The 144,179-nt window shown below is 31.0% G+C and overlaps 2 protein-coding genes across 3 annotated transcripts; one reads left to right on the forward strand and one right to left on the reverse strand.

Annotated features, from left to right (window-relative positions):
• The first annotated feature begins 336 nt into the window (after positions 1 to 336).
• LOC147075020 (acetylcholine receptor subunit alpha-like) lies at positions 337 to 53,256 on the forward strand. 2 transcript variants are annotated; one of them, XM_085942852.1, is made up of 12 exons: positions 337 to 396; positions 1,066 to 1,206; positions 2,896 to 3,087; positions 3,652 to 3,783; positions 7,300 to 7,461; positions 9,215 to 9,408; positions 16,500 to 16,606; positions 18,019 to 18,259; positions 19,425 to 19,623; positions 21,104 to 21,256; positions 23,582 to 23,745; positions 52,941 to 53,256. In XM_085942852.1, exons 2-12 carry the CDS (start codon positions 1,119 to 1,121, stop codon positions 53,106 to 53,108), a joined length of 1,800 nt encoding a protein of 599 aa, XP_085798978.1. In that variant the 5' UTR covers positions 337 to 396; positions 1,066 to 1,118; the 3' UTR covers positions 53,109 to 53,256. The 2 variants fall into 2 exon arrangements, with proteins under 2 accessions (XP_085798978.1, XP_085798979.1); XM_085942853.1 differs by lacking the exon at positions 337 to 396 and adding an exon at positions 411 to 720.
• Positions 53,257 to 114,873: 61,617 nt separating this feature from the next.
• LOC147075021 (uncharacterized) lies at positions 114,874 to 115,875 on the reverse strand. Its single transcript, XM_085943288.1, has one exon. It carries the CDS (start codon positions 115,873 to 115,875, stop codon positions 114,874 to 114,876), a length of 1,002 nt encoding a protein of 333 aa, XP_085799414.1.
• Positions 115,876 to 144,179: the final 28,304 nt, after the last annotated feature.

The raw sequence follows: 144,179 nt of genomic DNA on the forward strand, positions 1-144,179 counted from the left end.
CACACATTGAAAAACAATATGTGTGTTTGCCAAACGTAAGATTCGAACCTGGGGCACATTTCATTATAAGCCAACGCGTTACCCGCTCGGTCATCGTGAGTAAGGATACAGATGGTTATTGTCCCAATAAACCATTAATTAAAATTATTCAAGTAAACTGTAATAACTATAAGGGTTATATTATATGGAATAAATATTATCACACGAAGCAGAAATGATACATTGCCTGTCGGAAGCCCTTATCAGTAATCAACAGTCAAACTTTTTCAATAGATAAAAAGTTTCAATTTATTGTAATGATAAATATGCTAACTTGGTCACAAAATTATCACGTCCAGTATTATTTATAAACCACTGTGGGAATAGTAGTTACAAATTTATGAGTACTGAGTTTTTGTAAGTGAAAATTTAGTGTTTGTAACGAGTTATTTATTTATCATGTTAATATTAATATTATTACACGTTTTTGCCAAACTATTAGTTATTATTTATTAAATCATTTGAATATGTGAATATAAAATATAATCCGTGTTTGTTAATTTGTTAATTCTATGAATTAAATTTTATAAAGATTTAATTTTCATCAGTTTTAAGTTTGATTGATAATAAAATGACTAAACATATAGAAAATGTTTAATACTTGTGATGACAACTTGAGCTAATGTAAAATTTGCACATAGCAGTATTGAATTATACTAAAACCCAAGTGTAATAATAAAGGTTGTCAATACTTACTATCTATTATGTATATACTATCTAATTATGTGAAATATTTTATCTATTTTATTTAGAATAAAACAATCAAATAACTCTCCGTATAAAATTATTTTCTAAAAAATATCATTCCTTTATCTAACTAACTATATTAAAATATTATATATACCTACTTGGCGAGTAAACAAAATTAGTTATTACGAAATTATTAATAAATCTTTAAATATATAGTAAATTTTTTTTAAGTAGATTATATTCACATATTATTATGTACTAGATAAATTTAGTTTAGAGTTAAAAATGCGTATATCTACCTTTATTTTATAATATTAATTAATTTATATTTTCCAGGTGTCGTTGAGAAATATAATATTTCAATAAACGTGAATTATGTGTTTTTAAAGATGGGGGTTAATAAAAGACTTGTGACATGTTTTATTTTGTGGATTTCTTCACATACGGCTAGTGGAGCCTACAATTTTACGGATGAAAGTGAGTACTTAAACTAAAAAAAATTAGTCCTTGTTCTTTGATTTATAAGAAAACACCCACCTTTGTAAAAGAATCAAATCAGTTTCTAAAAACTAGAAAACGTCAATCAACTGTTTGTTTGACGGGAATAAAATTTTATAAAATAATAAAAAAGTGCTTTTATTTTAGATACAACAATTGATAATTAGAAATAATTTTTAAATAAATAAGTAGTAATTATTATAGTAGATATTTATCTTATAGTAATTTTGCATGAATCCGATATGTACATACTTGCATTTTTTATATGTTTATTAATCATGCGTACTTATTGCTCTCACATTAAAATATAATATAGATTCATTTTGTATTTTTATCTTAACATGAAAACTTAGGTAAATATGAACCTACAGTAATAATTATAAAACATTTGTATTGATATAATGTCTATCAAATTCAAATAAAACATCGTTTTATTGAGATAAAATATGATATATTATGTCGAATGAGTGCCAATATATTTTTTTTATTCTTACAAATTCCGTGTAATTGGTTGATAAAAACTTCGATAAATAAACGATCGTTTTGTGATTTTACTTGATATAGATCGTATAGAAAAAATGTATTTACTTAAATTAAATGGAACGTTTCAAGTCAGCATTTTTTAGGAAATATAAAAAAATGTGTACATAAAGCTCAATCTCTTGCGACGTTATCAATAAATTAATTAAAAATTAATAACTTCTTGTGGTTCTACTGCAAAAAAAATGCATATGGAAGATATTTAATCAAATAAAAAATTGAGTGATTTGTATTGCAACTTAGATTGTGGGTGTTATAATAATACTAATATTTTTGAAGATGATTCATAAAATCAAACTTGTTTATTTTAATAATTTTCTTTAGGGATATTCCTTGTAAATTAATGTAACGTGAACGTGATGTTTATTCAACCCTTTCTTTTGATCAACATGATGGATTTCATATTGCGTAAGACGGTTCGCCCCAACAGTGGGATACGCCTACATCATGATGATACAACCGAACTATGCGAAGAAAAACTGTGCGATTTGGAGTATGTAAATAACGCAGTCGCGTTTGACTCGACGATCGAACAATTGGAGGTAACCGTGAACAGGCTAGCCGCGAACTCAAAACGTGTGGGTCTTCATCTGAATTCGGCTAAGACCAAATCCATGTGCAGTGTTGCATGCATCGACGCCGACACTTCACGGGTTTCCGGTCTGCCCGTCGAGATGGTGTCCAGGTTCAAATACTTGGGTGCCACGGTTGCCGAAAATGGTGGTATTTCTAGTGAGCTTAGAATCCGCATGAGTTTGGCGGGCTCTGCGTTCAACCAACTTGGAGTCGCATGGAGGTCAAGGCTGTAACCTGTGAGGACCAAATGTCGTTTGCTTAACGCGTGCGTGCTACTTGTACTCTTGTATGGCTGTGAGACATGGCATCTTACTAAGCTTCAAGAGTCTTGGCTTTTGAGCTTTGAAAATCGATGTCTCCGCCGAATCTTAGGGGTGCATTGGTACGACCGCGTTACAAATACCTAAGTTCATGAGCAGATACAGCAGCCTTTGGTGATTGAGGTTATCATGAAGAGATGCTTTAAATTTGTGGAAAAAAGTTATTAGGATAGTATTACGTATCTCTAAAAAGAAAGATCAGCCATAATAATTCCAATGTTATTTTTTACAGTGGCATCAAAATGCAAGCCATATTACTGTCACAGTGGCTACAGTTATCCCAACATGTTCGAAATTTTGGGAGGCACATCTCAGCCAGACCTTAAGCTGGAAATGCATATTGCAATAAAAGGAGTAAGCGATGGACATATTTTGTTGAGCCCTGTTGCAAATCCTGGTTCGGCAGAACCTGTTTATGAATTTGGTGAGTTAATTATTTTTAACATACGTAAATTGAAAACACCTCGTATATACCTATAACCAGTTAAATCTTCAAAAAAAACACGATGCCCAAGAGGACATGCACCCGTATCCACTGGATTTGTACCTATGTACTTTATTAATTAAGTCACGGGCGTCTTATGTAATTACGGAAAAATTAACTAGTAGTTTTTTTTAAATATTGAAGTGCTTATCAAATTACGTTAATTTTTGGCTTTTGGCTTTTTTATTTTAAATCAAGATTTTTAACTTTAACAATATTATTAATAATTTTATAAACTATTTTTTATTGAAAGATTCCCTACTTTTAAGTAACATATTTCATATTAAACACACATATTTTGAAAACACCTCAAATAATATAAGCACATTGAATGTAGGTATTATCACGGTTTTAGCTCAAGTTTCTGGGTATACGAGATGTAAGAGAAGAGGATTATTAAATGGAATAAAAAGAAAATTTTACATAAAAACTTACGAGATTTTAATTTAGTTTATTGTTTTTTTAAAAAAGATAAAAGTATTGACAAATTTATTGCAATTTTAGTCGTGGGTGCAGGTGCAAACACTTTCACAGAACTTAGAAGAATGAAACAAAAATTTGGGAAAATGAATCAGATGACAAAAAACATTTTATCACCGGAAAAGTATACCGCATTTTGGATTAAGATTACAAAAGGTGAGTGTTTTTTTTAACGAAGTTAATATTACTGAAATGTATATTAAAATAAAATATAATTATAATTAAAATAAAATTACAAAGTTTTTAAAGTCTTTTTCCACTACAAAATTCAATCAACATCGAACAAGACAAGTATCTATAATGACATAAATGCATCTGAGCTATCTTATTACGTTAATTTATAGATCCCTTTACTGCATAGTATCGCAAAATTTTATTTTTCTTCCTGGTACTAAAATCTTATCTGGTACATTTCTTGTGTGTTTGAACATGTACCTAACCGAAATTTTTTTATTTTTTTTAAACGGTACATGTTCAAACACGCGCGTTAACATCGTTTTACTCCCTACTTAAATTATAGTTTGTCAATTTATGGCTACGGCCGTATGTTGTAGCTTAACCACTGGGGAATGCCAAAAGAAATGGCATATTTCAAAAAAACACTACCGTATTCTTAGGTCGATAATTATTATAAAGCAATCATTATTCATAGCATGTATATCACACTTAAATAGTCAAAGACATAGTTTATAATTAGTATCATTAGAATTATCTTCAAATGTGTTAATCTTGCCCATTTTTTGAATAATAAAATGCCCAATTCTTGTCAAATTTGGGATCAGAGAGATTATCAATATATTTTTTTATCGTAAATATTTCACTATAATAATGTCAATATAAATTATACTGAGAGTTTTATAAATGCGTTTAAAAAATAATAAACGTAAAAAATCTTAACACCACTGCACATTTATGTACTGAAATATGACTATATTCTAAAATATTTGAGGCGAGAGGCTTAAAAGAATACTATTTTATGTACTAAAAATACTTTATGCAGTCACTAAATGTTTAAAATAAATATAAAAGATAATAAGGCTTCCAAATTATATAAATAGATTATCTACAACGTTTAAGGTATGTCCAGGATCATGCTTTTAAAATAGAACAAAAGCTCCATTTTGACCTACGCTGAGCATGTCCCCCCTTTTAATTATTTTAAATGTATGATTATTGCGCTTCACATTTTTAGCTTCACGATAGTGTTAATTCTGTAAAGATGTACTGATAAAATACCGTTGTTCTGGCGTGGATTAGTTACATTGCCTAATAATATTATGCATAATTTTGTGGATATGGAATACTAAATGTTTATAAAATAGTTGTTATGAGACAGCTAGCTATCACCTCGCTAGATTTTTCTGGCTGCTTGGCATCCTAATAAAATACAGATAGATTTTAGTAAAATTATGAAATGAATCTAATAATCAATAAATTAAAATATTCAATAGATGCCTGATTAATTTATAGTATGTATTTTGGGTGACAGCATGGTTTTTTTTATTAGTATGAATTTTTGCTAAATTTGACGTAATTTATTTATAGAAAGATAGTTTTAATTTCGTACATTTAGATTATTCCAGCAAAAATATTACTTTTTCAATAGAGTTATATGAGGAATAGGACAACTGGACGCCAAGACAATTAGACGCCACACTGTTGTAGACACGTATACAGAACTTAGACCAGGAATTTTAATCAGTTTCTAGATTGATACTACTTAGTAGTTTTAATTCATTTTACTCTTAAAATAATGTTTTTTTATTGCAGATTGACAATTACCATGCCTAAGACTTTATATAAATAAAAAACTACTTTTTTCGTTGGAACTTAAACATGTGTATGCATAAATCATTATTTACGTGTGCATATTTAAATTCTCACCAAGTATTATAATATAATATAATAATTTAAATATAAAAAATAATATATAATATATTTTTAAAAAGTACCCATAAGTACCTAACGTCTATTTAATTTCGAATTGCGTGGCGTCCAGTTGTCCCGGCGCCAAATCGTCCTAGACCTGTTATATGCCATCATACTATTATTCCATTATAATATTTTTATCACAGGCTAAAATCAAACAAAATTTATCACCAGAAGTGTTAAAATTGAATTTTCTCTATAAATATTAGCATAGTGCCCCAATATGAATAATAAATATTCTCCAATATGACTTACTTGAAATTCGAGAAAATGTAGTCTCCAAAATACGGTAGGTAGCTATCTATCTATCTACCTCATAATGATTATGGCATCTTTGTAAAAATTGACTATTTATTTTGTTTATAAGAGTGCATTTTACACGGAGGTGATTAAATAGTCTGATGAAAATAGCTTATAAAATAATAATTTAATGTTTTATTTATCGATTATGCAATAAATTAATAACAGTCATAATGAGTAAAATACCTGGTGAACAATGGCGGTGTTTTTTCTTCGTGTTATATTCTATTGTTTTTGGTTGCTATGGTTTCCTGATCTCTTATTTTCCGCCTGTTGACGGTGTTGCCATCTCTGCTGCCATAAACTAAACACATGCTTACCATAATGTGTTATAAAACTACAATATAATAATTACAAGATAAAAAGATCTTTTTATATACAACGTTTTTAAATTTTCTGTTGAATCATATACACTTGATTTGACTAGCTTAAACGAACAAAAAAAATTGTATATGATAGAAATAATACTGAAATGTCATTTTGACACTCATTTGATTTCCATAGTAACGCACGTCTATATTAATATTTAGTTGTTAGGACCCTAGCAATGAATAATAGTGGATTGAATTACGGATTTCTTCCGAAATAACTTTTCATACAAAACAGAATTAACTGAAAATGAATTTAATTCTACTTAAAAATGGCTAAAAGTAATAAAAAATGTATTGGCTTCGTGTTCTAATATATTCTAAAAGTTTCAAATGTCTAGCTAGTCGGGAAGTTAGTTAAAAATCGATTGCAAGATTTGTACCGAACAAACAACCACCAGACAAATAAGAATATGACCTAATAAAAACGTTGGAAAATGAGACGAAATATTCCAATTTTATATAATTTATAGTGATAATTATAAACATTGTGAATTAATTACGTATATAAGATATCAAATAAATTCTATAAGCAGAATGTATAACAATATCTATGAATTATTCTGACAGCTTGAATTTTTCTTTATTTGAAAGTTTTTACTTTATGCGTGAAAAATAAACAAAAGCGGCGTTTTCTATATAAATAACAGACCTATATTTCTATGTTGTCTACCATTGTCTACATTGTCTATCAGTGATGCACCTAGTGAAATAATAATTTTGATGGAGATGTGATTAAAAATGCAGTTTTTAATAAGTTTCTAAAATGTTGTCCGCCCCATAATTGTCAGCTTACACCATTATTAGAAATATATTCTCGAATATGAAGAAGAGAGGTAAGTATATTAATCCTTATTAGAGGCATAACAATCATTTTTTACATTCGATATTTTAGAATATGTTTGATTCAATTTGAAGAAATTTTGGAAGTGTATAAATTAAAGTAAAGGTGTTAAAAATCAACAAGTGGCATTTAGATAATAAATTAGTATATTATAAAGATTTATGAGTAATACTTTTAATAAGAATTCTGTTATACTAATTAAATAATGAAAATATAATAAACACCTTTCAGATGGTGCCGTGTCTATTGGACGAGAAGGAAGTGATTTAGCTTTGGTGAGCTACGGAGATCCAATGCCTTTAGATGTAAAATACTTCAGCTTTGCTGGATGGACTGGAGTTGACCTGAGGGTTTTATACGATTGCCCATCACCGACTGACGGAACACCTGAGGGTAACATAATACACTTATTTTTATTAGACTTTCGCACACGCCAAAAATGAGTGTGTGTTTTAACTAGTATATCAAAAAGTAAAATCTGAGCAGGTTTTATAGTAATAAATTGAATACGTGTATTAAATAAGGCTCTAAGTACCAAAAAGTAGTATTGCCTGTAGTTACAAAATACCGAGTCATTGCAGTAAAATTTCATGAAGCAGACCTTTTGAAAAATGTAGTTTTACAGTGTGAAGCAATCACGGCAGATTCTATAATTTTAGGTATTAAGAACTCGCAAGTGTCAACACACCATCGTCAGCTATTTTATATTGAATGCCGTCGACTACTGCAGTGCTACTTACACCATTATAAGTAAAACACGCCAATGGACATACAACGTCGACAGGTTTAATTATTTTGCTATGTTTTTTTGACTTGCTTGAGGCACTTAGACTATAGTTGAAGTTATTGGCGTTGGTATGTAGAATATTTTTCTATAAAAATGACAGTTTCTATTAATTTGGTACTTAGCGCCTAAATTAATACACGTATTCAATTATGCAATTTAATAAATTCTAGTAATTAAGCTCTTTTTAAGGAATTGAGAAAGTTTTTTGCAAAATAATATTGTAGATAATATTTTAAATAAATTATTGTTGTATTGAAAGTACATACATATTAATAAGAACATTATAATATAATGAAATATTATTCATTAAATATACGTTCATAATTAGAAATAGTCTCAGATACATGAATAGTAATCAAAAAATACTATAAAATAACTAACTGTATTGAATGGGACATCAACACACATTCATCACTATTAGGCGGTAAAATTTACCGATTGAGTTACTGATAGGTACAATGGCAAACCACGCAGAAATATTTTAACAGAGACACTATATTCCAGTGTGTAACAAGGTGCATCCAAATACTTTCCCGGTCACTTGCTTTGATATCGCAGGAGGCACAGAAAGGGTCGGCAAATCAGCTATATAACATACTACTTGACATTCAGTTATTATTAAATTCAGCTCAGTCTAGTATCTAGCTTGCTTAGTTCTGAATATTAGCTTTCCTCGACTTCTGAAAACGGTTACGCTGTATTCATTAGTTCTATTACAGTCAAGCGAACTAGTAGATTGAATTAGGTACATTATCCGATTCGCCGTCTGCATTATAGTATACCCAGATTATATTGATAATTACCATTGTAAACTTATTTATCCGTAATACTTAGTCATACTAGCTACGACCACAATTATGGTGGCTCTCGTGGTGCAGTGGGTAAGGCATTGGCCTTCCACCCGAGAGTTCTGGGTTCGATTCCCGGTCATGACAAAAACATTTATGTGTTTTTCTCAAAGCCTGGGTGTTTGTGATTGTTCAAAATTACTAACAACCACCTTGTACGAAAAAGCAAGGACATGGTTATTAATAATTCTAAAAAAGAAAAAAAAAGACCACAATTACGATATCTCTATATGAATTAGAGGTGGACGAATAAAGCAACACAGCTTCTTTCCGGATTGGTGGTGTTGGCTAAATTTGAAATCAACATAATACAAAAATTATTTTTAGAAGTCGCCTGAATTCGGATATGCTATATGCTTTGATCCGGTGAAGATATTAATAACCATGTTGATCTGTTTAAAATCTGCAACAAACGAGTTTATATGCATAAAAATCACTACATATTCTAACGTAAACGGTGTATAATGTTAAAAATAATAATAATTTATATGAATAATTATATTTTTTACAGATTCAGCATTTGTGGATCCAGTAAAAACTGCAGTACAGCGCCTCAAAGCAGATTTGATGAAAGATTATGACCGATATTCGATTCCTAAGTTAACTAATCGAGACTTGATTGTCCTGAATCTAATTTACAGAGCTGGAAGAGTATCGTTTGATGTTGCTAAATCAGTTCTAGATGCCAAAGGTGCTTTGGCAATGGTGAGTTAAAAAGTATAGTACATTTTACTCATAGTTACAGATAATTAATATTGTTATTAATTCTACAGCTTTCATAAAAGAATATTAACAGGTGTTATCCGGGAGAATGAATGCACCATAAAAGAGAAAGAAAAATATACTGATATAAATTAAAAAATCATTTTTCAAAACACTTGCCCTACTATGTGCCAAAATGTCAAACTATAAAAATATAATTAATTTCTGTGAGTAAAACTTACTCAGTGAATGAAAACATAATTTTGTATGTAATAATATAATATCATGCATAAATACATAGGCCATCGGCATAATATATAAATTAGGGCTCGTATTTTGTGCATTGCGACATTGCTTGTCAACATATAACATCATCTAAATAATAAAATGTTTCGAATTTATTTATCCAATATTGTTTATTAACATATTAATATAAATAATTTTACAAAATAAAATTTTAAAAAGTTTATAACACGGAGGCAAGAAAAAACAAAAAAAAATACTTATAAAATAATATGAAACAAGAAAATATAAGAAACATTAGAAAAATAGTATAAAGAGTAAATCCAAAAAATATAATCTACGCTGAATGAGCTAAGTAGACCCAAGTTTAAGAACTAATAAAAACACATCTAGTTAGATACGATATAATATAAAAACGCAACTGATAATACTTTGCTTAAATTCAAATATCTTGAAAAGTAGATCTATAAATTAACTAATTAATTAACCAACACCACATTGACTGCGATAAATTCAGTTCCATTTTTATTATTTAATTAATAACTAACAATGCTGCTATCACGATTAAAATCTATTGGGGCTTAGATAAAAGATGATGCACGTCCGGTATATATTATATTGATATGGTAAGTAGAGTAGCACTGATAGAACTATATATTTAATATATAAAAATCAATATTTGTTTGTTTGTTCGTATTTTATGCACTGCCTAACCGTTCATCCGATTGCGATAAAACTTTGTCAACTTATTGCTTGCACTTGCACAAAGGTTATTGGCTATATCTTACAAAATATAAAAATGTCTGACTGTCTATCTGTCCCATATGCGTTCTTATACCATTCATCCGATTGCGATGGAACTTTCGTCAGTTGTTGTGCCAATACTCGTGAAGGTTTCTGAATTAGTACAACCATCTTATTTGTCTTTTTCTTCAATCTATCTTTTATTCGTATGGTTCTTATACCATTCATCCAATTGCGATGAAACTTTTGTCAGTTATTGTGCGGACACCTGCGGAGGTTCCTAAATTAGTATTATATAAAGTACAAAGTTTGTTGTTTGTTTGTTCAATCCAATTTTGAATTTTTTACTACATCTTAATACTATTAATAACGTTTGCGTAAATATCAAAGATAAATATAACCACGAAGCGACTCTGTGCGAAGCCGGGTACTTCAGCTAGAAAAAAATACAAAGTTTGTTCCATCCAATTTTGAATTTTTTACTTAATAACGTTTGCATATTTTGGATTCGATTTTAATTTAGTGTTCTTTTGTTTGACCTATACTCTTATTATAATTAATTTCATATAGCCATATTCTACGAGTATTACATATATATTTTAATATTAAAAAGATAATTACTTATTATTATTTTTTAAATATCTAAGATAAATGTATCCACGAAGCGACCCTGTGCGAAGCCGGGTACTTCAGCTTGTATTATATAAATATAAGTACCATTTGGATCCAAAAAAGTGTAATTTTATTATTGTATCAGATATTCTGCTGATGCTTCAGTTATTTCAATCTCCCGTGATGTGTATTGTAGATATTCTCTGATACATAGGCACCACGAAAAAAATTTTGGTGTAAATTAATGTAAAATCTTTGATTACCCCGAAAGAGTTGTCAAATAAAACCGCGTAATCAACGCAATACAGGTAGTACAGTTTCACTGTGGGGTGACAAGTTTGTCTCTATTGTACACAATATAATATAAATTAATTAAGTAAAATTTTTAAAATTATTGAAGGTATTGTAAAGTGTTTGGCCAACCCCTTGTAATGCATATATTATTTCCCACGTAGGTACCGATATTAATTTTTGTTGATATATTTATATTATTATGAATAACTAGATTCATTCAATAATAATCAATGCTGTTCAATTAAAATTTATAGTTCTGATACCAGTTACACTATCAAGTTACTTCCTATCCACTGGGGTGAATCATTACCACACTAGAATTGCAATCTCGGTGTGCAAATTTTGTAATAAACTATCGGTGTGCAATTACCTCTCTATCGCACCCGTTTTAATTTCGTATCTGGCGTCACGCTTTGCCCGCTTTGTGCATCTTATTCCAGCGTTGAGGCAATCACAATAACGTGTGGTCCAATGAACCGAACACCGTAGGGTTGGAAAGCGTTATACCATTGATGGAGTAACGCGGCCCAGACGAGAACGTGTTCTCCATACCAAGAAGGGTATCAATTTTCCTGGAATTGATTTATTATATGTAGTATTTTAGAGGCAATATTGTGTCAAAAGACATTGAGATATTAAACTTTTTCAAATAATTTTAAGTAGGTAATACTTAATATTTAATCATACGTTCACTGTACTTAATTGATAATTTTGATGACATATTGTTTTTATAGTAATTTTGATAAAATTATTAATAATAAATAATTTCATACAAGTCCTAGATACGTCTACCCACAAACAAAAATAACCATTTGTATAAAAAAAAATTAGGCATCATGTTTTTTTATCCTGCTCCGGATAGACAATATGTAAAAATACACACATGTGTTGGATTTTTTAACTGTTTCATCGGAAGTAGTGACGCAATTTTATAATTTCGTTTTACTTTCTACAATAAAATAATATATAACAATAAAATAATTTCTACTATAAAAAGTAAGCCACTCCGACGGGGAATCGAACCCCTATATCTACCGGGCTTACGTCTCATCCATCGCATTTACCAATATGCTACGCAGTGACATACTAATTACGACAAATTTTAACTATTGGTCAATTTTAATACCTACTCATCAGCATTCCTCCAAATGTGTTTTTAAAAATGATGTATGTTCAATAATTAGAATGATACATTTTTAAATCTTGTGAATTATTCGTTGAATAAAAAAATAGTTCATTATAAATTATATGCTAATTTTTAAAAAAAATATTTATATTTTTTAGTAAATATGAAAATTTCATATAACTAATTAATATAATATGTGACATATACAAGTCGTTATCTCACCAGAATAATAGTGTACTTAAAAATATGTAGAGTAATGTTTACATACCTAAAACTATGAATAGTACTCATAGGCATCTATTCTTTGATTTAAATACGCACTTTAGAAATCCAACTAATTTTCGTATTTTACTAATGATTTAAATGATCACATGCAGAGGCAGTTTGACTGATGTATAGGCTCAAGGATTTAATTGATTTTTAGGGCACACATAATAAAAAATTAAATCAAATTTAATTTTTTACGAGTATCTCAAATAATTAGTAAGGTCGACAAAATCTGTAATTAGTTTGTTAGGTAAGCCAGCATTATAAACCATTCAGGCTTTTGACCGACTGCACAACAATCCTCTAGGATCTCTATCCCGCGGCCTCTCTCTCCGGTTGGGCACGCTCAGCCTCTTCGCATCCCTTTTGACATTATCCGCTCATCTCCTCCAAGGGCAGCCCAAGGCATACATAGCTTCTTATGTGAAACGTCTATCTAAGATTTTGCGCCATCAAGGCATTGACTATTTTGGGCTTAAATTGTTCGCACAGCTCAGCATTAGTTTTTTACGTTCTAAGTATTTATCGGAAAATTTCATTTTCGAACTTTTGGATAACCTTCTCTTGTTTCACTGTTGTGCTCTGGGCTTTACAACCATACAGCGTGATTGGACTCTTTTGTGTGATCAACGCTGCATTTCCACAACTATGTAGTATGCTGATAAATTCGAGGTTAATCTCATTCTTTTGAGAGATGGTGGTACCCAAGTACTGAAAAACAGAATTGTTATCGAATGCCAAATTACACAAAAAAGGTTTCCTGGGTGTATTCTTCCACTACACTCTTCAGTACTTTTCAATATCTTTAGATTTATTAGTTTTACCGCATCCTAGTAAGTAGTGAAAACATTTCGTATGCATGATTATTTTTTTAATGTAGTTTAAATAATAAGTACTCGAATCATATTAAAAAAATATATTGCACCTCTTTTCTGGGGCGTACTTCTATATCACGTGTACCAATCTGACAAAATCTTTACGTAGATACGTACCTACATCTGTTTCATATAATATTATTTTTTCGTAATTCACTTCAGCTTGAGAGAACAATAGATATTTTGGACGTTTTGTAGGCACCTTTGCAAACTTTATGATGAAGTGACTGTTTCATAATAGGTTTCATGTAAAACCGCTCTTGATTATACGAGCAATGCAGTATACTATAACTATAAATAGTATACCGTATAGGACTTACTATTATTATGACGTTACAATATTACATTGTTTTTTTAATTGAGAATTCATTGCGAGTAATACTTTTAATTATCGTCTATTTAGATAGATTCATCCGCCTTCTTTACTATATCATTTAATATTATTATAGTATATCTATCTATACTAATCTCACGAAAAATAGATATTTAAAAAAAATTAAGGTATCTACAAAATTTTATTGATTTAAAAAATACTATAAATTTTAGTAGAAAACTATTTTATAATATTATAAAGAAAACAAAGTTATTTTTTCTGACATTTGTATTTCTTTTCAGAACAAATATTTTGAATTGCGAGTAACACAGGAAAACATTGACATAGTAAATTTATACAAAATTCAACACCCTCATGAAAAACTATTATTTTAGGGTAAAAAATACCAGCTCAAAATAAATAAGACAATTATTTGGAAAGGTATAACAATACTGTTGAATGTTAACATAGTTAATTATTTTTACAAGAAGTAGGTGTAGTTAATAGATTAACTAAAATAATAAGAGACTCTGTAATCACTCTGTACTTACTATTTCAAGTGATTTTTTCTCTATGTACCGACAGTGAAACTAATCTTCTTGCTGTTTTCCTACTTTATTGTTTGACGGCCCTTAAAAGCGTTATAAAAAATTTACGACCTTCGCAAACATCAAAGAGAATAGAAATAAAAACAAGAAACTGCCTCTTCTGAATCATAAGTTTCCCTTTGTCTGATGGCTTTTATGTTATTTTCATTAGATGACCAAAACAGGGGCTTTGACTTATTAGATAACGCACTTGATTTCTTCGTTAAACTTTTTTATGAAGAATAAAAATGTTAACTATTTTATCGGGAGCCTTTTCGGCTTTAAAAACTCAATGTTTAGAAAGGGTCATGAGAAAGCTATGCTACCAACATTAATATTGGATGAAAAAATGTGTATTTTTTTTCATGTTGTTTAATACACAGTAAAATTCGTAATGATTAGTATATTTTACACATAACTGTAAGTATTAGAAGAGGAGAGTATGTCGGCAAAAATATGTGTTGAAAAGAGCCGAGCCATGTTTATACTTCACATTGGAATATTTTTAATGTCATTCGTAATTTTTATTCAAATTCAGTTTTTGTATCTTAATTTTCTGTGTTTTATACGAATATTACCTTTGTTGCTTTTAATAAAACGTTTTTAAATTAAAAATCTACTTTACTATTACAATGTTTCTTTAATATGTTCCATAAATAGACATATACATAAAAAAATTGAAAATTTGTCAATGCGTCTTTCTATTTGTTTACTAATGAAAGTGGATTTACAAGCAGATGTTAATTATTGTTTTCTGAAAAAGAAGCAGTGGGTCAAATAAATAAGTTTGCAAATCTCTGATTAAAAAAATCTTTAAACAATGTATTCTATCGAAAGTGCTTAACCAAAAAAAGGTTTTATTATGTGCTCATTTACTACAATACTTTAATTCGTTCCCACGGTGACCAAGTCGGTTTAATGTCCGTCTCTTAGGGAGAGAGTTGTCTGTGGCTGGCAAAAAGTGGATATCGGTATTATAATAATATACGTTTGATCTAGTGAAAGAACCTAATATGTTAATGGCAAATGATCAAAATATGTGGGAAGATTGTTTAATAATATTCATACTTTTGATTTAGCCAAGAACTATATAGTAGGCATGTGCAATTTTAAGTAGGCTATAATTCAGTATCAAATATGAAAACTAGAAATGACGTACTACTTTTTCGCATCGTCAATATTTAACTTGAATACACATGTTTCAATACTTATCTTAGGATACTGAAGCGTTACAAATAATACATTTTTACTTATTTTACAGACAAAAGGAAATATTTTAAACTCCCATTCGTTTTGAAAATGATAAGTTTTGATCCTCTTTTATGCACTCATTGATCAATTATTTGTCTACCCTTCTGCATGATTATAATAGTATTTCTTAGTTTAAAACACAAGAGTTGACATATTTTCTTTTTCTCACTCTTGTGAGAGACCGTGAGAGAAGCAAATGATATGAACTGGTCATATGGTTTTTTTGTGGTTAATTTAAAAACAGTGTTGACGTTAGCTATTCAAAGAAATACAATTAAGAATGGTTAATGCTTCCACATTACTACTTTTTAACGAAACAATTCAGCCTATAGTATAAATAACCAAAATCTATCCTATTATCAACGCGTTGGACATGCTGCCAGATGTATAAAACTATTTGGTTTTTTTTTTATTATTCGTTTTTGTGTATCTCACTAGTAAGTATCGTGAAATTTTAAATGTACTACATAGTTATCTATGTAACAATCCATGTATTTTGTCGTCCGCATAAGTAATATAAATTTCTAGAGGATTGTAATGTTCATAAATTAGTTAAACTATTGCTTTAGTAAACAAAATTGCTCTTCATTTGATATTCGATGTTTCTACTAAGAATGACCGTTTCCAATTTACTGTTTGTTTTATACCGACAACGTGACAAATAAATTGCAGAACTCTTGGAACACACATTTTAAAGAAGTCGCCATTTTGAATAATTATTAGTAAGATTTTGAATTATTTTCCGTATTGGATATTTGATTTCTTAATATATTTTTTTCTAGACTTGGATAGACCAAAAATTAAGATGGAATCCAGAAGACTTTGATGATCTTAATAGTATACAATTTGGTCATGATGAAGTGTGGATTCCAGAATTAATGATTTATGAGTAAGTACAAAATAAAATATTTAAATCCAGTTTTTTCGTTCTGTTCGTTCAGTGGATTAATGGGCAGAATGTATGCATGTTTCAATTCTACGATGAATAGATCCAAACCATAAAATCAATAGTTTGAGCAAATGACAATTATTAAATTTACAAAAAATCAACAAAAGCACACATGCATTGTAAAATTATAAGTAGTAATTTCATTTATTTGTCAAGTTTATACCTACATGTCTACAATTCAAATAAGTACAAATTTTAGTTATTATTAAATAGTGAACATTACAAATTATTAATTTAAGATGTTCATTATATGATATTTAGAAACAAAGTAATATTATTATAACAGTATTATATAAAAAAAAATTGATCAGTATTAAACAGTAGAAAAGTGTAAATACAAAAAAAATATAAATTAGATAGGTACAAAAAATTATACTGAATGAGCTAAGCAAGTATTATTTTAAGAATTTATAAAACAGTGCCCACTTATACTCATCCTCATGGAGGTGGTATATGTTAATATCCGAAGTGATTTAGTTGAACAGAGTTATTACCCTCCCAGTTGGCATTACCAAAAGCAGGTTATTTCTGCGCCTTGGGAGACCAAACAACTGATGCTCCCAATTTCTAAGATTGTTATTAGGGACACACAGGTCAATACTACCAAGAATGGCAGAATTCTCATTTTCACCGCGTATAAAGTGGACAAAATACGTGGCCAAATATAAATAATATCGTCTAGTGTTTAAGATACAGTATGTAAGCATACCTAAGAGGAAGCCAGTTGAATAAAGCCACGGATAGTATCAAAACAACCTCAAATAAAGGAGTCTCAAAAAATTATTTTGAACTCGCTCCACCAAGAGGTCGTATTTCAACTGATGCGGGGCACGATTGACCTACTATCAAGCCAATTTCTAATTAAGGAGTTATAGAGAATTTTTAATACCTACCGTCATATCCGAAAAGACCCGGGAAGAACCCAATATTTGTAGTGCCTTTTTACAAATGACAGCGTTTACCACCACTTACTATTTAAAACATGTAGATTTCTTATCTAGTCAGTCCAAGCCATCATACATAGACGTCTTTTAAATTTAAACTAACAATAGATATTATTAGTCAATGTTATATATACATGTTATAACATATAAAATATCGTGTGGTGTTCAGAATTATAAATTAAAACTTTCCAAAAACCTATTATACTTAAAAAAATATATAAAAGAAACTTCGGACTCGCAACCTTCAACGAAGCAAGTGATAACTTCACGTTGAGCATTTGTATAAGGTTTTATAATATTGAAATTATATCTGTAATAGATATCTGTATACAAATAAAAAATCTTACTGTTCATAAAAATATTTTTTATTACAATATATTTGTTTAAAATACATATCTTTATTTTTAGTTCAGCATCGATTCATTTGTTAGCAATGGAGAAAAAGAATCCTATAGTTGCCTTATCAGATGGTCGAGTGGTGGCGTCGTATAGAGTGACAACGAAAACACGGTGTTCACCAGGACCTAACATGATTCACTGGCCCAAAGATGACCACAACTGTGTTATACGATTAGGACTGTGGTCTCAATATGCCATGATTGAATTGAAACTGATCAGCGACATTGAATTTAAGGATTTGCCAGATCCGGTTGAGTATTTGATATTCTTTAAAACATTTTATCATAATTTATTATTGTACTACATATTTCTATTTTGGTGCTTTCCTGTTGTCTTTTGCAACTTAGTTTTATGGTACATAAATAATGATTGACCATATCAGTCAAATGCATACGCAAATGGATCATCTACTCGCAATTGAATATTGTCTTATTTTTTGCAGTATTTAATACTTAATAACGTCTGTTAGTACGGATTGTAGTGTCATTTATAGAGTTTTTAATAACTGGAAAACAATTAGAGGGTAAAAAATTAATACAAGTGACATATTATAAAAATGAATTAGAAGCAGTTGTATGATTAATAAAATAATTGATTAGAAAAGGCATTCAAACGTGAAATTGCGTTTTGTAACTTTTAACACCACAAATCCTTGTGGGTATATTGCTGTTATTATTTTCATGGCTTTGTATTATATTTAAATATTTTTGTTTTATTTTTCTACTCTTTCAAATATTAAAAGTACTTAAACTTATATGTTATTTGAGTAGTATGTGACAATGAACTATTTACAATAAAAACTAATCGAGATAAATTTTAATGGATTTAAAAAGATAAAAACAGTTATATGTAGACTTTATAATCGAATATTTAACTTAAAAGTCGATTAACTTACCCTGGTTTGATCCTTTGAATTATAAATCATAACAAATACTTAAAATGTTTAGTTATATGTGTACTTATTTTGTAAAATAAGTAGAATGAAACGAATAATTAAACATTTATTACCATTAGTATTATTTCTAATAAAATATCCCGTGAATCCATAAATTTAGTGTAATTAAAAAGGTAATTTTAAAGGTGCTACTCTACAGATTTTAAAAATGATAACCATTTCTGAATACTGTGTAGATAATAAGGTAAACAATAAAATTATTAAATGTGTTCTGGGATAAAAAAATGATTAACCATGATTTTCTGTGAATTTAGTTTTACAGTAAAGTCGTATTAATGAGGCCGTTTGAAAATATCTAGAATTAACTTTTTTCACTTTTTTTTCTTTTGACTATGTCCGATCTTTTACAGAGTGGAGGTTTGTATTAATAGTTTCGATATCAGCAAACAGATTCTATTTCCTGTAATATTGAAAGTGAATCTTGTTTTATATATATATTTATGTACTTATATTTATATAGATCACACATCCAGTGAAATCACAAGAATGGCATATGACTAAGATAAATCTGACATCCGGATGGACAAGTTATTCACCATACACTCAACTAGTGGAAGAAGAAGAAGAAGAACAAAAAACGAACAATCACATAAATATCACAATATCGTTCAAAAGATTATCCCATGAGTACACGCTGCTTCTTTATACTCCCTTTGCAAGTAAGCTATATTTATATATATTTACATTTTCCATGTTTTATAATTTGTAGCTGCAAATGTAATTACCATATTGAAGATAGTTCCAAGTTTTTTTTTGAAAGTTATTTGTCAATGGTTTGTCAATATTTATATCATCATTTATGTCGATATTATACATGATTATAATATCTATACATAATAAGTCAATTATTTCCAAGCTGAACACATTGATATGGAATAACCAAGTCACATGGACTAATCGACATTTACTACAAACCACACCGTGAACTTAACGCCGTTATGAATTCATAGTGATTTTGAAACTCTCTTTTTATACGAGTGTTTGACCGTTAGGAACTGGTCAACATTTTATTATTGTGAAAAGTTTCCGGTCAATTTTGAATCATAATGAATTTATCGTATATAATATGAACTCTACGACTCAAATGAACTCATAATAATGATTTAACACTATGTGTTAGGCTGTTTTGTAATAAACATTACACTAACTGTGGTTGTTTGCTTTACTTCATAAATTGACAATCATCTTTGGAGTCTCAACTTACTTTCCAGATATCAAATCCAGAAAAATAAACTTACAAAATATTTTTATCCTAACTTAAATTGTAGGGATAAACATTGTCTTGTATATAATGGTAGAGCTTTCTTTCTTTTGGTATGTCTTCTATTCAAGGTTAGCAACTACCTCGTGGTATACCTTTCGGATTATCAACAAATTGGATGTTGAGTCAATTATAGAGGATTCGTTTCCAACCTCTACCTTCTTTTGTAAATGAGTTGGAGTAAATTGTACTTTTCAGTGCAGAAAATATCGCTGACGTATCCAGGTTTTATTTATTTGATATGAGCTACAAGTTTTCTTCCTTTTTTGACTCATCTTAAAACCTCTTCATTAGTGATGTGGTCAGCTCGGGATATCTTTATGGTATGTCGATACAGCCACATCTCTAAAACCTTCAGTATGTTAATTGTCTGATGCAGTAAAATCTACCAACATAAAATATAACTAATGATATCAGATGATAATTAAGCATTCATTAGTCGAACTTACCATATTAAATTGTATTAGTTATAATGATTAGTCGATATCAAACCTTTCAATCAAACTGTTCACAAATTATCTCTCAATTGAATAATCGTTCATGGCATTCTGTCTTTATTCGCAATATACATTAACCTATAAAAATAATAAAGCCATACTGTCATGTAATATTAAACTAGGTATCAAACAATAAATAACCACGAAAACAATGTTTATTAATTAAATATATGTCCATATAAAATTTAACTTAGGAGTTGGATATCATACCAAATAAAAATACTGAACTACAGAAATGGTGATCCCGACGGAAAGTGATGAACAACTACAATATTTCATTAACGTCCAGGCTTTGACTCCATACGGGTATAATGTAAAACCTAATCGCCCTCAATCGATGTAGCACTAAACATTATTTATATTGCTATATTTTCTTTGCAGGTGCTGTTATAATTTTTCTAATAACATTTTGGGTTCCGTCATCTTCGGTAACAAGAATGAGTATTCTTATGCTGGATTTAGTTTTTGTCTTCGGATGCTTTACGGAAGTATTGGAAAAGCTTCCAGTGACCATGCCCCATGTTCCACATATTCGTAAGTCGTAATATAGTTTTTTTAACCTTACGTTATCATTAAATTATGTAATTAAATGAAATCTATTAGCGGTTACATTTATTCATTCATTCGTTACAGCAAATTAAAACAATACATAATAATTACCTATCGAAAATGAGTAAGTTCAATGTAAACGTAAGTCTTTATGTTAATTACATTTTATGTCTCGTTCTAACTAATCAGTTCATTCGAGTTGAATTATAAAATTTAAAAAACATCCTAACTTAGTCTTTCCTTCACAACGTTCACGAAGAACCCTTTGATTTGCTCTTTTATTGTAAGCGTTCACGAATATGTGAGTAGAGACGTAGTTTTTAACGAAATGTAAAAATACTCACCCGGAGAGTGAACGAGACATCCTTACAAGTAAAATAGATTTTATTTAAAGTTTATAAACATTAAAAAAATACCCCAGAACAAATTTGTCACAATTTGATATGTGTAAATGTAAATTACTTAATGTGGCGGCGTACTATGGAATTGTTTCGTACAACTTTGCCGTGTACTATATATTATTATTAAATTTAATGTCATTTTAACCCTTTTAGTTGCCTAATGCAACTAAAAAGGTGATCATAACTTAAAACACAAAACTACTCGTAAATCTAAATGGCGCTCCGGGTGATAAATTTGGTACTTTATAATACTTTGTGCCCCGCATATATTAAAAATATTTATATAAACATATATGCATATTATGCAATAATAATAAACTATGCATTGTATAATATTTTAGACTTCTATGGATGTTCGTTGTCGTAATAGATTTTTGGGTTGGCACTGAGTGTTATTCCTTCTTCTTTTATTAAAGTTGATCGCAACTAGAGTTGGGTATTTCCCGAGAAAATCTCAATCTCGAGATTCGGGATTTCCAGAAATAATGAAATTTTGAATTTTCGAGATTCGAGATTATCGGGAAATCTAAAGATATCGGGAAATTTTAAAATACCTGTAAAATCCTAAAATCAGTGTAAAAACAGACAACTTCCAAAAAAATATGATTTGTTTCTATTTATGTAAGAAGACAAACCAAACAGAAGTAGTAAAACAAAAATAATTACAAACATTACTTATTAAAATGGAATTTCAAAAAACACTGTCTTTCAATCGCTTTTGAGACACAAAATTCCCGGATGTTGCAAAAATCGCGTTAATTTTGAGTCGACGTTGGCTTAAATATGTTAAATGCCCCGGTCAGTCTTTGAACGTTTTGTGTTTTATGTCCACTTTTTTCATATAGAAAATCTTTTTTTCAATTAATATTTGATAATAAAGAAATCCCGAATCCCGAAAATAGATTCTCGAGATCCGGTATTTCCCGTCGCAACTAACAGGGTACAGTGCCACCTCCTTTTTTACTCTTAGTAACGTTTGCTTTCAGGTAAACATACCCTTTTTGACACACTTTTCGAGACGCGTTTGCATTGATACACATAACAATACATTTGAATATATTATCTCTTGAAAATTGCCTTTGTAACGAGCCTAAGACGTCGAGAAAAGAAAGGGGAATAACGCTAGGTGTTAACCTAAAAATCTATTACCAAACTATCTACTAGTAAAAAGCCTCATTGGTAATAATTACAACTTACTTACAAATTCGAGGGCTTAGTGTCAAACAACACTATCTACAAAAGTGCAACTTTACAGGAGAGCCAAAAATCGTTTTTTTAGATTCTTGTAACTTTACAAGGGAAATGTTTATTTAAAACTAATGTTAATATTTTATAATTTATTGTGTATTGTACATTTATCTTGCTTATGATGATGTTAAAATTTATAGGGATAGTTTAAAAAAAATATGAAAACAAGGGTAACAAATGTAGTTAGCGTTAAACTTTACTGACGATTTAATAAGAAATTAGAACAGATTGACTATCATCTAGCCGTAAATGTAAAATAACGTTATCTCAAAAAAAAAAAACACTTTTTTGTAGATAACGTTGTCTGACTTGAAGCACTCGAATTTTGATACTGAATAATAATATCGTGGAAGTATGGTAAGTTTCGAAATTATGTTATGGAGTAATTGCAATTTGAGACTATATTATCGACTTTCTAACTTTTCGCAGCAACACCACAGTACTTATAGAAATTGATGAGAAGTAAAAAGTTGCATAAAAAAGTCGACATATTACTTATGTAATCAACAAAAAGATGTCACAGATATGAATAAATCAAAATTGTATTATCAATAAAATAAACAAGAGCGGTATTAACACCTATAATACTGTATGCGTTATTCATTTTTTTTAACGTGCTTTATTATATAATATTTTTAATTTATACTAAACACTGTTTCAGTTCAATTCTACGTTTGGGCAATGATATGCATCTGGCTGAGTATAGCTTTGAATGTTTTGATTTTGAATCTTGAAAGTAAACCAACACGAGTGATGAATCATTTCCTCAGGAAGATCTTGATTTCTGGGACAGTTACAAAAGTGTTAGTCCTCCCCGAAATAAAGGTAAACTATAAATTTTTTGACAAATTTTATATTGCTCATAAATGGATCAATTTTGTATTTATTAGTAGGTTATAATAATAATATAATAACATCAACATAATATAAAGTTCAGTAGAGATGACCCAGATAATACCAATATTACAATACATTTATCATAGTACCCCAGGAAAGTGCATAGTGATATTTGTGTAATAAATTAATAATTTTTGAGTGAAATTTGATCAATGGCCAGGTGATGCAAACGCCCCAGTCGCGTTGTTAGCACTAAATGAGTAAAGCAACCATAAGAATATTAACCATAACAAATTTTTATAACATTATCTATAAAAATCTTGCTCAGACAAATATTTTGCAAAACTATACGTTCGTGTTTGTTACTGTGGTGTTTATATTTTTTTATTTTAAATTTAATACAATAATAGTTGAAAATAATAATTGACGTAGCTATAGGTTAAACTATTCAATAAACTAAATCATTGTCATATTGTCAGTGATATGTATATAATTATTATACCAGAGTTGCAGAATCTCTATATATTTTCATCGTTTAATTGGAATAAAAAATATTGCGAAGATAACAATGAAATAATAATCAAAATCTCGGTTCCAGTGCTTAGTTTAAGTCGGAAAAACATGTAAATGATTTTCAAAATATAATAATAATAACAGCATCAAATTATTATTATTTATTATGTGGCATGCTTATAAATCTTATCATTTTTTATTTTAAATTCAATCCTTATTCGGGTTTCTGGCGAATAATTTACAGCAAATCCATATACAATTTATATTATAACATCTAAATGTTTACAAATTTACTATCAGCAAATCTATTAACTTCATGGTCTCACTCATGAACTCTTCTTAATCAAGGCTGTATCATTATAATAATATCAAGCTTGTCAGACAACAATAGCGAATGCTGCAAAATCGACCAATGCGCATTCTTTCGATGTAAAGAATTTTAGTTATTTACAGACCTACAAACTTATCTAAAGAGTGATAGGGGAGCCACTGTCGAAAACTACCCAATCAAGACTTGCAACTTGACAGCATCTGAAATTCGAATGACGTTTTCAAAATGGCGTCCATCTGGTAATTCGTAGTTCCATTTTTTAGCCACTCTTTAGATAAGTTTGTGGGACTGTATAATTATGCTTTATTTTTTGTTTAAAAAAAATATTTCATTGTTTATCATGTTTTTTCTATTTATACTATCCCAATGTATTAAATATATTTTGCTTAGGTATTTACTCTGTATATAACTGAGAAACGTGATGGATCAAATTGACGCATTTGAAACTAAATAGGTACTATATTATTATAAATACACAAAAATAGAATTTTATACAATACGATGTTCGAAATTTAATCTTCTTTATGCTCTTCTAAAAATAACGATTTGAGATTGACTTTTTTCTTTCTTACACAGTACATAATATGTAATATAAGTGGAAAATGAGTTATGCATAAATTGAAATTTTGATATATTCATAAATGACTGTACTCATATAAAATATTTGGTTACAAACAGACCCTAATATTAAACAATCCCGATAAATACGACTGACAAAATATGTGCCAACATAATATGATATTTAGTAAACAATTGAGACAACTGTCTTTGCAATTAATACATATTATAATATTATATATAAATATATTGAATATCCATCAACAATCCTATACACAAAAGAGAATATAGGTAACGTATATAATATATTATTATAGTGTACATGATATATCAATAATATAATATTTAAATTAAGTACACTTACCTATTATAGTAAGTCATTATATTAGGCGAAAATAGAAGGCGATTATATGATATCCTAAAAATTCATAGGAAATATTAAAAATCATGTTGACTATTATATTGTTATTTGGATTTACTAAATTATCAATATAATGTATGGATAAAGTACTAAACCATATTTTACTAGGTTGTATCGTGATTTGATAGCTGGGTAAATAAATTATCTCCAGTAAAAAATACCGCCAAGTGCATCCCTTCAAGAAATATATTGAAAATATGCATTTGAAAATGCTACAATGGAAACGTTTCTCAAATCAAAATTTTCCATATCCTACATCTATTTACGATGGCTATCAATTTTGCATGCTTTCGTGTAGTTCAGATATTGTAAACCAATCCTAACCCTAGTTGGATATAACACAGTACTATAATATTCAAGAGAGATGGGGTAAGTTTCTGCACACCCAAACAATGCAAATCTCAAAATTTTGAACCCTTAAGTTTTTTATAATCGTTGTTAGCCTGAATCAATCCATTACTATAGGAAGGTATTTCTAATCAACCCTTATTTCTGTGCATCACCACGTATTTTAGGATGAATTATTTTTGAGGTAATCAGTGATTGTTATGTATGTCTTCGAGTGACTTGTTCTGAAAAGTATTAATGTTCACATCGTTTGAAAGCTGACTTATATAGCGAAAGATACATACTTATTATCGCTATTAAAGAGTATTTTCATCATCGGTTTAAATGTCATTTTAAAAGAATACGAAATATTGGGTTTTCAAAATAACGAGCATTAGAAACAGATGTCTGGATGATTTAGATAAAGCAGATGATTCATAGTATTATTATTTAAACCGTTTATACATTAAATACAATTACCAGGCGATAGTGCCATCTGTCAACATTCTCAGTAATCTGTCTGCATATTATATGAGAGTATTCTATCCTATTATCCTATTTGCATATCAGTTATTTTTTTAAATTTGGATTTAGCGTTTCCGTGTATGTTCCTCACCCTTTTTATGACGTCTTCTCCCCACCTTGCTCTCTCGTACACACTTATATTATATGTTTATTCACTTGCGTTACAGAGAAATCAAAAATCATGCAACATTATAAAAAAAATGTAATCATACTTAACTAATATAGAAGAAATGAGAATAATTCCGCATCAACACAAACATTGACAAAATAAATATTTTTAGAATTCACAATCAATGACTACAGTAACATTTTATTACGATTCACGAACATAACGCAATACCATGGCCATTTTTAATAGCAATTATATTTTATCTAAGTACCAAACCGAATGAATGTTTTATAAAATCTGTTTATCACTTTTTGTTTACAATTATAATATACAAATTCGTTTGTTTTACGACCCATGTTTCGGTGGAATGTTGAGCTTAATCAAGTATTAGCATTTGTCACTGTATTTTTTTACCTATTTATCTGTGTAATGTTTTATTAATGTCATAACTACTGGAAGTAGAAAGGTAATATGGAAAAAAATGTTGAAAATAATGTACTTATGCCTATTTTTACACTATGATACATCATCAAAATTACAAAAAATCGAAGTGGTTGTTATGTAGATTTTGATAATTTTATTATAAATAATATGAGTATTTACACCAACGAGATGGTATATTACAAAATTTTACAAGTTGTGATAAAACTCTGGGTTATTTCATGTTTAAGCGGGAAATTTAAATCATATCTTTGGATTAAATCTGGGGTAAAAATTACCGATTATAATCTAATACGGGATCTGAAAGAATACGGCTATTTGTGAGTTAACCCCTCTAGGGCAGTGAGTTATTGGCCAGCGCCGTCTAGTGACATATTCCCGCAAGACTAAATCTTTGTCTGGCGTCCGTATATCTTTTCCTCGGACCTGAAGGGGTTTTGTTCGGTCATCGCCGATATCTCTGCGTACATACATATGTAATATCGATATCATAAAATAAAAGGAAAATTCTGTTGTGTAATATTTTTGCAAATAAACCAGGTCACGGAAATTTTAGCGCACCTACACGGATTGTGGGTATTATGCTATGAATAGTTAAAGGAGAAAATAAAGAGTCGCTAAGTCACAAAATCCAATCTGGAGATTTTTTTTATTTAAGAAAAAAATTACAGAAAACGGTTTTCATATCATACTTACTAAAGTCAATACTTATATATAATTTTATTTTCTCATAATATTCACTGTTGATTATTAATATTTTCAAAGAAATGTCTTATAATTTATTACTTACAAAATGGTTTTTGAAATATCCATATCGGGTTTCCGATATGGATATCCAGGAAAATTTCCTACTCGACAACTTAAATTCATTTAAAATTTTCGAGTTTTAATTATATTTTCAATACAAATAATTACAAGTTAAAAATACAACATTTTTTAAATTTTCTGTTGAATCATATAAACTTGACTTGACTAGCTTAAACGATAAAAAAAATTGTATTTGATAGAAATAATACTGAAATGTCATTTTGACACTCATAATGATTTCCATAGTAAATCACGTAGGTATATAATAATAATTTCCTAGCAACCAATAATAATGGATTGGATTACGGATTTCTTCCGAAATAACTTTTCATACAAAATAGAATTAACTGAAAATGAATTTAATTCTAATTAAAGATGGCTAAAAGTATTAAAAATGCATTATCATCGTGTTCTGATATATTCTAAAAGTTTCAAATGTCTAGCTAGTCGGAAAGTTAATTAAAAATCGATTGCAAGATTTGTACAAATAAGAATACGACCTAATAAAAACGTTGTAATAATAAAATGCTACCTTCTTAAATCGTCCTGTATTGAAACATGAATATACGCGTGATTTTGCGTATATATTGGATATTTATAAGAGATTTAGTATTTACTTGGTAGTAATTCAGGATAATTTGACTATAAACAAAAAAAATGCTTTGCGATCGGTCACATTGTAAGCTTTTTTAAGTATAACCAGTCGAAATAAATATTTAAATTTATCTGATGTTATACTAATAATTATTATTTATTGTTAATCGTGGTGTAATTTGGGAAAAATAGCTGATAAAGTTCCAAGTTATAATACTTAAGTAGTTAAATAGATAGGAAGTGTTTTTTTGAGAAAATTGTGAGAATTGGAGAGGAATTAAAATTTTAAAATGTTGTAAGTAAATAATATTATATAATTGATATTAATATTTTCATTAGTTTCTTTCTAAAAATGTGTTTGATAATTCATATTATAATCAATTAAGGTATTTTAATAAAAATGAGCCAACGTTTCTCTCCATTATACCCGTTGTCTCTACCATAGTACTATTTATTGGTGTACGATCACACCAATTAAATGTGATTCATAAAGATAGTAGACAACATAACTTATACAATTACGATCAGTATCAGTTTCTTCATAATTTTCAATAATTGCTGATGCCCATATAAGCGAACAAAATCGTATAATATTTAAGTAAAGTACCTAGTATTTAATAAGATTTTTATTAAATATGAATTATTAGTTCATAATAATATATCCTTACCTCAGTACAATATCAAAGAAAGTCAAAAAATATTGTGAGATTAAGCGATTTTTTGAGTTGAGACCTGCTGTTGATTTTGTTATTATTCTCTATATAAGACATGCAATTTAAAACAAAGAAATATTGTTGAAAACTTATTGATATTAATTTTATAATATTGTTAGGAATTTACACATGATTTATTTGACAATGAAATATATATTTTATATAAATATTGTATTAATAAATAACATTAGTAAATATCATTGCTATAAAAAAATCCTTATTACAATCTTATTTATTGTTATTATTTTAATTTGAAGGAATAGTTTGACACTGAATATCTCAATATAAAACAATTTAATTTATGATGGAATTATCATAAAGTATTGAAATATCTATGCAGATACCTAATAATAATTAAAATTATTAAATAATTTGTAATCAAGCAATAACAAAGCGGTGCTTCTTAATCTTGTTTGCTTTGCGGGAAACTATTCAATTCACAATGTTTTCTTAATAGATGGGAACGTTTATGTTATAGTTAATAACAATTCAAATAATTAGTTATCTTTAAATTGAATATCTGGAATTCAATTAAACTTACTTTTCTATAGTGTTCCGATAAAAAAACTCTTCCTTTTAATAATTGTAGGATGTAAGTTTAAAATATTCAGGGATATTGTTGCATTGAAATATTTTTTTTTTAGAATCAAATTGATTTTTTAGTTAGTTTGTCAAATAATAGTGAAGCATATCCTCAATTATGCAATTTAAACCATAAAGCCAAACAAACAGTCAAAAGATGCAAAAATAATATTATGCAATTCATCATGTCTTGCGGCACACTTCCTAATCGCTCACAACACATCAGTGCAGTATAATAATACTTTCGACCGGTTGAAATGTTGCCATATATAGAAGTGCTTCCCAAACTTTTCGAGTCTTGGCTCATCATTCAAATAATATATATTTTATGGCACTCTAACTAATATTCAGATAACCTTTATTGAAACTATAAGTTTCGACAATAATTAATAGAGAAATTCATATTGACCTTTTGTAATATGTACAATATACATGCATGGTAAGATAACAATTCTTTTCATGATTGGATAAAATTGATAACCATAAAAAAATTAATATTATATATATTTATCTTCTTTTCTTTTTTGGCCATATCCGCCCCTAATTGGAGCATACATTGGACACCACGCGGCGCCTCCAAGAATCTCTGTCGCTCGCCAGTCTCCTTGCTTCGTTTCTGGTCAAACCAGCATCCCGTATCTCCGTTGTATACACTCTGTAGATAGTGTTTAGCGGCCTTCCAGGACGCCGGAATCCGGTCGGCTTGAAGAATATTATATTAATGTATTATATATAATTATAATATAATATATAATATATTATTTGAGTAATTTGATTCATATTATTATTTGGACGTAGACGCAGCGAAAAATATAAATTATGTAAAGCCACATTGTTTTAGATACTAAGAAATATTTAACGAAATTGTGCCGCAGGCGACACTTTTTAGTGAAATTTCTAAAAAACAAATTAAATTCATGTTTGAAAATATGATTAAAATAATTATAAGGGAACTACGATGAAATCTTTCGGCACACTTTTAAATCGCTTATGGCACACCAGTGTATCAGTTCACACTGGTTGGGAATCTCTGGTATAAAGTATCTACCTGCCGTTGATTAACCTTTTCGCCTATGAGAAACTTGATGCCTGTCATCTGCTTGGGCAATCTTATATCCTTTGGCAGTCAGTTTGTCTCCGGGGTAAGTGGTTTTCTATTATTTGTCAGTAAATATCGACAGTGTCAGTGAAAAGGTTAACCCTTTCGCGCGTGTTAGCCTCTGATATAGGCGCCCGAGTTTACTTCTCGACTCCTTTATTGCTTGAGATTTGTTTGCACGATACGAGACGATATCGTATACATAGTGTGTACCCACGTATATAGTGCGACTTGGACATTTTATTCTTACGCAATTCGGAAAGAAAACATATACAAATCGTAGTTGTGTCAAAATGTATAATATATTCTTCATAAATCCTGTAGATGGAGCATATGGAATACTTCTTCTTCCTTTTATGTCATGTCTATAATATTACTTCGGCAACTGTTTTGACTAGCCCTTTCTCATACGTCACTGTTCTAATCAGTCAACTCAAACGTTATTCTTCAGTTGGCAGAACTTATTTGTTTTAAAGCAAAGCTACTAGAGTTAATATCTCTTGATAAAGTATGATATTAATAGTCAACGTATCAGCCTACATCATCATCGATATTAAATAGAAGTCTGTCTTTCTAGCTAATTAGAAGTTGAAAACCATACTTTTCAAATGCAAAATTTTTTCATTATTTTTGTAGTATTTTATCCTATTTGTAGCCTTCACTTTATATAAAAGAAGCAAAATGATAACACAGTATCTTACCATTTTCACTATTAATCTCAGATTTAACTATTATTTTTTTCAGTCATATATATTATAGAAACATATAAATAATAACTACGAGATAAAAATAACTTTTTATATACAACGTTTTCAATTTTTCTGTTGAATTATTATGCTCAATATGCTCAAACTTGTACTTGATATGAAGTAAACAAAAAAAACAAACAAATATAGAATACTGTAATGTCAACATTTCATTTTGATTTCCATAGTAACGCACGCATATATTAATAATTTAGTTTCTAGGACCACCCCCGTAGCAACCAATAATAGTCTTTTAATTTTTACGGATTTTTCTGAAATAACTTTCCATACAAAACAGATTTAACTGAAAATGAATTCAATTCTGCATAAAGATGGCTAAAAGTATTAAAAAAATGCATTAGCATCGTGTTCTGATATTCTAAAAGTTTCAAATATCTAGCTAGTCGGGAAGTTAGTTAAAAATAGATTGCAAGATTTGTACTGGACAAACAACAACCGGACGAGCTAATAAAAACGTTGTAAAAATATAACTAACGATTTCAGACGATAATAATTTAGTACTCGTCAATTGGAGTTATCATATTACTTTGTATCTGATATACTTAATGATTAGTCGAAACCTTTCAATCAAGCGTTCACAAATACACACATACAGTGTTTATCGGAAAATGACGTAAAAAATTATAATTAATTAATATTATCTAAATATCCTCGAAATGTAATACAGAGTACAAGTGCATACAACAAACAATCAATAAAACAATTATGTGTTTAATAGTCAAAATGTATCCAAATAAAATTGAATTTAGTATTTGGACATCATACCAAATTAAAATACCAAACAAATTGTGATCCCGATGGAAAGTGGAGAACAAATACACTATACCTATCAGTAATATTATAATCACGTAAATGGTTTTGTCGGTTTACTATTAAACAATATACATATTTATATGTACAATATTAAACATAAAACAACTAAGAAATATCATAATTTAATAAAAAAATATGGGAATTGAATCGATCGGTACAATTTTGATCTCAGATGAATTAAACAAAGAGTTGGCAAAGTAGGTATTTGTTATTTATAAAACAATGATAAATGTATCGAAAATGATTAAATTAAGACATGCGGTATATTCTTGCTGTATGTCATGAAAATACATTAAACAATGATATTACTACAAAAATAAACTTATGCGGTAAACATATTATATACAAAGATGTAAGTAACTATTACAAAATTAGCTGTTAATTAACAAAAACACAATATAGATTTAAGAGGGGATAGGTTATATTTGCCAATGTATTATATGTATGGTATATATATCCTTATTAGGGAATCCAATCCCGAGCCAAAATTCTGATCCCGGGATTTCGGGATTACAATTTGACAATCCCGGGATTGGCATTTTTTTCTATTGCTAATATATTTTTTATATATTTACAACTAACATCAATAAAATCGGTCAAAAATAAATCTAGTATAATTTATACTAGATATTTAAGACATTTATTGTTAATATTTTATACGTTCAATATTGGAAATACACAAGTTTAATGGATTAAATAATATTGTAATATAAATGATAATGTGAATTTAATATGAGATTGCTATTTCTGATAGTAAAGACATAATGAATGAGTTGGCGAGATTTAAAATAGTAAAGAAAATCATGGTGTACTTATGGCCTTTCCGCTTCATAAATCTAATTAGTCAGCCAAATATGAAACTGCCGTAAAACGTATGAGATCATGGTGGAATTACTTTGTTAATAGTGCGAACCATTGTTTTTTTTCTAATTTTTATTAATTTAGGTATGTGAAAAAATAAAATGAACCGGCGCATGAGTATACGTAAGTATAAATCAAACTTCATTAAAACTCAGTTTATTTCTAATGTAGTGATTTGTTATTAAAAGTATTTTTTCTGTTATATTTTCGTTTTTATTTTATTTTCCATAAAAATTGATAAAGAAATCAATCCCGAAAGTTTCAGGATTATGTTTATCAATTCCGGGATTCATAGGTATCAAAAATAGCTTGGGATCCTGGGATTGGAATCCCTCGTCCTTATAGAAGAAAAGAGTAAGATACACAAAGTCTAACGATATATTCGAGAAAAACATGGTTTTCTAAATATTATGATGTAAAATTCTTTGCTTGTCGAGAAGATGTATAAAAAGTAAAAACTTATGTCGCGACAGTTTTTAAGAGGGAAACTCGCCGCATAATTTTTGGTCGTAGAGGGGCAGATAAGGCGGTAAACTTAGAAATACTAAAAGATAACAGAATATAAATAAGTAGGTGGGTAGTATACGCTGAGGAGTCCGCCAGATATTTGCTGATGCCACAGAAATGTTGGGAGCGTTAAGGAAAATTGTGGCGACTCAGTGATGCGAAAAGTTTTTTTTTTGATAATACTTTGTGCAATCTGTGATTCAAAAATAATATATCTAATAATAGTATCTTACATAAAAAATATTAAATTACATTATTAAAGTATCACCATTATTGTTTTTAGTGAAGAAATAATGTAGCTACATAATATTTACTAACAATCACTTATGGCTCACTAATCCGCGTAAAAACAAAAGCAAACATTAAGAAAATAATAAATTACAAGATAAAAAGAACTTTTTATATACAACGTTTTTAAAATTTCTGTTGAATCATATAAACTTGACTTGACTAGCTTAAACGATCAAAAAATTGTATTTGATAGAAATAATACTAAAATGTCATTTTGACACACTAGTAGCGCACGTATATATTAATAATTTAGTTGTTAGGACCCTAGCAACCAATAATAGTGGATTGAATTACGGATTTCTTCCGAATTAACTTTTCATACAAAACAGAATTAACTTAAAATGAATTGAATTCTACTTAAAAATGGCTAAAAGTATTTTAAAAAATGCACTGGCATCGTGTTCTGATATATTCTAAAAGTTTCAAATGTCTAGCTAGTCGGGAAGTTAGTTAAAATCGATTGCAAGATTTGTACCGGACAAAAAACCAACGGACAAATAAGAATACGACCAAATAAAAAAGGTTGTAAAATATAATAAATGCTGATTTGCATTTATATCTTTAGTTCGATTTCTAGATATAATGCTTCTGTCACCTTTCTCTCATATATTGTTTTGTATTATTTATTGATACAGAATTTGTTTGTTTTCTAGGCGTTTTCTTTTCAACCCGCACCTCATATTACTTTATTGCGTATTATGCGTTATTTTTGAGAAGTTTATTTTGAGATATCTCCTCTTGAGAATTTTCAACAAATAACGAAATATGTATATTGATTCCCATTTATTGAGATATTATACCGAAAAAATCCGAAACAAGAATCATAAGATTGTTTCCAGGAAGAACTAAAAATTAGCCCTCAATTTTCATTAATTGTAAATATAAGTTCTGAAATTAGCTTCTTAACATTTTTTTCCCAAATAACTTAAATAAAAAAAACATCGATTTAAATTTTGGACTGATGTATTAAAAGAAATATTGCTTGCATTATTTAACTTTTTTCCTTCAATGAAAATTCTCGACATCTCAAGAAATTAAGTAATAAATTTTGAATTCACAACTAGTGGAGAAAATTCTGGCAGTAAAACATTTCTCATTGTAACTCATAGATAACACAATATGTAAATAGGTAATGGTTTTGAATGGAATAATAAAAAAACGTTAGGTGAAAATATATATGAAAATAGGAATTAAGCAATGTCTTCCTAGACTTCCCCTACTTATAAAAAAATAATGAGTATTTTAATCTCATCGGAAAACGTTTTATTAAAATTGTTTAAAATCATGGTTTTAATTCACTGGCAAATAAAGAGAAGTAGAAGAAGCATTAAATTTCAGATTTATATAAAGTATAAGGGAAAAATAAATAAAACTCTACGTTCGCATTACTAGGGAGATAAATCTTTAACGTCCAGCGTATATCACTGCAGCAATAGTATAAAATTTTATGCGAGGCTATATTTATACCTACTTTAATATGAAACTACCAGTCCTAGTATATTATAATATGAAGTTATTATAATATAAAATCGAGCCAAAGAATGCCTACTTAAGTTAAGTATGTACTCGTATTAGGGCATATCAGATTTTTTATCATAAGAGTTATTGTTTTAGGTAAAGTTTTATGAATTAATACTGTATCATATTAAATGCAAAAAGCATTCGTCTTTATTTAGTTTTATCCATGTCAGCATATTTTTTAATAAAAAATTTAAGAAGTCGGTATTATTAAATATTTTATTATTTATAACATAATGTCGTGCAATATTTATATTATTCTTTCTGTTATTATTATTTTTATTAAAATAACTGTGCTATATGTATGTAATATAATATCTACCTTTGTGTTATCTGTAATTTATGATTCACGCAATATTCATAATATCGATAATGGTGAATAGTTTCATAAAATTTTGTGAGCTTTTTCGTTTAGTAAATGCAATTATTTAAAATATATTAAGAATTGTGTACTAAAAATCTGAATTAAATAATTAGACTCTTCTAATAATTAGAAAAAATTATTTTAAACTTACCATAATATATTGGCGGGTGTCCGGAAGATTTAAAACTTTGTATATAGGTTGAAAACGTGGTTTATAAATTGAAAACTGAATTAAATAAAATGCCGTTAACGCTGAATGAATTAGTAAGGAAAATCATAATCATTCAAAGTCATCAAAACATTTTTCTTTCTTTCATATTATGTGAAATAAATAATTATTTATGATATTTGTCACGTACGTATAGTGAATTTATCTTTTTTTTATTTTCTTTAATAATTATTTTGACTAATATCCATTAGAATGAGGAATTTTTGTTTAGACCCTTTCGGAAATATTGTTCTATTACACTATTTTACGATTACTTAGTTCTTCCACCTTAACAATGGCAGTTGACAATTTAGATTTTGAACGTTTTAAAAGAAATCTGCAAGTTATATTATTATATTATTTGTTACTCAATCTAAGCCTAAATATTAACAAGTAAACATTTATATTCATTGCCAACTCTATAAACTAGGGAAATCAAACGGATTTGTTCCATATTCTCTTATATTGAGATATAATGTAGTCGAAGTTCATCCACGTGCCGTGGCATATTTTTTATATAATATTTCCAATGCAAGCATTATATGATTCACTGATGTAACGTCCCTAATTGATGAACATTTTTTGCTAGATTACAAGCTACTGCATTACTTTCAACTCGAATATTTATTTGAATCCATTAAAAATTTAAACCAATCCAACAAATATTACGATTGTCTTTGACCTAGTAAAGGATGGAGTATGCTAATATGCTCGTGCAATTGTGTGAGCGAGCAGTCATAAAAAAGTATTGTAAAGTATTTCTGGTTTCTGTTAATATGCTATCAGTTGAATAAAAAAATTACCGTTGCATATTATTGCATAGTATTATATTATTGCCCAACTTATAGGGTCGAATTTACTATATGACTAAAGCGACAATTTTTCAGACCCTCTAATTTAGTGGAGGCTCTAATCTCCGAAAAATAAAGAAAACTTTTATAATTTAAGGTGAATGAGCCAGATGCATTCGCGTTAATAATTTTTCAGAGTTTAAATTATGAATACAAGTAGGCAGCTATTGTCAATGAAATTATATTATATCCTATGATAATTATATACGAACTTTTATATCCGAAGTCACTGTAGTACTCAAAAGTTATGACATATAAAAATTATCATTTTTGCATGCATCATAAAAAAATTGTCGTTTAAAGAGACGTAATAATTATCTTATATCAAACAGCTTCATAACAATGCAATCTTGAACATTGTGTATAATACCGTAAGTAAATTTTAATGGGCTCGTCAAGTAATATAATCTTTAAGTGTAAATCCAACGCAGCTTACCATTGTTTCTATTTTTTCATGATATTATAGATCGGTAGGTATATTTTATTTAGATTTTTGATAATTGAATCCCATTATATCATCTTTAGAGAGGTTCACTACTGGAGCAATATCTACCTGATATTCTATGCATCATAATGACGTATTGAATATTAATGTCGCTTATTCTTTTAGCATGTAGGTACAATCGATAAATTTTCATTTCTGTATCCACGTTATTATGAGTAAAACAAAAAGTATACGTATCTAAACAACAATTACTAATATTCAACAACAGTTTTCTTTCGTATTCCAAAACATTCTGCAAGTGTTTTTCACCTATGATTTATTTCTCGCGAGTAGCGAAGAATGCCTCGCCGCGAAAGCTCATATATTACGTTTGTGTGTGGCAGCACTGTGATTTGCAATGCAATAATTATCTCGTAAATTTTAACAAACATTCCCCGCACTGTGCTTTTCTTAAAAGCTATTTGTACACGGAATACATTGAGAAATTTATCGTTGATAGAGAATGCATTTTGAAGATAAATTGTGACTGATAATTGTATTTGGTAAATAAACATTAAAAATTTCTTCCTGTACACTTTTAATATATTTATTCATAATATTGTATTAATTAAAGTATTATAACATGAACATGAATAATCAATACAATAGATATTTTAAAGATAGATAAGAGTGAATATTCTTAAATCAAAAAATAAAATATTTGTTTGCTAGTGCAAGACGTCACTAATATTTTTGATTTAATACCGGAAGCCAACTATAATCATGTAGGTAATATTATTATTTATGGTCTATAACTCTATACTATGTCCGATCCTAAGAGTATCATATTGGACTTAATAGGTTGGAGGTGGTGTTAACAGATTTTTATTTTTACGAAAATTTGATGTTAGCTACTTGCTGATCTAACAGGGTTAATACTCTGGATCCAAATAGATCTCTCTGGATCTGGGTATATAAGATGCCGCAAAGGGGTTAGTGAAGGTTTTATATTTAGGTCATTGGGAATACAAACAAATATTATTATATTTAATAAATATTGTTATTTACTTAATTTATTATTGCCTAATAAAAATATTATTAATTATAATAATGTTTTACGTACCCGAATACCTCATTTTATGGTATTATCCCCTCACAGAGGTTAGTCACCACGAAGATGTACGTTGATCTATCATATGCTACAAAAAATAGTTCGGTGGAGCTCGTACCAATTACGGATGTTCTTAAACCACAAAATGCGGCAACGTTCTTTTCTATATTTACCATCGTTTTTTTATATAAAAAAATAGAAAATGCTGTAGTTTTGTTGTCTCATAATTTCGCCGAGGTACTGTAATTTTATGATTTTTAATATTACGTAGAACTTCTTGGTATTCTCCTATTTGTTTAAAAATGTCAATATCTCTCACCTAGTCAGTCAAAATAATTTTGAGGAGTATATTTCACTTTAACTATCCATAACACCTCCTTGTTAATCACATACATCTTTATACTAAAGAAAGGATTAAAATACCATAACAACAAATCCTAGGCAGTCTCAGTGTTCTAGTGCAAGATCTCGATTACCGATGGGCGTCTCATTTTGAGAAAGGTACTCCTTGACTTTATCCTAAGATTATTTTTTTGTTTGTCTTTTATAATCTGAAAAAAAAAATAATTATACTGATTAAAAAATGCTATCCACCGAGCCATCTTATAGAATATTCATCTTATCTGTACTGTCAAAATTGTAAAATTTAAAAAAAACTTAAGATGATTGACCTTTGATATACTGCTACCACAAAGAAATTTTTTGATGACAGATGATTATTTATGTTATACTTAAAAGTCATGAAAATTGACTACTTGTCTTATACTCTTACTACAAAGTGATGGGTATAAGTAATTTATATTTATAAATTGATGACATAATGCATTATGTGTAAAAAAAAATGTATTGTAAATAATATTAAGTTAAAACAACCTCTTAAACAAGTGAACTAAAGTTATGTAACTTTTGCGATAATGGTATTCTTTTTCTTGAGGGGTCTTCCCAGAGATAACTTGTCCTAAATGATACTGCGTAGTGCTTATAAACGAGATACAATAAAAAAGGTCTATTATTTAAGAAACCCGATTGTATCACAAGTAGTTTGGTGTAGTCTTGCAGGTGACATGACGAATGTTGCCATCTCGAAACGTATAAATAGGGTTGAAAAGGGACAAAGCAGGATAGGTCTTTCAAACGAAATGGGTAAAAGAACACATATCGTGCCAAGTATGGCGTCTATGCAATATGACATGTTAGTTTTATTAAAAATATATCTTTGATAATGCTAATTATTGGTATAGTTTTCACTAATTAAATATATGAACTGAATAACATGAAACACAACAATAATGTTATATTACTTCACATAATTAATTATCAATCAGAACTAATTTACTGTGTTGCAATATAGCAAAGGGGATGAAATTGTTCTTTCGAATAATTTTTCTGTGTAGTCATTATGTGGCTTATTTTAGTTATCTCTGTCTAAAAAATACAGGCAGTTAATACCGTTAAAGAATTTAGATATGTTAGTAAAAATTGGACTGCATTATAAATTATTTGTAAATCACGAGAAATAATTTAATCAGTCTCCCTACACATTTGCGTTTTTCAAAGTGCCATAAACATCGGGCCTATTTACAAAATTTAGCTGTGACTCATATAATTATAATTATTGATGGTAAAGTAGCGTCACCATTTGGAACTCACGTATATGCTGACGTTTGTTTTCCTTTTTAAAACGCTAATATGTAGGGAGATACATCTTATATAAATATGCCATTTTTTTCTTTTCTTATCTAGTTATGAATTGAATAATTAATAGTAGAAACACAACATCATAAAAAATAAATATATGAAGATATAAACAAGTTTATAAAAAATTGTTCCTATGGATTGTGCTGATATATTGCACAATCGGCAAATACTGGCTAGCGAGATAGCTAGCTTCACTAGTGTATAATATAATATAATCGTAACAAATGTGCATACTCCCAATTATATTCTAAAACATGACATTACTACACCGTGTTCGACCCTAAGACGATCATACGAGCCTTCACAGAGTAGAGGTTGTATTAACAGATTGTTGTTTTTATATGAAATGATTTTTAGCCAAAATAATAAGAAATCTAAAAATACAATGAAAAACTACGTATAAATTTGCCACATTAGGATTTTAATTAGGGATCTTATACTATATTGTGCGGCTATCGTGAGCATAAAAACAAGGGCTTTTAATAATATTAAGTATTTTGACTTCATATTCTTTATTTATTAAATAACTTGCAGTAACTATTAATGTTTACTAATTTTTAGATATACTTTGATAACTGCATATTGTTTAATGTCATGTAGTTATAACTTTCAACAACTACATATTATTATGTGTAGTCTAGTATTATATAATATAATGGCATTGTTTTTTTAATGAATTTAAATCTATATACGATTATAGTAAAATTATTACTATTGTCTGAGTACGATTATCTGAATTAAAAATAAAAATAATGTAAAGGATAGTCTTAAATAAGAAAGAATATTTTAATTGGTACTTAAAGTGGATTGATTTTATATCAGTAAGAAAATCTTTTCCATCCCACTAAATTTACGAATTTGCTTACGTTGGTACCTCCCTGTTTGGTACGAAGAAAGAAAATGTAATGTTTTGACGAAAAGGGTCACATATGCCAAATAGTAGACGAAAGGGATATCGTTTCAAAGGTGACATTGATACTTTGTAAACAGACAATGCAAACACTGCCTTCGCTGAAGCACTTTAATCAACTTGTATACCTACGCGTCTAGTGAGAGATTTGCGACGATTCTGTCAGACACTTCCCGACAACGTACTTATAGACAATTTTTGTCACAATATAACATCCGGTCTTCTTTTTTTTTTAAATACATGAACATATTCACGGATTACTCTAAATATATATGATAGATATTTAAATATTTAAGCGTTTTATTATAATATTACCACGAAAGAATTAATTACATAAATATACATACGGTAGAGAACTTTTAGGAAATTGGTGGTGTAAACAATTGATAGAGAGAATATTTTATGATATTTTAACATCGAATTTATTTGTTCATGAAGAGCTTACATGCTGAAAGGTAAATAACTTAATACAATATATTTAAATAAGTTGATTTTAGTATCATGTGTTTCATGATATTCTTTACTTTAGAGTCTTACCTAACTCACATTTTGCAAATTTGTCATTGTTTAGTTAAATACACCAAGTATTTCTAAAGGCATTAATTATTATATATAAAAAAAATAGTTGCATATCAAAAGATATTTAAAACATGTGAAAATCGCTGACAAAATTGACTGTTAGTGTAATAAATCACATTTTTAATGAATATTGTGAGTTCTGTCACCAAAAACTTTCAAATTAGTCAGAAAGCTCTATTTCTTATAGTCTGCTGTGTGTCTGCAGCCTTATGAGTATTATATATATAAAAAAATAATATAAATTGACTCACTCACTCATTTAATATTCAAGGAAGTTCAATTACCTATCTTCTGATTATAAAAAAAAGTGCTCAAGTGGTTGATTGCGATTACCTCAAAACTAAAATTTTGGAATATTATGTGAGTTATGACTCTAGGCATTTCAGTGAACAAAGCCGTCCATAGTAAGATGGATGAACAAAATTTAGAGTTTTGATAGTAATGCTGTTTATTTTTTAACTGAATACGGTAACCAGTTTGCAGTAAATAAAGATTTTGAATTTAATATTTAATTCATATTATTAATAGTAAATGCATAACTATTTTTATTATATTGCATTCTAAGTATAAACAATAACTAGTGCAATGATCGAAATGATTAGTTTCACGTCGTGGCCTATTTGTAGTGGCCCTTAAATAGTTAACTAGGTATATAATAATTATAATAGGTAATTTATTATATTTATAAAATAAAATCCAATTTCATCTTATACCGATTGAAAAAAATCTTAAAACAAATCCAAGAGGTACTAAGTACATGTTTTTAATTGTACCATTTATGTAAGTTTGTAGGTATTAATTACATGTATAGCAGTTTATAATAATTGTGTAATTATTTCTTTAACGTTTATTATTATTAATAACTAAAATTGCTACGGATTTAAAAATAGATGCAACAGAAATAATATACATAATTTACTACACATTAGTTTTATAGATTTTAGTTAAGTGCTAACGAAAATAAAATGAATTATGATAGGGTTAAAAAAATAAGAAATAATTAGATAAAACAAAGTCTCTCGTTCGACAAAGAAAAGCTCTGTTCACTGTAACAACCTTGTAAAAAACTAAACGATTACGCTCCACAAAACTCTTCGAAAATAAACGTAATGAAAATGGATACGGGAAGTTCAATGAAAATAAAAATTATTTCTTTTACATTTGAATGTTAAGTTATTGTTATATCAAATTATCAATAATTAATTCAAGTATAATATAAAATAGACAAATTATTGAATATAAATAATTATCATTTATAAAATATGGTATTTATATAATAACTAATAAAAATCGTTCTTCTTTTATGATATGAAAATATATTATATAATAAATAATTTATATACAACTAAAATGACACTCCATCTAAATTAGTGCAGCAGGTCTATTCTATACATACAAGGCGACTGACTATTGACCGCTAATAAATGTGATAAAGTGAGGGTATTTATTACATATTAATATTGAGTTAGCAGTCAAAACTGTCTATATCGCTCTAAATTTTATCACAGCCAAGATAGATGCTGTAATATAGCACTTATTACAACAATTACAACCAACGTATTGTAATTGTTACAATAAGTGCTAGTACTTTGATACAAACCTACCCTAGTTAGCGGCCAAAAGCAGCCTTATAGTATATTGTATAGAATAGACTCGCAGGTAGTGATAATCGCAAAAAAAAGATAATCATGTTATTATTTATGAGTGTAAATACAATAATATCTTTTCGCAGATATCAGTAAGTAATAAAAAATAATTAATTAAATTATTAGCAAGTGCAAGTACGTTATTACTAAATTTCGGAGAAATCCTGACATCGGTGAGCAATTAATATAATTGATAACTTAATTTAAGCAACACAAGCCGATTGTCGATTAATAATATAATTTGCACATTTTTAATTCAATAAGACGTATACGACTTAATTGGTAAAAAAGTACATAGGTACAAATTCCATGGATGCGGACTCGAGTTCCACTGGGCGTCATATTTTTTTCAAAAATATTTTATAGTATTTACGAGTATCTGAGTTTTGATGTATTTTTAAAATGTGTATTCTAAGTAACTAGAAAGAGCGAATACCTGAAAAAATACATGAAATTCATTACAATCGGTAAAAATTTTATATATAGAAAATGTGCGGCTGATTATGTTAACGGACTTTGCAAACAACATCAAGTTAATTAATATTTTACTTAAAAGATATTTAATGAACATAAATATATGATGGAAAAAATGCTTAGAAAACCAGAATAAAACAAAAACTTGGAGGTTACCGACTTTGGCACACATTGACTGCTGACTAAAATTATATAAATTAATTGATATATAATAATTAATATATCACAGTAATTACTCTTAATATGTACGTACTATTAATATCAATATTAAATATAATGGAAATCATGAATATTACATTTTAATTAAATTACTTCCTCAAATTACCAGCATTAAATACTTCTACGCTACTATTTTATTAATATAGGTACATACTTAATTCAAGTTGTTTTTTTTTAAATATAATTTTGAAACCATTATTTTATTATATTATTTTTGCCAAGCGTATCTAGCCAATTTAGTATAATAAACTTATTATTGATAAGTTAATATTTGTAAATATAATTTAGCGATAAAAATATAAACGGTAAAAAACAAACGAAGCCATCTCCAATATAAGTGAAACTTAATAAATTAATGAACTTTTTTTCTTTTTGAAGTTATCTTATTAATATGTTTTTTACACAGAGCAAACTTTTTTATAATAGGAGCCATCTTGATAAAATACCACGATACATTTGGACATTTTAAAAAAAGCTGGTTGCGCTATAGTGGACTGTAATTGATTTTGATGGAATGATTGTGATAGTGTATGTGGATGCTGGATGTATGTTATATTAAGATGCCAGGTAATAACCTTTTATATTGTTGATGATCTTGCACCGTGGTCTGGTTGCACTATCACTGAGTCACCTGGTGCGTGGCACTTTTGTTCAAAGACGGTTTAGGTTGTAAGTGCATGTTCAATGAATGACTAAAGTTTTTATATCAATAATTGGTCGCCTACTGACTCGTAACTGCGTTGCGCTTGGTCTTGCAACAATACTGAGAAATTGAGGTAGGAGGGAAATATAGAGATGAGAGGCACCATAATTGGCCCAACCAAAAGCGAATGTGATCATTTTTAAAAATCAATGCATATGACTATTTTTGTAAAAAAATACATCTTATATTTGAATTGGTGTAATAGAAAATGGGCAGATAAGATAACCATTTTTAAAATGAATATTATTATAATATACAATAACATAAGCAGTCATATCAACCAAAAATCTAAAAAAGCGTCACTTATTAAATATATCGTCACTGTTCTGTCAGAAGACACTAATTCGAAAAAATGACATATTGAGTTAGTTATTCCAAAATGTTCCTTATTTCAAACTTTACCGTCTGGAAGCCTTCTTAATAAATAAACAGTCTTCATTTAAAAGTCATCCTTTTTACGATTACCTAATAAACTCACATGATATACCATTTCAAACATTTTAACAACTTCAAAGTCAAATTACTCAAAACTAGTATTCTCCAGTTAGTGTGTTCTGCCAGAACAGAGACGATATTATGTAAAAATATATGTTTAATACATTATTACTACTGAAAGAATTACATTTTTTACAGTACTAGTAGCCACATAATGTCATTTATTGAACTGACCTGATGATAACAGAAAAGGGTGATATTTTTCTTCTGTCGATACAATCGAACGTCTGCAAGCGTTGCCATACAAAGGACTCCCTGCCCCGGGAGACTAAACCCTCGGCACAATGCACTTTTGTGAATTGTAGACGAACGTGCTCCACTGAGCTCAATAAATGCTAGCAGACTTCTACCGGTTTATTTTTTACAGATACCTTTACTACGTACGGTTTTGGTGATAGATTTTTTAGCAATAGTATGACATTAATAAGTAGATAATCAGATTTTTTTTGTACTTGAGGAATACGTATGTTGAAACTAAAGAATTTGGATAGCAAAAAAACTAATTTATCAAAATTTTGTAAGATCTTTAGTGTAATTGACGTTCCAAGAAATTTAAGCTATATAAAGCAAACTCTTTTTTAACCATGTCTGATTCTAAAAGATCATAATAATATGGGCCTCTACAGAATGGAGGTTGTATTAAAAGATTTTTATTTTTAGGAGAAATGGATGTGATTTACTTGCTCAACCAAATAAGTACCTACTATCACTCCCCTCCATTTTGGTATGTGAAAATTTCTCAACTGTCACTTTGTGTTTTGTTTTCTTTTTTATCGTCTGTATTTGGGATGAAGGTTGATAATTAAGGCACCGGAATTGTGATGGAAGCGGCGAGTTTATTTACGTTTATTATACTATATGGTTACATTTTTTAATAATTTAATTCTACGGAGGGCGAAATGTACGCGTTAGCGATTTTGCTGCTTGTCGCGATCTCCGCGCCATCTTGAAAAATCATTCCCAACGGTTTTTTTTCTTGGGCGACGTTGCATATCTCCAACGGTCAAAGACAATGTTGCCGGCCGACTTTTAACATTATTTATTTTCGTAATCAGCGCTTTATTATTTGTTGGCTTTGATACCGATTCGGGCTTATCCAGATACACAAAGACATCCCCAAATGGGGACCATACGGGGGTGTCACACTACATACTCCGTCATGCCAGACCCAGGACCCACAAACTTATAGGCTGACACGTTATCTACTCGGGTATTATGGGTATTCAACAAATAATTCATAAAAAATTAAGAATATAATGTTTTTTATAGACAATTTGAAAACACGTTATATAAATGCCTATTAGTAAAAATCTTGAAAGTGTTTAAATTGTGTGGTTATTAGTAACTTTAGTTGTGTGACTATTTTGTGCCTTTTGAGTAGGCATACTATCGTCTCAACTAGACGAATCACAAAAGAAAATGCGTCTCTTTAATTATGTATATGAATTCGATCCAAGCACCCGGTCTATATATACATTTCGTAATATTTAACCCATAGCTTACGGGCCGCACAAAATTGTGTTTTTGCTAATTACTTTTCAAATGCAAATTAACGCGTTAATTACAAAATTAATTAAAAGGGCCCGTAAGCATTGTGTCAAAAACAGGCGCACGTTTCATATTTCAATTAAAATTTATTGATGCGCTTTTGTACGGAAATTAATGAATGGTAATGTCATTATTAAAATTCATCAATCGCTTTTAATAACAGAAATTAAAAAAAAACACAAAGCAAATTTAATAAATCAAGGCTTTAGCAGATTAACACTGAGTTTGAAACGTTTCAATAACACTTCAATAAATTCAAATAAATTATTCTGAAATCAAAATCCTTTCAAACAAAGATCAACAACATTTTGAAAACTTTTTACAAAATATGTTTTAATGATATTATTGGTCTATTCAAATATTGAAAGTCGCAATTGATTAAAATCGTTATAATTTATTGATAAACGTTTCCATATAAATGTTTAATGACTGAAAGTTTGACGTGGAAATGATTTAAAAATTTCACCCCTATCAATTACATTATAGGTACCTAATAATAATAATATTTTTATTGTCATTTATTACAACGTTTTTATTAAGTCGTATTCTTATTTATCCGGTGGTTGTTTATCCGGTACAAATCTTGAAATCGATTTTTAATTAACTTCCCAACTAGCTAGACATTTGAAACTTTTTGAATATATCAGAACACGATGCCAATACAATTTTTTAATACTTTTAGCCATCTTCAAGTAGAATTAAATTCATTTTCAGTTAATTCTGTTTTGTATAAAAAGTTATTTTGGAAGAAATCCGTAATCCAATCCACTATTATTAGTTGCTAGGTAATTATTAATATATACGTGCATTACTATAGAAATCAATATGAGGGTCAAAATGACATTTCAGTATTATTTCTATCAAATACATTTTTTTGATCGTTTAAGCTAGTCGAGTTAAGTTTATATGATTCAACAGAAAATTTAAAAACGTTGTATATAAAAAGTTCTTTTTATCTTGTAATATTTATAGTTACTATAGCTAGATAGTACTTGTCTTGTAAAAATCTGTATAAGTGTTAAAAAGTGAAATCAAAATGATATGAGCACAAAAACAATCAAATTGTACTTAACGTCGTTAAAAAGATATATTTATTTATATTGACACGTAAAGGTGATTTCAAAGACATGATAAATATGGCGCATAATGAATACAAATTGTATTTAAATCCTAATCGAGGCCTGAGTCAAAGGTTACTCACAAACCTCTGTAAAACATCAACTAAGCCACGTCAAACATAATATGTAATACATGCTTCTCATTTTCCGAGAGTATTATTACAAATACTAAAATTGAAGTATATTAAATTTTGCGTATTTAGCAGTGTTATCAGATAACAATGACAGTTGGAGAATTAACGATCGCGTCTACTCATGTTAATGTGTTCCTGTGAGTTTTGTACATTTTAGTAAGTAAATGGAAACCCTAGTTTTGGATAGTGGTTCCCGAGATATTTCAAAATTTAAAACAAAAACTGTAAACACTTTGCCAAAGCCAGCGAGAGTGGTATAGGCAGGAATTTTATTATGAAGTACATATTTACATACAATAATTTTGTAAAATAGTGTAAAGTTGTAGTTTCGCTGCTTTATAGTTTAAAAAATACTGTCAGTTTGAATCTGTCTGGGTGGGTGGGTTTGTATGGATATGTGTACAGTGTACGTATGACAAATAGTCAGGAATGAAGCATTATTCGCGTGAAAAACCCGCGCTAGAAATTCACTAGAGTGAAAAACAGGTAAACAGTTTAACTGAAAATTTGTCACGGGGGCTTGAAATAATTTAAAAGTTACAAATATTTTTTTTACTTCCGAATATATTGTAGCCAAATTATTTAGGTACAATCAAAATAAAATGTAGGATATTGTATGTAAAATTTTCGTTAGATAATAATAAATAATATCATGAAAATCTTTAATAATGGATTTGATATAATATTGTAATGCATACTAATCATATTAAACTAAAAAGGAGAACCTCAGTAATTCGCATGACGTTGTACTTATTCTTGTTTTAATATTTTTTTATGTTAATTGATTTTATATTTTATTTTAAAACCACCAAAAACATGTAGTGCAACACATTCAATGGTTAACATCAACACTTTTTCAACTGGTAAAGTAAAAATACATACATGTTTAGGTTTTATTATTCATTACTAAACTTTACATTTTTAATCTGAGTTAATAATTAATTAAGTGAATGTTTTTATTTTGATATAATATTTAAAATAATTAAAAATTCTAAATAAATATTATTTAAATATAAAATAATATGTAGGTATACGTGTATGTGTATTTATATTTGTATTCCAATTCTAATTTTTAATAATCTATATCCACTCAATAATATAATATACTCAGTGACAAAACTTTTCCAAATGAATGTGAATATTTTTTGATGAATATTGATGTTATATTGAAATGATTAATGGGCAAGCTGATATTATATTATGGACTTTTTACAAATAAATTTTTCATAATAATAACATTCCACTTTTATAAAAAAAAAATCACCACCAAATAGATAGTCCCTCGCCGTAACACATTTACTCACATACTGAGTAGTAGTGGGCAGTTTTTATCTATTTAAAAATAAAGACGTAAAAATTTTTTAATACACGGTGATTAAAATTCATCTGAAATCCTAATAAGTTATTGATAATTTATTATATCGAATAAATAATAATTGTCATTCAAATTATTACTTTTCGTTTTATTATTATCGGATTGTAATTAAACACCGTCATCTGGTAAACCAATAAAATTTTCAGAACGCCTTGTTAGGAACAGTTCAGTAGAAACTGTCAATACAACATTGCACACAATATTATAATATTATATTTTACATTATTTTGTGCTTTACATATTTAAATAATGAATAAAACATGACCAAAAGCTTATCGATAAGCACATGGTTTAGTCCAAACAATAATGGTTATTACCAATAATTATTTCTCAATATTATAAAAAAAATATTACGTATTTTTTCGAAGATAAAAGTTTTGATTTAATTTAATGAATTATATCAAAAAATAAGGGACTTATGTAATGTTTGAAAACTGCATTAAAATAGTCCGTAAATTGAATAATCACTTACTTGGTAGGATTTTACATACGCCCACGGTGGGTGAGTGGATACGCATCAGCCTTATCATATCGTGAGTCTCTGGTCTGGTAGTTCTACATGTTGTTTTTAAATGTGTATTTGGAACCAGAGTGTAGACGTAATAGGCTGATTATGTGGACAATAACCTCCACTATGTGTAAGTACCCATATGATGGTCTTAGGATCGAGCATGGTTAAAAAGAGTAATGCGATAATGATTTTCCAGATTATGAGAATATAATATGGAAAAAGTTTTCATAGAGTATTTTAGAGCAGTGCTCCGCAACCTTTTTACACCCACAGCACATCAAAGGTCTTCCCAGAATTCCGCGGCACACCACATGTAAAACAATTTATATATCGAAACACGGACCCCACATTCTGAAGCGGACTCACAGGCCAGGATCTTTGGCGGGCCTTCCTACCTTTAGCTAAGGTTAGACAGTATAATAATCTAAAGTAGCGTTTTCTAAATGGTGTTCGAGGTAAAATGAATGGTTTTTATTGTTTGCTTAGCGATTTTTTTGTATTTATTAATACATCCACTTAAATTATGGCTTATTATCAGGTTATGAATAATTATTTGTCGAGTATTGACACAGTAATAAAAAATTGCATCTTACAATCGCATATTTAAAAATATTGAAACTAGCGTAGTAAAATAGCGCAGTAGGCGACTTTTTTAGTATTAGAGCAGATTTGTATTCTGTGTTTATCTCACTTATCTGGTTAACCTGCCACGCCGCCCTCCCACTGAGCGTGGGCCACCAGGCTAGAGCCCTATTAGTCCCCCTCTTGTGGGGGACATGCACCAAAATTACATTAATTTATGTATTTTGTATTTGTATTATCAATATAATAACTAATTAATGTAATACCTGAGTTTGTTTCAATGAACGTAAAAGTTTTATATATTTTGAAATGTTGAAAGAGCAACCGAAGTTCATGGTCAAGACCCTCCAAGCAAGACTGTTTATTATTTTTAATTATACCTTGAGTTGAAAAACTTTGCTCACCTAGATATGTCCGAGGATATTTTTTATTAACCGAAATCCGGAAAATAGCCAATGGAACATCGGCAAAGTTCAGTTTTAGCTTCCCATCGTTTCTCAATTCAACAAATCGAATTTATAGGTAAAGCGCTTCCATAGAATTTTCGGCATTAGTTGCGAAAGGGTTTCGAATCCAGTCGTATTGATTGTATGAAAGTAATGATAAAATTTCTTTTGCAGCAAAGTTAAACGTTTTTAAGCTGGATCCAAACTTGATCCCTTTTTTTTAATGGTGGTCTGGTAGGTTCTTTAGTAGGTATATTTGTAGAGATCTTTCTCTTAACTCCTTCTGAAAAAGTTCGAGTTTATTTTTGAATCCTTCTAATTTATCAGAGTGTGTCAATGTATTTACATTCTGACCTTGCAGGTGCTTAAATAATATAATATTATCACACATGTACGCAAATTTGGATATTAGATAAGTATTATATTTATAATATAATAAATATAAAATTATTTGCGTTTTATTTTTTTAAGCAATGCACCGCGGCACACCGGTTGCGGAGCACTGCATTAGAGTGTTCTAAAATAGCTTATTATAGCTACAGTTTTCATATTATTAATGTAAGTGGATTGTCAGTCGATGATTTCAAAATATTTATTTTGTAAAGTTTCCTTATTTTCATGAAACCTATATATTATATAAAAAATATAGTGTTTTTTAATATTGACTTTTTGTCCAATAAATTCATAATGACTTAAGAACTGCTCAGCAATGTTGCAAAACTTTCTAGGCATATAGAATGCTTCAATCTTTTCTTCCCTCCTAATTGAAAACCTCAGTATTGTCGCAAGGCCAGGAGACTAGCAGTCACGGGTTATCAGTCGACCGTGATTGAATAACATTCAGTAACCTCAAGACAACGGGCGCGTGTAGGCTCCTTACAGCTATACCGTCGTTTAAAAAGTAATTCTTAGCATACATACTGGTTAAAAAAGTTAGGTACATACCACGAGCGTGTCCAGTGCAATCGTCGTGAAAACCACAATTCTATTCATAAGTCTCCGTGCGAAGTCAGTCAATCAAGCCACCTGTGTCCGTTTTACCTGGCACCTAGTGTCTCCTCATTTATCATATTATCATTCATCAACAGTGCACCATGCGAGTACCTATTAGGACGTGAGGTGTAATTATATATAATATAATAGTATTATTAAGCTAACTTATAGTTATAAAATCAAGTGAGGTCGCGGAAAAATACGATGCTTGCAATTTAAGATTTTTTTCGATAATTTACAATTTCAACTGTATTAATTAATAAATATGTATTTGAAAACATTAAAAAGAAAAATATTTTTTATTTTAAGTCAAAGATAAACTTACGACTGTAAAAAATGTAATAAAATGTGAATTTGTTGATTCGGACCGCACCCTATTATTACATAAATGTTATGGTCATATTTATTAATAAAATTTAGTTTATATGTAAATGTATATATTTTTATGTAATATTTATGTAAATTATATAAATATGTTTAACTTGAAATCCTTTTTATTTATATAAAATCAAGCTTCAATATTGGGACCATACATAAATAAAATTTGCGTGCTGTCCGATTCAACAAATTCACATTTTATTACATTTTTTACAATTGTAAGTTTATCTTTGACTTAAAATAAAAAATATTTTCCTTTTTAATGTTTTTAGATACATATTTATTGATTAATACAGTTGAAATTGTAAATTATCAAAAAAATTTCTCAAATTTCAAGCTTCGTATTTTTCCGCTAGGTGCCTCTTTAAAAAGGACTCAGTAAAGGCTTCACCTTAAGGGAGTCAATTTAGTAGACCTCAGTATATAGGTATAATATGTATTAAACTATAATATAAAATATTAGTTTATATATTTAATTATAATACATAACATAATATAAGCATAACTAAACTATTTGTATGTATTTTTACAGTTTGATTAATATTATTATCGTTTCGTGGTATTTTTGAAAGAAATGGCAGAAAATATAGTTATTATTTGTAATTCACATCACTATAATTTTTTTTTTATTATTTTCAGACTAAGGATACATATAATAGCCTTCAAGAAGACAACACGGCAGCTGCTGCAATGCCTTCCGATGATAATCAAGCAATCTATTGGGAAATGCTTGTTACTGCAATAAATAGAGCTATGTTTATAATTTTCATCATACTCTATGCAATCATTTTTTCTATTCATTACTAGTATTACTAAAAAAAGCTTTATCTTTATGTAGCAATTTAATGATGTCATTATAATATTATATATAGAATGTTATTATTAATTAAAAATTTCAGTATATAATAAAAAAATATAATCACTATTTTATAAAATTATTCAGACAGCAAATATTGCTGAGATTATTATTATTCTCCTTATCGTATTATCTTCTAAAGATGGTCGGCCACTATCTGATGCTGCGCTATTAATCAACTGTGAAATATTATACATCAGATTAAAATGTTTGTTGAATTGTCTCTTTTAATGATACAATAAACAAAACAATAGTTTTTTTTTACGTTATTTAGCATTTTAAAATATCGAATATCTATTAGAATTGCCAAGATCTTGATATACCGAACTGGTGTGGCAATATTTTTTAACATGTACTATATAACATTATTTATTATAATTAATATTAATAGAATTATAGAGAACTGTAATACCATTACTAATAATATATATATATATATATAACGCAGGTATGTACTGTTACCTTATTAGAATTATTTGGCTTTATATAAAATGCATGATTATCAGAAAATAAAATCGTAAACTTAGCAAAGATAGAGGAATAAGGATAAATATTTACAAAGTATATTTTTTAAACTAACTTTTCTTATGATTCAACATTTAAAAATAAACGATCGTTTTCCCTTAGAAATTAAAGGTTAAATAGTTCTTAGCAATTGACAATTTTATTAGGTTTATGTTTCGTTGAAAAAATAAAATGCATATTTTTCCTGCAACAATTCAAATACTTACGAGAAAAATGAAATTCTTACATAAATGACAAATAAACAAAAATTAATGTGAAATTAAAATATTTAAGAGATATATCGCAATGCATTGTAATCATCATAAACTTTGATTAATCCACTGTTAAATGAATGCCTTTTTAAGGTCATTCACTGTGAAACTAAATTGGTGACTAGCGAGATAACTGGTCTTTTATAAATTAACCTTATGTAATTCTGCATTTTCATTATAATTTATTTAAGATAATTTGATTTCCTTATAAGTTTTTATCAACTATATTGTTGTACAAATTTTCTATTCCTATTAAGGTGTAAGCGTGTATAGGGTATACACGCTTACATAGTAAAAGAGTATTTAGTTGTAAGAAATAAATTTATACTTATTGAATAGCTTTTCATTTATCTATTCATTTTCATGACTTGTTTATGATGCCTATCCCTATAAAATGGATAATATACCTTTTTTATCACATTTAAAGAAAGTTTTATCACAGTAAATGATTCAAAATCTAATATTTATAAATTTCGGTGCGGTAAAGGATCTTGCGAGCTGCTTGTAAATTACAGGGGTTCCGTTCTCCTGATACAAGTAGTATAAAGAGTTCAGAAATGTTATCCCCGGGGCAAAAAAAGACATTAGGCCTAACCAGAAAATCCGATATAGGGGGTTAAGTGAGGTTATGTACCCAGGAATGAAAACACTACCACAATAACGGCTCTTTATCATGCTGGAGAGAAATATAACGCGAGTATTTTCTTTGTTTTATGTGTGGTATAAATTTTCGTAAAACTGACAATTTGTTAGTTTTTACAGATATAAAGAAGTTTATTGAAGTATAAATGGTTACAACAATTCTGTACTACATCCTATGTAGGTACTAAGTGGAATTAGCATGAACAAAGTAAAAAACGTACGTAATATATATATATATATATATATTATTATTATTATTTCTCAGAATAAATTAACACGTCAGTGAGCAAAATATACTTTGAATGCTTAAAACATCCAAGAGCACGCTTTGACAGAATATAAAGTCGATGTTCACTTACTACTCAGAAGTGACGATGTGGAATTTGTAAAATTAACGGTTCTTAATCATTTTGCAAAGAAAAATCTTTTGACATATAAATAAAACAATTAGAGGCGGAAACTATCTGTTGCTTAGAGACTAAATTTAATCCTCAACTATACAATCTATGTGTTACCAGAAAAAGTAATGGTTTTTAAACAAAATTATTTGTATACATAATTTGAAAACACCTCAGTGGCAGTTTTTGTGTTTTAAATGAAGGTATTAATAAAATTAAGTGCCCTAACTACCAAACAACACTCCGATCACTCCAAATTATAGTTGTAATGCACTTGCACTTATTTGCTAATAATTTCATAAACTATTTCTTATATTCTCTGAAAACACCTCAAATAACCAACATTAACGCAATTTGATAAGAATTTCATGTAAAAACTGTTAGTTAATTTTGTCGTAATTAAGTAGGAAGCCCGTAACTTAATTAGTACAAAACATTGGCTCAAATCCGTATTTTCTAATTTTATGTATATTTATTTTTTATATTTTATGTATATTTAATTTTGTATAATATTTAACATTCTTAAAACTTGTGAACTATTCGTTGAATAAAATAAATATTTAATTTAAATTATTTTTGATATTTTTTCTTTAATTGATTCATTTGTGTTGACAGATATTTTGGGCTATAAAATATTTTTAGAACGATCGACAAATAGTGAAATTCAGTAGTTATATAATATATAGTCGATGGCTCCAACAAGAAAAATCTGTTAACATATAAATGTCAGTTAAAGTAGAATTAACTAAAATAGATTTGTTTTAAAACCAAGATAATGGAATTCACGTATGCGCCAGTTCAATTAATACGATAATTTAGTTTAAAAAATGTTCCTGCATTGCCTATATTGGTACCGAAATAGTGAGGATGTATGAAGCTGAGATGTTGGCAGTAACGAGATGGAGATGGTAAATATTTGTATAGAGAATTGAAAAATGAAAAGAAAACAAAATTGTATATTGGATCATAACATTGCGTACATGTGACATTAAAATTGTTAAACTTTAATCAGTAAGAGGAAAAATCTTTTTTTCTTATTTTATCGGGAACATTCACAGAAGTATAAAATGTTGATGTATATAGGTTACATATAAATGAATACTTAATTGATTATAATTATAAGCCAGTAATATTATATTAAGTTATTAAGGATTGTATACAGTGCAGGGAGAAATTAAAATGACTACAAAAAATTTGGTACAACTAAAGAAGTCATCAAAGAATGAAAAATGAAAATGATATCAAAAAAATATATAATATTAGTCATTATGTATGGTTAATTATGTAGTTTGGAGTAACCTATTTTGAAAGAAGCAAGGGAACAAAACAGTTTCACTTGATCTCGATTATAAATTATCTGCCGAGTCGATTCACCGGGCTAGAACACGAGATTGTAAACAACAAATTTCCATCATAGCACTAGTAACTGCTTATATTATGTCAACTAGTGATTTGTGGTTAACTGTTGTAAATGTAGTAATAAATGATGAATATTTTAAATTAAAATACACGGTAATTAATTTGAATGAAATATAAAATCGAAAATGTTCATTTACTACAAATAGATAACCTCATTGCATCCTAAAATAATCAATAAGTAGGACTGCCATCGTAACTCGCAATTAAGTACCCTATCTATAGTCGGCCTTGGATTGGTTTTGTATATTATGTAAGAGCCTAGTCACACATAGTGTGGCATAGTCCATATAACTGCATACATCGGTCTGGTCTCGGCGACTGGTCTCGAGACCAGAATCGCCCGGTGTGGCTTGGCTCTAAATAGGTGGTAGTGAGAAGTTGTTAGTGATAATATTTATTTCAGAATGAAATTGTGAGGAATTTAAGCCCATAACAAAAACTTAAAAAATTAAATAATTATTTTTTTATTTATTTTATTTATTTATAAAAAAGAGTATTACGGCATTACAGCTATTGGTCAATGCGCCATAATACATAATAAATACAAGTGTATAAAAATATCTTAATTACAAATAACAATAAAAAGACAGCATGTGTAAATATTAATGAAATAATAAGATAATTTATACAATTATAAATTTAACCTATGTAATACGTCCAATAACATTATATAGTTAATAAAAAACAAATCAACAATCAAAACAATCATGGTGCCATCAAATAAGCTAATTGCACGATACGCAGCATCATGAAACATAACATCTGTCCTGCGACGAGGTATCTTGAAGACCGTGGAGCTACGAATGATATTGGTGGGAACATGAAAATTAATATTTGCCAGTAGGTATATACGGATTGTAAATGAACCCACGAATTAAAAAAAAAATGAAATAATATAAAAAGAAATGCTTTAAAAGAACAATCACTCTTCGGGTAGACAAGGATTACATTAATAGCATACCCAGAAGAAAACGAGTCGGGAAATTCATTTTATTGTCATTATCAAAAGGAAAGAACCCGTATGTTCTTAAGTGGAGAAATCTAAGAAATCTATTGTGGACTCGATCCAACTTAATTGTGTGGATGGACCTATTAGGACTCCAAATAATGCTGGCATATTCAAGAATACTCAACACAAATGATACGTATAATGTACGTAGCACTCGGACGTTTTCGAATGATTTTGAAACCCTCATAACAAAACCAAGCATTTTGCTAGATCTAGTACTGATGTTAAGAATATGCTGATTAAAAGTGAACTTTGCATCATACAATACACCCAAATCTTTTATCTCCGTTACCCTACTCAATATTATACCAGACAATGTGTATGGGAACAATAAGGTGTGCCTTGAACGACTGAATGAAATAATATTACATTTGGAGGTAGCGAATTCAAGACGTTTATTCAAGATAGACCATTGCGAGATAGCATCTAGGTCAGACTGAATCATCGCACAGCATAATGGGGTTTTAATAGTTCGAAAAAGTTTAAGATCATCTGCAAATAGCAAACAAGAAGAATCGGTTATAACTTTGACAATATCATCAAAAAATATTAAATTTATTGGGCCAAGATTTGAACCTTGAGGAACACCAGAGTTCGTTCTAAAAATCCACGATTCATTCCCATGGTAATCAACAAATTGACGGCGATTTTTCAAATAAGAAGCAAAAATACATATTATACTATATGACGCGCCAAATGTACAAAGCTTTTGTAATAAAATATCGTGATTAACACGATCAAATGCCTTGGAAATATCTGTGTACACAGAATCAACTTGAATTGACTTATCCATAGAATTTGAAATAAAATTATTATACACTATAAGGTTTGTTACTGTGGACCGCCTAAGTCGAAAACCATGCTGTGAATCGGAGAGGCGAGAGTCTATTTGACGGTTGATGTGTATATTATGTAATATCGATTCAAATAATTTGCATGGAGCCGAAAGAACTGCTATTGGCCTATAGTTAGAGATCTCTGATCTAGATCCCTTTTTATGAAGCGGCCTTAGGCAGGTTATTTTCCATGCATCAGGAAAAGTGCTGGATGCTATGATTAAATTAAATATATGTTTAAGCGGAAAGGATATATGTTCGTAACAGCCCTTAACAACATAAGGTGGCAAGCCATCTGGACCAAATGAACTTTTGGGAGACAAATTTGAAAACCCATATTCCATATCTTTCTCGTCAAAAGCTGAGATTTGAATATCTTGCGTTGCAGACGAAGTACCAGCAGAATCGGGGTCAAGTAGCGGTTCTATTGAGCTATAAAGTGATTCAAAATGCTAAGCAAATGCATCAGATATACCATGGATCTCTATAGGATTATTATTCAACGTCATCATGGCATTGTCTTTTGTAGTACTACTGGAACTAAGCGAATGAATATATTTCCAAAAACAATTAAGATATGAGACAATATTTCGACCAATCGACGTTAGATATGATTTGTGAGCCGAAGAGATGTCACAATACAATGAGTTTCTGAGACAGAAAAATTTACTATAATCTGCAGTCCGTCTATGTTTTTTCCACAGTGCATGATAATATGCCTTTGACCTCAGATTATAAATAATTTCTGGCGTAAACCACTTAGGATATGAGTAGATGAACGAGCCGGCGAGGGAAAGAGGAGTCCAGATTGTTATAAAATTTATTATAGAAAATATCTAATGCCGTGTTTACATCAATTTGTTCATATAAAGAGGTCCCATCTGTAGTACTCAAAGAATTATACAACGCTAAAAAAAATCCATTTGAAAAATTTCATTGCGGATTATGCCTATTCAGTGGAGTAATCGACGAATCATTTCTGTGCGATACATGCTTAAAAGATACAATTGTGCAAGTAGAGGGATGATAGACATCTTCAGGAACGAGAGGCTCGTCACATTCGCTGACCACCGTGCAACCAACGTTGGATAGCACCAAATCAAGCGTCAGACCGAGACTATTTTTCACAGAAGAAAATTGTAAATGAGATCAGTAGGACTAATCTAAATAGGTAATACGGTAACACGATTCCGTTATTTGAATGGCTTCAAAATAACACGGATATTACTCGGAAAAAATCCATAAACAATGCAGTGACCGGTCATGAGCGGCCGTGTTAAAAAAATATCACGCCTGCCAGTTAACTTCCCGGGATAATTAACTGCCTGGATACAATATAATATTATCAAATTTACTTATCACTTTTTTATTAATTTTGGAGTGAGGTTGATACCTATGTTAAAATAGTCTTGCAGATATAGTTCTATCTCGTAGAGTTATGAGTTATGATATTATTTCAATTAAATTCTCCGAGGTATATATATAACATCTTTTAAAGCACAAAATCTAACTTTTCTTAAAAATATTGTATATTGAAATATTTTTTTAACAAAAAACATGTTTGTTTTATTAAATTGTTTACCGCAAAGCGGTTTATGAATGCTATTATGTACGTAAAGAATAATTAAAATATTTCCATTGAATAGAAGAATGTGTTATGAAAAAAAAGTAATATACAAACATGAATTTGTTCATTTTATTTATGTTTTGATTCTGAAGACATTGTTTGTACATTTAAAAAATATTAAACATAATAATATATTTAAGAATTTCCAGTCCAATACATCATAATATAAAATAAAACATTCCCACCAAAATTGACATTTGTGTTCAGTATTGCTTAGAAAATATTCATCAAAAAATACACAGTTATTAAGCGTAAATAAATTGTTAAAATTTATTACAACTATAATGCATTTATCCAAGCAATTTTTCTGATATTACGCGAAATTTATGGTCGAAATAATCGACCTACATAACTTACTATTCGTAATTTAATTTAAAAAAATCACGTCAAATGGTAATATTTGTGATGTTAAAAATCAAACCCGTCAAAGATGTAAACGGTCTGCTGAAAATATCGATATTGTAAATCAAAATTTCGATGAAAATCCAGAACAATCAAAATTACACGTAATTTCATGAGCTTGGACTCTCTTACGCCACTACCTACACGGAATAATCTTCATAAAGATTTCCATTTACAGGCGTATAAAATACAGTTTATACAATAACTGAAACCGAATAACCATTTATTTTGGTGCGTCGAAATTTTGTTGATTGGGCTTTAGAGCAACTTAAAACAAACTCATTATTTATTTCATAAAAAAAATCATCTTTAGCAATGATGCTCGTAATTAGCATAATTGTCACATGAAAACTCACATGCTATTCTTGAAATACCTTATTGGACCATATTCTTTTGAAAACTAAAATAATGTCAATGCAGTTATTGCCAATAAATAACGCTACAAAAACATGATGACTGATTTTTCTGGCATAAATTAGATGATTTTGATGTTGACAATATGTGGTTGCAACTTGATGGTGCACCGTGCCATACAACTCGTGACGTAATCAACTTATAGAGCGAAAAATTTACTCTTATTTTGATAACGCTAAATATGAAAATTAAAAAAAAATCACTATATCATGTAGCTGCTTGTATATTATGAATAACAATGAAATAAAAACGCATGTATTAATTAATCGGTAGTTACAAAAAACGATAATGCAGACAATATAGCAAACAATCTTATTAGTAAAATATTATAACATAGTATATAAAAAAACTGAGTAATATTATAAGCCGAAATATGTATAAAAAACGTTGTTCAAGATCTTTTCATATGACAGATATGTAAATGTTGGACCAATGTATAATAATACCTACATTTAACTCGTTCTATATTTCATCATACCTAATAAAGTAGTTTTGGCCACTCAAAATCGGATGGGAAAATTAGCATAAAAATAGAAACTGATAGTTTTACAATGAAACCACTGAGTAAGAAATGGTTAAATTGTATTTTTATTTAGAAAAAAAACCCTAACCCAGTTTTTGAAAAATATTTTTTGACCACCAATTAAAATAATAAAACGTATTGTATTAGTAAACGTTGAAATAATTCTACCAAAATCTGTTAATAAAAAAATGTGGAGGCCCATATGATCTTATTAGGATCGGACATGGTCAAAAAAATATAGACTTTCATCGAACTTGTATAGTATTTTCAAATTTACTTACCATAATATAAGGGTTTTAAATTGGCCGTATTCATAAGTTGAAAGTAGAATTTGTTAAAGTTCCATTTGGTGAATACGGTCATGTTTGAAAAGCTCTCTCAATGTGGTCCCGAAGGTTTCTAATTGTGAATTTTACACAAAAGAATGAAAAAAAGCTCCCATTGAAAGAGGAAAGCTCATATATGCAAAGTTCTCAAGGACTTTATTCCCTTTGGTCAATGAAGCACATACGCTGAGTGGGCAATTAAGAAAAAAGTGTGCTTTATTCAATTTTTAAGGGTTTACTTCAAAGATTTAGCCAAGATAGTATAATGAACTGGATATTTTCATATGATAGTAATATACTAATAATAATTTTAAATGTAGGTAGTATTACTTATTACTATTAATTTGTAGCACAAATTAGATTTTAGTGAAAATAAAAACTAAATTAAATGTATAAATGAGGGTTAATATTATAGTTTATTGACTATCCTCAATTAAAACTCAATACATTAATATTACATGGTATTACCCAATGTATGTTTGTTTTTTTTTAATTTTACATGCCATCATGTAAAGAGTCAAGAATTAAATTATACACTGTATAGAAGGGGTAACATATTTTGTATATTATTTTTGACTATTGATTTACAGCCACTATTGAAATAAGTTTCTTTAACCCAAAGGCCCGCAATAAACCTCAACACTACTAATTAGGTATACCCAAATTCTGATATGAGTTGGCCAGCAGTTTAAATCAGTAAGTAATTTTATTATGAACTTCACCAGTTTCATATAATATGTAACTAAATATGTATAATTACCTATACACAAATATCAAAAAATCTTATCGTTACAGTACAAACTGATTTTAAAATATACGGCTAATATTATGCTTAGAAAAAACGTATTCGTAGGGGCGTAGGTGGAAGAAGATTCTCTAATACTTCAATTTAATTGCCAACTTTAGAAATAAAACAGCACCAAAAGAGGAAGAAATGGTTTGATTTCTTATAAAGTAACATTTTAACTAACTGTTTTATACATATATATATATATATATATATATATATATATATATATATATATATATATATATAATTCGAACGTGTTTAGGAAAAAGGGTGTAACCCTCACAGAACAAATTTTACAGGAGGAGCAAAAAACGTTTTTTGAACGATTTTAGTTTAATATTTTTTTTAAAAATAGGCACATATATTGGATGCATGATGATTGATATTTTGGTGTAATATATTTTCGATCTAATAATAATTAAAGACGTTATTACATAATAATAACAAGATAAAAGGAAATTTTTATATACAACGTTTTTAAATTTTCGGTTGAATCATATAAACTTGAATTGACTAGCTTAAACGATCAAAAAAAATCGTATTTGATAGAAATAATACTGAAATGTCATTTTGACACTCATATTGATTTCCATAGTAACGCACGTGTAATATATTAATAATTTAGTTGCTAGGACCCCAGACACCTAGCAACCAATAATAGTGGATTGGATTACGGATTTCTTCCAAAATAACTTTTCATACAAAACAGAATTAGCTGAAAATGAATTTAATTTTACTTAAAGAAGGCAAAAAGTATAAAAAAACATGCACTGGCATCGTGTTCTATGGACAAATAAGAAGAATATGACATAATAAAAACGTTGTAAAAATCATTAAAATTGAGGGTAAATGCTTTTTTCCTTATATTAAAAGTTAATTAAACTCAATTAAAACCTGAATTTAGATAATAATTTGGCATTTGCGGCTTACTTCCTTTTTATAGAATATGTATTTAGTGTTATACATTGTTAATCTATATATATAAAACAAAGTCGGGTTAGTTACACCATTTATAACTCGAGAACGGCTGGACCGATTTTTATGATCTTTGATTTGTTAGATTTGTCTCCGCTCGGAATAGCAGAATAACTATTAAAATATCGGATAAATCACGGAAAAAATACATTATGAAGACAATTCATTTTCTCATACATTTTGACATTTTGAAAAATGACCTCGCGCATTCGAAAATAAAAGAAAATCACAAACAATTTTAATCCATATACAACGATACATGACAGAAAGAATAAACAAGAAACAAATCGAGGGTATACTGACAGAAAGCATTAAGTCATTAAAACAAGTTCTGAGATAATCGCATTAATAGCTTAATTTTTTTTTCAAAGCTTTCTCCCACGTAGAATGTTTTATGTTTTATATATTTTTTTTCTACATTATAAAGAATAACCTTTTTGGCATACAAAACAAAAGATTTGATGTTGATAAGTTGTATGGATATTTTTTTAAAAATGTAAATGTAAGTGACCGCTGACATAATGCATTCTGTCAGTAACTATTTGCTAACTTTGACATATTATTAGATAAATGACAATGCATTATTGTTATATTTATTTATGTTAATGATTAGATTGGTACATAATAATACAAATAAAAATAATATTTTTAGTGAAAATAACATTATTTATTTCAAATTAGAGAAATATAGAAAAAATACAATGAAAATAATAATAAATCACAATAATTTTTAAACAGATTTTTTTTAGAATTAAATTATTTACCGTAAACTACAATAACATTTCTCTGAAGGGTATGCAGATTGGATAGTATGCTACATATTACGACTAGCCTTAATTCTGATTGACATTCTTTGCACCTTGCACTTGCACATTGCACTTATTTATGAAAACAATTAGATTAGTATCAGTATTAATATTAAAAAAAAGAATGTTCATTATTATTTGTCGTTTTTGGCATCGGAATCATTTATATCGGGCTCCGGAAGTAAGTCTGGATGGCTGTTATTCTCGGCAGATAATTGTTTAAACCACCAATGAAAAATGTCCAGTATTACACTTTTTTCACACAAATCCTTTTTTTTTGCACAACTTATTTTTAATGGATTTTTATATTATAATTGTGGAATGTTTTCGATTTCTACAAAACAAATTTGGTTGATACGCGAAGCATTTCTAATTTTTAAAACGTTTATTGTTTCGTACACATCACTAAAATTATATTTATATTGAATGGTAAATGGTTTTTCCTTTTCATATTTAAGACATTTCATTTTTAGCCAATTTACGCCAAGTTTTTATTTTTTATTAACTGATTCGACAAAAATTTGAGGTCATAAAAGTCAGTATATTTTAGCTCGCTTGCTTCGTATGGTTTCTTTTTCGAAATGAAACGAGACATTTAAAAATCATTTAGTCATTGGCACAATAAATCGACGCAAACTTTTGCCTGTTTTCTATGGCACTATGCATAGAATCGCATTCCATAGATTCAAGAAAAGAGCAGATACTTGCAAATTTCTATTATGGCCTCCGCATGTATCGGAGAAGAAAGATATTTCAGTTACACTCGATGGAAGCTGCTTGAGATACCACATGAGACAACTTCCTATTTCGCAACTCCCTCGTTTTCCATTTATTTCGGTCCAAGCCAAACAAAATCCTTTATTCGGCTTTGGACCTTCGTAAATAGTTAAGTTAAACATATTTAATTTTCTTTTATAATAGAGCAGTGAAACCTCTGTGGATAGTATATGTAACACACTCTGAAGATAGTATGTTACAGTCATGAATAAGGACTCATTATTAGACATATCCTTATCTTTTTCTTTTTCAGAATGACATTCATTTTTCCTTTTCAAATGACTCTGAAAATCCTCTTCCATTATGATGTTGTCTTCGGGGCAACTTACTTTGTATTTATTACAAAATGTGCACTGGTCCTTTTTTGGTTTGAAAAACGATAAATTATAATTTTTGCAGAACACTCTATGATAGGTTATCTGTGTCAATAGTCTTTACACAGGCTATACATTTTGCAAATTGTTAATTTACTGTCTAAATATTACCTTATATATATATGTCCTTTCTCGTGTAGTGACTCCATAAACGGGAAGGATTCTATGTGAGACTTTATATGGATTAAATTCTCATTGCTTGTTTTGTGAATAGGGGGATGTTTACCTCTACGATCGTGTAACGTAAACTGTACTTCCACGTCTTCTTGTTCTTTAAATGCGTGAATTACTGATCTATTTGAAATGTGTAAAGTACTCTAAAAAAATATTTCAGACTCTGACTTTTTGTCCACTCTTGAAAAAGAAATAACTCTTTAGTTTTGTCTGGATTTCCTTTTTTCATTCCTTGGTTTTCTATCAACGGGAATTTCAATCTCAACATTTTTTAGAATGTAATCTTTTTTGCGATCATAAGAACAACTCCAACACATCTTTAATATATTATGTTTAGCTCTTTGAGACGAAGCCATTCTAATAAATTCTTCAAATGGTTCAATGTATTGTTTCACTAATCACTAAAGACAGATGAATTAAAATTGCAAAGGTATGGCCTATGCCCTATGGTGACATCTATTGACAAAATTTGTACTGACAGAATGCATTATGTCACACTTAATGCATATGCCATGTTACAAGTCCTGTATTTTGTACACACAAAACGCATTATAGGTCATATAATGCTTTCTGTCAGTATAAAAAAATAACAATATGACTTAATGCAGTTTCTATTTTCTTACCAGTATATCCTATGACTAAGTGCGTTTTACCAGAACGTAGAGCGTAAAATTCTAAGAATTTTGGCATTTAAAACAGAAAAACAGCAAAAACTCACTTAATGCGTTCTGCAAGTATACCCTCGAAATGAAAGGCGTTGTGTGCATTATCTATCCTTTGACAGTTGATTAAGTTCAGCCTCAGATAATCCCGAAAGACTTTGTTGTATACTCCGGTGAATTTTGGAGGAAGTTGTCCTGCCTGAATCTTTTTTACTTCTTCGACAGCGTCCAAAAATAAAGCCAAGGATAAAATTACATGATCTCATTGCTGGTATTGCTCATTATTTACCTACCAATTTCAAAATCCATCCTTCGAACTTCATTCGACAATCGATCTACGTGAATAATCGAGCCGATTACCAGCTAGGTGCGCAAATAGCTATTTCGATCGTGATTTTAAAACGGTAAGTTGCCTTCGAAGATGGTCACTTTGTGAGGTTATCAAATTTGTGATTGTGTGTGCATCGATAACTGCTTCATTATGTAATTTTGAATTATGTGATTAATTTTCCAGTGTTTATCATTTGATGATTCGTCAAAATGCTGACAACTATTTGCTGCGATTTTGTTGATTGCTTAAAATCGAGACGGAGCGCCTCACTTTCATTCGGTTGAACCAAGCCAAACTGCGATCGGAGGAGTATATTCATTTACGCGATGCAATCAGCACCGTAGGAGATGCAGCTAATGTTGGTCGATTGATTATTCTATCGGCGATGTACATTGGCAGCCCACGTCATATGCATGAATATGCGCTAGATGCAATGAAATATGTTCGTCATTACGGTCGTCCAGATCTATTCATCACCTTTACATGAAATCCGAAATGAATAGAAATTGTTCAACTGCTACTCCCCGGACAAACATCAAGTGATCGGCACGTGTCTTCAAACAAAAAATCTTGTCGCTGATAAATGTCGCTATGTAAAGAACCTTCAGCTGACGACAAACATGCGAGTTATATTGCTAAACGATCCGTCTGCCGAAAATTTCTCTAAGCAATTTCTGACTATCGGTAACGGCCGTGTTCCTGCTGACGAATCAAACGGATTGATTTCGTTTCCGCTGAATTTTTGCAATTTTGTGTCAACAATTGGTTGAGTGAACGAGCAATTCTTGCGGCAAAGAACAAAGATGTGGATCACTTAAACTTCACAATTCAAAATCAAATCGTTGGTCTACTGCATTCCTTCAAATCTATCGACTGTGTAAGTGCTCGGCCGTAGTAATTTGGCGGGCGTGGTGCGACGGCGTCTTGCGAAACTCAAACGTATAGCCATGTGTATTATGCCCGAAAAAAGACACTGTCTAAGAACATTTTACACACGGTTATACGTTTGAGTTTCGCAAGATGCCGGCGCGCCACCTCCGCGCGACCACTACGTTCTTGCACTAACAAACGAAGACGAAGCAACCAACTAGCCAACTGAATTTTTAAACTCATTGGATCTTCCTGGCTTGCCACCGCACAATTTACAACTGAAGGTTGGCTCGGTAGTCATCATGCTTCGAAATCTTAACCAACCAAAACTATGTAATCCATTTCATTTTGGTTTGATTTTTGCACATTTATTGAACTTAATTCATTTTGAATATTCATTTTAACTTAATAAAAAAATGAATTTAATTCAGCTAATAAGTTAACACAAGATTATTGATTCTGAGGCGGTACGAAGTTCGCCGGGTCAGCTAGTATCTAATAAAAGCACTTTTCGAAAAATCGAGAGTTACACCCTTTTTCCTAAACACAGTCGAATATTATTCCACCGAAGAAAGGAAAAAAGACGTAATCCATACAAATCAAATTTTAAAGAAGGCACAAAAAAGTTTTTGTTATGACTTTTGGTCAAAGTTAAAATACAAATCTGATGATAATAATTGAGTTATTTAAAGAAGAACCAAGAAAAATTGTAGTTAAGTCATTTCTCCCATTATATTTCCTTTTTTTTTTTAAAAAAATGTCAGTTAAATTAAGATAATAAATCGGTTTTTATATCTTACATCCTTTGAACATAACGTGTATTTAGTCGTGTACAACGCTATTATCCAATAAAATCTATTTTAAAAAAACTGAGGCTTAAATTCTTTTTCTATTCTAAAGTCGAATTATATAATAATATATTATGGGATAAATTTGTTACTTCTCATTAATTTATGTAAAAAAGTTCTGAGAGATATTTGTATAAGAATTGAGGACTAAGAAGAATGTTTTATATAATATTACTTTTGGCAGTTTTGTATTGTAATAAGTAGATGACAAAATAAATTGGTATCATTTCGATTTTTTCCAGAGTATCGTTTATCGGGGAGCTTCTTTGCAGTTAAATAAAAAATGCATTAAAAGCTCAGGTGCACTGTGCAGCACTAAAAGCATACGACGATCACATCACATCGTTGTCCGAAATAATTCAGACGGAAAAGATCTGAGAGCGGAAAAAATAAGGGTAGATTTCTATATTCTTTAATCAATATTATACACATGGGAAACTTCTGTGGTGTTTCCCAAAAGACGTCGAAGCATAACGAACTTTTTATTCGTAAGAGAGAATTATAGATACGTTGTTTTTTTTTAGATATTACTTTATTTTTTGAATATTTCTATGTTCTTTCTATATTTCATGATAAACATAATATATATAGAGTAGCGCAAGATGGCATTAAAAGGTGCATGTTCGGCATAACCTGTAAATATCACAGAAGAAACCAATGGATAAAGAAGCAGACAAGAGTACCCTTTGTCGATATGACAACAGATGACATCGCAACGTACTGGTCATGTCGTTCGGTAAATGGATAATAGGTGGATAAATCATACAAGGGGCACTAAACGTCTACAGTAGATTGCAAGAGAATAGATAAGGCTAGATGGTATTATGGTATTGTTCTACAGAATATGCTTGTGGTACCCACTGAATTGTAAAGCGAGCATCTAAATAAATAAAAGATGAAGATAATCAAATAAAATGTGGCAAGGGCACGTTAGGCAAAACCCGGTAAGACAACGTAAAACAATAGTTAAGTAGGTAGATAGTACATAGTATTATGATATGGCACTCGACGATTGAAAATTCACAGTATTAAAATTCAGCCATCTAGTGTTACCCGAGGGACAATAAATAACTACTACAATGTTGCCCTAATACTCACTAGAATGACAAAATCATCGTGTTTGGCAGGTGAAATGAGTATAAAGGGCTAGAAGGCCTTTTATCCATCAGAAGATGATCTTTGGCTGCTGTTGATGATGATCATCTATCTACATTATATAATGTAATAATCGATGAGCATTTCAATATTCGAGAATATTTTGCAATTTTACATAAAATGTAGTTTTCATTTGGAATTCTAAAAATAAAATATTGCCAGAGATATATTTTACGTTGGCCACATCGCATTTCCGAGTAAAATGAGTTTAAAACAAATTTCTGTTACTGGTAAAATCGCTGGTGATATTACAAACACATTAGGTTATGAAACCATATTTTTTGTTAGCGAGAGGTATGCGGTTCAAGATGATTTAAATTCCATACTTTTTTTTTTGATAAACAACAAATTAAAAATATATTCAAATATCCCAAGCAGACTACAATTACTGTATGTATTAAAATCTCTTTAAAGCTATGGGTTTAATATAAAAAATGGGTAAATCTTCTTGGCGGCTTAAGCGTCAGCCTATAACGTCGTCGATCACAGGTTCGAATCCTGGGTCTGGTAAGTACACATATTGTTTTTTTTTTCAATTTGCGTATGAGTCTGAGTATAGAATTAATAGGTTGAGCAAGTGGCTGACATCCATTTCTCGTAAAAACAAAATCTGTCAACACAAACCTCCACTCTGTGGAGGCCCATATGGTTTTATTATAATCAGACATGGTCGGAAAAAATCTTTTTGATATAACAGTGACTACAGAATTAAGAGCCAATCAGGTTTCAGAAATTTGAGTCATCTGACTGAAGTTATTCTTAACAGACAAATAGTTGCTTAATTTATATTGTTTTTTGTATGTTGATTAGTTTTATTTAAAAAGAATGTGAAAGTTAATCTAGATCAATCAAACAAGCAATTACGATAAATTCTTCTGTATATGTAAGAGCAATGGATCTATAATAATCATTATGTTTACTTCAATCAAATTATTTTTGATTTGTTGTGATATTATTATAATTGTTAATATTATATTAATATAAATAATCTTTTAGACTCGCGTTAACGTAAATTGGACATAGTTATGCAAAAAGTAGCCAGTCCACAAGAAATAAAAAAAAAATATGATATAGATCAGATGCGAGAAGGTTTTCTCTACGGTCTGCTGAAAATAGCCAAGCCGCAAAATAATTATTCTTGAAATAAAACACTATTTACAATTTTACATTTTACATACATTTTTAATATCACGTTGTTGTTAAAGTGCCATTATTTCAGCTCGACATTATTGTGGACTGGCTACATTCTCCATAACTACGTTCAATTATATTTGAAACTTTTAAAATACCATGATTTTTTCCACGTGAAATACGGTTGGAAAAAGTTAGCCCTATAGGTACATATAGATGAGATATACAATAGAAGAATCTTAGTATAAACTTCGGTACAGTATTTCATTTGTCTACAGTTGATATTATATTGACAAAGATTGGATGCGAGAACGTGTCCCGCTCACTTCAAGTACTCGTGATTAATTGTTATCAAGTGTCATCATCATCATAAGGGGTGCGACAATCCGGTGTGGGTATTGGCCTCCTCCAACAACTTCTTCCACCTGTCCCTATCCAGTGTGGCCCCCTTCCAATTCGGTACCCCTAAAACACGGCAGTCACTGGCAGCTCCATCCAACCAGCGAATCTTTGGCCTGCCTCTTCTTCTATGCCGCATTGGATTGCCGGACATTACTCTCTTTGCCGGTTCATTGTCATTCATACGGTGCACATGACCTAGCCTTCGCAGTCTCCCAATATTAATTGATTGAACTGCGCTTCAATCTTCGTATAGCCCGTAGAGCTCAGCATTATATCATATGAATATTTTTTTCTTATCATAGTTGTAACTAATCCAAACAGTACACATTTAAAATAAACTATACTATTATATTAGGCTTGAGTGTTATGCATATAATTATATAGTCAGAAGGTGATTAAAGACGAGTATTTTAAAATAAGAGACATTTAAATTATATTAATGGTATGGGAGTCAACAACCTCAGACCGTGTCAGCAAATTTTTCGTGATTGCTAAAACATAATAGTCAGCGGATAACCTTATTAAAGTATATCATTTCATATACGGTCAGCACATTCTGCAAGTGTGACATACGTCAGTCAACAATCCCAAGCCTTCCCAGCAAAACACTACGAGGCTGGAGCAATACGTCAGTCAGCATATTCTTCAACTGTGATATACATAAATAATAGCTTACCAATGTGTATTGCATATTCATTTCAATAAATAGCGAATCACGATTGATGGAAATGTACTTTCTATCAACACTCCTCGGATGGCGTACGCTCTATCATAACGTCTCTGGCTGACCATATCGCACCGTGAATTACTTTGTTTAAACTGTTATTATGCTTATTTATTCGCTACACAAACTCTCAAACTCAATCCACCCAACAACTATAAGTCTTTCATTCCCAACACCTTCACCACAAACTGATTGAACTTTTTTCAATTCAGATTCAGATTGAATTGAAACTGACGACACCCAAAAGATTGGTTTCCTATTTAAAATAATTTTAGTTTCAAACGCGGCTATGTGGTTATTTTTGTAATACTATTCATACAAATTGATTCACCTCTCTCGAAATAAGTGAAAATAATTTATCCATATTTAATTTTATATGTGAGTGTCGTTATGTCGTAATTATGACAGTGTACATTTAACGATGAGATTTGTTTTAAAATTTAAGTACTTTGAACGAATGTAACATATGACATGAGGCGATTAAAATGTTGCAATGTATAAAATAGATACGTGAAAAGTGCAATTCTGGGCATCACGGCAGATTAAAACGTGACGACGTATTCCGTGATAGTTTTTGGCATCGCTCTGCACAGGTTGCGTCGCTGAACAAACTAGGGGTAATGGTAAACGAAACAGAAAAAAAGTAATATTTTGAAGGCATATTTATTTACTATTTCCATCATATTTGTTGTACCAAGTGAAGGGTCTGGAATAAAAATATTAAATATTTTAAAAATAGTTTCGAGAATTATCAAGGTATAATTTTGTTCATTAACAATCAAAATCATTTAATTATTTTAAAAACAAATCAATACATATATTTGGTTGTCTATAAGCACGTTCTATCTGTTAATAATTTTATCTCAAAATATTTTTGGAAAAAAAACTGTAGGTACTTTAAAAAAATATTTAAAATTCGGCTAACAACAATTTATTTTCAATGTCTTGAAGGCAATTCTTATAGATATCATATTCAACTATAAATAACCAAAGTAAAAGTTGCTACTAATTTATTCCTCGCCCATCATGTTATTATATTATTGCATATTAATAATATTTGAATGTAGATACATAACACATGATGCATTGGGGCATAAGACATACACAAGATCTCGCCACTTTCCTTAGTTCTTCGACACGTCTCGTGTCTACCGCCATGTGATACCTGGAGCGCGTAGACCACTTTTGTAGTACCGTTGGAGGGTGGAAAAGGGTCAACCATGGCGATGGAATTCTTGAAGTTGTGTCATGAGGATACAGAGTGTAGTACTCTCCGGTGGCTACCGAGCCATGTGAAGCATCTCTTCGTGATAATTTCAATCACCGAAAGCTGATATGTTTGTTTGTAACGCGGTCGTATCAGTGTACTTTTATAATTCGGTGAAAATGTCGATTCTCAACGATTAAAAGTCAATACTTGTACGGAATGATACCATGTTTCAATCATTTTATTCATCAACTTACCACGTTAATAATAGCGAGTTGTACATTTAACATAAATGAGATTTACAACAGAGTGAAAGTTATATTAACATATTTTTTTTGGATAACTTAACTCATCGAGTTCTTCTTCTAGATCAACTACACAACAAACAACATTCAAGACGCGGAAGTTGAACCAGATCTCATTGTTTTTATTTTAATATCCCATCATCAACATTAACTAATTCACCGAAGGGTTTTATTAAAATTCAAACGATTCAAAATTTCTTGAAAATGATTGATTTGAATGAAACACGAAAACCCCTCTTCAACCAAGTTGGATTCGAACACACACCTTTACTTTATATTCACATACTCAACACAAAATACTCAATTAATGCTACATACTTAAACCTTGTCTAAAATAGATTTTAAGTTGGAAAAATGTTGGTTTTTTATAAATAAAATATTAATTCAAGTATTCCTGCATTAAAATAACAACGTGCCATTGGTCAAAGGATATTACCAGTTTTCGTATACCAGTATTAATAATTATTCATTAGTTCACAATCTGAAAAATTACCCCGATTAGTCTTTTCATAGTTATTAGTAATACCTAATGATTTTATCAACGAGGGAAAAATGGAAGATCTACAAGAAGTAATAGGTACACAATATTTTATAAGACACATAATAAAAATTGAAATTATTTACCCGATTAATACCGATTTTGTAAATAAAAATTTTAAATATACAAATAAAATTTACTATTTTTTTTAATAAGTTTGTATTTTTTTGTAGAATAAAACATGTTAAATCAAAGTTCATATTATATTTCATATTACATGAAATAAAAATATAAAAAAGTTATGGATATAAATAATATTATGTTTGTATGTATTATAACTTTGCCGTAAATATAGAAAGGCAGTTTTACATAATCTAAAAAAAATCAATCCAAACTTTATAAAAAAATAACTTTTCCTATAAAATGCCCGCACGTTTTCTTGTCAGGTGCCAATTGAGAGATTCAAAAAATATACGCTTAGCTATTACAAGCTGTCCGTCAAAAACCTTGAAAATAAAAATGCCAACACAAAAAAAAAACCTACCACAAATATTTTTGAAGAATAATTAGTCAGCGATTGTTCATAATAAAATAAACAAATAAATAATGCAAATATTATATTATAGAGATAAAGGTATTAAAAACATCAACTCCTACCTTTCTATTTTTTCGGAATCTTTTCAGGGAGATTATATTATTATCTTTTCGGATATTGTACTTTCATAATAACTAGTAGTTATAGTAAATTAATAGTTTTAGGTATTCTAAATTATATATAATTTGTAAATGCGTTATAAAATATGATCTATTTATTTAATCAATCATTTACTAAAAAAAAAAACTAAATGATAATTTGAAAGCAGCCCAGAAAAATGAACCCACTAAAAAAAATCGACTAATATGAAACTAAAACTCGTATCCCTGGATTTGCGCCAATGTGGTTTACCAATTGAGCTATATGTGTCATACCTAGTTACTACGAAATTAACTAGTTGTATTAATTATATTATATTCAAGCGCTCAACAAATTGTGTTAATTTTTGGCAATCAGTTTTTGCAACTTAAATAAAAGTATCAATTAAATTTATTATTAATAGACGTCGGGATCTCTCTAAATTTTAGTTAGAACGTACTGGGAATTTTAAGTTAGGTGTTTTTAAATTATGCATGTTTAACAAAGAATGTTAAATTTTCAAATCTTGTGAATTCTTTGTTGAATAAAAAAAAAATATTAAAATGATGAGTATACTCGTTTAAAATAATATTCTATATTTTGTAATCATACTATTTAGTGGATAGTTTTTCACTCTAAGATCCATTTACTTATGAATAGAAGATATCTTATGAAACCAGTAAATAGCCTTTTATAAAAATAGTAGTTGAACAAAAATACAGAATTAACAATTTCTTAGTTCTTATTACTAATGTTTGCTTATTTCTTCTTCTTTCATCCTGTCACGCTCCAGCATTGGAATACAGGGCAGCAAATGTTCACGCCACTTCCCTCGGTCAATCACCAACTCTCGCGCCTTCCACCATACCAGACCTGCATTGCGTAGATCGCATTTGTAGCGACTACGGCGATAGAACCCTCAAGGTTATGATTATTTACTAAAACATCATTCGTATGTATTTTTATAGCATATTGGACCAAAAATGACATACACTTATTACCATTACAGACCCTGCGCTGCACATAGTGAAATAAATGTGGAGTCAAATCGTAGATCAAACTAACCGTTAAATAAATAATTCTGGTTACAATATACTAGTCATGAGATTATGACTAAGCTGGAGCTAAATATATGAATTTGGTAAATAAGTTAAATAAAAAGACAATATCTTAACTTAATTAAAAATATTAGGTGAAATAGATACGATAATATCCCTATATGGTCATAACTGCAAAAAAACCCAAAAATGACTTATGAATGCAGTTTGATAGAAAAAAATCTATTTTTAATGCTATTTATGGCATTAACTGCTACTTTGAAGCAGTGGCCTTCTACACAATTGTGTCCATGGTGAATTTATATTTAACATTTTAATTTAGAGCTATATAGTGGCATTATCTTACATGAGGCCCTTTAGCCTAAAAATATGTCATCTTTTGTACAATATTTATTGTGCTAGACCGTCGTATTTTTCAGCAGTCTACTGCAATTAATTAAATTGTAGTTAATTATTCAACATTCAAACTCAAATTACTCAAGATCATGTTATTTGCAGTCATGACCCTATAGATCTCAGTGTGCGATATGCCTTTAATAATTGGGTATGATCTGAATTGATATTCTTTATATTGCGTTTTAAATATAATATCTCTTCAGTCAGATATAAATTCCGTCATACTTATAGGTTCAAGCAAGTGGTTCGTAATGTCATTCATTTAATTGGACTATTGTATCGATATTTTTTTTAGAATTATTAATAACCATAATATCCTTGTTTTCTCGTACAAGATGGTTGTTAGTAATTTTGAACAATCACAAACACCCAGGTTTTGGGAAAAACACATAAATATTGTGCCCTTACCGGGAATTGAACCAAGAAATTTCGGGTGGAAGGCCAGCGTCTTACCCACTGCACGACGAGATCTGCCTCTATTGTAACTATTGCCACTAATTTCCGTGGAGACCCTCGATGTTTCGATAGTAAATTACTACGGTTTCAAATAAAATTATCATTTTTAATGGCTATCACTTAACTGAAAAACTTTTTTGGTAATTAATAATTATTGTAAAGAGTTAGTTTCTCATTTTTACTCTGTTTTCCCTTTTACCCGTTCATGAAAACATAAGCGTACACTTTCAATATCTTATCTCAAATATCAATACTGTACGTAATATTGTGCCTTTTTTCCTTTCTGGTTTGAGTCTAAATACTATGAGATATATTGACCAACAATCTTTGTGCTGACGATTATGCTGCTTTTGTATTATATTCTGTTATAATGCAAATATAGTGTTTGAAATAATACTTATATAATCTTCTCCAGTTTTGAAAGGTAAATTTACAATGAAATTGTGACATTTCTGTACCTACATATTAAAAACAGACATCGTAGTCAAAAATATAAACTTGTGAAGCTTACACGTCCCTGACAACGATTACAAAAGCAGTTCCACGAGTTGTAGCAGAGCTTTTGTTTCAGGTCAAAAAGTTCAAAATTGAACCGGAACTGCAGCGCGATGGTTTTTAAGCTCGCAGGACGAAGTCGGGCGACCGTAATTACTGCACGAAATGTTAAACTGACATTTTTTGACATGCGCGCTTCTGCGTCTATCCGCCTGGACGATTTTCACTTACACACAAGTTGTATTGCGAGCCAAAAAACGCGACGATACGCGAGTCTGTGTGGACGTTTTAATGAGTTTTGACAGTTGTGAAATATTTTCAGAAATTTAAATATTTTTTTAATCTAAACAGGATTTTTTATTTTATAATCATTCAGCAAGAGCGACAATGATTATAATAATATATAAATGGTAGACTTCCAACGCTACAATTTTTAGTTTATTACAATCACAAAGTTAATATAATTGTTTTGGAAATCTTTTAAAAGTGATTAATGCTAAAATACCTAACTATCTTTTTATTACAACCTTTTTTTAATTAATCTAAGTAATTACTGTTTCCATAATTTTAGTTTAAAGTAAAGGTTTAATAAATCAATATATACACACCTAAAATATTTGATTTGAGGCTTAAATTTAAAATAACAAATTTTAAACCTTTTTATGCTCTAACTAAAACATTATAAAATGTGATATAGAGTTTTTATTTATACTCTTTGATGCACTCTCTGAAATGCCATGGCCTACGTCCTGAGAATCCTAGGTCAGGAATTCCTATTTTAAATGGTATATTCTTTTATATTGTTTTTCCATCCATCATTTTGTTTAATAAGCTATGGTATAATATTTATATTATATTATTTTCAACATCACCAAGATTTTAGTAAAAAAAAAATATACCCACACAAATAAAAAATAATATTAAATATGTTTACATGCTTCAGTCTTATAAATTTGATAAAATATATATTATGCAGAGGTGAAATGAATAAACATAATATTATAAATTTATCAATTAGTAACTAATCGTTTAGAAGAAAGTATCTAACTCCTAAGATAATATTGTTCTAAAAGTGGTTTTACGTAGTACTAAAAGAAAAGAAGTTTAGAGAACCTTAAGCGTCTACATAATATATTATAGTACTATACATAATATTCTATAGACCAAACTTAGTCATTTATCATTCTAAGAATGACCCAAAAGTTCTTGTATCAACAAAATAATGTTAAAGTTTAGTGTTTTCGTGAACAAATCACAAACGATAACAATAACTAACTTGTCGTACTACAATAATCAAGCCTCGACAGAAGGCGATTTCCATCGATGGATAGAATAATTATTCTTGATTAATAATAACAATAAATGATTTAATGTTAAGATTCTTAAATTTATATTACAACTAGCAGTATCCCCCGGCGCTGTCCAGTAGTGGAATGGTTTAATATTTGAAAATAAAAATTCTAAATTTAACGTAGAATGCAAATGATTGAATTTAAAAAAGTAAAAAAAATATAATATTAGAGCTTTTATTTTTAACATTATATTTTTGTAAATGTTTTGCATTTAAACATCTTAAAAAGTAGTACGTCATATTCAATTTATTATTTTAAGGCTCTTCTATATAATATAAATATCCATCCCTAGTATAAATATTTAATATATTATTCCAGGGCTTTTCGATAATATACAATATTTGTGGCTTTTCCATTTGGTACCAAAATATATAGATTTTTAACTTCTCCCCACTCTCGTTGCCGCTACACACAATTGTCCGTGAGTGAAGCATTCCAATCTAGTGTGGCAGCACTGCATCACCCGTGCCGCGCCAGCTCGGTTGGCTCCCTGCCGATTAGCGATTCTAATAACACAATTATTTGCATCTAACTTTTCCATTTGACCTCCGATCGAGTTGAAATAAACGCTAATATTTTTTTAAATCTACACATTCTGGTGACATTTTCAATAAAAAATGGAGGTTGTAGTATTAAATTCCGTGTTTCAAGGCCATGTACGCGGCGGTATTTTCCGCAAACACCATAAAACTGTCCCCGGGTGCAACGGGTTATTAAATCTAAAATTTGAGACCCCCACCACTCTGGCTCATTATCCTCCGTCTACTGTCCAAATTTTGTCGAAATGCGACTGCGCGTGTGGATTTGTATAAAGAAAAGCCGACCACCACGGTACAAACAAGTATATTTTCGAAATTATAGTACTCGTATATATATTTATATGTAGGCGATTTGAGTGTATATTGATACGATTTTTTGTGTGTCATCATATCTCCCTAAATATTAATATTTTTACTTAGATATTTCAGCCATTCTTTACTTAAAAGTATTCAGTATGATTGTTCATTCATTGTTTTGTGTAAAAATTAGCATAGTAATTTAAATTTCAAATTTAAACAAAATTTTGTATTTTCATCAATGGTTACTTGGTACTTGATTAAACTTTTTTGAGATTTTTAAATTAACGTTTTTTTATATAGTAAAGAATTTAGTATTCATAAATCTTGTACTTATTGAGTTATAAATAACTACTATTTTCATTATTCCCAAGGACATAAACGTGAATAATAATTAGTTAAAACAATTAAATTCGTAATTGCATTTACCTTAATTGCTAAGAAAGCCGATCGCATTTCGATTGAATGAGAATAATTAGAAGTACTTTGAGTAAACGTAGTTATTAAAGAATTATTGACAGATCGATAGCTAAAAGAATATAACTCTCATACAAAAAGTGACCAGTTTAATTTTTTTAAGATTTCATCTACTTAATGAAAATGCTTTTGTGGTTTTATAAAATGATATATTTCATATAATAAAGTTCTAACATTGTTAAATTTTATATCAATATTGAATAAAACAAACATTATTATCAGTATTCTCAAGTACAAGAACGTTACGTAACTGACCAAAATTTGGCTAGCGCCAGACGTCAATTACAATTAAGTTGGTAATCTCTTTTAGATACCATAATTGATTACAATGTCGATCGCTCTTTGATTAATAGAATTTTAATTACCTGGACTCCTATATGGCTGTGAAACATGGTGTCTTACCAGAGTGCTGAGTTCTCCAATTTTACAATTGATGACACCACCAAATTTTAAAGGTACAATGGTTTGACCGTGTTACCAACACTCAAGTTGAGTTAAAACGTCATTCGGCTAAGTCATGTGTTCTCACAGAGAGTGCAATACTCAGGTGCAGCCTCAAGGATTTTGTCACTGTGGCCGATTCACCCTCTTCCAGTAGTTATGCTATAAAATAAATCTATGCGCTGAAGGTTTCACATGCGGGGCAGGCAGGTGCGAGACGTGGTGATGGACTAAGGAAAGTAGTGCAAAATTATATTAGGCGGGATGTAGCGTTACACCCTAAAAGGATTCATATTATGAAACAGTAGCTGATACATTAAAAAGGCGTAACTTTAGTCGCTAAAACAAAAAAATGGAATGGTAAATATCAATTGCCTAATAATCTACAAATCGACTAACTCGATTTAGACAAATTATTCCGGAATGAGAAAACCTTAATAATTTAACTGTCTAATAATAACGATATTGGAAATTTGGTACCTGTAGTTAGTATTTTTATGTGAATAATGATAATGCATTTATTTATAGGTTTAGGAGTTTGAAATTTTGTGTGAGAATATAAAACATGCTTTATAACAAAATCTCATTTTTGGTCAAAAGTGCAGTTAGCTAGTTTGCAGATTAAGTAGTCGATGTAATTTAAAGCAATTAGAACATAGAGTTTAATCGAAAAAATCTCATTATTGTGCTGCCTTTTAAAAACGCAAACAAAAATGTTCAACCCTCGGTAAATAATGCTCACGTAGATAGTGATTTGGACATCTTACCGACTTCCTTCCGCCAGTGCGGCATAACAAATTGCCTGTGTAAATACATTTGTCATGCAGTGACATGCTTTTAGGGACTGTAATATCTTGTCGAGCCGCGGCGTGGCGGGTCGGTCGCCCAGGGGGATCCCCGGCACAGTTTTGGCGGACTGGCTGCCAACGTCGCACGTCAACTCGTACGGCAGGGGTTTCCCGTGAGACTAATCCCACTTGCCCGTATGCAACAGACGAGAAGGAAAAGATTTGTCAATGTGGTTTTAGTGACATATTATAAGGCTCTTCGAAGACTCTAAGTTAAAGATAAAGCCTATCATAGACAATTATATAAGAAAAAGGTGCGAATTGAGATTACAATACATTATTTTATATTACGTAGAAGTAATATCTACGTACCCGTAAAATATATTATATATATACGTCATCAATGCATCTAAACTGGCTCAATTCCAACAAAAATATTTATTTATTGGCACCCATAGTGGTCTAATATGTAGATTTATTTGGCCACATTGAATGAAGAAAAAAAGTCATCTTTTATCAGCGTTTCCTGCTTCATATAGAATTTTATCGACAGTTCATTTTACGAGAACTTACATTTTTTTAAAATGAAAGACAAAACCAGGGTTTTGGAGCTAGAGTCTACGAGTACTGTGTAGCTGCCTGTAAGCTTTCAGTAGAAAATGCCGGTGTATTTAATATTAAAGGTTTGTGAATCGATTTATTTGCCAAATCATTAAGAATTTACACTTACGACTGCGTTAAAAACATTCAAATTTGTTAGCTGAAACGTGAGTCCTTAGTGACGGACTAAACACTAAGCAACACTTTAGGTGGCTGGACATGTGTTCCAAATCCCATCTGAGAGTGGCACATTTTATAATTTTGTGATACAGTTGCACGGGTTCTGTCGCCGTGGCTGATCTTCTCTCAGACTGCAGTGATCCTACTAAACTGATCATTGTACTACTGGTCTTACACACAGAGTTGACAACTATCTCAGTTTAGCCGGGATCGTCCCGGAATTTAAATATTCTTGTCCAGAAACCTTGTAAGAGTCTACTCGGAACACAAAATATCTCGGATTTTTAAAAAAAGCATATTTTTTAATTTTATAATTTAATAATAGAGTTAAAAAAGCTCTCTTGACGGGATTTTTTAAAAAATGTACTTACCTGAATTTTCTTAAAAACCTATTCACATGAGGTGGTTTCAAACCAAATATATATTATACAATCTTATCCTCCGATAGGGTAATATAAAATATATTTAATGTACCTATCCCAGGCTACAAAATTGAACAACGAAATCAGTTTTATTTAAACAACTAGAATTTACAATTATTATTACCATCATTCATGTTTCAAAATGTTAATATTTTTTGATGGAATAATTATCTGACAGATAACATAACTATTTCAAAGTCATATTAATATTGTCTTAGAAATATTACTACTAAAAATGTTGTGTATTCTGAATAATCTTAAAACAATAGTTACATAATATGATTAATCATTCTTTTTGGTCTATATACGCATGATAATAATACCGACTGTCGTCTGTCTGGCACATTATAAAGAAAGAAACACCAATATAATCTTCAACACACTATAATATACGAGAGAGCGAGACGGGGTCGAATTTCTTCACGGTCGGGAAAACCTAAGAGGAAAATTAAATTCTCCGCTTTTCATTGTATGCCGACATGCCTCGCTACAAAGTTTCCATTGTCAATTTCGCCAGCCGAGAGTTCAAAATGAACTTAAAATTTGCTATGACACTTCTCACCGCGAGGGACATGCCGATGGTATCGGAATTAACATACATTAAAAGCATGCTAGTCGAGCTGTTAGGATAGTGCTCACTGTTGCCCAGCAAATATATTGAGTACTGTAGTTTACTGATGAAATTTTACGTGAATATCATTCACCAAAAGATATGCTATCGAAATAACTATACAATGGTACTGGGAGATATCAAAAATATTCTGATTGCAGCCTATTATAAGAAGACAGTTATAAAGTTAGTAAAGTACGTGAGTCATTATTTATGTTGTATGTTAAGATATTAATATTTATAACATTGTTAAGTCAATACACTTTGGTGTAGCTTTAATACTTATTTCATTATTATATTATATTGTATTAATTGATACACCAATAAAACTTTAAGCAGATGTAAATTTTTAGTGAAACAACAAAAAAAAATCCAGTTGCTTGTGAAGACATAAGATAATATTATTATGTAGATATATATGTGTTAAAAAGTCTTCCATTTTGTGCTATCTAGTAAGAGATAGAATACATAATATAATATAACAATGAATTAATATGATGATAAAATTGGATCATCGTGAACATTGCCGTACATCATAATGATTATATAAAGAATTAAATTAAGGGACGATTAGATTGATGCTGTCCATGTAATGGCTACACATTAAAAACTGAGTTGAATGTCATCAGCGACTGCCCAATACTAAAAAAAGAGCGGTTTTCTCTTAAAGCTCTGTGTAGATACTGTCATCACGAAATATATCTCCAAACTTCTCACGAAATACTAAACAACAAAACAACACGAGAGTGATACACAATATATTTAATTCAGGCCATAAAGAAAATTGAAGATATAATAAAAATACATATTAATTAAATGCACACTTCACTTAAAAATTGTCATCGAGCAAATTTTTAAATACCACCATAAATGCGAATATGTTACGTACTAAATTTAATAATTAACTTTCTCAACCACCTTTTACGAAAAAACATGGGTATTGTTATTAAAATATGTTTACTATTAAATTAAATAAAAGAAAAAATACATTAAAATACTAAGTATACGATGTTTATACTTAGCTGAAGTTACAACAAAACTTCTTCTGAACAATCTCTATCGTAAACAATATAATGATATATATTATATTGCTACAATTATATTTATATAATATATTCTTAATTAAAGTTTTTCGAAAAAATTGCAAGAAAATTTTATTGAAAATTCCACTTATATTTATCTCCCTTGGAGGTGTGCACAGTACAATTGGTACCGATGTAGTTTAGATGGTTTTGTAATTACACGCTTATTTTTCTATCCTTTTACAGATATTTCATGCATTACCTACTTAGAATTAATTACAATTTTATTTTTAATTTATAATTGGTAGTGATATTTATAAAAGGGATGTAAATTTACCGGTATATATTGATATATTTAACTAAAAAGTGATAATACAACGGTACAAAAAAAATAATAACACATATTTAAACATTGAACAAAATTTCCTAGTCACAAATTATAATTTGATCTCTAACTACTAGCGCCTATTATATGCATGCATGGATTTACTGACACCAATAATTAATAGTGTGTAAATTAAACTACCTATCGCGATAATAACTGTTTATACGAAAAAGTGCTGACTGTGTCACCAAATTTCATTCTTCAAGCGTAAGCGAGACACGCTGTTGTCATTATTATGGTGCTATTTGACAGGTTGGGATAATTGGTAAACATCAAAATTTTGTAGTTTGGATTCGCCACTATCATTATTCTAATGCATGATATTTTAAAAGCCGCTAAACTTTCTTGATCTATGCATACAGTCATGGTCGCGATAATACGTAACGATGCCAGTAAATTCATGCTCGTGCAAAGGCATTCTAATAATATTATTAATTTAAGTGATGTTAGCCATCGCAATTATATAGCAATATAGAATGTCAAACTAAAAACATTTATATACCTACCTACAATACAAGCAAGTATACAGATCACATAGAGTTCATTTGATTGGCTTATTTCAATTAAAGCTTTAGAGGATAGCAGTGCACGCTTAAAGGGTAATTATGAAAATTGAAATTCGCTTACGCCAATATGTATGTATAATAAAATAGAGTTATAATAAGAGATGAAGAACTTAATTATATTGCCTAAACAGTTTGGACTATTTTATTATACCCGAAGGAAATCATACGACCTTACAATAAAGGTAACATTTATAATTGATCTTATTTTATTTGAATTGGTAATGACGTAATAGAACTCATTGTATTATTATGTTGTAAAAAAAATTCTTGCTCTAGCATTGTGCTTTTTTATATTATTATTATTAATGTTTCTTTATTGCATCACTAATAAATATGACGCATTTTTACCTTACTGGCGCCTTGTAATATACACCTCAGATAACACGTATGTATCACAATTTAATATATTTTCGACATAGATATAATTTTTGGTAGAATTATTCAGTTTTACTTTACTTTATTGTTATGGAAAGATATTTAACTGGTAACTGTTAGATAATTAATATAGTAAGAAACGTATAAACTTGATTCATACAATATGTCATAGGTACTATTCTTCTTCCACCCTGTCACGTCCCAGCATTGGAGCATAGGGCAAGCACAAGTTCGCGCCACTTCCCACGGTCCATCGCCGACTCTTGCGCCTCCTGCCATGTCAAACCTGCAGCACGTAGTTCGCTTTTGTAGCACCGCTAACATCTAACTTGTATTGACAGAGTATTTCTGTAAGATGCTCTTCCTTTCCAGGGATATTTAGAGTACGCATATTGTAGGTTCCAAAACAAAATCGTTTACCGAATTCAGGCGAGGTCGTCAAGATGGAAACGGAAGTCCGAGGCTTCTCTGTACTTGAATTTAATCTGTTGTTTTAGGGTGTGCAGGTGATCATCCCACATCACCCTAGTTCACTGGTGGGGCTGCCACTTTAGGGCCCGTGAACATGCTCTGGTTTTCTGTAGGGGTTTTTCCTTCCTTTAGCTAGAATGTACCAGTTTTTAGGCGCTGGTGATTTGCCTTGCACCATCTTCTATCTGCTACAGCATGCTGCATTGCCTAGGGACCCCCGCGGAGTGGCTAGAGGTAGAATTTTTTGGCAGAACTACCATGGATAGTCGACATACTCAGCATATCAAATAGAAACACGCTTGATCTGGCATCAATGCATACCTCACTGAAGTGATACCAACATCTAGGCATATAACATTGGAGATACCTTATATACGAAAATGAATAAAGATTTCTATACCAAAAAAGTTAAAAATGAAATTCTGACTCATCAAAATATTATTTATTTAGAGATTTCTGCAATATTTGGACATATAGCCAGAAGAATATTGTAAATAAACTAGTCATAACTATTTTGGCTATCATGTCATTATCAACTATTCTTGCTAACCTATAGAAATTTATATAATTTTATCAATATTTTAGTAGAAGAACCACACAATAATTGTCCTGTCAATACTTTAATGATTATTATTGCATGTGTGTATTATGAGTACCTATGTTAGTAATGTAAAGTCATTGCCAGCTAACTAAACAGTTAAAAAAAATTGCAATAATGTAGATTAAATTTGAAATACAGTTAGAAATTAAGACACATACTGTATTTTATAATGCTTTATTAACGGTAAACCAATTAATCTAATGATATCTTTACTCAAGCATAAGTCTAATGTTAATGATACGGAATTTTTTTACTATTTCCACGCAATCATTCCACAGAGAAGAGAGAGACAACTTACCTGATTCATTTAAAAAAAAATCTGGAATTATTACAGTTCGTTTTTTTTTTGGAGGGAAAGAAGGGGAAAGCTAATATGATTAAATAATATGGGGATGATGGATAAGGTCGAAAGTAGGTGAGGTTATAATGATAAGATAAGATAGAATGCGTGTGATTATGAAAAAATACCCAGTTTAATCTTCTACATAAAAAATACAAATAAATAATACTACTAGGTTAATATATAGAAATAATACAGCGACTCAAATTTTGTAGATAAGATAATACTACTGCAAAAAAATGTAAGAATAAAAATGCTGGTATAAATTCTTGGATTTTACGTAATGGAGTGATGTCGATGCGACTCTGTTGAACTGCTCGTATGGTGATTTTGAGTGTCGATGAGTGCATTATTTATTTACTGACTGAAAATTTGCTGGTGTCTTACTATTTTGCAATCATTTTATCATGCAATCAAATCATTTTGCAAGTCATATCAAAAACATTTTGTGAAATAATAATCCACTACTTACTAAACAATCACTTAAATAATAATGTAATTTATTGATATAAATTTTAATTATAAAAAAGAATTAAGTATACATTGTTCACAAACTTGAGTCCATATTAAAATGTAATTCAAATTTTCGATTGATCAATCAATACACGTCACGATTAATTTTGTAAAAAAAAAACATTTTATGAAGAATAATCCGATACGTTTGACGTTGTTATTTTGGCATTAGGCAACAATTTAATTTGCCTTCTCGAATATTTTTCAATGCGTCCATTAATTAGCTTCAAAATTTCCCGTTCACGATCAAAACGACCCTCCCGTGTTCTGTATAATTATGAGAGGTTATTAGTACATAATAGAAGGCCTTTTGAGAGTCAGAATCTCTCTGTTATTGTTTCTTTTGAGGCTTTAGACTCAAGAACAATCGTCACTAATGTGGTGACAGAAGAATGACGGTGGTGGGAAGCGATAACTAAAAGTGGAGTGAGGCTTCGTGGGGAGAAATTGCGAGGAAGTTTCCTGGGGGCTTCCTTACGAATAATGAAATGATTCGCTTGGTTTAATGAGTTATCATTTAAACATAATATTATATTATAAATTAATTTGTTTATTGACAGTCATTTTTGTGTTGTATTAAAATTGTCAGGGATATATTGTGTCTTTGTTAAAGTTGTGACCTTGTTACTTTGATAGGCGTTTAATAAAGCAAGGATGCTCTTAATTACTAATGGATAATTTTACTATTAATATTAAACAAATATTATACATTTTTACTAATTAATTTTTAAAAAGATTTATACAAAGACAAAAATGACGATTTTCAGAAATATGTTTTGAATTATATACATATTTGTAAATATCAAATATTCTAATATAAAAATATATTAAATTCATTTTAAAAACCCATTATATTACATAGAAAAATTTAGTAATTTAGTGGTATCCAAGAGGTAATTCTGAAGGTTACTGAATCGGTGATAAATATTATATAAACCATTGCACATGATTTAGAAAAATCGAATAAGCATGGAGAGGCCTTTACAAAACAGTGAAATAATGCAAACTTTATATTTGAGGTGTATTTTTTATAGTTTAAACGACATTAACAATCCCGTTACTGTGATGTCACCTTAGGTTACCGAGTCTATTAGATTGAAAATATTTCAATTAATATGCGCTTCGTCATCTTCAAAGCTATTTTTAGAATTATTAATCAATACTACATCCAATTATTATTAAAGTGTTTAATTTTCAAAATCCATAGCATTTTCCAGTTAGTACATATAATTATTGATAAATATCCAACATATTTCATTTACCTATATATGTCATAAATAATTATACATTACGGACAAAAGAGATATATCTAAAAGACGTATAGGCGACAAAGAGAAAGAGATATGAAAGTAAACGGTGGGATCAAGATAGAATCTGACTTGTAGACTGTAAGATCGTATATAAATACTCGTATGATTATAATTAATTGAGTGTTGATGCCTTTTTAATCATTTTATAGATACACAAAGAACAATTATAAAAATTGATGACGAATTAGAATTATTTATGTTGTCAAAAAAAGAACTTCTTCTCGTAAGGTAACCCATTGTGACATCACCGAAACGTATATTATTAGCATCGTAAAGGAAAGGTTAAAGTGAGAAACACGGAACCATCCCAGCGTGCGCGTCATATCAACATCAAAGGTTTACATCCCTGTGATTGCACCCCCCATCAATATCCAAATCATTCCCTTCCTACAATCCATTAAAAAGCGCCGCCAATTTCTAATTAAAAATATCAGTCAGAATGAAACTGGTCCCTAGCGTAATACATCTAATTACAATATTGTGGGGTGAGAGATAAAGAGAGGTAAAGATAAATTAAAAAAAATATAATATAAAATTTTGAAGATATTGTTGTTTATAATATCAACTGTATTTTAAGTATAATTAATGTATTATCAGTATAATAATATTAATTAAAATTATATTATAGAGTATGGGGTTTTCTTATTAGTATCTAGAGGAAAATGTTATTCTATCAATTAAAAATCATCAATCTCTGTCAGTTTCAAACGTACTAAAAGCACGATATTATTTTTTGCTGTTTATCGTTTATTCATTGTCAAAGTTTTCCACAGAAGTAACTTGAAACAGTTCCGTATAAAACCCATTTATTTATTATATTTTCAAATAGTTTTGCTTATTCAGAAATGAATAATGACATTTCGTAAATATTTACCCCGATGTGAAAATTTCTCCCGACATTCTCATCTCCGGTGTAAATAATGACTACTGAGGCTTTCAAAGAAAGTGGGGTCAGTAGGTGAAAGAATATGACAACAGCAAACGTAGGTATAATAAAATGTAATATGAGAATGATGAAAACACGAGAAAATCATTTGAAATAATTTTCTTTTAAATAAATTCTAAATGCAATGTTGGGATTTGAAGAAAATTCAAATGCAATGTAATAGAAAATAATAGGAAGTCATTTTAGCATTAGGTAGTGGGTAGACATTAATCATAATATGAATATTGGTCTCTTAGTTATAGAAAAAATCATAAAATATGATTTTCATAATGTGACATGGAAAGGTGTATGTTGGGCACCATGTGCAAAGACAAAAAAAGAATCCATTATATAAAAGTGAAAACGAGAGTATCATATAGAATGAAGAATGCCAAAACAGCGTAACACTTAAAAATAGCTCGCAGAAAGGATGCCCGTTGCACAAAAATGCTATAATCTAATCGTACCTGAGGGATGTAAGTGGTTGGACCATTTATGGCGGCCCTAATCCAAATATAAAATGTCTTATCCACCTAACACCATTATCCTTGCCAGGCATACTTGATTAGCATGCTAATAGTAAAAAAAGTAATTATCTAGTCAGCAGACGAGTCATTGTAAACATCTGTTACCTATAAAAAATTAAGAAGTCATTACCTGCACTAGTTTTGAGCATCAATTGCCGTGCACAATATGACTCAACAAATAGTAATCGCACGAGAGGTGTAGTGCTAGTAAGTGAGAATCAGACCAAGGAGTCAGCCCAGCGCTCCTGCCTCATTATTATAAAAGGTCAGTATCTGGAATCCTTGGTATAACCCCCCCACCATCCGAATCATTCCCGTCTATTACATTCTACTAAAAAGCGCTGCCAATAAGATATCCTAAAGTCTATCCGAATGTACGCTGGATTGACCAAATATAAAAATTTAGCAGAATTGTGTGGCAGTGAAGAACGAGTTACGTAGAAAGACGGAGCTTGAGAAGCACTTTATCCAGCGTTAGATTGAATAGACGATAAAACTGCTAACTACTGTGCATAGAATACTGGTTGATGATTGCCTATGGGGTAAAGTGATCTGATGGAGAAGCGGAACTGATGGATAATAATGTAGAGAAAAATAAATTGTTCCTAGTAGTAAAGGACCGAGTATTGTAAAGGTAAAAAAATGAGTAAGCCGTAGATTGATGTTAACTGTAAATAATATATTACAGAAGAAGATGCTGAAAAATTTATTGTCGATGATATGTTTAAAACTAATCTTGGCTCTAAGTTATTGTTTTGTATATTTAAATTAAACCTTTTAAACGTTCTTTAAAAAGTGTAAAATCTGAAGGTAAATCCCACTTCTACTACTCAATACATAAGTATACTCGAAGCAGCAACCATATTAGCTATTTAGACTCTAATTCACTGTCTCAAGTGCTCATCTGGATGGCAAGCTATTCAACTTTTCTCTAATTTATTTATCGTATACTTGTATAAGGGGTCCACTCTAATATATATTTTTGGCTACATATATTTATAAACTATAATAATATATTACATTTTTTGGTACTGCTCGGCTATGAGGAATACAGCGGAAAACACATTTTTAAAATACCCGATATACTGGATTATTTGTTAGTTTGGGTTAGTTGAGGTTAGGTTAGGTTAGGTGAGGTGAGGTTAGGTTTGGTTAGGTTAATCTAACAAATAATCCAGTATATCGGGTATTTTAAAAATGTGTTTTCCGCTGTATTCCTCATAACCGAATAGTACCTTTTTTAATAAATATAAATCAATTACTTTGATTGTTTCAACTGGAAAGTGAGCTGACAAAATACAAACATATCAATATTAGTTAAATTAATAAATTAATGTTAAAATATTATGTAAATTAAAATCTCATATTTCGAAAACATCTTAATCGTTAAATCAATTAAATATAATTAACCCAAATTAAGTTAATAATTGCCTAATTCAAGTGATTTTAAATACAACGCGTTAAGTCGATATAAAACAAATTTGTTTTTAGGTGGAAAGTTTAAAAGTCCAAAAAGTTTCTGAATCTCCTTCAATAATATTGACGTTAATCACCAAGTATGTCAAAGTATTGCCACTTTAAATAAGTTGGTATTTTTTCATTTTATTTCAGGTAAATTAAGGGTGAAATAAGAAATTCATGATTATTAAAATAATCGACTAAAAGTCAAAAATAAGTAAAAAAAAATATTGATTAATTACGATAATATAATAAAAAATAATAAAATATAACCTAGGTATCGTTAAAACGATTAGTATAGGACGTCTCAGATAGTTTTCATATTCACACTATAAAATAAACAAGTAGACACAGGGAAAATATTTTGCAGGTTGAATGAAGGTGGAAGTATTAGACGGCCACGTATAAGACTAGTGGATAATAGTGATGCAACATCAAGATACTGTGAGTAGAAAACTAAATGAAACCTGCCTACGGCAAGGATTCCTCAAGGCTGTATGTGACATACGTGTTAGTGAATAAATAGGCACTAAAACAGTAGAATATGCTATTATGTAGTTCATTTTCAATTCATCTAGAAATTAATCAGAACTGTATAGCTGATGATAGTCATCATGATAAAACCTCAACGCAAATTAAAGACCTATATTTTATATATATAAGTATATTGCATACTAGATGAAAAGAAGGAAAACAAAAGATTACTTAAGAAGTTTCATGCATAAAAATAAATTGCCTTAGTCAATCCTAAGTAAATGGAGTAAATGTGCATATACAAGTGGAGGACGTATCAACAGATAATTTTTTTTACTAGAAATATATTTTTCTTATGTATTGATTTCTGGGTGAAAACACATTAAAAAACAACATGTGAAAAAAAGGTACGATAACGAATTGAATGAAAAAGGTGTTCTCGTTACACAACATAAGATGGTGAACTGGAATTAATTCAGATTGAGAGAGCAATAATTCAGAGAGCAATTTACTCAGATTGCAAGAGAGAGCTTTTCCAGAAAATATTTTGTCGGACACCTGAATTATTAGGCAAGCTGCAAGCAGCAGAAAAATACTTAATTTGTAAAATAGAATGGAAAATGCTTTGTAATATTAATATTAATATTTTGGATATGAATCTGTACACAATACTACACGGAGTATTGTTTTGAGTAAATGATATAATATTACGTCCAACGTGACAAACAAAAATAGCGGCAATCTTTTTGAAAAACATTCTATTTCTGGATTCTTGGATATCTTATAATAACATTACAGTGAAAACGTGCGCCTACTTATATTTTGGAGCGACGTAAGTAGTTGTAACATATGGTCACTCTACTTTTGGGCTTACGGGACAAAGAATTGGATGACAGTAGAGCTTTGCAGCTGGGGTGACACCTCTTTGTGCTTGCCTCCGCGGGAATTGGTTGGTTTGAGTACAAGGCAGTTCCTAATGGTGGCTCTGTGAAAAGTTTCATAGGAATTAATGTGTAATATTTTTGCTTAAATGTATATTATATTATAAGATTATTATGTTCAGAAGTGACGTACTGAAAAGAAGTGAAAATAATATAAGAAAATACTGTGCCGAGAAACAATAATAATCTTCGCTGGTAAAATATTTTTATTATTATATAAATCACTAATATATTGAATGATAAAACGCTTGACTAACGAAAGAAATATAAGCCAATAACATCAAAGGACTAAGAGACTGAATAATTAAGACCGTCAGCCTGCAGTGTTCGACTTCAGCTGATATTGATGATCAAGCAATGAAAAATTGTAAAATATCATAATTATACATTTATAATAGTATATGACTATTTATTTTTCGGTATCTTCAGGGTATCTATTTTAAAGTGTAGAACATGGATTAACATATAAGAATTTATTCACACCGATGTCCGCGAGTGATTTAAAAATAATTTCAAGATAAAAAGAACTTTTTATATACCACGTTTTTAAATTTTCTGTTGAATCATATAAACAATTATTCTATGTATTTAATAAATTAAGGACAAATAAGGCAATTGTCAACAAATCATTTTTTTGTTATTTTGCAACAAATATAGAATACTGAAATGTCATTTTGATGTCCATAGTAACGCACGTATATATTAATAATTTAGTTGCTAGGACCACCCCCTTAGCAACCAATAATAGTAGATTGGATTACGGATTTCTTCCGAAATAACTTTTCATACAAAATTAGTGTCGGAAAAAAACACTAATTATAATTTTACCATAATCCGTACTAGAATTCGTGCCAAGTGTTACAACCTACCATTCTACATTCCTACAATTTATTTGAATCCATCTTTCTTTTCTCTATCATTGTTTTTATTATAATTAAGAAATTCTATCCGGTTAACGGTTTTCTACGAATACCTAACCGGTTAATCGGTTTACACTATTAGATTTAACAAATATATTATATAAAATGTTTAAATATTTTGAATATGAATAAGTAATAACGTCGAAAAATATTGTTTAAAAATATATTCAGCATAATATTATACATAAAAATTACATTTATTAGATACCTACTTTGTAAAATTTGTTTACATTTAAAATTATTTTTCGTTATAAAACAAACGTAGGAAATATTTTTCTTGATGTGGCTTTTAAAATAATTCTGTATTTTTGTTCATACAAATACATCATACAGATTCAGACGGTTAACCGTGTCAAATTACCCGGTTATCGATTACTTAAAAAACCGCACGGTTACCGGTTAATCGGTTTCAGCTGAAACCGGTTTGGATGCTCTTCTCAGAGACAAACCTCTTAATTGAACTCAAACTGTCTGGGATAGTTGGAATTTATATTCTAATATATTTTTTATATTATGTCAGTACATAATAAATGTTTATAGGTATATTATATTTTTTCAATTCAATGTATTTTTGATAAGAAGAATTTTATATTCTTAAATATTATATAAGTATTCAGTAATGAACAAAAAAAAATAGTTTATTAAAGTTAATGTAATAACAGTCTGATGATTTTTGATATAATATAACATCATATTAATTAGAATGTAGATTTCAAATTCAATAGTGCATGATTCCAGATTTTAATTAACAAAATATTGATTATGAAAACCCAATTAAGTAGTAAGCTTATATTATACAAATTTATGTATGCATGAATGATTTTTGTTTATTAATTAATCTTCTGTTGTATACAACCGATGCTATGTATATACAATCAATTAGTAGTTAATTAAAAATTAATATCCAATCTGAAAATTACTTTGGTCTACTTCAACAACCAATTATTGACCATTTTTGAGGCTGGTATTTTGTGTATGTGATTCTCTTCTCCTCTCAATCGCTCATAGCCGAGGACCGTGGAAACTCTATAATGCGGTTATTCTTTGAGTGTTTAAGATTCTCGACCCTTCACGATCCTCTACTTTTCACAAGGGAAAAAGAAGGTCAGCCCTAGTAACCACATTCATAACTTTCGGTAACTCAAGGCCGCTATTACTCTTCTCCTGTTGTGACTTCATTGAATATATTATTATTATTATTGATTTAATTAAAAGTAAACACATATATAATATTATATAAAAATATGTTGTGATTATAATACAAGTTTTATAATTACAAAATTAAAGAAATAAAAACTAGTCCCTTAATGGTCAAGCCGGGAACATGAGATATTTAGGACGCGGGTATTCTCTTATAAGCTAGATTTCCGAGACCATTGTGGTCTCGGAAGGTGGCTGCAATATAAATAGTTAATAATTATCATGGAGTCGACTAGAGTAGAATGGGTCAGCATTATTTACTATAAGAAGAAACTCTGCAAAAGAACATAATAAAAATGGAAGCAATTAATTAAATAAATGTAAATCACTTCTTTAACTCACTATATTTTCAACACGTCAAATATAAAATTAATACAATAAGAGAATTTAAAACTAAAGAACAATAATGGTCGACTCTATGATGAATTAATCGTCTATCTGTTTATAATAGATCAGAAGTTATAAAAAATACAATACTAACACTGCAATTATCGGTAGATAATGGCTTCGTCTTCAGGGAAAATCATCTGGTGACGTCCAACTGCTTTGAAATTTCGAGTACGAGAGAGAGACTCACTCGCTCTCAAAACAACCCAGGAAGTCCACTTTTTGACGCTTTTGCGCTATTGGTCAACCCCCTTCTCCCGATATTTTGGTTGACCTATTTAGTATTTTTAGCATTATGTCTATTTTCTTATACGCGTCCACGTCTTGTTACTGTTGCGTGCTGCATTTTTTATCAGTACACCAATACCGTTATGTGATACCTTTACAAAACAAAAGTTACGTGCCCTTTAACGCTTTCGCTGCTGAATAGATAATGAGATTTTAATTGCCCCCTTTAAAATGCACGTTAATTACATCGATCGGCCGCCTGGTCATTACGCACCGTGTGCGTCTTCCGCGTCCAAAGTATTAAAGTCGTATCCCCAGTATCTCAGAAGTGACGTCTGAAGATCGTAATTGGCATGCATTATTTCCGACTTAGACGGTGTAAAAATGCAAACTTTGCAAAAGTCTGATAATTATTTTACAAATTTGGAATATCAGTTATTTGTTTGTCCAAATTGCACATCTAACCTACCAATGGTAATACCAATTAAGCGGATATTAACTTTGTTCAACCAAATCGCTTTGGATATTGATACAAATGCTAATTATGATGGGTGTAGAGGACGTTGTTTAAAAAATCCTAAAATATTGTCTACTTAGCCAATTTGGAGTACATCATGCGGTTTATAATTTTTATATTTCCTCTTGTATTAATATTTCCTTCTTTTACCATATCCTATTATGAATCTCTTAAATTTGTAACTAGTAAAGTTCACTATGGGGTCTAGGACGATTCGACGCCGGGACAGCTGGGCGCCACGCAATCGAATGAAATTTAAAAAGAAATAGACGTTCGTGAGTTAAAGGTACTTTTAAAATATTTCTTTAATTTTATTATTTATATTTAAACTATTTTATTATGATTTAATACTTGGTGAAAAATTAAATATGCACGTAAATAGTGAATTAAGTATGCATATTGTTTAGTTCTTCAACGAGAAGAGAGGTTAAGAGCAAAATGAATTAAAACTACGAAATAGTAGATAGAAACTGATTAAAATTCCTCGTCTACTTTCTGTTTAAAATCGTAAAGAACGTCTATTTATTTCATTTGACAGTGCGGTGCCCAATTGTCCTGGCGCCCAGTTGTCCTATTACCCGATGCAAAAATTAAATGTGATCGCGCATGGCCGATACATTCTGGCATCTCGCATTGTAACGTATTCGCTGATTAAGATCGGTGTCCTGAGATGTTTTGCAGAGCATGTTCTCCGACAGACACTCTCTTATGGTAGATTGTATTACTCGTACCATATTTCATTTACATCATAGATTTGATAATACGTTTTTATTTATTTTATGTAGTATTATTGTTACATAAATGTAAGATTTGGAAATAGTGTTTTTGATTGAGGCTTTACGTATACAAATTGTGTTCTGATTAGGTGACCATCACTGAGTCATAATAATTATACCATTAGATCGTATAGTTAAATTAAAATATTATTGTCTTATATCTCATTCCCCTAAATAGGCATACGAGCCAACTATTTTCTCACACAAGTGGTTTTTTTCCCGCCCCACCGAGTACCTAGAGGAAAATAGATAAGAAAAGAGACAAGACCCGCGGGCGAACTTGCGGGAGCGAGGTAAGGGTGGCAGGGTGAAAGGGATTTCTATTGAGGGGTGAAAATGCTTCCCAGTTGACTGGGTACATACTAACGTATATGCGTATATGACATAATACTGACAGATAATGATAAGTTGTGTCCAGTAGCCTGTGTAAAATGAAGTAAAGTAAATAGAAACAAAATGATATTCAGGTTGCTCGACAAATATACATACATAATACGATATTTAGATTGTCAATATTTCAGTCAACCTTGTGTCATAAATCTATAAAGTCAGTTATATAATCTTTGTCAAGCAGAAATATATAAAATGATAATGTTCATGAAAAATAAGGAATTAGATTGAGTACATAATATAACAATAAACAATATATACTTAGATACAATAGATTTCAAATACGTCTTTATGCATAACCATAATATTTTGAAATGCATAATATCATCAGGTGAATAACTGGCATAATGCGGATATGCCTCAAAGGAAAGCAGTGGTAAGAGATAGTATGGTAAAGATCAGTAAGATAATGAACTGCCAATAAGCCTAACATGTCCATCGGCGAGTGAAAATAGGTGGATAAATATATACGTGGTACTTTAGTGGCATTAAAAAATCACAAGGGTATCCTAAAACCCGCAGAATTGACGAACACACTTAGTTTGGAAAATACGTGGCAGCAAAATATATTAGCCAATAAATTGGCAAAATTAATGCAGTATATTTTGCGAAGTGCCATTTTTCCTAGTACTACAACCCTATATAGAGATTTATATACTAGAAACTATTTAATACACTGAATGATATGGATTGATAAATTGCTATAACTGGCTAAAAAATATGGCTTTGTTCTCAGTATTAACACGATAAAATTTTGTAATAATACTCTTTTAAAGTGTTAATATATTTATATGATCATTTACATGATAAAAACGGCACATGTTCAAACACGCGCCTTACCATGATCTTACTCCCTACTTCATTTATCGTTTGTCAATTTATGGCTATGGCCGTATGTTGTAGTTAAGCCACTGGGGAATGACAATAGAAATGGCGTATTTCAAAATTCTTGTCAAATTTGGGATCACAAAGATTATAAACTATATTTTTTTATTGTAAATATATCACTATATTATAGTGTAAACATTAATTTTACTAATGTTTTTGTTAATGCCTTTAAAAATTAATAAATCTAAAAAATCTTAACACCACTGCACATGGATGTACTGATATATGAATATATTCTAAAACATTAGAGCAAGAGGTTTAAAAGAATACTATTTTATGTAATAAAAATACTTTATGCAGTCATCAAATCTTTAAAATAAATATAAAGGATAATAAGACTTCAAAATTATATAAATAGAATATCTAAAACGTTTAAGGAATGTCCAGGGTTATGCTCTGAATATACCATAAAAGCTCCATTTTGACCTACGCTGAGCATGTGGGCCGTTAAGGAATAAAAATATTTCGTTAACATATTATGATACCTGTCAATTTATAGCGGAAATGCATTGTATTGATAATTTTAATGAACAACAATATTTTTTCGGTATAGTATTATTACGTTTTGCAACCAAAGATGTTGACTCTCCAGATGGAGCCTGATTTGTCTATAAAAATCTCTGAAGGCATCTTAATAATTATCACTTTTGTATACCTTAAAGTATGAACGATGTAAATAGTTTTGGAATTTTTGTGATAATTAGTTGTCCTAGTGTTCTTTATTTCCATTACTTTCATACGTTGAGACTATGTAAACAGATTTTATTCAACATTTTGTACAAAACGCACAACACCTTTGTGACAAAGCTGCACGAATTCCATCACCGTGGACGATTCTACACCAGCAATGCTAACAAGGCGATCTACGAGCCGCGTGTTTCATACTTCGGGAAGCGTGAGACTTAGTCAAGGATTGTGGAAAATAGCTTATGCTTTCCCTATTCTTAGGAGCATAAAAAGATGAAGTAGTACTTAGAAGTATGTTGAAAATATAAGTATGTAGTTATCATATTATTTAACTTTGATGCTGATTTACTCAATTTCGTTCCCTTGGATAGTATTGATTTTCTGTTCCTTATATCAACATTATCATCATCTGCCAGGGTCAATCCAATCTTCTTGTCCCTAATATTTTGCTGTCACGTACATCTACCGTATTTTAGAAGTTCGTTTATTCACTAGATTTTAGGGTGTCCCTGTAGTAGTTGAGTACCTCTTGAGTATTACTATTAATTGTCTATTTACCTAGAAACATGTTGATCCCATTGCCATTCGCATCACACCGCTTACTATTGTATGCTTTCATATACATTGGTTTCTATTTTGGTCTCTCTGTGTTATATCCAACATATACTATACCTTGTGACATCACGCCACTCTTGTATTACTGATTTATCTTGCATTAGAAATCCTTGTCTAGTCTTTTGGTTTCATTGCCAGTGTGGTAATAATAAATAATAATCACAGAAAAAATATGTTTAAAAATGTGTATTTCTTTATATTTTATAATAATACTATATTGAAGGGCCTCCATTTGATTTTATATGCAACACTATCTTCTTGGAAAGAAAACAAAAAAAAGAACAAACATATTCCCTTGATGGTTGAAGTATATTTTGGATAAAACTCTCCAGATACTATCTGTTACCTACTTTATTTGTTCTCATAAATATTAAGTTCTATACTTGATGGACATTACCCAGAAGAATATGATAAATTTATTCAAGAAAATATAGTTCTGTTTGATAGAAGAATTTAATTACATAAACAGTTAAGTCATTTTTTTTTCTGCATATAATATTATTATCTTGATGATGTAGAAATTTTACTAAAATTGACATTAAAAATTATATAATTATATGAAAAATTACCTACAATGCAAATAACATAAATAATTTAATGAACCATTTCTTTTATTCAACGTATAATACGAGGGTGGGTCAATAATTCCTTAGAAAAAAGCATTAAAACAGTTTTTATTTTTGTATTTTTTTTTTATTTCTCAACATAATCTCCTTGGAGCTCAATACATTTGGTTAGACGTTTCTCAATATTTTTTAAACCGTCAGAAAAATAAGTTTTCGGAAGGTCCTCAAAATAAGCATTTGTCCGATTGATGACTTCTTCATTTGAAAAAAAAACGTTGTCCACTTAGCCATTGTTTTAAGTTTGGGAAAAGGAAAAAGTCACTGGGGGCTAAATCTGGCGAATACGGTGGGTGGTCGACCAATTTGAACTTCAATTCTTCAATTTTAGCCATTGATCGTAAACATGTGTGAACACGGGCATTGTCCTGATGAAAGAGGATTTTTTCCTGTTTAAATGAGGCCGTTTTTCTTCAATTTTGTTTTTTAGCTGGTCCAATAAAGATGCATAATAATCCCCTGCTATTTTTTTTCCTTTTTCCAAATAGTCAACGAAAATAATTTCACGTGCATCCCAAAATACAGTAGCCATAACCTTACCAGCTGATTTTACGGTTTTCGCCTTCTTTGGACATGGTTTGCCTTCGCAATCCACTGCTTTGACTGTTCTTTCGTCTCGGGAGTATAGTGGTGTATCCATGTTTCATCTACAGTCACAAAGCGACGAAAAAATTCATCCGGATTGCGTTGCATGAGCGACAACAGGGCTTTAGAGGCCACCACCCTATTGCGTTTATTGTCGACTGTGAGCAAACGCGGCACCCATCTTGCAGAAATATTTTTCATGCCCAATTTGTCATGTAAAATAGAAATGACGCTACCTTTTGAGATCCCTGTAACCTCAATTATCTCACTCAACTTTAATCTTTGGTCACTTAACACCATATCGTGGATTTTATTGATCATTTCTGGTGTAGTCACCTCTACAGGACGTCCTGAGCGTGGTTCATCCTTTGTTGATGTACGACCACGTTTAAATTCATTTAACCAGTTATAAATAGTTGCAAGTGAAGGAGCAGATATGCCGTGAACTAAATCCAACTCATTTTTTATTTCCTTTGCTGTTAACACTTTTATATTAAAATGTTTAATAACAGCTCTAAACTCAATTTTCTCCATTTTCCATTTTTCCATTTTCCACAAGCAAATTTTTTTTTTAAATGTACGAGAAACACACAACAACCCGACCAATCTGATTGAAACTTCGCAGCATACTGAATCGGTATTGCCGCTGCATGAAAACAAACCGCTTACAGTACTAGTCGCGCCACCTGTCGGCTTTTCTAAGGACTTATTGACCCACCCTCGTAATTTACCAGATTTGATAGTTATTGTTAACTATCGGTTTTTTTTTTTTTTAAATATAATTAAAGTATCATTGTTATCAATTGCCCTAATAAGTAAACTAGCGAATCCGATGGTTATAGGTTGAAGTCCTGTCGGTCGTCGTATTTTTTACAGAAAAGGTATTTTAGGTGTTTTTAAATTATGAATATACATGTTATAATTTAATTTTCACTACCAACATGACAACAAAATATTATGTTGACGAAGAGATCGCTCGTATAACCAAACTGGCATGGAAGGCATTTCGACCTTCAAAAGTAACTTGCCATTTTGCATAAAATGTAAAGCATTTTATCAATGTGTACTACCAGTCAAGTGGTCAAAAAATATGCATGTTAAACATGAATAATTCTTAATGTAAGAGGGTGAAAAAATTACGAGTACCGTAATATGGCACGGAAATTTACATGTTGGGTATAACGCAGAAAGACCATAAAATAAATCGATGGATAACAAGATTACGTGATATGATAGTGGTTGACAAGCTGATAAATATTGCCAAAAAATAAATTCAGTAAGTATATTTACACCCAAAATGCAATAAACAAGTACAAGGATGCCATAAACTCATTAAATCAATGGACTCATGAAGGTGACGAATAATTTGAAAAAACGCAGCGCAGATGTAATGAGGGAAAGTTTTCATGCAGCAGTGGTTTGACCGTGGCTGAAAATGTTCATTCAATTTTATTCCACACTATTATGATCACACTAGAATGATAATACAAGACAAAATCATTGTGAGTAACATGATTAAATGAAAAAATAATACAAATATAGGTATATTATTTTATTGTCACATAATTAAAATTATTGTCCAGTGTTGAGTGTTTTAGAATTGTAACATACTTACTATATCACCACATAAATCTAAAGAAGTTCTAATATTATTATATTATGTATTCTTGGTCTTCTTCTGAGCGATCAAGAATATTTACCCTCGCGGACCTCCACTTCTTTCAGGTCAGAGTGATTATTATAATATATAAAATCAATAATCAAAAATTTACTGTCATACTATAAGTGTGATTTATGCACTTTATATTCGATGGAGATAGGTATTTTACAACGTTTTTCTTAGGTCGTATTCTTATTTGTCGGGTATAAATCTTGCAATCGATTTTTAACTAACTTCCCGACTAGCTAGATATTTGAAACTTTTAAAATATATCAGAACACGATGCCAATGCATTCAAATAATACTTTTAGCCATCTTTAAGTAGAATTGAATTAATTTTTAGTTAATTCTGTCTTGTATCAAAAGTTATTTCGATACCATTATTGGTTGATAGGAGGTCCTAGCAACTAAATTATTAATAAATAATATATACGTGCGTTACTATGAAAATCAATATGAAATAATATTTCATTATTCAGTATTTCTATCAAGTACATTTTTTTTGATCGTTTAAGCTAGTCAAGTCAAGTTTATATGATTCAACAGAAAATTTTAAAACGTTGTATATAAAAAGTTCTTTTTATCTTGTAATTATTTATATTTATTTTCTAGTGATAGGTAATTAGATGATGTTAACTAAAAACATTACATTTGTCCCAGAAAATTTAAAAGTGTATAAAAATAATATTCAATTAGGTATATCGTTGAATGTTTGGCAAAATGGATATTTTTCTCTGTACTGTAGTTAATAACTAATACTGCTTATAATGCACTCTATATGCTCTAGCATAGTTGGTCAGTATATTTCACGCGCCGGCTAACTAAAACGTGATTTCAACTTGAAGTCTCTACTTAACGGATCCGTTATAACGGCCGTTGCTAACCGCAGCGCGCGGATTAGCGGGTCCCGTTATCCCGTTACGGTGCGTGTTTACGGGACCGGGGCAAGACCGTTATGTGTGAAAGCACCGGCTGTTGAGGATACAACCTGTGTAAGAAACATTTTTAAAACATGACGCGGTAAGAGCTTTGAGACGAAAAATATATCAATGATAAGGAAAATGTTGTATTTATATTGAAGGCAGACAAGCGTACGTAACAACGTGATAGAGATCGCCAAACTAATGCTATCGATATGTCATAAATAATAATATGTCACACGGTGAAAGAAATGGATATCTCCTGTAGTCGTGTAATAATTCCTAATACGATATCGACGACGCAATTGAACATATTAGATAAGAATTAAGGTTATCGCAAAGATCTTTTATATAATCATTTTTGATGCACTGAACTTAAATCCATCAACAGTGAAAATCAAGTTATCTAGTTGTATTATTGAGGTGATGATAAGATATTATAGTAGGTCTATAAATACTAGAAAGATAAGAATGACGTGTACGTTGTAACATGGAGCTGTAAAACTCTTTTTTAATTAAAATCATGTCTCTGCATTCATTAAAAGAGTATGCACAGCTTATTAGTAATCTTTTGATTAAATTTTGAAAATGCAGTATATTTGGTAGAAGCAGGAAGCTCCTGAGTAGCTTTCTCAGATGGCTACAATATACTTAGCTAATACTTTGAATGCAAAGTTTATCACTCCGTTATCTAGAATCGAACTGTCAAAGACACCTTCCTTCATAAATAACTTCCAGTTTGAATACCCTTACCATCAAGCAATACCTTGACTCTTTAAGTACTCATTCTGGCCACACCGATACAAGCACAAAGAAAACGATGCTTGAAGTCTAATGCCATTTCAGGAAGCTTTAAAACGAAACCTAATTATAGATTGGCCTTCATTAATGGATCGAGGGATTGGTGGTGGAATTTAAGTTTGCGAGCGAATTTCATGGTGTTATGTTGATACTCGAACATAACTAACTGATTCCGTCGCACTGATACTAGTAACACATCGATTGTCTATGGTCGAGTTTGACAGCGAATTTCGTCAACGGAGATGTCGCCATAAGAATATGCCCGGAAAGGAGTTTATAAAACGCATGGCTTGCGATGAAAAAGCTCTCTTTGGATTCACTTTGTACACCGGCGGACATATTCAGAGACCATGGAAGTGGATGTCGACTTATATACATTTCTTGAGTTATTTTGATACACGATGGAAGACATCTAAATGCCAGACGTCGAAGATGGAAGACGGGCCGAATATCTTCAGGATTATCCGTATATCTCAGTATTGTCCATATTATTTTTATTTAATTATAATTCCGTTGTTTTACAAGCATGTAGATTATTAATATCATAGCTGTCGTTCGTTTTAGTTTTATAAATTCACCTTGACACCTGGATGCAGTACGCGGAAAATAATTAACGGCACGGAGTTTGAAGTTTTCTAGTTTTTATTTATTAAATATTGTAAAATAACTCTGTAGAATTTCCACCGAAATTTGGTCAATTTCCGATTATAATACTAGTATTTATTTTGTTAATATGTCTTATATACTATCCTTAGCTATTTATACCCACGTTTGCCTCTCTGTTATTTATTAATTATCAACTTTGTATATGTAAAAATATGTACTGACATTATTATGTTCTGTCAAATTTTCTTTTACTAATTAATTTGTCTCCCGGTATTATTACTCTAGCTTCTTGAAGATAGAATTGGCGCCCAATTAATTGCTTATTTACTCGCATAAAATTTTACATAACAATTTAAACTACCCATGAGTTCAAGCACTTCTACTGCCTAGCCATTTCTATTATTCTTATACTTTTGTATCAGATCCCTCTTCTTTTTGTCCATCAGGAATCCTCATTAAATTTTAGTTTCCAAAAAACCACATTCCCTAATTTCACACTTATTATTATTCGATTTTTGAAGGGGAAAGATAAGCTATATTACCAGATACCCCTTTTTATGAATTCTTACAAAAAGTCTCCATTTTTATTGATTTAAATCGTAATCTATCCATTCACAAACGTCAATTAATTTTAGTAATCACCTCTTAAGCTTATTATAAAAATATTCACTATTCATTTTAATTCTTGATTTTTAATAAACGGCATGTTAAGAAGTTGATTGTTACATAGTATTATATTCTAGGCTTCATATTTCAATGATAGCATAATACTCCTGGAGTTAATCCTACCATTTATCATGACATTTTTTAAATATAGTAGAGTTTTTGTTTTATTTTTAAAAATCATTTGTATATTGACAAAACCATGTAAACATTACCGATTTATAAAGTAGCTTTCAAAGCGGATATATCGTTCAAATCTTTCAAAAATCCTGACCTTAAAAATTCATAATATTGTGTTCTTTTCTTGGTAAAAACATCAGTTAATCTATGGAGATCTTAGTAGATAATACAGCAAGTCTTTGTGTCTTGCAAATTTATCGAGGTCCTCCTGAGTTTTGGCGGACTTTCTAGGTTTTACTGTATGCGGAGGCGGTGATGATGATATCATGGAGATGAATTGACAAACAACTAGTAAGGCCAGAGCCATGAGGTACAACATTCTGCAGGATTTCATATTAATTATATTTGGTACCGTATCTGGAAATTAATACATGACAATTTAATTATTGGATTTGCATGAGTGAGGATTCAGTAAATTACGAAATTCTCATAAATCATAAATATAGTATAGTAGTATGTGTGGTTGAAAATGTATGTGGGGTTATTTGTTGATTTGTATATTAAACATAATAATAAAAAAGTAGTATGTAAGAATATTTAGAATTAACTAATATAACTTTTTAAAGACTGATATTGTTAATATATCTTATTAGTTAACTCCATTATATTCCACGCATGTTGCCATTGTTTTACCAGTTATGACGATTTTACACCTCTTGAATGTAGTAATAGAAAGTAGTGTAGTTGATTATTATCTAATGATCTATTATTAGGGTTTTGGCGACATATTATACGCCTATTGATTGTATTATTTGTGATAGGAGTTTTTACAAACACTTCAACAATGCATAATTTATTTGTTATATTTTGTATTGTAATCCTTGACTTAATAGGTAGGTAATGAAGTTTTTAAATAGTTTATTGTATTAATCTATATATATAAAAGAAAGTCGGGTTAGTTACACCATTTATAACTCGAGAACGGCTTAACCGATTTTTAAGATCTTTGCATTGTTGGATTTGTCTCAGCCCCGAATAACTATTAAAACATCGGAAAAATTCACGGGAAAAAAATTATGAAGAAAATTAATTTTCTCATACATTTTGACATTTTGAACAATGAACGCGCAATCGAAAATAAAAGAAAATCACAAAAAAATTAAATCCATATACAACGATACATGACAGAAAGAATAAACAAGAAACAAACAAACAAATGAAAGGCGTTGTGTGCATTATCTATACTTTGACAGTTGATTCAGTTCATCCTCAGATAATCCCGAAAGACTTTGTTGTATACTCCGGCGAATTTTGGAGGAAGTTGTCATGCCTGAATCTTTTTTACTTCTTCGACAGCGTCCAAAAATAAAGCCTAGGATAAAATTACATAATCTCATTGCTGGTATTGCTCATTTACCTACCAATTTCAAAAACCATCATTCGAACTTCATTCGACAATCGATCTACGTGAATAATCGAGCTGATTACCAGCTAGGTGCGCAAATAGCTATTTCGATCGTGATTTTCAAACGGTAAGTTGCCTTCGAAGATGTTCACTTTGTGAGGTTATCAAGTTTGTGATTGTGTGTGCATCGATAACTGCTTCATTATGTAATTTTGAATTATGTGATTAATTTTTCAGTGTTTATCATTTGATGATTCGTCAAAATGCTGACAACTATTTGCTGCGATTTCGTCGATTGCTTAAAATCGCGACGGAGCGCCTCACTTTCATTCGGTTGAACCAAGCCAAACTGCGATCGGAGGAGTATATTCATTTACGCGATTCAATCAGCACCGTAGGATATGCAGCTAATGTTGGTCGATTGACTATTCTATCTGCGATGAACATTGGCAGCCCACGTCATATGCATGAATATGCGAAAGATGCAATGACATATGTTCGTCATTACGGTCGTCCAGATCTATTCATCACCTTTACATGAAATCCGAAATGAATAGAAATTGTTCAACTGCTACTCCCCGGACAAACATCAAGTGATCGGCACGACATCACCGCACGTGTGTTTAAACAAAAAATCCTGTCGCTGATGAACTACATTGTTAATCATTGCGTCTTTAGGGATACTCGATGCTGGATGTATTCGATTGAATGACAAAAACGAAGCTTGCAGCATGCACAAATTCTTATTTGGTGAGTCGAAAGAATTTGACCAGACCAAAAAGATGACATCATATATGCCGAGATTCCTGATCCCGAAACCGATCCAGACCTGCATGATGTTGTAATTACTTACATGATTCATAGACAGTGTGGCGCCATCAACCCCCAATCATCGTGCATGGTCGACGGCAAGTGTTCCAAGCGTTATCCATGAAGTTTAACGGCGGAGACTATCACTGCCAATGATGGTTATCCACTGTATCGGCGTCGATCACCCAATGATAATGGTAGACCTATCACAACGAAAATGAAGTGAAATGATATCGTGGTCGACAACACTTGGATTGTTCCGTATTCGCCACTTTTTTCCAAAACATTCAAGGCGCATTGCAACGTGGAGTTTTGCAATTCAGTGAAGTCCATCAAATACATCTGCAAATAAGTCACCAAAGGCAGCGATATTGTAGTTTTTGGCGTTCAAACTCCCAATACCAACGATGAAATTACGCACTATCAAGTTGGTCGATATGTGAGCTGCAATGAAGCAATTTGGCGTATTCTCTCATTCCCCATTCATGAACGTCATCCTACTGCTGTACATTTGGCGGTGCATCTAGAGAATGGTCAACAAGTTTATTTCAACGCATCGAATGTTGCTCAACGTGCTGAAATATCTCCAGCGCCAACATTGACCAGTTTCTTTTCGATTTGCCAAGCGAACGTTGTTCTACTCTAAGATGCCACGTTATTACACTTGGAACGCTTCATCGAAGAAATTTCAACGTCGGAAGCAAGGCGATGCGGTTCCTGATCATCCGGATGTGCATTCTACTGATGCTCTTGGTCGCATTTACACAGTTCATCCGAAGTATGACGAATGCTTCTACTTGCGGTTGTTGATGGTAAATGTTCGTGGGCCGACATAATTTGAATCACTTTGAACTGTCAATGGTGTAGTGTGTCCAACATTTCGTGCTGCATGTCAACAGCTCAATTTGCTTGAAAACGATACTCATTGGAACATGACAATCGCTAAAGCATTTGTTTCTTCATCTCCAAGTCAGATACGCACATTATTTGCTATCATTATTTCGACATGCTTCCCATCAAATCCACCTGAGCTGTGGAACAAGTACAAGGATGACATGTCAGAATACAATTTACATCGAATTCGTGTCGGTTCAGAGAATCCCCATCTCGAAGTGAATGAGGAAATACATAATCAGGCTTTGCTTTTGATCGAAGACATGTGTTATCTCACGTGCGGCAGTTTGTTAGTCAAGTTAGGAATGCCAACGCCTGATCGTGGAATGAATGACGCTTTTAATCGAAAATTGGAACGTGAATGTGAATATGATCAAGATGCATTGAACCTATCGGTTCGATCGAATGTATCAATGTTGAACCCCAAACAGAAGGAAGTGTACGATACGTTAATGAAGGCAATTGATGATGGAAATGGTGGCTTATTTTTCTTTGATGCGCCCGGTGGAACTGTGAAGACATTTCTCATAACATTGATTTTGGCCACTGTTCGTGGGAGATCCAAAATTTCTGTAGCAGTTGCTTCTTCTGTAATAGCGGCCACGTTGTTAGAAGGATGCCGAACGGCTCATTCAGCGTTGAAATTGCCGTTAAACCTTCAAATGACTGAAACACCGACAAGCAGTATTGCGAAATACTCAGCAATGGCCAAAGTTTTGGTAGCAAGTAAAATCATCACCTGGGATGAATGCACAATGGCGCACAAATGCGCATTGGCAGCACTCAATCGAACTATGAAAGATCTGCGCAATTACTCAAGATGTTTTGGTGGCGCAATGATTCTACTATCCGGCAATTTCTGCCAAATACTACCAGTCATTCCAAGATCGACCGCTGCCGATGAAATGAACGCTTGCCTCAAATCATAGACTCTGTGGCGCTATGTGAAGAAACTTCGGCTGATGACGAACATGCGAGTTGCATTGCTAAACGATCCATCTGCCGATGATTTCTCTAAGCAATTGCTGACTATCGGTAACTGCCGTGTTCCTGTCGACAAATCGAATGGATTGATTTCCTTTCCGCTGATTTTTTGAAATTTCGTCTCAACGAAGGACGACCTCATCAACAAAGTGTTCCCGAACGTCATTGCTAACAATAAAAATCACAATTGGTTGAGTGAACGAGCAATTTTTGCGGCAAAGAACAAAGATGTGGATCACTTAAACTCTACAATTCAAAATCAAATCGTTGGTACAATGCATTCCTTCAAATCTAACGACTGTATAATAAACGAAGAAGAAGCAACCAACTATCCAACTGAATTTTTAAACTTATTGGATCTGCCTGGCTTGCCACCGCACAATTTACAACTGAAGATTAACTTGGTAGTTATCATGCTTCGAAATCTGAACCAACCAAAACTATGTAATCTATTTCATTTTGATTTTTCCACATTTATTGAACCTAATTCATTTTGAGTACTTTAATTCAGCTAATAAGTTACACAAGATTATTGATTCTGAGGCGGTACGAAGTTTGCCGGGTCAGCTAGCTTATTAAATAAATTAGAATTAAATGTATTGATTGTCGGTGTATATTTATGGAAAAATCTATCTAGGTATCTTTAGCCAGCTTATTTAAACTCTACACAATAATATAAAATCGAGACAATTTTACAAAAGGGGGCAATAGTTATTTGTATTTATTTTTTATTTAAAAAATAAAACATATTGCATTTCTTACAAATTAATATAATATCAATGCACTTGTCTGTCGGTATTTCACCAAGTATTGACTATGTAGTTACTGAAATGTTATATTATATTTATAACATTTCACAAATGCGGCAGAAAATTGATTTATATGTAAAATTATCATAAAAACTAATTCATTTGTACACATTATATGTTCCAGATTACAATTTATAAACACATAAAAAATATACGACCAATAAAAATATATACCTACCGATTATAATGTAGTTTTTTCGTCAATGGACAGTGATTGTAGGGTATACAGTCATACGAATATTGAAAAAAAAACTTTCTAGGAAGAACACCTTTTATAGGAAGGGGAGCGACTTTGTTCGAGCGAATTTATCTCCTATATAAAATAACAGTCACATTTCCCAAATTAGCTTCCAAAAAATTTAAAATATTTAAATATGAGTATGTTATCGAAGTCGTTCATCAAATCATTTGTTTGGAAGTCCATAGGATGAAATAACCAAAATGGCTGCAATGTGATTGTGATAGTGTTTATTTATTCTTTTTCAGCTGACGTTTTTTACGAAAAATATTTAATCAGTATTATGTACATTTAAAGTTAAGATTGGACAGTTTCAACACAATGGCATTAACAATTTTTAAACAAACGCTTCAAGAAACTTTAAACGATTTTTCAATTGAAATACTTAGCAATACTATACAGTTAATATAAACAATAAAAAACAGGTTCTTCTATATTATCTATAATTACATGGTCAGTCTTAATGGTAAGAGTGAGGCCCGATTGGGGTAGTACGCGAGGCTTTACGTATAGGGCGCGAGTATTATATTCCTATACAAAAATCGTTAAAAAGGTTAGGTTAGCAAAGTAGTTTATTTCGAAAAATGAGTTTAAAAAAAATCACGTTTACAATATAACAAAGTACTGAATATTTAAAAAATATTCCAATTAATGTCATTTCCTTGTTTTAAATAACAATTAATTTACGATTGAAATTGGAAGGGCTACTGCTTGGTCGGTTTTATTAGGCTATTAATATTGTTTTATAGAGCATCACCAATGCGCTCATTGGAGAATGTATTCACATATTAATGAATCTTACTTTGATGAACTACTAATCAAGTAAGACGACGAGTTTACATGGAGATCTTCACGACCAATTTAAAAACGACTTTCACGTAAGCTGGTAAATTATTGGACGTACACGTAATTTATTTTTTCATATCTTATAAGTCTTATGCAACTGTGATCCGATCAAAAAAAATCAGTCCCACGATCGACTAGTGGATCACGTTGGACGCATTGGACATACTTGATATAGACAATTTGTAGTACCTAATATTAACGGCAGATAAGCGTACATGATATCCATTAGAGTGGTACAGAGTCATCAGTGGAGAATTACGTAACAGGCCAGTAGCTGTTCTCTCTGCACCAGCAAACGTTCTTGAGATGATCATGCACAACATGATTTCTTTATAATAAATGAACAGCATGGATTTAGAGTAGGCCGATCAATAAAAACTAACCTGATGGTATTTACCGATTATGTGTCATCGGCACTGGATAGAAGCCACCAGGTTGACTGTTCTTACAATGACTTCTCAAAAACATTTGACAAAGTCGATCATGACATCCTGATGGATGATTTTTGAAGCTGTTCGGGAGTTATTTTAGGAACCGTCAACAATACGTATCGTACGGCTTTTATCAGTCACAAACCTTGTACACATTTTCTGGTGTCCCCCAGGGCTCAAACTTAAGGCCGTTGCTGTTCACGATTTTTATAAATGACATAGCATTGGTAATTAAAAATGCTATGTTTTTGTTGTTCGCTGATGACTTGAAACTCTTTTTGGAAGTTGTCACCTTGGACGATTGTCGTCAGCTCCAACTTGATATAGATAATATATTAAATTGGGGCAGGTGTAACAAACTAGAATTCAATAATTACATTAACAATAATAAATTCAATCTTTTATCGTTTACCAGAGCCTCAAAAGTGTTGTTTTTCCAATACTCGATGCATGGCAGAGTTCTGTCACGAATATCATCTGTAAGGGATTTTGGCATTACATTTGAGAGTAAACTGACATTATTAGCCGTATAGTTACCATTTGTAACAAGGCGCTTAAAATGTTGGACTTCGTCATCCGTACTTTCCGGGTCTTTTCAGATGTTACGGTATTAAAACTTTTATTTAATTCTTTAGTTCAAAGCAGACTTGAGAGTGGGTCTATTGTTTGGGCACTGCATCAGTTGAAGTATGGCCTTATGGTGGAGAGGATACAGAAGAAATTCTTGAGACTCCTTTACTTGAGGTTGTATGGATACTATCCGTGGCTTTATCCAACTGACTTGCTCTTAGGCATGCTTACATACTGCAGTCTGCAATTTAGAAGAAATCTTTATTTAGCTATGTATTTTTTTCGACTTATACGAGGTATAAATGAGAACTCGGCCACTCTGGGTAGTGTTGACCTGTGTGTCCCTGATAACTATCTTAGAAATAGAGATCATCAGTTGTTTATTCTCCCAAGGTGCAGAACCAACCTGCCACTGGTAATGCCAATTGGGAGGGCGATAACTATGTTCAACAAAACTGCTTGGAGTATTGATATATTCCACCTACGCGAGGATGAGTTTAGGTGGACGTTGTTTTATAAATTCTTAAAATAGAGTCTGCTTAACTCATCCGGTGTAAATTCTTATACCTATCTAATTTATCTACTGATCTATTTCTTTTTTATGTAATACTGCTTTATATATATACAGCGATTTAATCAGTTAATGTAGGTTTAATTTATTATTTCCTTCCAAACTCAAGTATAAATTAACCTAACTATCATAATAGGTAGGTACTAATAATTAAGAGATGACATTATTTTAATTGATTTTTCTATTGTTAATTATCGAATAATAATAATTGGGGTTCTAAATGTATTTCTCAGAATAGAATTATTGTTGTAAATTAAAAACCTAATTTTGCCGGATTGGTTTTCTTAAAAAATGACAGCACTAAAAACTACATGAGACTAAAGCGACTTTCTGTTATCGTCGAGATCTTGTTGTGGACTTAGTTTAATAATTTATTCATATTAAAACTAACTTTGACGATTTTCTACGTGGAATACAGGCTGTTTCCTTATTAGACGCTCGTGTACTGGCCGAAAACAGCCGAACATCAAAAGGTTTAGTTTTATGTTGTCGAAGTATAGTACCAAAATCTAATGACTCAACTCAACTGTGAAGGAACTCTGGTTGACCTTCATTACTTGTAGAACTACTCCGGCTCATTATGATGCTGATTAAATTAAAATACTAACTACCTGTAAAATTATACCTAATATTTAAAATATTGTTCCAAAATCAAAACGCATTATTCTGATTTTTATACAAGATTTAAAAAAAAGTTCACATCGAATGTCACCTGCATACAACCTACGTTAATAGACAATTTATTCTCGAATTTAAGGAGGTGTGATTTTTAAAACATAATTATTATTGGTTGCTACAAAATTTAAAATGTATCGAACCTGCCTGCAAGCATGTGATGGTATTAATGGTTCAACAGAAAAATTTTAGTATCCTTAAAGCTTTAAAAATATATTTTGTCTGTTGACTTATGTTAAATTCTCATTTGGTTTTTGCACTTGAATCTATTTCATAAAAGAGTTGCTCATCTAGAAAAATTTTATGTTAGAGTGGGCAAAGTAAACAAATGATAAATTATGTGGAAATTTATTATTAATAGTATCTATATAATATTATTTTCTCCTTTAATGTAATAACATTAAAACCAACAATAAACATGTATACTTCTTCTTCTTCTTCTTCTTTCACCCTGTCACGTCCCAATATTGAGGCATAGGGCAAGCACAAGTTGGCGCCACTTCCCTCGGTCCATCGCCAACTCCTGTGCCTCCCGCCATGTCAGACCTGCAGCACGTAGGTCGCTTTTGTAGCATCGCTGCAGGGTGAGGAAGGGCCGGCCACGGCGACGGAACCCTTGAGGCTGTGCCACAAGGGTACGAAGTGCCGCACTCTTTGGCGGTATCCGGAATACATGTCCCAGCCACGTGAATCGTCTCTTCGTGATAACTTCAATCACCGAAGGCTGTTGTGTCTGCTCACGAACTCGGATGTTTGTAACGCGATCGTACCAATGTACCCCTAAGATTCTGCGGAGACATCGATTCTCAAAGCTCAAAAGCCGAGACTCTTGAAGCTTAGTAAGATGCCATGTCTCACAGCCATACAGGAGCACAGGTAGCACGCACGCGTTAAACTAACGACATTTGGTCCTCACAGAATACAGCCTTGACCTCCATGCGACTCCAAGTTGGTTGAACGAAGAGCCCGCCATACCCATGCAGATTCCAAGCTCACTAGAAATACCACCATCATCGGCAACCGTGGCACCCAAGTACCTGAATCTGGACACCAGCTCGACGGGCAGACCAATCGGCGTCGATGCAAGCAGCACTGCACATGGATTTGGTCTTAGCGGCATTCAGATGAAGACCTGTTCACGGTCACCTCCAACCTCTCGATCGTCGAGTCAAACACGACTGCGTCGTCTGCATACTCCAAGTCGCACAGTCTTTCTTCGCATAGATCGCTTGTGTCATCATGATGTAGGCGTATCCCACTGTCGGGGCAAACCGTCTTACGCATTATGAAATCCATCATGATGATAAAAAGAATGGGCGCAAGTACACATCCTTGCTTAACTCCTGACGTGATTTCAAAGAGGTCAGAGGATGTTCCGGCTGCTCTCACGCGACACTCTGTATTGGTGTAGAGAGCACTTATCACGGCGACCAGTTTCCGTGGGACACCATATCCTAGCAGAATTTGCCACAGAGATTCACGATGAGGACTGTCAAATGCCTTTTCATAGTCCACGAAGCAGCAGGCGACAGGTATATTCATCTCTTGGTACTGTTGCAAAAGGCATCGGAGAGTTGAAATATGCTCTGAGCAGGACTTCCCCGGGACAAATCCACTCTGCTGCGCACGCAAAATGTCCAGCATGGGACTTCTAATCCTGTACAGGAGAATCTGCGCCAACACCTTCCCGGGAACGCTGAGGAGAGTGATTCCTCTGTAACTATTACAGTCTTGTGGGTTACCTTTTTTGTGCAGAGTAACAACGGTACCATCCCTCCAGGCTTTGGGGCACTGCTCCCTTTCCCACACCTCGTGCAGAAGGTCTCACAAGGACGGCAATACAGCGCTCAGTCCGCAGAGCAGAAATTCTGCATGGATGCCATCATCTCCAGGAGCTTTCCTGCGCTTCAGTCTTTTGACAGCCTCTTTAACTTCAGCAGTTGTCGGAGGATCTTCGCAGAATCCCGATGCAGTAGTGATTCCGAGGGCGGTGATCTCCGACGGAATATCGAAGGGATGCAATGGAGGTGGGCGATTCAGGACATCACTGAAATGTTGGCGCCATAGCTCCTGGACCTTTGCAGGTTCAGTGACTGTCACTCCGTCAGAGTTGCGTAATGCAGTGACCACTGGACGTTTTTTACCGCAAATTGCTCTGGTGATGCGGAAGAGAGCACTTGGATTATTCTTGCAGGCAGCAGATTCCGCATCCCGAATGAGGTCATCCAGGCGTCGGCACTTATCGCGGCGGGCAGAACGCTTTACCACGCGGTCCATTGTCTGGTATTCCACGCTGCGCTGTGAGTCGTATGTACCATTGTCTCGCAATTCTTTCAGGAGCTTCCTCTTCTCAATCATCTCCCATGTATGAGGTGACATCCAGTCCGGCCTGTGCGTATGCCGCTCTCCTAAGGCAGTAGTTGCGGAGCTCATTATAGCATCCCGGAATAATATCCATTTTCCTTCCAAGGGATCCGAGTCGATGGAGGACGTGAGAGTTCTAGCATCATATAAGTGCTTCTGCAGCTCCAGCTCATAGGTTGCACGCACACGGGTACTTTTCAGTTTTTCCACATCGAGTCTGACCGTCCTTTTGGGTTTTGGGACTCGTTTGAGGTCTATACGGGATTTCCCGACCAAGAGTTCGTGGTCACTGTAGATGTCTGCACCTCTATATGTCCGCACGTCTAGCAGTTCATGCCGGTATTTCGCTTTGACCAAAATGTGGTCGATCTGGTTTCTTGTATTACCGTCTGGCGATGTCCATGTATATTTGTGGATGGTCTTATGAGGGAAAAGACTACCACCAATCACAAGACCATTCATTGAGGCAAAATCTACCAGACGGGAACCATTATCATTCATTTAGCCAAGGCCATGTTTTCCCAGCACAAAGGGTCCACGCGAGGGGTCAGATTCTACTTTAGCATTTAGATCACCAAGGATAACTGCATGATCACAGCTGGGGATATTTCCAGCGGCTTTCGCCAAACTTTCGTAGAATGTATCCTTATCTGCATCACTAGCAGCCTCTGTGGGAGCATAGCACTGCAGAAAAGTGATGGAGCCCGACTTGGTCTTGAAAGTAGCACGGAGTAGACGTTCGGAGATAGGTTCCCAGCTGGTGAGGCACTTGCAAGCTTCCTTGGACATCAGCAATCCGACTCCACTACGTCGCAATGTGGCGTGTCCGGAGTACAATAGACGAAACCCACGAATAAACTTCTCGCCAATGCCAGTGAGTCGACACTCACTGATCCCGAGAACATCTAACTTGTATTGAGAAAGTATTTCTGTTAGATACTCGGCCTTTCCAGGGACATTTAGAGTACGGATATTGTAGGTTCCAAAACAAAATCGTTTACCGAAATCAGGCGAGGTCGTCAAGATGGAAACGGGGGTCCGAGGCTTGAGAAATGTATACTACTACTAATTTATTGCAAATTCCAGACCACGCCACATTTGTTATGATAGGAAGTAATTCCGGTCAGTTAGTGTGTATATTAAAATAAATACTATGTTAAATCTTAATGCGATGTATTCTTTGGATCGTTGTTGTCATTGCTTTCGCATATTGTTTGCAATCTAAACTTATTAGCAGCGTGCCAATGTAAAGTTCAAATCCCCATTAAACTTTAGAAGGATTGTTTGCGTTACAATAAGTCAACCGTACTTGAAGATTAATGTAGTAAACACTCCATGTTACTGGTCATATCGACTTTGTTTTAATTCCTCTTAGGTTAACGACAGACCAATAGACGTTCTAAATAATGTTACACAGTGGTTAAATATTTGATTAAGGAAACTGTATATTAAGATAAACATCCAGTATATTATAATATTTTTTTCATTTTTAATGGTTGTGTGTTTTTTTTATTTATATGTAGAATATGGTTTAAATAATATAATGAAATACTAAGAATAAAAATTAATATAAAATAAATAATTATGATTTTTTAATATAATTTTGAATTCAAGCACTGATCATAGATTGATTTAAAATGAGGCAAATTTTTGTGTGCCGATTGAATTGACATAATATAATGACGAATTGACAATAATTACGAAAACTACCACGATGGCGCCTTTCGACTTTGTCAGTGATCACGACTCTCGGATTAGCTTAAATTTCATGGCGATTTTATTTGTAACATTTATGTATATAAACAATCCATCTATTAATTTACTATAACCTATTGAAATTTAATATTATTTTGATATTGAAAAAGAACCAGAATTAAATATCTAACATTCTTAAAAGTGTGTAGGTATATTGATTTTTGAACAATTATGTAATATTTGCTATAAGTAATATTTGATATAAAATAATATTACAGAATTCATAATAATATAAAACATATTATACGAATGACGGCACTTAATTATTTTTAGACTTTTCGTAGATATTATGTTATTCATTATATCTTCAGAAATAATACAAAGAAAATATTATTATGTACAGCGATACGTAGAAACGTACCTACTTGAATATAATGAGTATTTGATAAAAATAAATTTTTCATATAACAAAATTCCAAGGAATTCGAAATACCATCTTCATAAAGCTTTCAATCGATAAAATCAATCACAGAAGATTCTCATTACATCAATTTATTGAACTTTCTGAGTGTACAAACAACATTTTCTATGATGAAACTTTTATAAACGCAGATACTCGGAGTTCATTGATTGGAAATGCTTTTTTAATATTTATTTTCAGTGTTTCAGAAATTCCCGAAGACATGAGTTAGAGGTTTCATATATGTAAGTTGCTTACGGCGTTCACCTTTCTTCCACCTTCAATTGAACATAAAGCTTTTCGTTTCAGACGGATTACAACTGTTAAAAAAACTCAGTTATATTTTCTCCACGCTTGTGAAAAACTAAACGTTGGCTTGATAACGCGTATATTCATATTTTTTTTCAGAAAGAAAAAATATTGAGGTTACAAGAAAAAGGTTTTCTTATATTTTCAAGGGTATCAGAAGAAAATCATACAAATACGCTGCGATAATATTTCTTCCTGCTTCATATAGGTATATTTGTAAATGTATTCAGTATATTAAAATATTACTTAGTTTAAAAGTAATTAACTTTTCCCTTACTGGTTTTCTTTTTAAAATACCCATACTTCTTTTTGATTTTATTGGTTTCTATTTAAAAAAAAAAAAAAAATTAAAAATACTTCTTCTTGGTTGTTCCCTCATGGGTAAGGACTACCTAAAACTTTTAAATCTTTTGAGCGACCAATAAGTATGTCCAAAAAATACGTTTTAAATATATTGTCTCTAGCCTATCTTTTATCTGCAGTCTCTAACTAGATGATTGTCTGGTTTGTCTTATACTCTGTCCAAGAAATACTAAACATTCAGCGCCAACACCATGTTTTGAAAACATCAATTGTCTTCCGCTCTCTTGGTTTCAAGGTCCATGACTTGACACCGTTCAAAAATATAGAGAACACTATTTTAAAAGCATAATTTTCTTGGTAATTAAAATTCCCCGATCCTTCCACATATTGGTAAGACATGTCATCGTATTTTTCGCAATCTATGTATGCCTTCTAATATCTGATTCACATGTGCATTTTTATCGAATTAGCGCAAAAATTCAATACCGTTTTTAATCGAAAAAATTTGCGATTAATATTAATAGTATTATGGTCAAATGCAGTTTACGGTTGGCCCTAAAATATACTCTTCTTTGCATTGTATCACCAGTTGGATACTCTGAGAGTATATTGATCCTTTACTACTCCATCCTGCCACTTAAGTCATAAAAATCGGTGCATGAAATGTAACGAATCATTATTGTGAAACAAATGTCGAAAAAAATAGCAGAAAATTCTTTGCACGGTAAAAATGTATGTATTCAGCAGGAACTAAAAGTATTACTTAGATGGCTCTTATTAGATTACATTATTATTTATTCATTTCAAATTATTATTACAATAAAATATCAAAAAACATAGTTTTAAACTGTATTACTTAACAATGATGATTAAATATAAAAAAAAGATAAAATTGTTGATGATAGTAATACTCATAAAGACTTGATATTGTTATTTATAATGAAGACAGCCTCAAAAATATTCAAACTAATCTTAAAAAGATAACCCACTATGAGAAGCTAATCGTTAAAATGGAGAAAAAATATGGCGAATCAAAAATATGATAATTGTATTTTAAGCTGACGATTTTAGTCAACGGCGTATTGTCATGTACAGTAAATATACAGCTATGGGAGTTGACAATTTCTCAGCTACTACGATCAAATGAAAAAGCGGTCATACTGGCTGGACATCAAGTCATAATGTCCACAACCTGTAACTATTGTGGGAATTTCCAAATTGCCAGGAAAATAATAACGATAAAGTGCCACGGTGGCTGCGTGGCTTAAGCGTTGGACTATCACACCGTGAGTCCTAGGTTCGAATCCTGGATCTGACAAGTATACATATTATTTTTCAATTTGTGTGTGAGTCAGGGTATGGACCTAATAGGTTGAGCAAGTGGCTGACATCCATTTCTCGTAAAAAAAAAAGATTTGTCAATACAAACCTCTACTCTGTGGAGGCCCATATGATCCTATTAAGATCGGACTTGGTCGAAAGAAAGAAAAAGAAATAAATACATAATATATTTATTTTAGTAATAATAATGGGATACAATTTCGGAAGGTAGCAGCTTATGTTGGTTCATAACTTTAATCTCTAGGTCAGTGTAAAAGTTTACTAGTCCAAATAATTATCGCGACGGTAGGCTCTCTGATGAATGGATGCAGTTATTGCACTAATCTGACTGCATTATTAATGCAAAGCTTAAGTTATCCGGCCGAATGAATTGCGCTGCAAATCCTTGCCGTCTGCACGGATGATACGCAACTTCCTATGTATATTTCTATGCAGCACGTGCTATTGCACTACAAAAAGTTCGGCCATGTTTGTAATATCTATTTAAAAATAAATTAAGTTGTAAAGCTTTGTGAGGTATAAAGCTTTTGTGTAAACACGTAAAAACTTTAAAAAATACATTACAGTGGATCATGGCCCCCACATCCTGATGCGGGCCCCCAGGCTAGGATCTTTGGCGGGCCCCCCTACCTATCGCTAAGGATAAAGACAGTGTGACGCTATACAGTAGCGTTTTCTAAATAGTGTACGCGGTAAGATTAATATATTTAGTTTTTTTTTGTATATTTTAATACATCCATTTGAATTATTGAGTTGTTGGGTATCGATACACAATTAAAAATTGCATCGTCCAACCACATAATTTTAAATAATTTTATGATTATTGAATAGCACCGCAGGCGAGTTTTTAAACTATTGAGCGAATTTGTGATGTGTGTTCTTCTCACTTATTTGGTCGACTTGCCACGCCGGGCCTCTCCTGAGCCCGGACCTCCAGGCTAGAGCCCTGTCAGCCACCCCCTCCTTGTGGGAGCCATGCAGTGGATACTCCAAGGTAAGAACATGTTAATCGACTTTTTGAATTTCTAATTATTATATATAATTTATAAATTGTATCAAATCTTAAGTTTAATATTAATATAACAATGATTATAATTCAAAATCATAAACATGACACTATAGACAAATTACGAAGTAATCTTATAATCTATCGAAATATCTATATACTAGTACATTTGATTTAAAGATGATCAATGCACTTGTTCAAGAATTAAAATTTAAGATGCAAGAAAACTCATAGAATGTAGCATGATACGTTTTTCTTGCAATAAATTCTCCTTTATAAAGTAAACAATTATTAGATAATGGTAACTATTAGAAAAACTAAACCGATAAGCACGGTGGTTGTTATTGTAACGTAGTTTTTCTGCCATACTGATATTATAACCTGTGTCTAATTCTAAGAAAATACCATCTACCTCATAAGCTATTATTTTTTAGTTTATGTAAATTATACGCCGCCTAACGCCTTTTGTTTCACCGTAAAATATTACTTGACTGAACAATTGTGGTAAAGACGAGGCTTGATTCCTTTTTCCTGCACGCAAATTTGGCAGGTCCTTCTTTTTAAAAAAACTAAATCTGAATTTCGATAATAATTTAGCATTTGCGGTTTGATTCCTTTTACTTGTGTATATTGTGATTCTCAAATAGAAACACTTTTAAAAAAACTGGTGGTTAAGGCCATGCATTAGTTGAGGCACGGTCTAAAAAGATCGTTGCTAGGCGATGTGCGGATTGCGGGTCGCGGGTGAAAATGACGCCTGTCAAACGAAATATTATTTCTCATATAAATCCAACATACGTCCATTTTATGTTCTGTTTATTATTCTATTAGTAACAATAATAATATACTCATTGACATGTTTTCTTTTTAAAGTAAATGGGTAAAGTTTTTAGTCATCTTTACACGATTTTAGAATTAATTGGCCCGTCGCCATCACGCAGCAAAGTGACGTGTGTCTGACTCGCCGTTCTCTCAATGAATGAGAAGCGAGTACAAAATTTCGTCGCGCGTACAGTTGAAAATTATTTGGCGTTTCACTGATGCGTCACCTTAACGCATTTTGTCAAAACAGAACTCTTGTCAGAATCTGTGAGGAACGTGAACCAGACAAACTTGGCTTGACCACGTGCTACATATTCCTAAAGAGTGTAATTAACTGGCCAATATTTACGGGAAAAGTACTTATATCGACAATGATATAGTACGCTGGTGATTTAGAAAAACGGTAAAAGATTCTCGAGAGTTGGGTGTTTATGTGGTGTTCATATTCTAATTGACTGAAAAAGCAGAGATGGATAAAGATGATAAAATAGACGACTATTTAATCATTTTTATATAACTGACCTATTTATATAAGGTGGAATTTTATCATATGTTTTAAGGTTTTTAATAAAATTTGTACCTTCTTACCATGATTAAAACTAAAATACACATTACGTCAGTTTATTTTTAATGTCTTTGGGATACAATTTTTTTATCCTTATAGTTTTTTTTTTTACCAAATATACGACAAATAGTTGCAATTATTTACATATTTGGTCACAAATAAATCATACGGTACATAATAAGTTCTGAATTAGGATGAGCGCGGGTAGTTATTGGCTTAATATGAGAAATTATACGTTTAATCAATAAAAGATTTTTTTTTAAATAAGAAAATAAAATTCATTGAAAATACAATCTCAAGCATGGGGAAATATGTTTAAGGGCATTGACGTTTCATAGGATAATTCACACAATAAAGTTATAATATCTACATTATATTATTATTTTTAATGTAAAGTTATCTAAATATTGAACTTTTAGAACACAATATATTTTTTTTTCAAATAAAAAAAACATTTCGTGACGATTGAGAAAATGTTTCAGTTAATCGATTAAATTCACCGTTTTTAATATTTTGAAGTGTCAGTAAAACAAAATAAGATGAAACATGTCTTTAGTTGCCAGTTTAAAATATACATGTATTTCTGATCATTAAACTATATTGAGAGTAGGCAATGGTGACAAACCTTTGTGCAATAAATGGTCCTTAAACCTAATACCATAGCTTGCATATACTCATACAACAGCAATGCGCTGGTTAAATGGTAAGTATATTATGATAAAAATAATGATAATCTACTTAGCTGTAATAATAATATGAAAGCTGAAAAGAATTCTCTGAGATTCCTATGGTTAATAACACAAGAGTATAATATTGTATGATACAAAATTGCTTTAAAAAGGCATAATAGTAATAAACCTACAGTAATAATATTACCCAATGCCTTATAATCAATGTCATCTTTATTTCATATGAATTCTACATTATTATTTAATTTATAAGCAGCAACAACGTGAATTAAATTAGTGAATTCCAATGTGGGTATTTATACTTCTTGCAAGACAGGGGTGCAAGCTTGTTCATAAATACCAAGGTACACGAATTGATACCTCAGGTATTAAAACATAGTGAGGGGTCGCTTTTGAGATACTATTTAGGTGTCAAAATGCGCTCCACACTAGTTTTCTTCTAAGGGCCATCTCATTGTCAACATATTTCGTTATCCGAAATAGACGTAGTGAAAAGTGAATTATATTTTATTTTTATTATAAGTGCTTTTAAGGATCTAAATGCGCTCATGTTTTGACTGAATATTTATTTATAAAAATATATGTACATATAGCAACGTTAGTCCTTTAGTGCATTAAGTAAAAAAATATAAATATTGAGGTAATATTGCAGTTTTATTCAGCATTTTTTAGTTTATAGGTAGTAACTCAAATAAAATATTGTATTGTATTGTAATTGGGTAACCTACTTCAGGGTTTCCCAAACTATATTCTGCGGAACACCAGTGTTCCGCCGAACCTGAATAAGTGCTCCGCGACAATATGGAAATGTTTTATACACTTTTGCAATGTTTACCGAAAACTAGTAAGGACGATTCCTGGGTTCAGAATCCATTTTCCGTGATAGCTAAACCAGTAAGCTTAAGCGCAAGTGACTATGAAAATATAATTGATTTTATTAGTGACTCTGATTTGAAACACAAATATAAAGATCAGCCTTTAAATGATTTCTGAGCGAGTTTGTCAGAAGAGTACCCCAATTTTTCAAAACAAGCTATTATTGTTTTACTTCCGTTTTCTACAACCTATTTATGCGAAGCGGGATTTTCTTTTTGTGCTGCAACGAAGTCAAAGTGAAGAAACAAGCTCATTTAGTGCTTTATTTATTCATATTCATATTCATATTTTTTATGTTTATATTATATTATAGTTTTATATCAGGGGTTCCCAACCTTTTTGTACTCTAGAGCACATTCTTAAATATCGGTAGGGTGGCGGGCACCACCTATTTTTAATCGACAAACTCCTTCCATAACTACTCATTTTCCCATAATTTATTTTCTTATATTCATAATTTATTAATAAATAATAAACAAAAATGTTTCAAAATAATAAAAATATTATTCAAATTGCATACACACATAGAAATGTATTTACAAAACGTAAACAAAGTCAACAAAAAACACAAATACAAATAAAACATTTTATAAAAAAATATAATATCAATATGTCAATGTGATCTTTGGCATTGCATATCATTGGCCAGCGTCTCATAATTAGGAGAGTATGACGATAATCCTGTTAGCAAACAATCATAAAGATGCTCATCGGTGAGTCGAGATCTATATCTTGATTTTATTATGTTCATGTTTGAAAACAATGATTCGCATAAATATGTCGAACCGAAAAATGATTCAGTTTTATATGCAGCTTTTTTCAAAAATGGGAACTTTTCTCTGTCCACTGTATTCCAAAAGTCCTCTGATATTAAGGATTTAAGCAAAATATCATTCTTAAGCTCCAAAATTTCCAAAAAAAATATCAAAAAGGTCCACTCATTTTAGAACTATATAGAAGGAATATCAAAACTCCTAATTCGTGTTTCGTCAGACGAAGATGTCTCCTAGCTAGCTGTAGCTAGCCGAACGGGGCAGCAATCGCAATCACAATGACAACAACGCGGTTCCAGGCGGGGAATGCTATTTGCACATCCTTGTACACGCCGAAAACCCGAACTGAGCCGATGATCGCCGAAGCAATCAGGACGGTACAAGCACGTGACTACTGTCACGTGCTTCGGCGTTCATCGGCTCAGTTCGTGGCGTTCGTTCACTTCGGATTTTCTGCGTGTGTCAGGCTAGCGTGAAAATTCTGTCTCTGTCGAATAGTGACGGGCACATACGAATCGTTCTGCGGGCGCCATGGTGCCCGCGGGCACGGGGTTGGGAACCCCTGTTTAAAAATATTTATTTTTCGACCATGTCCGATCGTAATAGGGATCATATGGGACAGAGTAGAGATTTGCATTAACAGATTTTTGTTTTTTTTTTGCGAGAAATGGATGTCAGCCACTTGCTCAACCTGTTAGGTCCATACCGTGACTCACACACAAATTGAAAAACAATATGTGTACTTGCCAGACCCAGGATTCAAACCTGGACTCACGGCGTGATAGTTCAATGCTTAAACCGTGCGGCAACAGTTTATTATTACTACATAAATAATGTATTTTAATTACATTTTTTTTTTTAATTTTTACTATTAGGAATTACCCAACCTTAAAAATAAGTGTTCCGTTAAAATTTCCGGGTTTGCGCAGTGTTCCATTGCAAAAAAAGTTCGGGAAACCCTAACCTACTTCACTTAAGTATTTTCAAATTATTTTAAGTAGTAGTTGACTATTTTACTAAATTATTAATATATAATATAGTAATGCATCAATTTGATGTATATTTTTGGTACATTAATGTATTATTTCATACGTAGTTCTTAAACTTACCGCAGTATAACAGCACGAAATTGAGATTATTTTTGAACATCTGACAGTGTTGCTGTCGTTAGTATCATGCGTCATTAATTTAGTTTTTCAATAATACATTATTACTGAAATTATGAGTATAATGAGTTATCAATGGAGTTTTAGTGTCACTTGTACAAAAAGAACGTGTCAGAAAACCTGGCTTATTTCAAGAGACTGGTGCAATATAAATACCATGGAATATAGCTTTAAGAGCATTGTCGACATGCCGGTAATGTAAAATAATTGTAAACCTTTCTTAAGGGGGGACGTGCTCAGCGTACGTCAAAATGGAGCTTTTAACTATTTTCAAAGCATGATCCTGGACATTTCTTAAACGATGTAGATAATCTATTAACATAATTTTAAAGCCTTATTATCCTTTATATTTCTTTTAAGCATTTGACGACTGCATAAGGTATTTTTATTGCATGGAATAGTATTCTTTTAAACCCCTCGCTCTAATGTTTTAAAATATAGTCATATTTCAGTACGTCCACGTGAACTGGTGTTAAGATTTTTTATATTTATTAATTTTTAAAACCATTTATAAAACCATTAGTAAAATTTATGTCGACATTATTATAGTGAAATATTTACAATAAAAAATAATATTGATAATCTCTGTGATCCCAAATTTGACAAGAATTAGGCATTTTATTATTCAAAAATTGGGCAAGATTTACACATTTTAAGATAATTTTACAGAAACTGATTCACATGGACGTACTGAAATATGACTATATTCTAAAACAATAGAGCGAGAGGTTTAAAATAATACTATTTTATGTACTAAAAATACTTTATGGAGTCATCAAATGTTTAAAATAAATATAAAGGATAATAAGGCTTCAAAATTATGTAAATAGATTATCTACAACGTTTAAGGAATGTCCAGGATCATGCTTTGAAAATAGCATAAAAGCTCCATTTTGACGTACGCTGAGCATGTGGGCCGTTAATTACTAATATTATATTATTGTAATATTACTAACTAAACTGAAATCCTTTTTATACTTTTATAATAAAAATATAATACAAAAATACATCTTGTTAAATGAAAATAAAAAAATATATATCCAAAGGGTTAGGAATATTTTGTGGTTTTTTATTCCAATCGACAGTTTTGACCAACAAAGAGAGAAAAAAGTATTGCAGTTTCTTTTGATCACGCATTTGTAAACAATTCAGGCACACAACACTGTCATTCATACCGGTTTCTGACAATCGGGTCGTCCGAATCGAGTGGAGGGAAAAAAAGATTTTCCCGATTGAATTTCTATTCTTAGTTTTTTGTGTGATGACGCTAACATGAACTCGTTTCTGTGTGTGACTTGTAAACGTGTTTCAAACCAATTTTGCTACTGTTTGTATCTATAATAATATTATCTAGCCTATTGCCTTTATATTTTTACAATTCAGCTAAAACACTAAGTTATTATATATTTTACAAACCTTTAATTATTTTTACATCATAATATACATTTGTATCCAATATTCTTTTACAAAAAGAATAACTAAAAGTCAAACGTTTAACAAAAAAAAAACTGTTTAAATTCATGACATTATAATAGAGTTTTGTCACTTATAAGCCACCAAAATATAATAATATGTAGGTATGTAAAATACCTGAAAGTCTAATAATTACATAATCAAATTATATAAACAAAACCCTTCAAAAATATGAAATAAGAACAGAATGATAAATATTTGTGAAAACTTACTAAATCAACAATTGTGTTTCAAGTTTATCATGCATATTTTTACACTAAAATGTAGCAAAGCTTGTATCGTTATTATCGGCCTGTTTTAGGACATACAGAATTATTTTTTGACATATTTTATAGACAGTAAAGCACATTTATGCTTTGATTATTAAATTACAAAATTTATGTATATCGTAGGATGAAATCAAATATTATGGTTATAACTATGAACATATTGCCGCCCTTTATAATATGCTAACGTAAACCATATCGTTTTTTTTATATAGCTACCAATACAACCGCATTAAGCAACGTCAAAGAATAATCATAAAAATAAACATGTTTTTAAGACTTCCTCTTCACCGGTGTCTACCAAATCGTGTGCCATGAGAGGTTCCAGGTGTAGCGCAAAAAAAGTATGTGAATCAGTCTATACTGTGTATTAATTATACTATTATTCTCAGAAGTGTAGAAGACAGTAGAAAATCTGTGATGGGCTTAAAAAATATTTATCAGAATGAGTTTTTTGGAGGAGTATAGTTTGTAGTCAATATCTTAGATTAGCTACCAACTATAGACATTACATTTCTGTTGCCATTTAGATCATCGTAAAGACTAAGATTTCTCAACGCTCAAGGAAATGAAAATAAAACGGAAACGGTTACAGATCGTAAGAAGATGTTTATTTATATAATTTAGAGCCTCATTTTACATGACTTCAAAATAAGTTGCATCCTTCTCACTAGATAAATAATTATTGTCTATATTATCTACCTACATATTAAATTTTAAATATAATTTGATTGTTACCTAAGATACTAAGTGTTAATTATTCATATAATTATTAGGAATAATTTTTTGTGTATTTTAATTATTAGTGAGGCACAAAACAAATTCTTCTGTCTGATGTCTGGTAAAACATTTTGGCAAACACTGATCAACACAGTCACTCTGCAAATATTTTAAAGTTTTATAGTGAATATAATATTTCCATAAATATTTTTAATTTGACAAGGTGAAAGCATCCGTAATATAACGAATTAAGTTTATTTTTAATCTTTTTAATGCATCTGAACATGAATTTTACAAAGCAAGTAGCAGTGGAGAGTTTATCTTGCCGATCGGTAAACTAAATCACTCCCTGGCAAAGCGTTTTCCACTGAGAGCAATGGAAGAAAATAAACTATGACAATCGTACCCAATGTCCTCCACCGGACCAGGGACGATCAATACACAGGTCGTCATCTGTTCTAAAATATTAAATTAGTCGGTTAATTTAAATACTTAATATGCATTGTTATTTTTTATATAATACATAATGACGTTTTCATTTATTTTCAAGCTTTTCAGTTTCATGAAATAAAAACAAGAAAAATATTAAAACTAACTTTAAATCATTTATCAGACAACTAAAGTTAAGTAGATAGTGACATTTTTATGTAGATTGTATTTGGAGTTGGATTTTGGAGGCTGGGGGAGGGCGGTTTATATGGGATTTAGTCCAGGTACTATCCTTGATGTAGATCAACTGTATTGCTGGAGCAGATCACGGTTTCATGCACTCACATATATGCTGATTGTTCGATTACTACTCTCAAGGTTACACTTTGGTTTTGGAGTGAAGATAATGAGTTTATGGTATATGGTAGATACGACGTCCCTTTAAACCATAACATATTTAGCGCAACAAAGGTCGAATGATAACTTCGACTGCGTCACCGTGTGGTTTTGACGTTGCTTCGCCTACAACGTAGCCGATGTTGAAGCGACGGAGTTCGTAATATAACGAACTATTTATGCCATCATAGTCGAATGATGAAATATTAATTTTATTGATTAAAGTACATGGATGGCGACAATGTGTATAGTAGGTTAGTATGAAATATAGGATCGGATTAAAGCCACCATAATTGGCCCAACAGTAGGTTTAAAAAGTAGCTTGAAATTATAAAAATAATAATTGCAATGCAATATTAATTCATAATATTGTAAACCTTAATTTTGCGCTTCACTTCTCATGATTTACACATAAAATTTTTTCTTACACTAAATAACTTTACTAAGTATTAATATACTATATATATTTTTATTAATTACTAGCTGAAGTATCCGGCTTCGCACAGGGTCGCTTCGTGGTTATATTTATCTTAGATATTTGAAAAATAATAAGAGGTAATTATTTTTTTTAATATTAAAATATCTGTGTAATACAATATGGCAATATGAAAATAATTCTAATAGGAGTAAAGGTCAAACATAAGAACACAAAATTAAAATCGAATCTAAAATATGAAAACGTTATTAATGTTATTAATATGTAGTAAAAAAAAAAACAAAATTGGATGGGACAAACAAACTACAAACTTTGTATGTTATATAATAATAATTTAGAAACCTTCGTAGGTGTGCGCACACAACTGACAAAAGTTTCATCGCAATCGGATGAATGGTATAGGAACGCATACGAATAGTAGAAGAAGATGATTTTCTAATTCAGAAATCTTTGTGGGCATGCGCATGACAACTCACCAAAGTTTCATTGCAATCGGATTAATGGTATAGGAACGCATACGAATAGAAGAAGAAGAAGATAGTTGTACTAATTCAAAAACCTTCGCGGGCGTGCGCACAACAACTGGTCAAAATTTCATCACAATCGGATGAATGGCATAAGAACGCATACAAATAGAAGAAGAAAAAGATAGTTGTACTAATTCAGAAACTTTTGCGGGCGTGTGCACAACAACTGGTCAAAATTTCATCAGAATCGGATGAATGGCATAAGAATGCATACAAATAGAAGAAGAAAAAGATGATTGTACTAATTCAGAAACCTTTGCAGGCAAGGGCACAACACTTGATCAAAATGTCATTGCAATCGGATGAATGGTATAGGAACGCATACGAATAGAAGTAGAAGATGATTTTCTAATTCAGAAATCTTCGTGGGCATGCGCACGACAATTCACCAAAGTTTCATTGCAATCGGATGAATGGTGTAGGTAGGCATTCGAATAGAAGAAGAAGATGATGGTTGTACTAATTCAGAAACCTTTGCAGGCGTGCGCACGACAACTCACCAAAGTTTCATTGCAATCGGATCAATGGTATAGGAACGCATACGAATAGAAAAAGAAAAAGACGGTTGTACTAATTTAGAAACCTTCGCGGGCTTGCGCACAACAACTGGTCAAAATTTCATCGCAATTGGATGAATGGTATAAGAACGCATACGAATAGAAGAAAAAGAAGATGAAAATGGTTGTATTAATTCAGAAACCTTTGCGGGCGTGAACACAACACTTAATCAAATTTTCATTGCAATCGGATGAATGGTATAGAAACGCATACGAATAGAAGAAGAAGAAGATGGTTGTACTAATTCAGAACTCTTCGCGGGCGTGCTCACAACAACTGTTCAAAATTTCATCGCATCGGATGAATGGTATAAGAACGCATACAAACAGAAGAAAAAGAAAATAGTTGTAACAATTCAGAAACCTTTGCGGCGTGAGCACAACACTTGATCAAAATTTCATTGCAATCGGATGAATGGTAAAGAAACGCATACGAATAGAAGAAGAAGATGGTTGTACTAATTCAGAAACCTTCGCGGGTGTTGGCACAATTACTGACGAAAATTTTATTGCAATCGGATGAATGGAATAGGAACGCATACGAATAGAAGAATATAGAATAGAAGAAGAAGAAGAAGATGGTTGTACTAATTCAAAAACCATTGCGGGTGTTACCACAACAACTGACGAAGGTTTCATTGCAATCGGATAAATGGTATAGGGACCATACGAATAAAAGAAGATAGAATGAAGAAGAAGAAGAAAATGATAATTTTTCTAATTTAGAAACCTTTATGGGTGTGCATACAACCACTTACCAAAATTTTATTGCAATCGGATGAATGGTATAGGAACCATACGAATAAAAGAAAATAGAATGAAGAAGAAGAAGAAGATGATGATTTTTCTAATTCAGAAACCTTCATGGGTGTGTATGCAACCACTTACCGAAATTTCATTGCAATCGGATGAATGGTATAGGAACGCATACGGGACAGATACACAGATAGACAGACATACAGACAGACAGACATTCATTTTTATATATTAATATAGCCTATACTCTTTCCGCAAGTGCAAGCAATAAGTTTACAAAGTTTTATCGCAATCGGATGAACGGTATGGCTGCGCATTAAATACGAACAAACAAACACACAAACACACAAATATTATTTTTTATATATTAGACTAGCTGAAGTACCCGGCTTCGCACAGGGTCGCTTCGTGGTTATATTTATCTTAGATATTTAAAAAATATAAGAGGTAATTTTTTTTTTAATATTAAAATATCTGTGTAATACAATATATCAATATGAAAATAATTCTAATAGGAGTAAAGGTCAAACAAAAGAACACTAAATAAAATCGAATCCAAAATACGCAAACGTTATTAATGTTATTAATATGCACTAACAAACCAAAATTGGATTAAACGAACTTTGTATTTTATATAATACTAATTTAGAAACCTTTGCAGGTGTGCGCACAACAACTTACAAAAATTTCATCGCAATCAGATGAATGGTATAAGAACGCATACGAATAGAAGAAGATAGAATAGATGAAAAAGAAGAAGAAATGGTTGCCTCAATTTAGAAACCTTGGCGGGCGTGAGCACAATACTTGATCAAAATTTCATTGCAATCGGATGAATGGTATAGGAACGCATACGAATAGAAGAAGAAGAAGAAGATAGTTGTACTAATTCAAAAACCTTTGCGGGCGTGCGCACAACAACTGGTCAAAATGTCATCGCAATCGGATGAATAGTATAAGAACGCACACGAATAGAAGAAGATAGAATTGAATAAAAAGATGAAGAAAATAGTTTTATAAATTCATTAACATTAAGCTTAAAAGCTTTTTAAAGCTTAAAAGCTTGATCAAAATTTCATTGCAATCAGATAAATGGTATAGGAACGCATACGAATAGAAGAAGATAGAATATGAGAAGAAGATGGTTGTACTAATTCAGAAACCTTCGCGGGTGTTGGCACAATTACTGACGAAAGTTTCATCGCAATCGGATGAATGATATAGGGACCATACGAATAAAAGAAGAAATAATGAAGAAGAAGAAGAAGATGGTTGTACTAATTCAGAAACCTTTACGGGTGTTACCACAAAAACTGATAGAGGTTTCATCGCAATCGGATGAATGGAATAGGAACTCATACAAATAGAAGAATATAGAATAGAAGAAGAAGATAGTCGTACTAATTCAGAAACCTTTGCGGGTGTTATCACAACAACTGACGAAGGTTTCATCGCAATCGGATGAATGGTATAGGAACCATACGAATAAAAGAAGATATAATGAAGAAGACGAAGAAAATGTCTGTACAAATTCATAAACCTTTGCGGGTGTTGGCACAACCACTGACGAAAGTTTCATCGCAATCGGATGAATTATATAGGGACCATACGAATAAAAGAAGAAATAATGAAGAAGAAGAAGAAGAAGAAGAAGAAGATGGTTGTACTAATTCAGAAACCTTTACGGGTGTTACCACCAAAACTGATGAAGGTTTCATCGCAATCGGATGAATGATATAGGAACCATACGAATAAAAGAATAAATATATAATAAAGAAAAAGAAGAAGATTGTTGTACAAATTCAGAAACCTTCGTGGGTGTTGGCACAACCACTGACGATCGGAATCGGATGAATGATATAGGGACCATACGAATAAAAGAAGATATAATGAAGAAGAAGAAGAAGAAGAAGATGGTTGTACTAATTCAGAAACCTTTACGGGTGTTACCACAACAACTTATGAAGGTTTCATAGCAATCGTATGAATGATATAGGAACCATACGAATAAAAGAAGATAGAATGAAGAAAAAGAAGAAGATGGTTGTACTAATTCAGAAACCTTTACGGGTGTTACCACAACAACCGATGAAAGTTTCATCGCAATCGAATGAATGGTATAGGAACAATACGAATAAAAGAAGATAGAATGAAGAAGAAGAAGAAAATAATGATTTTTCTAATTTAGAAACCTTTATGGGTGTGCATACAACCACTTACCAAAATTTCATCGCAATCGGATGAATGGTATAGGAACCATACGAATAAAAGAAAATAGAATGAAGAAGAAGAAGAAGATGATGATTTTTCTAATTCAGAAACCTTCATAGGTATGCATACAACCACTTACCAAAATTTCATCGCAATCGGATGAATGGTATAGAAACGCATACGGGACAGACACACAGACAGACAGACATACAGACAGACAGACATTTATTTTTATATATTAGTATAGCCTATACTCTTCGCGAAAGTGCAAGCAATAAGTTGACAAAGTTTTATTGCAATCGGATGAACGGTATGGCAGTGCATTCAAAACGAACAAACAAACAAACAAACCCACAAACAAATATTATTTTTTATATATTAGATATATACTTTTATTAATATACTATAATATAGTATATATATAGTATAATAAAGTAATAAATAACTTTTTTAAGTAATAAATAAAGTTTTTTTTACTCCCAATACACAGTATTGACAATAATTATATCACATGAACTCAAAAGTAACATTAGTAGGTACTTATACTTGATAAAGCTAACTGTATAAATAAATATATACGTAAGTATGTATTAAGGGAATACCAAGTGATAAATAAAGATGTTGAAAATTTTTTTTGCATATAATTGGAGCCTAAGCGTATGAAAAGTGATTTTCAAAAGAAAACTTGTTAAAATACTATCTTATTTTATTTTTTCGATACAATAATGTCAGTTTATATAAAACCTATCTACCGTTTACATGAGAGTAAAGAATGTTAACTAATTAAGATAGCAAGGAATGCCTTTCTCAAAATGCGATACCTTCGTTGCAGTTTAGATATTACATAGAATTACTAAGGCTGTGTACGGTTTGCTGTAATGTTCTCTCGTTTTTTTCTATGAGATTGAGGTATAGCTGATGCTAAACTAAGAAAAGTCACGGAGAGTTCATGTAGATAAGAAGGTAATGTGAAAGCATATAAAATTTTGATTAAATATTATTTTTACTTTACACAGTTGGTACGAATCATAATAAATATTTTATTATAACTTAAATAAAAATATGTTAATTAACATTTGTGGCATATTGTGATAATGTCACATCTGTTGTCAAGTATTATAAAAATAACATTTATTTAAAATAAACAAGAAGCTATATTATAAAGGACAACTAAATAATAGACTTCTATATTTATTTTTGTCGGTAAATAAATTGGCGCCCCTGCCGGACCGGAAAACTGTTTGAAAAACCAATTATCTTTTCTGTGTAAGGGTCCTTTAAAATGTGCTTTGCGGGGCCTCTAATACTATTGTACAGCAGCAGAACCTCTGTAGTCCTGTGGACTAAAAAGTGTTTTTGTTTAATCTGGGAATTTGAATTTATATTGGATGGCCTGGGCGCAATATAGCGTTCGGTCAGAGTGACGCAAACTTTGAGGGCGCAAAGTGTGTTCATTGGATTTTTCGACTGAAGAAGGAGCTTTTCAGCGACGGTTTAGCGCCGTAGTGAGCTTTTGTCAAGACCGAAAAGCTCCCGCTCATTCTTATTTGGGATAATAAAGAATGCAATCTTTGTTAACTGTGATTAAGTATTTTCAAAGTTTCCCATCAACATTGAAGTACTAAAAATAATATACATTTTGGTTTGCATAATTAATTTATATTAAATATTTATTAAAAATTCTTATATATTATATGAAATTTGTAGCACATTAAATTTGATATAATTGTTTCATTTTTGTAGTCGTTGTATCGTTATGATTAGTTTTTGTGAGTAAAACAATAATCACAAATAAAACCTTACAGTTAATCATGATATTGTATTTTAAACTGACCGGTATATTGTGTAATTTATATTTTTTCGACCCAAAATTACGACTCATACAACATTATTAGATTTGCATCATGTAGAAAGATATTCAAGCAACATGAAGTAAAGTAGGTCATAGCATCTGAATCTGTCCGGTATCTTACAACATTACAAAGTATCCTCTGTTTGCATCTGAACTGTATGTACCAGCGACATAAAGCACGTCATTTTAATAATTACATTGGTTATCCACAATCGTTATGTATATTTTCTTACCTGCACTAGTATTTTTATACGGTCGTACCAGTATATACACAAAATTTGAAGGTTTATTCTTTACGTACATAATAAATTAAAATTGATGACTGGGGAATGAATGACTTGAAATCTCCACCCCGTAGACTAATGCGTGAAAAACTATCTTATCGTTCAGCAATTTTCGATTCAAATTATAGTGAGGTCACTTGGTAAATTTTGAAGCCAGAGTATTTCTGTAACCTGTACCTGTTATAGTATTAAGAACCCATATGCAAATATTTTTGAAAACATAATTATTATTAATCTATTTATATTTATTTAATACAGTAAATATAACATTAAAATTCAGTACACAAAATAATAATATTAATATTGCAGTCGCGTATAATATTATTTATATTAAAGTAAAATTTATCAACAAATTAGTCTAATAAAATAAAATCAGTAGATTATAGAATTAAAAAAAACAAGTTAAGTGGTTACTTACACAAAAAAGATTTAACAGTGCTTGAGTGCCTGGAGGTATTGGAGAAAAATTCAAAGTGAATTATTAATCCTTGGTTGAATCCATTGAAGAATGAATCGAAATATTGGTTGTATAAAATAACTATATTTTTTGTCTGTCTAACATGGTACTAGATCTATGTTTAGAAAAAAATAAGATTCAATTTATGGTATTTTAAGATATCTAACATTGGTGAACAAGTGATAATTTATTCATAATGTAGTCGTCAAAACCGTATTTTTTATTTTAAATACGAAATCGCTTCATTTGTGACTTGTTCAAATTTTTTATAATAATATTGAGTTGATTTCACAGATTGAAAATAAAGAAAACATAATTCATTGACGTATAAAGAAACCTTGTGAAAAATACAAAGCGTTACAATAAGAATCAATTTCGTCAAATATCACAAATTTCCTTTGAACGGGGGAAGAAAAAACACGTAAAATTTTTCATTTAGACTCACTGTACCCGGGTCACATAAAGCATCCCACAATGCCAAACCAATATTTGTCCCAACAGAGAGCCTTTGCACAAAGGATTTTTTTCGGTAAATTTTTAGACTTTGTCAGATTTTAAATAAAGCCGTGGCGGATTTTTTTTCGCTCACCGGAACATAAAAGTGAAATGAAAAATAAGCCAGTTTCGAATTAAAAATAAAATCAGTTTAGATTATAAGTGAAATGTAGAAACGGAAACATTTTGTTCAATAATTTGACCGTTATAATAATATGTTCTTAATTTTATAGATACCTGTACAAAGATTCGAAAATAAAGACTGAAGAACAAAAATTACAAAATATTTATTAGAACGTACTGTTTTATCTTCTTAATGATACAAAACTTCAGTTTTGTGCTGGCTGCTATGTAAATAATTATTGTTGTACATAATTTAAAAAATAAAAATAATTATTACCTACATAATTTTACAGTTTAAATACACAGAAAAATAATATAAATGAAACTATATAATATAAATAAGCTAAAAAAACTAATGCATTGTGTTTTTTAATATAAAATGTGAATATTAATTATTTTAATCTCAAAAGTAATAATTTCGTTTACACTGTAATCATTAGTCATAATAAATTTATATTTTAAAATAATTAAATAATATTATTTCCTGTTATACAGAATCTGACACTCAGAGTACCTATTCTGGGAAGCTTTCGACTATTGAATTGGATATTCGCTTGAAAATAAATAATATATTTGTTGATAAATTATATTACTTAGGAAATTTCCATATATTTTTATTTAATGGTGTTAACTGTCAATTATTTTTAGTAGAAAAAAACATTAAATAACAAAATGTAGTACTTATTTTACTTAGTTTAATAATTATCAGAACCTGTTTCATCTGCTTCAAATGGACATCATTAATAAGCGAAATAAGTACTACTTATTGTGTTTTAGTTAAATTAATTTCTGTTAAAAAAATAATAATTTTATAGAGTAGTGGCATAATCACCATTCATTTTCATGTAATTTTTAATTTTAAACCGACAACTTTGCAATATATTATCTCTTTTATAATATTTATAATATTTATAATATATTTATTATTGTGATTTTGATTTTGATTTTGAAATATTGATTTCAAAGATGAGAGAAGACACAGAATCTTGTTTTGACAGAGACTGAGGTCCCATAAATTCCTTAATTTTTATCGGTATTTGGCAAATTATATGTCATTAAAACATGCATAAAATTACTATGACAAATTTTACTGCAAAACTAAGTATATTAATAATTAGTTAGCAGCGAGTGCATATAGAAAAACAACCCTAACCAGATAATGTTCTTTCGAGAATTTTTTCGATTTCATTAAACGCACACCACCAATTTGTGTTGGCAGCAAACAGGTTATTTATTATTAAACCAAAAACCTCTAATTGCGTAACCCTTCACCCCTTCCATAAGCACCGTCACCTCCTTCCCTCACACCTGGCGGCGCCTCATCCGCATGGAAGCCGCGACAAAATCTTTTTTGGCCACTACTCAAATCTCGCAGGCCTTGTGTGTCGCCCCACGAAATTTAATATAACCAAACAATCTTTTACTATGTATTATGTGCTACAAAAAATCTTTCTTGAAAGTTTTTTAAGGTCATATTCCTTTTGACAATATTTTAGTTTATTTATTAAAATACTAGCTGAAGTATCCAGGTCTTATTTATCTTCAATAATCACATTGTGGGCCTCATTAAATATTATATCAAGTGAAATATTGAAATCAACGTGAGGTAAATTAATCAAAAATTCATACTTTCAGATACATCAGAATTATATTATTATTAAACTGGCGCTAGGGGCCGTTCAAGTCCATGGCCGACTGCACAACGTTTCTCCAGGCATTTCTGTCCAGCGCTCTCTTTTCCTAGTTGACTATCCCCAGCCTTTCCGCATCCCTTTGAATGTTGTCCGCCCATCTCCGTCGAGGGCGGCCAAGAGGTCGAGTGCCAGCTGGTGTGCCTTTGTAAATCCTATAGAGAGTTCTAGATCTTTCAAATCGTACAACGTGGCCCGCCCATCTGAGCTTTTTTGACCTCATCTTGATTCTAGGTTGCTATCGGTCGAAGAGCTCAGCGTTTGTGCGGATGCGCCACCGGTGGTTCTCATTGACGGGTCCAAGTATTCTCCGGAGGATTCTGTTTTCAAACACTTGGAGCGCCTTTTCTTGTTTTTCCGTTAAACCCCACGTTTCACATCCATACATAATGATCGGTTTGATGACTACGTTATACACCCGGAATTTCGTTTTGATGGACAGCATTTTGGACCTGAACAGACGGCTCAGCACAAAGTACGCTGCATTTCCACTTCTCAGTCGGTCAGCGAGCTCTAGGGACATTTCATTTTTAGAGGTAATGTTGGAGCCCAAGTACTTGAAAAATGAGGTTCTCTCGAACGAGGAGTTTCTTATTCCAATGTTTCCAGAGGGTTCAATGCCTCTTGTCATTTTCAAATACTTGGTCTTTCCCACATTTACTCGTAGGTTCAACCTTTTTGCTGTGTCCTCCAGAGAAGTGAAAATATCTCTGACTTCTTCAGATTCTCCAAGCACCACCAAATCATCTGCGTAGCCCAATATTTTATGGGACCCATCCAGGGTAACTCCACCTTCTGCTTTCAGAGCTTCTCTAACGGCTTTCTCTAAAGCTAAGTTGAACAGCATTGGTGATAGGGAGTCGCCTTGTTTTAGTCCTGCTGTCACCTCAAAAGATTCTGATATACTACCCTGCATATGAATTCTACTTCTGGATCCGTCCATGCATACTTTTATTATATTTATAAGTTTTGACGGTATTTCAAATTCTTTCAATATATTTCAGAGAGCTTCTCTATCAATAGAGTCATATCGTCGCTGTAGGATTGGTTTCCCGAATAGACCAAATGTTCAGGAGACGAAAAACAAATTTAATAAGCCTATATTTAAATACATGGAGATATTTAAATTGTTATTTTTACAGCATATGAATGATGTATTCATTACCATTACAAAGTAATTTAAAGAAAGGGATGGTTCTAGTCCAATTAGATACAAAAAAAACATTTTGCATTAAAAGGTCGATTTTGACAAAAACGGATATTCGGGAAACCAATCCTATAGCGACGATATGCGGTTTTAAAATCTACAAAGAGACAGTGTATTCCCATTTCTTTTCAAAGATTTGGCGCAGTGTAAAGATTTGATCGGTAGTACTGCGGTTTCGTCTAAAGCCGCATTCGTAGTCACCAAGAATGTTTTCGGCATATGGCAGAATTCTTTCAAGAATAATTTTCGACAGAACTTTGTATGCAGTAGGAAGAAGAGAGATGCCACGGTAGTTTGCACAGTTGAGTTTGTCCCCTTTATTGAAGATAGGACAGACCAGTAGTTCTTTCCATTCTTCAGGGATCTTTTCTTTCTCCCATATTTGTTGCAGTAGCTCAAGCTTGGCACTATGAAAGGTTTCTCCTCCATGCTTGAGAAGCTCCGATGGAATATTATCGTTTCCTGCCGATTTGTTATTCTTTAAATAACTCAGTGCTCCCATAAACTCTGCCTTATTTGGTCGCGGTATAAGAGGTTCTGCTGTCGCGATTTCTGGCGATTCCAAAGGTTCATCTGGTACAGAGCGTTGAAGTAAGTTTTCAAAATGGGACTTTCATTAGTTTAGCACTTGCTCTTTGTTTGCCACTATCTGACCCTGTTGATCTTTGATTTGTAGCGTGCTGGGTTGAAAGCCTCTTTTTTAAAAGCTCACTTTCGAGAAGAATGATCAAGTTTTATTTCGTTTTGCTTCTTATTCCATCTGCTCAAAATTACTTTTGATGAAGCTTCGTTTGCACTTTCTCAGATGCTTTCGGACATTTTTGCACGTCTCGTTATATCGTTTCTGTGCTTCTTTGCTCTGCGTATTTTGCAAATAGAGCGCTCTTTATGCTTTTCTCTACTCCACCATTTGTCGGCAAGTGTCGTCGTACCAAGGGAACTTTACTTTCTTGGGTGCCAGTCCTATCGAGACTTCCGTAGCTTTTACCATTCCTTATTTTAGTCTCTTCCACCTCTCATCGATACTCCAGGCTTTTCCTTCGGTGAGTTTTACGACTAGGTTTTTAACTCTTTTCTGTAGCTATCTCTTCCGTTTGGAGTTGTCAGCTTTTCTATATGGTACTTCACTCTCGTCTTCGCATTTGCGTGGGCTGTCTTTTTAAGTTTTTCCCTAAAGGTTGCTACCGATAAGTTGTGGTCCGTATTACAGTCAGCGCCTCTGTAGCTTCGAATGTTTTCAATAGCTTTATGATATTGTCTATCAATTAGAAAATAGTCAATCTGGTTAAAAGTCTTCCTATCCCTTGAATTCCAAGTCACTTTGTGTATATTTTTACGAGGGAAAGTGGTACTTCGGGCAAAGTTTTTGGCGCTACAGAAGAGAGCCACTTTTTTACCATTTTCGTTAGAATGATCATGTAGGCTTTTTTTTCCAATAAAGGATCTGACTACAGCTTCCTTCCCTATTTTCGCATTGAAGTCTCCTAGCACACATTTGATATCATGTCCCGGTAGCCTGTCAAAAGTCGCTTCAAGGAGATCATAGAAATCATCCTTTTCGGCATCTTCTGAAGTCTCTGTCGGGGCATGTACATTCACAAGTGATATATTAAACCATCTTCCTTTGATTCTGAGCACACATATGCGCTCGCTTACGGGAAAGTATAGCATCTGCTACTTCTCTGGCGACCACAAAACCTGTTCGGAAAACATGTTTCCCCTCTGTGTTTCCGCTATAGTAGATAACATGCTGTCCGGCTATAAGTTTTCCGCTATCCAGCCAACGGGTTTCCTGGATGGAGATAATTTGGACCTTATATTTTGACAGTTCTTCCACTAGGTTTTGAGCCGCGCCAGCTCGGTATAGGCTGAGTACGTTCCAAAATTCTATTCGTAGTCCATTTTTTGGTCCGGGTCGTCAAGAAGTAGTTGCCATATGTCCAAGGCATTGTTTAGTATTAGTAACCTTTGGCGTTTTCACGGGACAGAGTTGTTAACCCTCTGCCCAACCCCCAACCTAGAGGGCCTGGTCTGTTGGTCCGCGGGAGATATTTTATTTTTCTCCTACCCTTTATTAGGGCATTCTCCTATCCGCCACCTGGATACGCGCTCTCTAGGGGTTACAGACTCCCCCGAGAGATACATCAGAAAGTAAAAAAAAATATGTACGCGCGTTAGAAGTTATACTTCTTTGGTGTAACAAAACAAATAATTATTGTATTGGACCAAAACTCATCTTTGCCATAATATGGCGGTTATAATCGATGCAGAAGTGCCCATGATGAATTAATAAAAAAACAAATTTTATTGGCGTGTTATTATGATTATATTCATTTCGGTCTCAAGGGTATTTTATCGATAGAGGTACCGTCAGCAATATAATTATGTATGCGAATAAATAATATTATTGCAGAATGTATCTACTTTGGAAGAAAAAAATCTTAAAACCCGTGTTTGAAAAATTTAGCAAACCGCTATTTCGACCATCTTTGCTTAAACAGATGACTGTACAACTATTTTCGTTATTAATATTAATTTATTACAAATCAAAAATAAAACATAGCCTATTTAATAGTTTAACTGAAACGTGATATTGGCTTTTGTGATGAAACATAATAATTATTATTGTCTTCAATTATGATAAACCGCTAATAAATAAATTCACATGGGATATACGACAAATATTATCCTAAACTATAAAAATATTTAATTGTGTGTATAAAGTGTCTAAATATTGTAAATTTACAACATACCATTGTTTGAATTATTTACCAACTCAACATTCACAAAATTTATTTATTTATTGATATATAATTTTAACCATAAATAATACGTACGTAAATATATATATCTCAAATCTTGATACACAATCTTTACAATGAAAAATAAATATACACTACAATGTAAATAAAGTTTTATGAATATAAACAGTGTAGTATGTTATAATAGTTATAAGAATGAATAATCATTACAATAAATTGTGTTGCAACTTCCGTCACACGCCAAACGTGTTACATAGACGCGCGCAACTTTGTCACACGCCAAAAATACACTCTGATCTGATTTTACAAATGCACCAAAAGAAGTATAACTTCGAAAACAAGATATACTCACCTCTCTTGGCTTATCAGTATGTCTAGGATTTTAATGTATATTATATTATAATTTCAATAAAAAGAATTTAACATTCTCACATCTTGTATTTCCTAATCAGAATCCGAAATTAATAAAAAGGTAAATAATTTATTGACTCATTTAACTTCATTAGTTGTCAGTATTCAATGCTAGTATGTGCTTGAAACATTTTTTTATACATATATTTTTCCGAGGTGTTACAAGTTACGTATTTTCAATAAAGAATTCTTTAATACTGATAAAATAAATTACTAAATATTTCGAAACCATAAACGGTACTCCAATTTTTTTTGTTACTACGGAATAAACCATAAAATAAATATATATTTCATGATATAGTCCTCATAATTCTTATCGCTTTCCCTGTACGGATTGTTTAATGTAATATTGTATGGAAAAAAAAATAAGTTCTACATTATTTTAAAGCAAATATAGTATTATATTATAAAATGCTCTCATCATACACGAGAGATAGAAAACTTGTTTCTGCAATAGTGACATGGTATATATATATTTACTGTATACAGCAATTGAGGTGCTGATTATAAGAGGAGCGTGTGCATTCAACTATACTATTGTTATTCTAGTATAAAAGCGATGAAACATGTTAATATGTACGTGTTGACCACTAGTAGGATCTGCAGCTATTATTGACTCTCGTAGTTAAGTAATACGGCACCGGATTTTCATCTAGGGGCTTCGGATTCGAATTATGGCTAGGGAATAATGTATGTATTTTCTATGATCATTTTTTTAAATTTAAAATCAATTAAAATTATCTACCTATAGTATATGCAGAAAAAATAGGCTATATTAGAAAAAAATACAATCGTCTAGTTACATTGAGTGATAAATGTTGGAGTAACATAATTTAAAAGAGGCGAGAGAACAAAACAGTTCCACTTGAATCTCAATCACTGTGATGATTCATAGTTCTGCAGTGTCAATTTACCATATTATAATAGTAGGTTTGATATTATTATATTTGAATGTGTAGACGTAAAAAAAATGAGGACGAATATTGACTCTTATGTTGTATAGAGTAATAATTGTGGATAATCTGAATGATTATTAATTAATTTAAATATACCTACAATAATAATATATTCAGAAATAGTACGCCGGATTTTTAAAGATTGAATTTTAAAATGTTACATTTATAAAGAATAACTAGCCGAGTTGGTGAAAAAAATAACTGCATTGAATATATTTTTTTTGTTCGAAATACAATTAAATTGTGTAGTTTTGTATAAATCAAATACTAATTATTCATATTTTCATTACAATATTAACACAGTTGTGTGTTTATTGCAGTAGTGTACTCTAAATATTATTATATAACGGCCGCCTCAAAGAGATATTTTCAACCGAATAATAAAACACGTAGGTATTTATCAAAACAAAATCATAAAGACGACACAAATAATCTACTAGTACATTGCATTATCCGTCCAATACCATCTGTCCTGTCACTAACAATTAAATTAATAATAATGTAATTGGATATTAATTGCATTGCATTGAGCAAATAAAACTCGCAATATATATAATACAGCTCAAAGAATGCAAATAAAATACTAATATAAAAGACTATACTGAATTAATTTTATGTAATTTAATAAAATAGTCCAGAGAAAACTATTGACATTTTTATTATACTGTATAAAAAATTAGTAGAAAGTTCTGTATTAAAGTAGCACGTTTTCAGTTGGAATATTCTTTTATATACGTTGAATTTGAAACACT

Source organism: Rhyacophila brunnea, unplaced genomic scaffold (genome assembly GCF_057557595.1).
Source record: "Rhyacophila brunnea isolate RB1 unplaced genomic scaffold, BYU_Rbru_1.0 scaffold_15, whole genome shotgun sequence".
NCBI classification, from domain to species: domain Eukaryota; kingdom Metazoa; phylum Arthropoda; class Insecta; order Trichoptera; family Rhyacophilidae; genus Rhyacophila; species Rhyacophila brunnea.

Coding starts and splice junctions, on each gene's coding strand:
- LOC147075020 (XM_085942852.1), top strand. CDS start 1,119: ATGGGGGTTAATAAAAGACTTGTGACATGTTTTATTTTGTGGATTTCT. Junction 7,462..9,214: donor GACTGACGGAACACCTGAGG/GTAACATAATAC, acceptor TATTTTTTACAG/ATTCAGCATTTGTGGATCCA. Junction 16,607..18,018: donor CCAGAATTAATGATTTATGA/GTAAGTACAAAA, acceptor CTTTATTTTTAG/TTCAGCATCGATTCATTTGT.
- LOC147075021 (XM_085943288.1), bottom strand. CDS start 115,875: ATGAATGGTCTTGTGATTGGTGGTAGTCTTTTCCCTCATAAGACCATC.